A 121,354-nucleotide genomic window follows, 5' to 3' on the forward strand; every position below is an offset into this window, starting at 1 on the left:
TAACACGATTCCTAGTTCTTGTGCTAAAAGCACCATCACTCGATCCACGTGTCAAACGAGCTTTCCTAGTGAGCGGGCTAAAACCTGTCCTAATGCAATATGTCTAAGGCTGGTCAAAGGTGAGTTAACCAATCCTAAATGCAAGAAAAAATATGAAAACAGAGAAAACAGACAAAGTCCAAGCCCACAAAGGAAAAAAGACGTACCTCCGGCGTGAGCCTTCGAGGGCTACCTGCGACACCGGGTGACGACAAGCAAGCTCCTTTGATTCTTCTCTATTAAGCTTCGAACTTGTATGCTATATATATATATATATAAACCTGTAAAAATCAAAAGCAAACACTTAGACTACGGAATAAAACTAAACTACGACTAAACTTAAACTATGAATTACGTTAAGTAAGACCCTAAAACTCGATTGTATCACTGCAATCCCCGGCAGCGGCGCCAAAAACTTGGTAGGAATTTAGTCGGTCTAAATTAAATAGACTAATCTAACCCTAGTTAAACCGCAAGCGCACAACTATCGTTGAAAATAGTTGCGACAAACGGGTCGATCCGACAGGAATTGCTACTTCGGACAAACGAGTATTAAAATTATACTTAACTAATTCGAACAATATTTTTTTATGGAATTTGGAATTACTATTAACTAAAGCTAATTATTTTAACTACGTTTATGAAAAGAATAAATTAAACAATTGAAATTAAACGAACAATTGGAGAGAAATACTAGGACTTTAGATTCCGCCACTAAACTTTTTAGTCAATATTTTAAGATTAGGTTTCAATGTTTCAAATTAATACGAGAAACATCCGAATGAGAATTCAGTGTTTCTCGGGATTTTATTGTGACAACACTATTTTTTCATAAAAGCATCTTTCAAAAAAGACTAAAGATTAACTAAAGATTAAACGAATAATAAAGATTTAATATTTGCAATCTTTTGAGCTTTGATCAATAACAATATATATTCAAACGACTAAGGATGCATGACATACAAAGTGAAAGAATAAACTACTATCAATCGTGAATATATTGAACGAAGATTAATCGGTTAATATATAAGTGAAATCATCAAAACCCAAACTCAAAATAATAACATCAAGGCTAGGGATTCATCTTAGCCCTAGCTAATAGTTTAGCAATTCATAATAATGGAACTGAAAATAAAGAAAAGGTTAGGAGAACTCATGTCGACAGTGAAATCTCCTTGGCTTTCCTTCGTCTCGTTCTTGATTTCCGTGCGTCTCCAATTCTCGCCCTCCAAAGATCTGGTGTTCTGTTTTGTCTTCTGTGTTCTGGAGCCCCTCAACTCTCTATCTCCACTGTTTATATATAGTCCTCTCCACCGAACTCAGCAGAGTTTAATTGGAATTGTGACTTTTCTCGCGGTTTTCGTATTGGGCTCCGAAACAATCGAATGGTACCATGGCGTATAATAATTCGGTACTGTTTAGAATTCTAATTGGAAGGAAATAGAAGTGCATTGGGTTACCATTTTGGTTGTGATGATTCGATTGTTTCGCCGAAATAAGAGGGGTTTTGGCCTGTTCTCGAATTGGAGGGAGAAGAAACTAATGTACTGATCCGGTGGTGCAGTAGGTAGGATAGAGTTGGGCTTTAATGTTTGGTTATGGGCTGATTTTATTAGTTGCACATGGTCCGAATTTGGAAAGCTTGAATCGTGAATTTGGAAAGCTTGAATGGAGGGAACGTTTCCTGTTCGTGAGAAATGGGAGAGATAGGTGCTGGCGATCAAATGCTCCCATTTGCTAGGTAGAAAGTAGCTTACGGTAGTTGGGCTTTAGTGGTTGGGCTTTGGTGTTGGGTTGCACATGGGCTGGTCTTTAGATCTTGGACCTAAACTTAAGTTTCAAACTCCCTTTTCTGGTCACGTGTGCACTAAAGTTTATGGCCCCATTACTTTTCATTCTTTTATTTCGGCCCATCCAAATAATTAGCCAATTCTTCCATGCTCTTTTGGGTACCAACTAAAGTCATGCACTGATATCTCGATTCTTTCCAATATCGACATTATTAATCAAGTTACTTTAATTCCTGCAAAATCACTGAAATTACACCAACTTAATCAAACAAATAAAATAAATAGACTAACTGATATAAAATTGGGCGTAAATAATGTAGCATTTACGTGCTTATCAGCCCAAACGACCCCGCCATATCGCCTAGCTAAAAACCCAAGAGTTGTCTTAAACGACACTCGGAAACCGCTTGAGTGTACACTGAAACGACATGGCGACACCGTTTGAGTGTATACTCAAACGATATTGCAAAATCATTTGAGTTTACACTCAAACGACATGGAGAGACCGTTTGACTGTACGCTCAAACGACCCTATAGTTTCGTTATGGCGAGACCGGTTGGATTGGTTGTTGGGCCTAGGTTTTAATGGCAAACTTGTAATATGGCAAATTTGTAATATTTCTTTTTTTTGGGGGGTTGCCCAATCCAATTTGATGAGCGCCCAATATAGGACCCATAAAAAAATGAGGTTGGGTAGCTCTCAAACTTGACATGGCTAAGGCATATAATCGAGTTGAGTGGTCTTTTCTTGATAATATTTTTGAGAAATTGGGTTTCAATAGCAAGTGGAGAGTCTCGGTGTACTAATGTCTCTCTATTATGTCCTTTTGAGTGCTCCTCAATGGGTCTCTTTTGGATAAGTTCTCTCCTGAAAGAGGACTTAGACAAGGAGACCCTCTTTCTCCAAATCTGTTCATCCTAGTCTCTGAAGCTCTTTCAAGGATGATTCTCAATGCAGAACATGAGAACTAGTTACATTGCATTTAAATAAGGAGCTCTCCTTCCATGACACACCTCATGTATGCAGATGATCTCATACTATTCACTAAAGCCAATATGGAGGAAGGAGGGAAACTTTAGTCTGAAGTCTGTCTTTGAGGATTACTGTAATGCTTCTGGCCAAAGCATTAGTTACAACAAGTCAAACATGTTCTTTAGCAGAAATGTCACTTTTCGAAATAAGTTGAAACTCAAAAGGTTTTGGAGGCTTAGAAGTTTTGATTCTAAGGAAAAATACCTAGGAGTGCCTATCTTATTGTATAGAAGAAAATATGAGGATTTTGAGTATCTGGTTGGCAATGTAAATAATAAAATCAAAGGGTGGAGGGCAAAAGTTCTGTCCTAAGCTGGAAGAACTACCGTTATCCAAGCTGTGGTGCAAGCAACTCCTCTTTATGCCATGTCAACATATCTCTTACCTGTATCTACCTGTGACAAGGTAAATAAAACTTGTAGGGATTTTTGGTGGTATGGTATACTTACACTTCAAATAGTGTTCACACCACTGGGTGGGAGCACATTACCAAACACAAAAGTTTGGGGGGCCTTGGTTTCAAAAAGGCAAGAGACATGAATTGGGCTATGCTGTCCAAGTTAGCTTGGAAAGCAACCACTGATATTAATTATTTATAGACTAGAACTTTGTATAGTATATATGGCGAAAAATGGATTGGAGATATTGAGATTCCACCTAACAAGGCATCTTACTTTTGAAAAGGCATTCATAAAGCCTTCAATTGTATTAATGGTGGTTTAATCTGGGCTCTGGGCAATGGGCTCTCTACCTCAATCATGAAGGACCCTTAGATCATATGCAATGACAAACCTAATACACTTGAAGAGTTAAGGCTGGTGAACCCCTAAATTGAAAATTTGAAGGTGGAAGGTGGCTCATCTGTTTTTGAATGATGGAAGTGGTTGGAATACAAGTTTATTGGATCAATATTTCAGCTCTTTCATTAGTAAAAAAATCCAAGATGTCATGGTAAGACCCTTAGGGTGCAAACAAGAATACTATGAAATGGAGTGGTGATAGGTATGGTACTCTAACTATGAAATCTGCTTATAATAAATTTTTGGTGAACAAAAATGAAAAAGGGCAGAGTTTAAGTTTAAACCATAAGACTATTGCTCACTTTGCCACCGCTCAACTTTTTTTATAGAAGTTATTTATGAGAATACTACCTATGGGTGATATTCTTTCTGCAAGAAAGATAATGGGGGGACTTTTCATGCTCTCTGTGTTTTAAAACTCTAGAAACTGATGTCCATCTTTTTTGGAATGTGAATGGACCAGAGTAGTCTGGTTCTCATCTAGTAGTAGGATAAAGATATCTGATGAGGACAAATCCATTAGAAGTTGGGTGGATAAGATTTTGGATTGGTGTGTCAGTAAAAAGGAAGAAAGAGCCATGACTGGTACTCAGGCCTGTATATTGATGAAGAACATCTGGTATACTAGAAATGAGGTGAAATCTGAGATGAAGAGGGCAAACAGGGATAGAGTGCTCAGGAAGAGTCTAGCAGAGGCAAACAAATGCTTTAATGCATTCAGAGAAGACTTTTCTAGCTAACTTTTAACTCTAACTCTTGCTGTTGATAATTCACTTTGTATTTTGGATTTAATCTTTCCAACTATTCCTATTGATTGCGTTGTTATCAGGTTTGATGCTACCTTTTATAAGGACGCAGGATGGGGGGGAGAGCGGCAATGGTAGCAGTCAAGCTACCATAAGTACTACCAAGGAGGAAAGTTTGTTTTTGAAAGAGATTGCCAAACTGTTATAAAGGCAATTAATGATAATGAATGTAATTGGCTATTGTCTGCTCTTAAAACCTTTATCTTAACTAGAAACCCTAATTTTAGCTTTAGTAAGTTTAGCTTAATTAATAGACTTGTTAATGGGGATGTTGACTCTTTAGCTAAATGGATATGTCTCTAGAAAGCAAGAGAAGCTCTTCCGAATTGTATGGAGGCAAACTTGACTCCTATGATGTTTTAAGTTTTATTACAATATATATATATATAATTAACCTTTCGAACCTGTCCTATGAACGGGTGTCGTTATATTAAATTATTTTAAAAAATATTAGCAACTATGCATAGATATGAGATATGAAAATTATATTAATCACTCATTCAAATTTCTTGCACCACTCTCTATAAAAAGGAAGCACCAAACCTTCATAAAACTCATCGACTTCTTTTTGTTGTTAGGTTTAATAATAGAAGTTTGATTGAAGTTTTGTTAGAATACCCAATGTGGCGAAGATAATATTGAAGCTACTTGAATAGCAAGATATTCGCAATCATAATAAAAGAATTATGATAAACACTACTTAAAATACAAAACTATATTTGTCGAGACATTTATTCCCCCTACATATAATACAAACATGTTTTACGGTTATTAGTTCAATGCATTTGCATCAAGCATCTGATTTTCCATTAATTATTCTTTGAGGTTAGTTCAATGTAGTACGTTGCATCCAGTTTCCAATTTCTCATTAATTATTATTTGAGGTTAGTTCAATGCAATTGCATCAAGTTTATGATTTCCTGTTAATTATTATTTGAGATTAGTTCAGTGCAATTGTATCCACTTTATGATTTCCCGTTAGTTATTGATAAGAGCCCAAAACTGTAGTTTTAACCCTGTAACAGACATACCTTTAGACCAATTATGTGAGTAATAATTAAGAGTTAACACTGATTACGTGTTTTTATGCATTTCAGGCTTCAAAGTCCATTATATGCAGAAATGTGCCACTTTAGCGAGATAAAGAAGCAGAGGTCAATTACTAAGGAGTTCCGTGATTAAAGGCCAAGTTTCTAGAAGACAAAGCCTTTCCAAAAGCCCGGTCAAAAGCTGAAAAGTCGACGCGGGCAGAAACAGCACACAAAGTCAGCAGAACTTCCGAAGGCCATATCTTTGGACTCAGACCTCGTAATGGGGCCTACCTTATATCAAAACGACCGGCTCGGAAAGAGCTTTCCAATGGTATAAGCCTTGATCCAATCAGAGGAGAATAAGGGGACGAAAAGTCTGTTGAAGCCAACTGCAGCTGAAGAGGCCTTTTTGGACTGAAAGAATTAGGTTTTAGGCCTGATTCTCTGGCCCAAAACATGGCTCCAAGCCCATGCACGATTTTTGGATCTGAATGTATAAAAACAAAAGCTTAGCTCTTTGTTATTGGTAGATCTTTTAGAAAAGAATAGTAGATTTTTAGGTTAGAAAATAAAGGTAGCTTAGAATAGAAAGTAGCCATTAAAATAGCTTATAGATCTAGTTTTTCATGTAGATTAATTAAGTTTAGTTCCATTTCAATTATCGTATTAGATTAAACCCTTGAATCTTGTTCTTCATTTTGATTAGATCAATAAAGTAGTATTTTTATCAATTTCGATTTTGTCATTTCCATTTCTAGATCTAATTTCAATTCCTGTCCTTATTTCATTTGAGTCATTAAATTAGATTTCATTATTGTTTAATTAAGTAAATTTCAATTCTTTATATCATGTTTAGTTTAAATGTAATCGGTAATGATTAGTAATGATTCTCGGCTAAACCTCCATTAGTAGGGGTTGAGAAGCCTTGATGAAAGCTTGATTCTGAATATCGTAGATTCATCGTAATTTCCTTTCCACTCTAGAAACAATTAGTTCACCATGAGAATGGGTTTAATCGTTCACATACTAGTTATAAATTGGTAGGAATGCCATGTGTAATTAGGGATTAGGAAGAACCAATTGTTCTCATGGGCGATTCAATTCGGATTACTGACGATTAAATGGATTAATAGGATTGAGTCGAGTTAAGGTGGAATCAATCCCCCTCTAACTCCTTATCATCGAATCAATGTAGCATTTCCTTAGTTATTCCCATCATCGACTAGTTGCATTTCGTGGGTAGTTGCATCGTAGTCTAGTTGCCTTTTTCGTAAAACTCTCATTAGACTTTAAGTTTAGAGTACTTACACTTGAGAACATAGCATGCGGAAGGACTAAGAGTGGAACGAATCACTCTACTCCACTATATCTCATAGACTTGAGAGTAGAATCTTTGATAATATAGGCACTTAAGATAGTTTTAGTTTACTTACGTTTTGATTTCATCGTTCATTTCGTGAGTAGACTATTCATTTTACTTTTATCAGTTATTCATTAAGGTTAAATCAGTACAGTTGCATCTAGTTTTCGATGTTTCGTTAATTAGTCTTTGAGATTAGTTCATTGCATTTGCATCCAGGTTCCAATCTCCTGTTAATTACTCTTTGAGGTTAATTCAATACATCTGTATCCAATTATTTCTGATTTCCCGTTAATTATTTTTCTAGTTTAGTTCGATAGTTTACAATTTCTAGTTAGTTATGCTTTAAGGTCAGTGTGATACAGTTACACATTCGGTTTCCGATTTCTAGTTAAATATTCTTTAAGGTTATTTCAATGCATTTGCATATAATTTCTAATTTCCCGTTAGTTAATTTCTGATTTTAGTTTAATTCAGTTGCATCTAGTTTATGATTTTATGTTAATTATTCTTTGAGGTTAGTTCAATGCAGTTGCATCTAATTTCCAATTTTATGTTAATTGTTCTTTGAGGTTAGTTCAATGCATTTGCATCAAGTTTCTGATTTCCCGTTAATTATTTTTTGAGGTTTGTTCAATGCAGTTACAACAAATTTATAATTTCTCGTTAATTATTCATTTAGGTCAGTTCACTGCAGTTTCATCCATTTTTCAATGTTTTGTTAATTAGTCTTTGAGATTAGTTCATTGCATTTGCATCCAGTTTTCGATTTCTCATTAATAACTCTTTAAGGTCAGTTCAATACATCTGTATCTAGTTTCTAATTATTTATGTTTTGAGGTTAGTTCGATACAATTACATCCGGTTTCTGATTTCCTGTTAACTATTATTTGAGATTATTTCAATGCATTTGCATTTAGTTTCCAATTTCCCACCAATTATTCTATGAGGTTAGTACAATGCAGTTGCATCCAGTTCTCTGTTAATTATTATTTGAGGTTTGTTTAATATATTTGCATATCGTTTCCGATTTCCCGTTAAATATTTTTCAAGGATTTGCATCCAATTTCAAATTTCTTGTTAGTTATTCTCTGACCTTAGTTTAATGCAATTGCATCTAATTTCTGATTTCTAGTTAATTACTTTTTGAGTTTAGTTTATTATATTTGTATAAAGCTACAGAATGACACATATACCACGGTCAATAAAAACGTTTATACCACGGTTCTTCCAAAAACCGTGGGAAATACTTATATACCACGGCGGAAATTTCTTTGGTTATTGGTTTACTAGTATATGCCACAGTTACATGAAAACCGTGGGATAAGTTGGGCCATATACCATGGTTAGTTTTTTTTTTCCAGCATGAGAGTACTCCACATCCCCACTACCTTAAACATAAACAGTGGTATATAAATTTTCCACTTTCTACCATGGTTGATGACTTCTTTATATCTTATATATAATCTTATCTTTATATTCTTTATATATAATGGGAAAACTTGCCGCCATTTATTAGTTCCCGTATTTTCAGTTTTAACCCAATCTTTTGGTCCAAAAGGGTACCGAAAAGTTTCACCACTCAAAACCCAATGGCCTTAAAGCCTAAGGACATAATTGTCATTTAATCAGTTATTCAGTTGTAGGCCATTAATTTATTCCAAATAGCACGTCTCTTCCATTTCTTTCTCAAATACAAAGTCTGTCTCGACCAGTACGTATATCCTCCCATAACTTCTTTCTCCTCAAACACGATCTATTGAAAAATTAACAGGGATCTCACTTCCAAATAGAGACGAGTTCTATTTTTCTATCTCCTCTCTACCAAAACAAACAAACTCGCTGGAATTTTCAATGGCTATATGGTTCAAATTTCTTCTTAAACGCAAAGGTACTATTTCGTTTATTTTTCCAATATTTATCAAACATTTATTTTAGGGATCATTCCAATATTATCAACCCTTGCAACCCCCCCAAAATTTCCGCTTCAAACTTAAAGGTATGGACTCTGCTCCTTTTCACTCATAGTAATCTTCGTTATGGTTTCCATTTGATTTTAAAAATTATGGCTTTTGGATGTGATACGTTTTTCCCTCTTTGTTATATACCTGAGCAACATTTGTAGTCATCTTAAGAATGTGTTTGCGTCTTTCATTGAAATGCACGTCTCTTACATTTATGGGCTTCTTCCCCAAATTAATTTTTCGAGGCTTTGAATGCATCAGTAACATCACATCTTGAATATTGAAGGGTTTGCTTCCAAAATTATGCTTATTACTACTTTTTCACTTTTTGATGATTATTGGATTTTGGATATTCAGTGTATGTTTCTTTTTGGGGTTGTGGTTTATGAAGGAAGACAGTTGTGTAAAATTCACTGTTTTGGCCTATCAGAATTTCAATTAGAGCTCTATCATAATTACATATCATATCATGGGTGTTACTTCAACTTAGACTCAGTTTTGGGGAGATAACATCTTCTTTTACTAATATTTTGTCCTATTTGTTTTCTTCTTTGTGCATTTCTTGCTTCCATATGCGTAGCTTTCAACTCACCTACTCATAAATCTCAAAACCTTCATCCCATTTTAATAAACTTTAATGCCCTTTATCTTATGTTATTTATGTAGTTCATAATAAAAATTGATGAAGAGGTTATTAAGTTGGGTCCATGTTGTTTCCGTTCACTTATTTTATTTTTGCTATAATTAAGATTTTCTTCCTTCATATCAGGTATGGCTCATCTCTTCGATTTTCCTAATATTCCCATCGGTTTTCCACTACTTCTTCGGACTTGGATCATGTATAAGTGAATGTTTCTTTTGTCCTTTTAAAAAAATTGATTGATTGAATGATTTATTATTATTATTTACACAATTTTTTGTTATGCAAATAATTTACTTTCGATCGATGTCAGAGTTATGGTTTTTTCATTACAACTGATTTTTTTTTCACATTAACGGGGTATATTAATTTTTTGTATTTCATTCTGATACTTAACCAAAAATGTTGGTGGTCGTCTACTTCTATTTCCAACTTCATATGTGTATCTTTCAGTATTTGTAAAATTGTTTTAATTTCAATAATTTTAATCTCTTATTGTCTCCATTTCGCTATTTCATGATTAATGAGATACATTTTCCATTCTTATTATGTTTAATTGTTTCCGCTTTGTTTTTACTTTTAAACACATCAGTTAATAAAACTATTGCACCTCACATTTAATTTTCTTAGGTTTAAAATTATTTTATCACTTCTATCCTAGGCTTCCCTCACAACTTCTATGTCCCCTACTACTAAGATTTTTTAATTTCAAAAAAGTTGCCAGACGTTTACCCCCTACTATGTCCCCTACTACATTATGTTTGTTTTACATTTTGAGAATAATAGCACCATGAATTTTGTACAATAGTGTATTGTGCACTATGTGGAAGGAGTAATGAGTGGTATCATTCTTCTTGATTTCATTATTTTTTAGGTACCTGTAGTGACCCTAAATCTCACTCTCACTCTCACTCTATCTCTCTTTTTCTTCTTTCTTTTCTCACTATTCTCTCCCTTTCTCTTACCCTAGCGGCGCCCCTTTTTCTCTCCCACTTCTTCTTTATATATCCCTCCCCTCTCATTCCAGGCCGTCCACTTGTCGCCCCATCGTATGGCGCTCCTTCATACCGTACGTATGCCGTCACGGTCTAGGGTTTCGCGGTATTGATCCCGTACTTCCCCTCTTTTCCATCTTATGTTGTGGCCCTATCCATTTGACCGTGACCAAATCCAACTTCCAACCCTGTGCCACCACAAATGCCCCTTCTCGACTCCGCGGTCCTATTAATGGACCCGGGGTCGAGAACCTTCCTGGTGACTCTCTTTTCACTACGCACGTTTCCCTTCCCTCGATTTGCATGTGATGGGACTGCACTCATCACACGCGTTTTCAGCTGCCCCTCGTACCTCGCGCTTCCACGTGTCTCGGATCTGGTTGGCGGTCTACCCGACTCCTCGAATTCCCCAATACCCATAATTACCTCTTTGCCCTTCTCTTGTATATATAATAGCAGTCCCTTTTCCTCTTCTCTAAGGGTGTCCACGTAGGCAAATTTTAAGTACCCACTTTACTCACGCTAAATCAGGAGAGGAAAAAATTAATCATTGGGAAATAAGAAGAGAAAAAAGAAATTATACCCCGCGATTACATAAAGGGGGAGAAAAAAACTGCCTGAGAAACGGGCCCTAAACCAAAAAACAGCCCCGCGATTTAAAAAACCAAAACCTTTCTTCTTTTCTCTTCCGCCGACCCTAAAAAAAAATTCCCAACACTCAAAAACCCAAAACCTTTTTCGGAAGTTCTCCATGTTCAGGAGTGGCAGTCCTTTTAGGAGCCGAAGCCCTGCATATCAGAGGAAGAGGAGCTTGAGTAGGGATGACGAGGTTGTTATTCATAAAATGAAGGTACCAATGATACTGTTGAATGTGACAAGATTAACAAACTTCCGTAAGGATGGGCACCCATCAATCTACGGCAAAAATGTGACTGATGGACGGAAGGTTTCTACAAGGCGGCATGACTGCAGTCATTGGTGTGTTCCAGGGGTTCCTGATGCATGGAATGAATTGATATATGTGAGTCTCATCTTACAACAAACAACTCCACCAAATTTAAAGTAAAAGTTTTGTATTTGCTTGGCTTTTTTCTTTTTTCTTTTTTAATTATCACTAACAAAGGAAGAAAACATAATAAAAAGTCAACAAATGAAAGAATAGGAATCAGTAATTAATTGTAACCCGTAGCATATATAAATTTTGTTTAAACTTTTATCTTCTTTATGATCATGGACATATCAAACATAGTAGGGGGTGTGGATTTTACATTCAAGTATAAGTGAAAAGAAGTTATTCGATAAAAAGAACTCACTTTTAATTGTGGTTCAAAAAAATATAAATGTTCATGCATGGCATCAGTAGCATCTCAAAGGAATGTAATTCCTTCCTACCTAATATTGTTTGCATCTCTTACATTGACGAAGGGAAATGCAGTTTAATGCACCAGAAATTTATTTGCATTTCTGTTAATACATGCTAATTAGAAATGATGAGTATATTATGAAAACTTATTCTGATGTATAATTCATTAATTAAGTCATCACCTTGGTCTTAATGGATCGAAACCGAGTGTAGATGTTTATAAAGTCCACTTTTTTCACGGTGGATCTTGGGATTAAATTAGAATGAAAGGCGATATGTTGGAGATTGTGATACCAATAGGATTATGATGTCGATCTTAGAAAGAATATCGTTGAGGTCTTGAGGATTATGGTACTAATAGAATTTGAGTCGATGATGGATATACTTCAGAACCAAATTGAACGTACAGTCTCATTAAATTTCACGAAGAAGCCGACCACTCTATTGTTAAGGTTGTTTTAGGTTGACTTCATAAAGCCAAAACCATATTTGCTGTGCGAATCTCATTTGGTTCTTAACCTTATCTGAGTATGGTATATATTTTGGTTTTGGGCAGCATGGTTGAGTTGTATCTAAATTTTGAAAGGAATATAGTGATGAATATGAGTCTGATAGGTAGCTTATACTACAATAACTTTGTTAGTTATGATGTAGTTTTTTTTCGTTTTTGAATAGCAGCTTTTATAGAAATTTCATCTGCTTAAACTGTTTTGTTTGGTACAGGGCGCAAGGAAATTATTCTCCTGACCAGATTTCTGAGAGAGAGAGGGCATTAAACAATCTGGTGAAGGACGCAAGGGACTAGATCCTGTACCAAGTCAACCACCAACATCTTTGAGGTCACCCCAGCGGGAACCGAGAGATCGAAGTGATGTTTGGAAGAAATGGTCTGGTCTATTCTTATAACCTCCCCAAATCCCAATTTAATTACCAAATCCAACATTACGAAAAAGAAAATTAAGAGGAAATAAAACTTTCACCGCGAACAAAACACTAAACTCCAACAAAACAAATTCCTCTATTCTTCACAAAAAAAACCCACCCTATCGTTTCTCCACTTTCCTTGGAGGGCTTGATGATCTAATTAACAGGCTAGGTAAGTGATTTTGATTTCTCTTTCTCATGTATATCAAACTGATTTACCATTGATTGTCAATTAAGGGATGCATTTAAAGTATTGGATAAAGAATCAACTGGGTATTGACTAATATTGGAGAGAAACTTGAAGGGGAAGAGTTTGATGAGTGGATCCGTGAAGTTGATGCTGATGGGAGGATTCGTTAGGAGGAGTTTATTCAGAGGATGGTTGCTAAGTGATTGTGGAAGATGATTTCAAGATCTGATTTTAGCCTTTTAGTTGTGATTGCATGTTTGGTATGTGGCTTTGTTCCTTCTGATTTTGTATGTTTTTTTATTTATTTGGATGGTGGAATCTTTATGTGGGATTTTGTTGTTTCTTGATTTTCTATTATGATTGTTTAGGGTAACTCTTATGTATTTATGTGTTTTATGATCTGATAGAACATTATTTTGCTTAATGTAATTTGGTTTTTTTCTTACTTTTGGCAATGCATTGAATGAATGACAGGTGGAAAATGTGGCAAATACATCCCATGGACACCTCCTCCAAATCCAACCTCGATTCCTGTATTATCATCATCGGACGGTTCAAACAAACTCACTAGGAAAAGAGATCCCAGATTAACTTGTGAGAATTTTCTAGCTGGTAGAATTCCCTGTTCATGTCCTGAACTTGATGAAAAAGAGGAAGAAGCTGAGATTGGAATTGGAACTAAGAGGCCGAGGTTAGAAATTTTGGGAGGTCTGTTGAGGTGTCAAATACGGGTGTGAAGTTGACATTAGTCACCTTAAAGGGTATCATGTTTACATCGAAGTTTGTCTTCGTTGCAGCTTAATGCCACTTCGGTTTTTCTTGATGGTCGAGAAGCGGTATTGCCAGCAAGCAGGGAAGTAAGTTTTTTATTTATTAATATATAACTGTTTAGTTTTGATAATATGAATGATGCAATGGCCACATTATAGATTGAGTTGAATTGGATGTTTGTACACAAATTATTGAGCATTCCGGTCAAATTAGATGAATGATTATGAAGGGGTATTAAATTGGGTCAGGATTTTGCTAGCTTAGTTGGTAAAGTTTGTGGGAGTTACTACATCCATTCTTTCTATTTAACGATAGAAAATTGTAACACAGAGAGGAGAGAAACAATTGTTGTTGGGGAAGGTTAGTGAAAAATGGTGTTTATATAAGAACAAAGTCTAAAGAAAAATCATTCAGAGGGAACCTTGGGGATTGTCTTTAGAATAAAGTTCTACGGAATCATTAACAGTGGATGGATGTTGGCTGAAGTACTTGTGAATAAAGTTAAGGGTTGTGATTCCTATCTTTGTATCCTTGAAAATAGGTGCACTTGGGTATGGCGGTGGATTGTTGGATGGGCATTAATCCTTAATAGTTTGATTGATGACAGAAGAAGGCTGGTTGGACCTACTTCGCGAAGTGAGCCTTACGTTCTTGTTACTTGGATATCCTGATTATAAATTGAAATGCATGGGTTTTCGCTCGAAGTGGAGACTAGAAGACTAGAGATGTACTTTTTTTTCGGCCTCCAACTAGTGAATAAATTTCCATCTAGTTTTGTTTCAATTCTTTTGTCTTAGACACATGGTCCTTCATCTCCCATGCTTGTTACTCTCAGTTGTACTTGACATATACTCAAACAACTATGATACTCTCTGTAGGTTTTAAGTTTATTGAAGGATTTTGACCACTTGAAGAAGGTAAATTTGGACTCTGTGTTGGTTGGGTCATTAGTTTAATTTGTTTGTGAACCTAAGTTATTAACACAATACGTATGATGCATGGTCTATCCACTCTTTGGAATTTGTGTGCTTTTTCCTTAAAAATTTAAATCTATAGTATGACATGGAAGAAAGAGAGGCAAATTCACTCAGTTTTCATATTTAATACGTACTTTTGTACATATGCTTACTTAGTTAGGTGTTTAATTAGTTAATGGAAAAATAAAGATGTACAAACCCACAAGTACATTTTGTTGAAAACAAGAGAAAAATGTTTAGTATTAAGAGGACGCAGGCACGTGCTAGGTGATCACCTAGGCTCTAGGCTCAACCCTGGCGCCTAGCCATCCCCTGCGCTTGTGACTGCGTAGTACACTATGATAATAGTAGATATAGGAAAACATAAAATATGTTATACAAGTGAGGATACTTTACACGACAATTTAGTTTTGTAGTTAGTCACATGCTAGCCCTTCATCGAGAGAGCGAACCAGATTTTCAGTTTAGCTATAAAATTTAACTTTCAACCCAACCTTGAAGTATTCCGCTAAAACCATAGGAGGAGGTTGTTAGTCCATCGGGCCTCCGGGTTGTGCCATTCAAGGTGTGACAACATGTGAAAATAATAGCACATTAAATACTAAGCTTTTCATGTTAATATTTGGAATTGATCGCCCTTTTCCCCATTACTTGGATGGGAAAATTTATTTGTTCCTGAATAGATCTAAAGTAATGGAGATGTATAATTTGTTTTCTGTTCATATTTTCATCAGTTACCTCTTTTTTGATAGGTTCCATATCTTGCCGGACTTTGATGAAGGTAAATGCAGTTGTAGAAGAAAATTAGAACGCCACAACAAAAGGCGAAGGAGAAAAGCCGGAGAGTTTATAGTAGCTGTGAAAAAGAAACTCAAGTTGATCACCGGGTGAAGAGGATGCCATTGATGATAAAGCAGGAAAAGGTATTTTTTATTCAACTTGTTGTGTTACCATGTGAGTAGGGCGCCATGTTAGGCTACATGTTGTATTTCTATTACCAGCATAGTAGGGTTCTCAAATCATTTTAATTGGTGAAAGTGATGTTCCATAGTTTCCACATGCATATCTGCTTGGCCACTTCTTATAAAAGAATAAAATGAATCGCCACATATACCTGCTCCTTGCTTGTGCTTACTTCCGTAAAAGAAATCCTGAAAAGATGCAATGAGTTGCTTTTTGTAGATGAGACCCCAAATGAATCTGAAGATGGAAATGTTTCCCTGTTAGCTCACATCCGGATCTCAGAGTATCCAGAGTGGAAGTGTGAAGTCATTTGTAACCTCTGGTGACACTCAGATGGGAGGAGGAAAAGATAATCCAAGATCTCCGTCTTTTGGGGACAATAAGAATGCTTATTCATCTTTGGTAGGTTGGCATTGCATTCCTAGCTATTTTTCGTGTTTCTACACGGCGTTATTTTGCTTAATGTAATTTGGTTTTTTTCTTACTTTCTGGCAATGCATTGAATGAATGACAAGTGGACAATATGGTTTATGTTCAACATTAGTTGATTTGGTAGTGTTTTTTAATACTCAAAAGGTTTGTGAAATCGCTTTATGGTATTTGAGGTTAGATTATGTAAGAGATAACACAAGGACTAAATTTAGTATCAGATGTGCAAACGTTAGGTTTTTCTTTTGGCAAGTTTAATGTTCATAAGTATGGAATAATTGATGAAAGTAACTGAGTGATCTATGTAAATAGTGTCAAGGGCAGGGAACACAGTAATATTTTTCTTCAGGACTAGACCTTTTCAGACTTAATGGATTTAAAACACACACAAATATGCACACAAATAGACATATAAAAAGACACATTAGCATTTCTCTGGGGTGACATGTGGTTTGTCCTAGGTCATAAACTAGAGATCAACTGTTGTGGTCTCTAATATTCTTTTGTGGAAACCTAAGAGTGTATTTGAAAAAATTTCATATGTTGTGTAGTATTTCGCCATTTACTAGGAGCAAGGTGTTCAAATTGTTTGTTTTGATTAGTTCAATGCCAAAGTTTTCACACACTGAGTGAAACAGGAACGAGAGAGAGAGAGAGATGGACATCAAGATTAGACTCTTGGTTATTGGGATCCAATGCTTCTCTATCCAAAATTTTGTATGGTAGTTCATATTTATATGCTTGGCACTCATTCAAGTGTTTAAAGTTGTGTTAGAATTTGTGATATCCTGATGATTTCTGTCACTATCTAACTGAGAAATTTGATCATCTAGAATGCAAAGTGATCAGCAAAAATAACCAATAATTTTCTTCACGCAAAACCAATCCTCTTATTGTTAGTTTTTGATTGAGCAATTATAGATGTACCATCACATTTTTCTATGATCCCGCAAAGAAGGGTTAGTTTTTCGTCCTCCCTTTCAATATTCTTTCTTTCATCACTTGATATAGTAGTGTGTTTGATTTGATTTCATATACCTTATTTTGGTCAGGTAGTGAACATAAACAAAAATCTTCAACCTCATTAAACTTTTGGGGGATTGGCGAGGAATTTTTCAAGTGAGATCTTTTACTAATTTTGTGGTTTCTTTAATCACTCGCAAATTCCTCATAGTATTGCTCTATTACTCAATGATTTTGAAGTAAAAAATATCTTTTTGACAACTTCTTCAATTGTTCCCTTCTTTATTTTCAATTAGTAATAGTTATTGTTTGTGTTAAATTGATTTGGGGTCTAAGTGTTTGTGACAATGTCTTTTGGGATTTAAAGAGTTGTTGTAAATACGGGTAATTAAATTTCACAGCTCACTCATCAGGGATCTTTTGGGCAAAGGGCAAGCTACATCAACTCTCCGGTAAGGACACCCTCTCTGATATTACTTTTTTTTATTGCAGTGCAACTTAGGAAGTAAATGATTGATATTTTTTTTTCCTAGTTTTCCATTCATATTAATTTGGTTTTGAAGATACTGCGAACCACCTTATTCCTTTTTGTTTCATAATGTGTCAAGTTGATGATTATCATTGATCATCCTTACCATAAAAAAATGTTAATTTATGGATGGAGTAAATCGTCTGATGAGGGACCTACTTGTTTACCCCTATTACCTGGTGGTGTTTTGCTTTAATCTTTCTAGTTTCTTCGATTCTCTTTCAATGCATCTATTCTCAAACCTCTTGGCAGCCATGTGTGAGGTGAAAATCTGTATGTACAAACTATGTGGGAGTGAATCATGTTTCGCTTAATAGAACGTATCTTAGTTTCTATTGGTTGTCTCTAAACCTTCTGAATTAAATGTTTTGCATTTATCTTATTGTGAAATGTGGTCCTCATATTGCAAAGGGTTGATGGGAAACGAGTTCCGCTGAAGTGGGACAAGATCAAGGTAAACAAATCCTACACATTATTGTCTTTTTCTTTGAAAAGTATATGTTTACATATGTTGTTAGTCTATATGTTAGGGCTCATATCAACTAGGTGGCACAGAGTGTGGGTATTATACAATGAAGTTTATGAGGGAAATAGTAGAAGCTTGTTCAACTGGATCATTTGAAAATAAGGTATTCGAAAGTTTTGACAAACACTTTATTTGGCTCAACGACTTCGCCTTATTCTTATATAGTAACTCCACATGTTGTGCTTTGACTCATCCAGATAACAAATTTAGAACTGAAAGAGACATACACGCAAGATGAACTTGACGGTGTTCGACTCGATATTATTCAGCTCATCCAGGAAAATGGGGTGTTTCAGTCGGAAGCGAATGAGGATGAGTTTTAGCTATGTTCGGACCCCTCCAGTTTAATTTATGAGTCTTGCCTTTTTAATTTATGAAAAGGAATTTGAAGTTTGTTTTCTCAGTGCACTCAAAAAATTAACGAAAGTTTTTTTTTATTATTATTATTATTATTATCTCTTTTTGCAATATTTGATAGTTAATTGTACATTTTGGAATTTGTTGGGAAGATGGAAATGTTGTATGTAGGCAGGCTGTGTAAATTTTGTTATGTAGGTTCGGTTTTTAAGTGGAAATTGTTTAACATTACTTATTATTATATAAATATATATATATATATATATATATATATATATATATATATACGGTTTACGGCGGTTTAAACCACGGTTCTTTGAAAAACCGTGGTATCCGTTAAACATATATACCATAGTTTTGCTATTATTATATACCACACCACCTATTGTCACGGTTGTATAACAGTGGTAAATATATTTATACCACACTTAAAAACAGTGGTATAAGTGTCATTCTGTAGTAGTTAATTTTTGATTTCCCGTTAATTACTCTTTGAGCTCAGTTATGTATTTGAATCCAGTTTTTTATTTTTCTTTTAATTATCCAATGTGGTGTGTAATACCAACTTTTACTGATCCATCTGTAGTGTCCTTGCAAACAACAAACATAACATAAAAAATAAATTATGTTTAATTTACTATGTGGGATCATCGAAGATTTTCCAGTTTCCGATTTTCTGTTAATTATTCTTTAAATTATGCATAACTCACTATGTGGAATCTTCAAAGATTATCTACGAACGGGTGTTGTTATATTAATTATCCTGAAAAATATTTGCAAATATACAGAACTATTATATATTAATATTATATTGATCACTCATCCCAAATTCTTTATAATGTGAAAACCTCATTCTCCATTAAAAAAAAATAACTCGCCTTTGATAAAACCCTTCAACTTCATTTTGTTGTTTAATAATAGAAGTTTGATTGAAGTTTTGTGAGATTGCCTAATAAGGCAAAATTCATATATATTGAAGCTACTTGAATAGCAAGGAGTTCTCAATCATACGGAAATAGATAAGATAAACATCATTTTAAATGCAAAACTATACTTATCGGGACATTCCCACAACATATAACCCAACTATGTTTTGAGGTTAGTTCAATGCATTTCCATCCAGTTTCTGATTTTTCGTTATTTATATTTTGAGGTTAGTTCAATGTAGCTGCATCCAATTTCCGATTCCCATTATTTATTTTTTGAGGTTAGTTCAATGCAGTTGCATCCAGTTTCTGATTTCTTGTTAATTATTCTTTACGATTAGTTCAATACATTTGCATCTAATTTCCAAGTTCCTGTTAATTGTTCTTTGAGGTCAGTTCAATACATTTGTATCTAGTTTCTGATTTTCCGTTAATTATTCTATGAGATTCGTTTAATGCATTTGCATCAAGTTTCCGATTTCTCGTTTATTATTTGATAAGGTTGCATTTGCATATAGTTTTTGATTTCCCGTTAATTATTGTTTGAGGTTAGTTCAATGAATTTGCATCCAGTTTCTGATTTCCTGTTAATTATTTCTTGAGGTTAGTTTAATGTATTTGCATCCAGTTTATTTTTTGAGATTAGTTCAGTGCACTTGTATCCGATTTCCGATTTTTCGTTAATTATTCTTTAAGATTAGTTCTACGCATTTGTATCATGTTTTCAATTTATAATTAATTTTTCTTTGAGGTTAGTTCAATATAGTTGCATCCAGTTTCCGATTCCCGTTAATTTAATCTTTGAGGGTTAGTTCAATGCATTTGCATCCAGTTTTCGATTTCCCGACAATTATTTTTTGATGTTAGTTTAATGTATTTGCATCCAAGTTTTGATTTCCCATTAATTATTCTTTGAGGTTAGGTTAATGCAGTTGTATCCATATTCCGATTTTCTATTAATTACTTTTTAAGATTAGTTTAATGCTTGCATTTGCATCCAGTTTCCAATTTCTCGTTAAATATTATTTGAGGTTAGTTCGATGCATTTGCATCCAGTTTTCGGTTTCCCATTAATTGTTCTTTGACGTTAGTTTCATTCAGTATTATATATATTTTAAAATATTTGTCATTATTGCTTTGCCGTTATTTTATTTTATTGTTTTCATTTTCTATTATATATTTTGATATGTTATTTTTTGTATAATTTAATTTTCCACATGTTATTTGTGTTGGTTTGGCATATAATTTATTTAAGCCCAACGTCCACTGAATCTCGTTATATATATATATATATATTAGTACCCTCCACTCTCAACCACTCGTGGCAGACCATGGTGTCCAGACTACAAGAATTATGGTCTAATTCAAGTACAAAATGTGTGGCTCTTTCGCGTAAGACTCCTAAGAGTATAAGCAACTAACCCAACCAATGAGACAGTGATCCACTACTAATTTTACTTGAAGTTTCCAAGTTGAAGTAGAGTTTACAAAAAAAAACTTTCAAAACCATTATGCTTATTCTTGTGACTTGCATTGCTTGGAAAGATAGTCTGCAGCCAGATATGTCATCCCTCCAAACCCCAAAAACATTGCCCCGTATATATTGTTGTTCCAATTGCAATTTTTTCTTTAGACATGCCCCCTACTTTGATGCTTGATGTCGGTCAATCAGGTTTGACTCTCATTAACCGTTAGTCCAGGTTTCTATTTTCTTCCAATAAAATAATAATAATATTTTATTATTACATACGGAATAGAAATTATTGAAGGCATATTCGGCATTTCATCACAGGAGTTTTAGATTATTATTATTTTTATTTATTGGAAGAAAACAAAAAACCTTTACTAATGGTTAATGAGAGTCAAATCTAGTTGCCCGACATCAAATGTTAAGGTGTGTGTGTGTGTGTGTGTGGTATGTCTAAAAAGCCTTATTTGTTTGTTTTTAAATACATTTTTGAGTGCAATGAGTAAATTCATTCTAGAGAATTGGTAATTGATTAAATCTGTAGTAATATACACTACACCATAATAGGATATTTGCAACACGCTTTTTTTTTATTTGCAACGCTTATTTACCGTTAGTAAATTGCCAACGCTAAATAAGCGTTGGCAATGTTGTAAAGCGTTGCTTTATTTGAGTGAATTTCCGGAATTAATTGTTAACGCTTAAAAAGCGTTGGAGAAGTGTTACAAACTTAAAAATTTCGCGAACAGAGGAAAACGAAAAAAAAATCGAAATATAAAACATAACTTTTTTTTTCCTTTTCTTTCTAGATTTTTTCATTCCTTTCAAAATTTAATTTTCAGATTCAGATTCAATCAAAGAAGAAGAAGAAGAAGAAGAAGAAGAAGGTTTTTTTTCTTTCTAGTTTTTTTTGAATTCCTTTCTTTGATTTAACCAACCGATTTCATTTTGTGTTTATACTAGTAGTTTGTGATGATGAGTTGTTTTGGGTTGGGTTTTTCTTTCTACTTTTAGTAAAAGAAAAAAAATGTACCGCGGTCCGTTCTCTTTGATTTGCTTGTTTGAATTCTCATGTACTATTGTTACTTTTCCATGTTTTCAAATGTAAAAGATGGTTCTCTTGTAGCTCTGAAATGAACGATCGTTTTACCCACTTGCAAAACTTGATTTCTTGCCATGGATCTATTTTTTAATAATATGTATGTTCCGTTTATGTAATATTATCACGTAAATCATGTGTGTGAAGTGTGTTGTTGTTCATACTTGTAACATGGTTGTTATATGTTTGATTTTGTGACCTTTTCAGTAAATTGATGGTCGTCTCATAGCTCGCTTTGTATGAACTTGAGTTGTTACCCATTACCATCATTCATATATATCTTGTTGGCTTTGTCTATCAATAATCATTTGGGAATGTTCGTTTGTTCGCTTTTTTGAAATTTGTCTAGTACATTGAGAATGTGGAATGTGGTTTGCATAGTGTCCTCTCACCACAATATTTTCACCGAGGAAGGTCATCGATGATTGTGCAAAAGCTGCTTAGATATTGAGCGACTCTTGTTGTAAAAAAGCAAAGAAACAATGCAGATAATAGCAAACCCCTAAGTAAGGCGTGATCATCTAAGGGGGCGAGGGGGCATAAATGGTGTGCTAGTGGTTGTTTTAGTTAGTTTAGTTAGTGTCTTAGAAATGGATGTTTAGCTAGTGGTTGTTTTAGTTAGTGTCCACAGCCCATATTTTGTCTCAAGTTGCAGCTTTACTTGGTATCTAATTCCTCTTCTTTGATCCGGTGGTTGGTGTAAAATTGAACATGGTGGTTTTACTACTAGTTGGGCCTTCGGTTTTGATATGATAATTTTCTCGTGGTGCTCGAATATGTAGATTAGGTTTGATTTGTTGGCATTTATTCTAGTATGTTATTTAGAATACTAGCAGGAAATCTGTATATGCCTTTGACTTGCTAGGCTTCTCTCCCGATGATCTCTCTTAACAGGTTTACGCTCACTTTTCTAGAATCGCCAAGAAGAAAGGATTTGATCAGTCGGTGTTGGCATTACATTGCTTTATTTGAATTACAATGTGGTCCGCGCTTCACTTAAATGAATATTATACTCGATATTTCACTCTATATAAGACCCGAGCAAGTATCACACTTGAACCACAACGATAAGGCTTTTGGCGCACACAATTGAGGGTTGGCGTTGTTTCGACTATTCAGCCACGCAAATTACAGCTCTTGAAAAAAGGTGAATTAATTCTCCCCTTGAGGAAAACTGGCGGGGTGGGAAACCAAGGCCCAAACCAACACCCCGACCCGTTTCATATAACCTTGGGCCGATATTGGGCTGTCACATGAAAGAGATTTGGAGTGAGGGGGTCTTCTTTGCGTGTGGAACAAGAAATGAAGTACACATGTAAACAACTATTACGTGGAAAACAATGAGAAATTATTAGTGCAATTTCTCTTCATCGAAAAATAATAATAACAATAGCAAAGGCAATTTCATATTGAAAGTTTAGTAAAAAGAGAATTCCATTTGACTTCATAATTTAATCTCGTATTCGTTATTTTCTTTTCCATGTAACTACTTTGAAAGTTTGTCAAAGAAAATTCAATTGACTTTGGAATGTATTATTATTATTCCTTTTTTGATGAAGTGGTTTCTCCATAGATTACAAAAATTCTTTAAAGGACTTTTTGTTCCCCTAGGCCAAAGAACTGAGTTGTTAAACACATAGTAGAGGAATGCAGTATTTTCCTTTGAGTCCGGCTACACAGTAACCGGTTACTGGGATCAAATTCCAGCAACCATTACTAGTTGTCGTTGGATTGTTTCGGTTACGAATCTCGGCACACACAGATCTTGGTGCACACACACGAATCTTGGATCTAAATCAACAGTGACTTGTAACGGTTGCTGGGATACGTAAATATTGTGTATGATCAGAGGTGTCAATTGTTTGTCTCAATCAATCTCAATGCAAATTTTTTTTTGTGGACTAGCTAAGATAGAAACTATTTTAGACAAAATTAGAAAAGGTTGAGGTGTTGGTTTATCGAGTCCACGTAATAACGTATGCAAAGACCTCACGCAATTGTGTAGTAACAAAGCAGTCCACGTAATAACAACTCTATATAAGAACCGAGCAAGTATCACAATTTGACGTCGACTGAGTATTGATAGCTGCTGTTGTTTGAAGTTTTCCAACACTTTACCAATGCCATATTTGCAACGCTGCAAAAATTATTAGCAACGCTTTTTTGCCGTTGCAAATAGCCTGTTATGGTGTAGTGATATAGTATATAGTATATAGTATATTGTTGCATTGTTTATTGTTTCCTTGGAAATATACTACTTCATTGACCATCCCACCTCAGCACCTCTTTAACCTATCCAGTATTTTAGTTCATAGTAATGTGATATAGGTAACGGTTCAGCTATTGAATTATTCAAGTAACACTGATGCTATGGGATGTTCTAAGAAGCCCATTTTTTTTTTGTTGAGATTTTTAAACTAATAGGCCAGATAAGTTGTTTCTGTTCCTGTGTGGGCCTATTATATTAGAGAAAGAAAATTTTGTTTTCTAATCTTTATTGTACTTGGTCATATGTAATTTATATATCACTGTATCACTGTATTAGTGTATATCATTGTATATTTGTATGTATGTTTCTTTGAGTAATTAGTATACATGCTCCAGTTTCTACATTCAAAATAAAGTCAAATTATTAATGAGGTCTTACTCTCACATTTTAATGATTCAACTACATTGTCTAGATAATTTAGATATAGATCTCAATCCCTGTCTAGATGTTGTTCTTAAAACCGCCACATACAATTGCCTATGTGTGAAAACTGTAATAGATTCACATGAATTTCCAACCTGAATTTCCTAGTACCTTGGAAAGCAGTGGAGGGTCTTTGTGATTTTGGCAAGTCTCGTGCTATGGGTATTAAAAAAAATTTGTCAAAAAAGTTGGGAGAGCTTTTGGAAGTTTCAAGTGTCTTTGCTGCTGTCAATCAGGTAGAATGCCACCCAGCTTGGCAACAGTCTCAGTAGTGTGCCTTTTGCTAATTGAACGGAGTACACCTATCCGTGAGTTATAAGTTTAAGGAACTTAAGCTTCTAACTTTATTATTATACCCCTCTTTCTAGAGCTTTTTTCCATATCTGGCCTTCACTTTGCAGGGATATTAACCATTAGGTTCCCCTGGTTCAGCATGGGTAAAGAGTATTGTGCGTAATCATCTAAGATTAAGTATGGTGTCGTCAGAGAAATTGTTGAAGACTCCTGCATAAATTGCTCTTAGTTGGGGACTCCAAATAGGTAACAATGTGCTGTCTAAGAGGCATGGATGATGGAGAATCTTTACTGCTTTGATTGGTTGATTCCTGAGGACTCTTTTGTGAAGTTCTCTGAAATTGAACAGGCAATAATTGATCTCTTGTAATACTTTTCTCGAATTGTAGGTAGATTTTGTTCTTTGCGTGCTATGACTACACTTAATTAATCAATCATTGCATGTTGTCCACTTATGCATCTGAAGTCATTTATTCAGAAAATAGGATCGGGGGTTGAACTGGATTTGATATGTACCATTCCAATGCTAGCTGGTCATATTTTTTGTGTGTTTGGTATTCTTGAGAATAGTATGTTGGTAACTAACATGTTAGTTATTCACTTGTGCTTATTGACTCGTCTTCTACTTGTTCAGTTGTGCTTTTGGTGGTGTTGTTCATAAAATTAATTTATAATTTCTAGACATCAAAATTACGTATGTATGTCATAGTAGGTAGTACTATTTATGTCTTGATGTGGTGGTCAGACACTATATATTAACTTTGTTTTTTATTTCAATGTAACTGTAAACTTACCAAATGGTTGCATGACAATATTTTGACGCATTGAGTGAGAAGGTGTTGCAAATGATTGGTTTGGGAATTGATAAGGTGTTGCAAAAGATTGGTTTTGGGAATTGATTCGCAAGGTAATGTCCATAAGGAGTCCAATTCAAGCAACCGACTTTATAACTTAGTTATCATTAAAAATAATTAAAAGTTTGGCTTTTCTTGAACGACTACCACGATCCTCAGTTGACTCTTCTTCAGTTTCCAGTTCTTCAAAATCATCAACCAATTTGTATGACTACCGAGTCGGGTTCTTCTCCTACCCATATCGAATAGAACATGCTGAGCAAAATCTTCTTCATGTAAAACCTGCTCGATTTGGATCGGGAAAATCGTATGGATTTTATGAAACCGTGTGGATTTTATGAAACTGTGTGTTATGGGCTCGAATCCTTAGTTATCTGTCTCCCTTGTTTGATTTCTTTTTCTATTTTATTGCATTTCATATATTATAGGACTTATATTTGTATTTAGTCCAATAAAAAATGATTCTACCATTGATGTATCTGCAATTCAATATGAATGGATATATACCACATATATATGCCTCTCTTACTCTCATTTTTCTCTACAATTTTTTATTACTTGAATGGTCGATTCTTTTTTTTTTCCGCCTTATCCCTTAGGCTAGTAAGATTTAAACTTCCCCTATAGATCGAGAGTTTCCTAATATGAACACAAAAGGTGATGCTTTAGTTAAACCCTTCAATATACAAAAGATTTTAACTACGCATTTGGTAGCAACTCCTGACACCACACGTGAACACCCCAACTAATACATCATAATTAATCTATGTAGGTACAAACTGTGGCAATCACTTATAGTAGTAAGAACTTGTAAGTTATAAGTACAAAATATTCAAGTTCTTTTTATCTCCCCGAGTCCCCTTAATATTGAACTTGATAGCTTAATTTGAAAACTTTTGGCCATCTCAATAATTAAGAGTCTCCTTGTGTATTTTCCTTACTCAATTTATCTTCTTCTTTATTTCCTTCTTATAGATTTTGAATAAATTATGGTCTTTTTCCAAGTTACAGTTGGTCGATCTCATCCCTAGCAGTATTCTGATGGCCACCTGTCAATATTTCAAAATAGGTATTTATTTGGACCAAGTGTGTTTTATGCTCCAATGCGCCTATCATCAATCTATCACATATGTCTCATTCCCCAAGCCCTTTTGGAGTCCAAGCAAAAGCCCCATTTCCAGTCAAGGTTTTTGTGATGTTATGTAAAATGGATTCTATGTTAAGATGGAACCTAGATTCGTACAAAACATTTTTTTTTTTTTTTTTTTTTTGAAACAGTTAGGGGTTAGGCATACCCCAACCTATATTAATTTTCAACTCAAGCTCTTTGATACATCATTCCCCCATCATCTTCCTCCACTATTACATTTAGCTCATACAGAAGAGGAGGAATGCTATAAAAGGGGCCTAAACCCTCATAATGATATATATAGTACTCGACTTTGCCAACCAGTCAGCAATTCTATTCCTCTCTATATACACGTGAGAGACTATCACCGATTCGAATTTCCTCATGCACATCCTGATAGATGCTACCAAATCCAAACAATACCAAGGGCATTCCTCTACCCTGTTAATCACTTGTACTGCCCTTTTGGAGTCAGATTCTACCATGATTTTCTTACAATTCATGTATAGAGCTACAAGTAAACCAGCTTCAATGCCTTTGAGTTCTTGAATAATGCCAAATCTGAGGTTTGAATTTCCGATATAAATGATCAATGGGACTCCCTCGTAGTCTCTTAGTACCCCACCATAGCCTGCTCCTTCTGCATTTACTGCTCCATATGAGTTGATCTTCACAGTGTCTTCTGATGGTTTTGACCATTGTCCTTGAATTGTACAAAACATAGTTTCTAGACTTTTTTCATGATTTTTTGACAAACACACAATTTCTCTAATTGAGTCTTGTTTTGTGTTTTCCTATTATATAATTTCTCTAATTGACTTATACGCTAGGCAGCACAACTTCGTTTGCTTAATTTTTAGTTCCGATCAAAAGGTTACTTAACTGGCAATGAGGTTACTTGGCCACAAAAATATTGATATTCTTTTCTTTAATTCCAACATGAAATATCAAAATTTATTCACAAGGGCGGATGGAGATGTCTTGGTGCCAAGTCTTGCTTAATTCAATGCAATGGTCATTCTTTTACAACTTTGAATTTAATGAGTACGTGTGTTTCATTTCAAGTCCAATTATGCACATTTATTTTGGTGGTGTCAATGCCTACAATTTTATGACGACATCCTCTCACTCATATTTTATGCTTTTACCTATAGCTAAATTGCTAATACCATTGGGGTAAGATAATGCGTATGTGACATGTTTGTATACATGCAGTTTATGCTGCAAATATATAGTCTTAGAATAATAATATGAAGTCCATTTATGTTGTTGAGAATGGAAATCAAGGCATATTTAACATTGTTCTTTCTATGATCACCGTGTTATGCTAGTTTCCGGTCAATTTGTATTCTTTTCTACTGTGTTTTCATGGTTTCATTGCCTATTATCTATTCTCTTCGAAACTTCCAATTATTTTTAAGATTTTTAGAAGAGAGCTTCAGATTTACTTATTTTCGAGGAAATAATTGCTATTTAAACATAATTATTTTTGCGGAATTTGTGAGGTAATTTCTTTCCTATTTTTGAGGAAATAATAGCTAGTTAAAAATAATTATGTTTTAGGAAATAATTGTACATACTAATTTGAATTGCACTTAAGTTGGGAGAGTTGTACTAAAATAGTACGTCTTGTTAAATGGCTTATGTTGATATTTAATTCCAACATTGAAGAAAAATCTATAGTATATATTTGTAGGGGTAATAAGATCATGTTTCCTATTTTTTAGGAAATAATTGATATATTCTTTATATTGATGTGGAATTTGTGTAGTAATTTCTTTCCTATTTTTGAGGAAATAATTGCTAGTTAAACATAATTATGTTTGCGGAATTTGTGGGGACTAATTTGAATTGCACTTAAATTGGGAGAGTTGTACTAAAATAAGGAACCATGTGGTAGAGCACTCTTTTGGAAAATCAAAGTTCACGTGGCATGGTAAAAAACATTGTAGAAAGCCACGTAGGAGAGAGAAAAAGTTATCTCCCATATTAGAATACCACCTAGGAAAGAGAAAATTCTCTCTTAGAGGTCTCTTTTAGGAAATAATTGATATATTATTTATACTGCGGAATTTGTGTGGTAATTTCTTTCCTATTTTTGAGGAAATAATTGCTAGTTAAACATAATTATGTTTACGGAATTTACGGGGACTAATTTGAATTGCACTTAAGTTGGAATAGTTGTACTAAAATAGGAAACCATGTGGTAGAGCACTCTTTTGGAAAATCAAACTCTCTAAAGAGTCCACGTGGCATGGTAAAAAACATTGTAGAAAGCCACATAGGAGAGAGAAAAAGTTATCTCTCATATTAGAATGCCACCTAGGAAATAGAAAAATCTCTCTTAGAGGTCTTTGATTTAGTATATAGATAGTAAATATAAAGATATTCATCAAAAAAAAAAAAAAAAAGACATTGATTAGCTTTGAGATAACTACTGTTTTGGATATTTTTTTTGAGTTGCATTCTATACAGTTTTCGAGGGTCCAAGGTGTGTTTCAGCATAAGCACCCTCTTTAGTGCACTTGGCTACTTCCCACACCACGAGTAAAGATGGATACTGATGGGGCTGCAAAAGGCAACACGGGTCTAGCTAGCTATGGTGCTTCATTTAGAGATGCGAATTATTACTGGTGCCTGGTGGCAGGGAAAGTACTAGGCATTGCAACTAATTATTGGGCAGAATGTGCTGCTATTGTGGAGAGTGTTCAAATTGCAATGGCTCATGGATGGCTACATTTGTGCGTGGAGCCTGATACCTCAACAGCAGTCACTACCTTTAAAGCATAATCAGTACCTTGGCAACTTCAGGGCAGATGGAATTCAATCCAACAAAAACTTAAAAGTATTGGAGGGAAGCGAATATAACTAGTTGCACACATTGCTGCTCAAGCTGTGTCTAGGTTGGATTTGAATAAATTTTTTTGTATTACATGGAAACCACTATGGATAGCTTTGTGGGAAGTTCTGTAGGGCAATTATGTTAGGGAAGCTCGAATGTAATCCAAGGGACTGTGTTTCACACACCTTTGATTTGTATATTTCTTCATTAATATAATTTTAACTTATTGAGCAAAAAACGTGTGAAACATTGATCTAGGGGCGCGGTATTGGCACCCCCATAAATGGGACTAGCACCCCTTTGGTAAAAAGTAAAACAATAATGGTTATTCCTTATATATCCTTTTAAACCCCACATGCCCATAGTTCTATGGCATCGGGTTGCCACGAGATCTCATATCCCACGGCAGGTAGTTGCCGTGAGATCGCACAATCCACGATATCGAGTTGCCGCGAGATCCCATATCCTACGGCAGGCAGTTGCCGCGACATATTTTTTTGTGTTTTTTGTTTTTTTAACTTCAAATTTTGCGTATTGAACACACACGACATATGGATACCTCATTTTCTTCTTTAAAGGTTCTTTATACAGTCCAAGAACAACACCAAAACCATGACAAAAAAAATGTACAATCGAGCCATAATTTTGCTAACTCGCAGCAAATATTTTCATATGCTATAAGAAAATTTTGTGATCAAATTAATAAAGAAGAGTTTTGATAATTAACACAAGCAAAGACTCCATTTTACTAAACACAATCATCTCGCGGCAACTAACTTTTTTTTACGGTGGCTATTGTTGAAGTATGTAAAGTATCCCACGTTTCTATAAGTGTGGATACGTATTTAAGAGTTTCTGTTTTGAGTAATTTGACACCCAAGTAAGGCAAGTATAAATAGATGAAACTATGGGTAGAGTATTAACAACTCTCTAACCCTATTATTCTCTCAGCTTCCATTCTTTTCCTTCTTGGTTTCCCCATTACAAACATATTTAAACTCTCCTAGCATCACTACTAACATGGTATCGGAGCATCAGGTTCAAATCTAAGTTTAGTGGTATGCTAGAAGAGGTAACCCCCAAAATAAGTATATAAGAAAAAAAAATCAATTCTTTTTAAGTTTTTCAGTATAGTATTCAATTCAAGTTTTAATCTTTCTCACAAAAAGTTTCCGCTGGCGTTTAAAGTTTGTTTGAAGAATGCTAGGAGAGAGATCCGAAGTTTCTCAGTATTGGTTTTTTAGTATTGTTTCGCTTCCGCAGTCTCCTTATTCCGCAATCTCTATATCTCGTAGTCTCTGAAGTTAGTATTAGATGAGGCGCGCACGCACTCAGTTTAGCCTTCTGATAGGCATGCACGCGCTCTGGGCTTTGTATCTCGCAGTTTCTAGTGGAAGGTGCGCACGCGCTTGGTTTAAGCCTTATGCTAGGCGCACACGCGCTCTAGGCTGTTCGTCTCTGTATCTCGCAGTTGCTGGTTTTATATTGTTTCAGAAGTTCTCCACTTTGGTATCTTGATTGGAGACTTCTGTTTCATCTTGGTTTTCTCGACAACTTGCTCGTTTCAGACACTTTATTGCAATCGTTGGGTTTCTTGATTGAAAGTATTGGTTTGCAATATCGATTTCGACGGCAAGGAGATTGCCATCATGTCCTTGTGATTTCCACATCTTTAAAGAAATTGTTAGTTGTTGTTATGTGCTTGAAATCAGTAGTTGGATTGTTTGATGAGAAGTTCAAAAAGATTCTCTGTTTTGTTTTTATTGGATTTCTCTAGAGCCGTATAGGCATCATGGGTGTCCGCCCTCTTGCAGTGCTTTTGTGAGGGGCGCCCGCCCTCCTTTCTCAAGCGCTCGAATTTTTTTTTTTTTGTCTCCTAGCATGATTGGAGGGGTGGTATTGTTTGTATACCGTTATGGATGTTTGAGTTTCTAGCTTCCGCAGTTGGTATTGATAAACAGAGTATTCGTTGGGTATTGGTTGGTTGTATAACTTTGGGGATGATTAGTTTATTTATTGGGTTGGTATTTGGTTTTCTCTGTTTCATGTTCAAGTCGGAATAAACAAGTCTTTGTATGTTCCAACTCAGACTTGTATATTCCAACTTGAGGGGGGAAATAGGGAGATATGATGACATTCAGTAGTATATGAGGCAAGGAGAATATGGAGACGTATGAGGAAGAATACTCATGTCTCCATATTCCATCATGCCTTGGCGAACTCACTTCATGAAGGCAGGCGCCCCTCATACAGGCATATCCAAGGGCTTGCGCCCCCTTTGTATCTTAACAATATGACATCCCCACTATTCAGCCTTCAGTATCCAGGTAGCAGTTATGCCTAAACTGCAGTCATCAATATTCAGGTAGCAGTCAAGCCTAAACTGTATGTATGTTTCAGGTAGCAGTCATGCCTAAACTATAGTCTTCAGTATGTTTCAGGTAGCAATCAAACCTAAACTGCACTCTTCACTATTCAGGTAGCAGTTAAGCCTAAACTGCACGTATATTTCAGGTAGCAGTCACGCCTAAACTGCACATATGTTTTAGCATATTTCAGGTAGCAGTCAAGCCTAAACTGCACTCATATATTTCATGTAGCGATCTAAACCGCTACTCATATATTTCATGTAGCGATCGCTTAAACTGCATGTATGCCTAAGCGATCAAGCCTAAACTGCACTCTTTAGTATTCAGGTAGTAGTCAAGCCAAAACCGCACTCGTGGTTTTCAGTATTTAGGAGTACCAAGAACAGTATTTTGTTGACTTCAACAGTGATATTGATAGTAGCAGCCAAGAAGCACACATCAAATCACTGTTATTGTTTGCAATTTATTATGACAGCCATAGCAGTGAATGGAGTGAGCAGCAACGAAGTAGCATGCCATCAAACCGGTGTTATGGTTTCAGTTTGTACTGTGATACACCTTTAGTATTCAGGTTAGGCCATTTCCTACACCGACAGTTTCACTTTCTAGAACGTCTTAACAGTTGTTCGAGTTCTTCAACTAAAGACAGTTCTATGCGAAAAGAGAGCAGTATTCTTATTGTTTATTTTTGCAATCCAATCTGTAATTTGCATAGTTTGCGTAATTACAGCTTGAGGGGGAGTGTTGAAGTATGTAAAGTATCCCACGTTTCTATAAGTGTGGAAATGTATTTATGAGTTTATGTTTTGAGTAGTTTGACACCCAAGTAAGTCAAGTATAAATAGATGAAACTATGGGTAGAGTATTAACAACTCTCTGACCTTATTATTCTCTCATCCTCTATTCTTCTCTATTATTTTCCTTCTTGGTTTCCTCATTACAAACATGTTTAAACTTTCCTAGCATCATCACTAACAGCTATTAAAAAAAATTAAAATAAAAAAAGACCCACAGCAACCACCTTCCATGGGATATGAGATCTCGCGGCAACCCGATGTCATGGATTGTACGTTCTCGCGGCAACTGCTTGCCGTCAGTGTTTTTGTGTGATTAATAGAGGGGTGCTAGTACCTTTGAATTGGTTAAAGGGGTGTTAGTCCCATTTATGGGGGTGTCAATACCGCGGCCCTTGATCTATCCGTTGCCTTCAGTAATCCCGCCTTACAATGTTCCTAGTAATAACCCTATGTTCAAGCAAAGATATCTGTCGTATATGTACAAGTATAGAATCTAAATCATCGTTCCCTTGCCTAACATACTAGGAACTTTTTTTTTTTTTGAAATGGTTATGGGATTAAGACAGACCCCCACCTGTTTTATTAAAAGTTGAAACTTACCAGCCTCCCTAAGAGTTAGATCGTTAAAAGGAGGTACACAAAGAGTTACAAGATCGATCTACAGACATCGATCAAGCCTGACATACATGAGAATACTTACTACGCATACCACAAAAGGTCCTCACTAAAGTAGTGCTAGGAAAGCTCTCTCATCTCATATTTCTAGCCATAAATTGCTTCACTATCTCAGGATGATCCTTCCAAAGATGAGACCGCACTTTCTCGTAATCGCAAAAGAAACACCCACAAGCACAACACAGGTAAGTGAGTCCTAGAGTATCATCCAAAAAGTCTTTGGTGTAGTCCTCAAGATTCTTCATCCTTTTGTTTTTAATTTGCGACTTTACCTTTTCATCATAGCAAGAGTAGGCTCTACTTCACTTGAAGAACGCGCTTGAACTTTATCCAAGACCTTGGTTTACGTTAACCAAATCAATCAGTTTATGTCGCAGACTGAGTAGATCCAGATCTTTTGGATTGTTCACCTGCATGTAAACTTTCAGGATTGAGAAAAAGAAAACAATACAAAACCTAGAACAAGAAAGAAGTAACGTTTGATGAGAAAACAAAGATATACCTCAGACTGAATAGCATAAAATGTATTTTCATTTACTCTGGTTGAAGTACAGATATTGGCACTAAGCCCTTCTTCAGCCAGTGCACCCAGCACCATTGAAAGTGGCAGAACTCGGTCGCTTGGGCCACTTCTAACTGTAACTTCGACTCCAGAGCAACAAGTATGAACAGTGACATAATTTTGTGAACAAGATGAGCTACTGTTTTTAATATTTGAATTGTCAGAACTAGAAAATCTTTTTAGGTCATCTCGCTCCTCAACCAACTCTTTAATCTTCTTCTGTTGGTGCTTAATGTAATTAGCTGCCTCATTCATGTGATCTGATATTGACCGCTTTCCCTGAATGATTCATCCAATTTAGTTATATATTATTATTGACTATTTCATGATACTTGAAGTAAGAAAAAAAAATTAACTCTCCAACTCAAGCTCCAATCCTATCCAACATTTTTCTGTATATTGTCCCAGGTACTCTTTATCATGGAACACATCTGAGTGCGTCAATATAGTCCCAGTGGCAGTGATGTCTCTACGTTTTCCTACTACCCGCCTATCATGTACTCGAATACAGAAACGGAATGAGGCGTTCTGTGCTTGTAATCTCGTATTAGCCGTTGACTTGGCAAACAAATTAACTACAGCACCCTACGTTCAATACTTGAAAATAAATTAAGCAATGGCGAAGCAAGTGTTTAATTTTGATCTAGCACAGTCCTCTAGCACTTAAATCCCTCCGGTTCCTGGACCGGAGGGCACTTCTACTCCCTTAGCCGGATAGAATAGACTGGAATTATGACATTTTAACTTATATAGTGCTCTTATAATTAGGTGAAGCATGGGCTGGAGACTGATAATCTTTATTGTGAGCACAAAAGAATCATATGGTTACATACCTTGAGATATTCCTGAGGGACTAAAGACCGGAGCGTAGAGTAAAGAGTAGCCATATCTTGCCGCCTTTGTCTCTCAACTTCTCTGTGCATCTTCATCCTTTTCTTCTTGTTACTGTTAGTATCACTACTACCTTCAGAAACAGTGTTTGTAGTTGCACAGAGTTTGCGACGACGGTGAAGCTGGAGTTTATCAACCTTGATGGGATTACAACAGCCAGAAGAAGCATCAGCTATGAGCATTTTTCGTTGGACAGTTTTTTACTTGAAGCAGAAATTAATTGAAGAAATCTGAAATGACAGCTAATCACTTTGGTGGAGTAAAGGGTGCAAGTGAGTAATATAATTCATCCTTTGACTGTGCTCTTTGCAGGTATCTTGGAATGGAAATCAGTGAGATATGTGTATTATAAAGTTGAAGATCTTTTGAGGCCCCAGTATATATGCTTCTATATTATATCCAATTGTTAGAGACAAGGTGAGATAATGAGTGACCTCATTATACTATAATCCATTATTAGATTAGTTAGAGACTTAGAGCATCTCACCGGTGGTCGAAGGAGTCCGATCAGAACCGGTAAATTTTCAGTTTGAGTTGGTTAAAATCGGGATTTTTGGTTGGACCCTCGGTCTAAGCTAAATCAGGGGTTGAACCTTAAAAACACACCGCCTTTCTATATTTGTTTTTTTGGAAAATTTGATAATATAGAGAGTGAAACCTAACACCTAAACAAAATAGTCCAATCTCCAAACCAATATATTATTATGTGTTTCTTGTAAAATACTTATATTTTGATTTTTTAAAATCACTTTATAATAAATTGAAACATATATTTATTCATTTCATTTTTGTAAGTATATAATTTATTTAAAATTTTTCTAAATAAACAGGTCCATCCAAGGGGAAAATTGGTTCGATTACTGGTTCGGTTTTCAAAACATTGATCTCAACATTGTACTAATCAGAATAATACAAATGAGGAAATAAACCTGACCTTGAGTGTGCGGCCACATCAAATAGATTAAGGGGAAAGGCAAGGACTGTTAGCTCTTAAATTGAGTACTGAAATGTCAAATGCACAGAAGATTATGTTGGAGAATATGGGTGAATTGATATCAAATAAAGGGGTGTTTTGGGTATTTTGTTTTGAGGTGGGGAGGTTATCAATTTGAGAGGGTGAGAATATTAGCACCCTTATAATTTGAGTAATACTAGTCACACCCATACTCTCTCTCCACACCCCATTTGCCTGTAGCAAACAGGGTGTGTTAACTGTTCACAAAAAGAGCATAAAACCACAAAAAGAAGAGAGCTCCAAAAAGAGTAGAAACTCTCGACTGGAAAATGGAGTAGAAATTCATCATCACTAATTTGTTTTTGTTTTTTTTTTTTTTTTTTTTTTTTTTAAGATTTGGTGTTTAAGAAACTCCAAAATAAGTTATTCGATTAATTTTGTGTTTTTTGTTTAAGATTTGGTTGATTACTCTTAATTTGATACTGTTGGGGCAGAGGCAAAAATATGCAACTAGAAATGACATTGTAGAAATATGCTATTTATTGTGACATATGCAGTGAGATGTCAACACTATTTGACATCGCACAAATGTTATTAAAGTTTGGCAACTTATAAGAAAAGATCATTCTTTCTAAATTTAGTGTGCAGAAGGATAGTGACTGTTAAATGGACACAAATCCGTATCTCGAGAATAACCACTGAGTGGCAATAAATTAAAAAGATAGAGACATATTAATTTGACCATTGTATCCCTTCATCTTCTTTCTCCTTAACTTTTTCTCTGGGAATCTAACGTTCCCCTGAGGTTTCCATTTCTACTAGCACAATCCAAAATGTACTGATTTCATCATCTTGTGACTAGGGCTTTTAGACAATGAGGTTTTAACATATGGGTTGGTCATATTATTAACAAATTTACCATAAACTATTAATCGGCCATCTCTTAATCTTATTGAAAGATTGAAGAGATTCAGAGTTCTACAAATTTAATATTATAATTTCTTTGTATTTCTTTCTTCATGTTGCTCTTATAACATTTTGATCATCCTTCAATGAAATTTTTGTGTATCTTGTTGACGAAATCCCTCTCTTTTATCATTTAATTTCATCACAGTTCATTACCAATAATAGAGAATGAAAATATCGGAAAGACTGAAGCTTGGAAGAAGATGTGGACTGTGGATTGAATGGTGTTTTTGGTACTTTACTGTAATTTGTTTTGGTCCTTGTCACTTTGTCAAGTTCCAACTCAACTAGTAAGATTTTATGTTTTGTTAAGGGTTAAAATTTGCTCTATATATCCAATGGTAAACAGATTAGTGTGCTCCTTAGGGTAGAGAGATTGATCTCTCCTAATCGAGACTCTTAAAGTTTTTACCTTGCCAAAGTATGTCACTTAAAGTGACATATCGACCTATCTGTTTTGTAACCTAATATATAAGGGATTATCAAGAGAGAGAGAGAGAAACTCGTTTGCTTAGTTTTTGGAGAGAGAGAACAATATAGGGAATGAGAGAATGAGTGGAGGTTGGTGGAGTTGCAAGTATGGTGTGTTGAAGAAGTAAGAGTGAAGAGTGAATGAAAGTGTTTTGGATGTTGAAATATAATGGGGTGTGGAGAGACAATTTTAAGGGTAGAATGGTCATTTTAATAAATAATAGAGTATAGAGAGAGTACTAACTTTTTTTAGAAAAATGCAAAATCTAGCATATGCCTGTTATACCTGTGCTCCAACATTCTATAAATAAGGGACGAGATGACTGCGCACATACATCCCGCGTAATTAGAAAAAAATTGACGGTGTGGAGAGAAAGAATCGATGTGTGTGACAAGTAAGGCCCAAAATTTCGATATCGGTTCATATATCGGTGTACCCAAAAACCGATATATATCGGATATATCGGATATATCCATTTTTTTGGTGACCAGTCCAAACTATTTAAAATATCGGAAATATGGGATATATCGGAAATATAATATCGGAAATATCGGAAACATATCGGAAATATATTAGAAATATCGAATTTATATTAAAAAATGGTCAAAAAGTCAACCGATATATATCGATTATATCGGCAATATATATCGATATATATCGGAAAAAAAGGAGTTCAATATTCGGTGGATATATATCGGAAAAAAAGGAGTTCAATATTCGGTGGATATATATCAAAAATATCGATATCGGTGTACCAATTTACTAATATATATCGGTGATATATCGGATATATTGGCGATATTTTGAGCCTTGGTGACAAGGATTACTCTAAAATTTAGATCAGACTATTATATCGAAAAACTTTGTGCTGTATCAAGTGTGTAGAGTAGTTAATTGCCTGTGTCAAGTGTCAAGTGTCAAGTGTCAACGGACATGCATATGTGATATGCCTGGTGCCTTCATTATTTCACTGCAGGTGGAGCCATGCTGGCAATAAATGGTGCACTTACAATAAGATCAAATAATTGATGAGCTGGGTCTTGTTTATACACACGATTATTCATCATTCATCTTCGATGATGCATTGATGCTAATTTTTTTTCCGAATTGAGAATGGGTACCCTCACCATGGAAAGACACAGAGAGTACATGGACATTATTCTGCCATTGGATTTTACCATCAGTATGACGCCACTACCTAGCCTTGTAAAAAACAGAGGATTCTATGAGGTTTTACAAGTGCTGCCCAGGTATTTAATTCATGAGGGCTTCTTCAGTGCGCCAAATGTACCAAAACTCTTGGTGCGCATGATTATCAGCCACATATTGGTACTTGTTACTGCCGGACCCCATATTGTGTTGGGCAGATCCCAAAAACTAAAACACTTATTACAAATGTGCTTATGGTCCTAAAAGTTGTTTTGTGTTGGGCAGACCCCAAACCAAAGTGAATTTGACTTGTTGCGAACTTTTCGGCCAAACTTCTCTTTATTTCTTCTCTTCCACCATAAAAACCATAAACCCTTAAACCCTAAAACCCTAACACTAAACACTAATGGAAGAGCCCAACCCCATTTTAGAACATGAAGATGACGAAGAAAATGTGATCGCATCATGACCCCATTCAAGAAGAAAATATAGAAACAAGTTCCAAGTGACCCCATTCAAAAAGAGAATGTAGAACAAGTTCAAAGTGAAGAAAATAGAGGAATGGATGATGATGCATTTAATAAGAATAAGGTAAATCTAAATTAAACGTAATTATGAATGTAGTAATTATACATGTAATAATTATGCATGTTGAAATTATTGATGTGTACAGTGATTATACATGTAATAATTATGCATGTAGTAATTATGCATGTAATAATTTTGTATGTAGGAATTATTAATGTGTACAGTGATTATACATGTAATAATTATGCATGTAGAAATTATTGATGTGTACAGTGATTATACATGTAATAATTATACATGTAATAATTATGCATGTAATAATTATACATGTAATAATTATGCATGTAGTAATTAAAACACTAGGTCATTTGTATTTCACACCAACGGGTCACATATGCGGATCGCGGTCCAAAACGATGTGGCCATGTCGCTTAGGATTTGAATTTGGAAAAACGATTTATCCGTTATTTTTGCGACTTGAGCGGTGTGGCCAATAACGTTTGAAGTTAGTCACAAACGACATGGCCACAACCGTTTTGACTAGTCCCGAAACGGGCCATGTATTGTCATTTGATTTGAACTTGAAAAAGACATCTGTTTTTTTGCCATTTGAGCGGTGGACACACCGTTTGGATAGTCTTGAGCGGTGTGGCCACACCGTTTGGACTTAGTCTTAAATCCATATGGCCACACCGTTCAAGACTAAGTACAAACGGTGTGGCCATGTCGTTTAAGACTAAGTCCAAACGGTGTGGCCACACCGTTCAAATGGCAAAAAAACAGACAAGTCTTTTTTCCAAGTTCAAATCTCAAACGATATGGCCATGTCGTTTGTGGCATTTGGTACTTAAGCCAAACATCAATTAACAACCGTTCTTTATTTAGGATCCTTCGATGCGTTTGAGAACTCGAAACTCGAATGGCGTGGATGATGTTCAACCGCTTTCAATGGATACAACGTAAATATTTACTACGGAAGAGGTACATAGTAGGCATTGTTTTCACTTGTTTTTATTTTCTAAATGAAATTATATTAGTTTATTGATTGTTGTTTTCTTTCATATCTTTAGGTATTTCATACAACGTAGTGACGTAATTGGTTGGGCAACCGCCGGGGAAAACAATGTAATGTGGTTGTGGTAATTGGGAAGTCGCCGAATGCTAACGGAACCGAAAAGTACCAAATTTGGATTTAGAATGCGAGAGTTTAGTGTATCGTTCACACAAAAAGCAGAGAAAGTTAATTAGAGAAATACGGGAACCATGAAGCGTGGATGTCCATTTAAGTTAAGATGTATTTTCCAACGCGCACTGTCGATAGTTGGAAAATTGTCGATTTTTAATGGTGTTCACAACCATCCATTAGCTTAACACCCTTGAAGGACATGCATTTGCTACTCGATCGATTGTTCCAATAATTTGAGTTCTTGTCGAGATGACTCAAAATGGAGTTAAGCCTAAAGAAGTTTTGAAGTCCATCGGACATAGGTTTCCCGATAACCTATCTAGCATATTTCAAGTCTACAATGCCGGGCACAAGGTGAGGACATTGGATATGAACGGTAAAATTCGCAAATCACGAGATTGCGTGTGAGTTGTTAGCGTAAAACCATTATTTCGAGGAGGAGAGAGGATATGAATACGGATGAGATAACGGATTGTTATGGGCCCATCCAGACGGTGTTAAAATGGCTCGGACTTTTCCAAAAGTTTTCATCATAGACGCGACCTACAAAACCAATAAGTATCGGTGGCCTTTTGTGATAGGTTTGTGGGGGTGACTTCAACACGGAAGTCTTTCCACGGTCTGGTCAAGTGTTGCTCCAACCAAAACAGCGATAGACTATGAGTGGGCTGCGTCGGTTTAACGGTTTCTTTGGGTGAAGAAAGGCCATCCGCGGATCGTGGTCCGACGGGGACTTGGCCTTGATGGGTGCTGCTGATATTGTGTTTTCCGACGGCAACAAGCATCGTAGATGGCATATCTCTATGTAAAGGCCCTTCGAAATGCAATGATTTTTTTCCCACCACGTAACTAGTAGATAAAGGCCCGGTTTCGTGGAACGATTTGTAGTGAAATCGAGGATCGAGGGATATCTTCAACCGTAGAATTTGCCGCTTTGGAAAAACATTATAGGGTTGAGTACTCAATTTTGTTAGTTATCTGCGAGACTTGGTTGCCTTTACAAGGATCGATTCAGTATGTTGTTGGACGATCAACACATTCACTTTGGGAGTACAACGACTAATAAGTCGAAGGGTCTCATGCTCGGGTGAAACGTGTTCTAGGAAACACAAACGGACATTATGATTTTCTAAGTATGTTTTACTTGATCCACCCGATTTTAGAGATCCAAATTGCCCGAGATTAGAGGTACGTGCTCGAGAAGAGTCCGATTGTAACCCAAAGACCACCACCGGATTCCTTTATTTCGTGAACTCGAAACCCGGTCTCAAGAAAATGTTTGGACTTGCTTTATGAAGAACTAGATACCCGTGTAAGTTGTCTTTGCTAAAGACTCGAAGTTCATTTTGTGGGTGTTATTTGCGCACGATCATGGATTGTCATGTGCTCACGAAATCATTGAACTTCAAAAGCAAGAACGTTCCATATCTTTGAGTGCTTATCGATCCCTTTTGAAAACTTCGTCTATTTTTCCAAAGTGCGGTCGGTGGGTGTTGGTCCCGATTGTAGACCTTCGATGGATATGTTTATGAAAAGGTATGAAATGGCGAAGAAGAAAGTAGAGGGTTATGGTTAGAAAACTTATGGAGATTGCTATGCCGGAAACTACATGGCTAGAACCACCTCATGAGGAGGCGAAAACCAAAGGTCGCTGGCTTCGGGGGGGTAGCTGCAAGAGAAAGCTTCCAAGCGAGGGATGAGAACTCTTCAAAGCGAGATTCATCCGGTTTTGAACATTCCCAACGTGAGCATGAAGAGTGGGTCTCGTCGCAACAATCGGAATGCGCCAAATTCCAAGCCTTCTCATAAATTCCAAGCTACTCCAAACCCACCTGCGCAGGAGAAGTCTTCTCAAAACCACCTTTGCCACAAAAAAACCACACCACGGAATAACTCTTCTCAAAAATCACCTTTACCACCAAAACAACCACACCACGGAATAACTCTTCTCAAAAATCACCTTTACCACCTAAAACAACCACACCACGGAATAACTCTTCTAAAAAATCACCTCAAAAGTTAGACATTGGCATCCCGGGGGAGCCGACATTACGGTTTGGACATTCCAAAAGAACCGCACAAATATATTGTTAAAGTGGATGACCACGTGGGTGATGGCAATTCTTGGGTATAGAGCAATGTGCATTGCATTAGGAAGAAGTCGGGAAGAGTGGTCGTGGATGAAATGAGTTGTTACAAGAACTTAATGACAACCTCCCCTATAATCGTACATTGTACACTCCGCGGTGAGATTAGGTGCATTGAAACCTACAATTTCCCATGAATGCGGTTGGGCAGCCCCTCGTAAGTGGATGAGCATGCCCCTTTTGGATATCTATTTGCTTCCGAGATTTAATGTCGCCCTCGTACATTTAGGAAGTATGTACTGCCATCTTATTTTGCCACCGAGAACCCAAGCAAATCGAGAGAGTAAAGAAAGTGTTGGGTACCGCTTACGTCTGAGGGATGTCATTTTGTCCATGTTGAACTTGTTGATGATTGTCGGTTCCAAAACCGATCACGAAGATGCGTGTAGAGCTTCGACACTTAATTGTAGATAGTTGGGATACTGCATTACAAGCAAGACAAAGCGCAATTCTGGCATTGAACATTCCCAATTTAGTATTGGAAGACGAAAGCACACTAATGATGGGGCGAAATACCAATAATAGATGTTGACTAGGAATAAGTCTATGTAATTAATGTTCATGTGGTTGGAATTGTAATTTTGTTTTGATACAATTTTCTTAAATTTGATGGTATTTTTTGTCGAATTAATTGTATGGATGTATGTATGTTTGTTTGATTTTCAAAAAATGACTTTTGGCAAAAAAAATCGCTTTTTTGGCATTTGGACGGTGTAGCCACACCGTTTTGGACTTTAGTCTCAAACGGTGTGGCCATGTCGCTTTGAAACTAAAACTTGGAAAAAATATGACTTGCTGTTTTTGGCATTTGGCCGGTGTGGCCACACCGTTTGACTTAGTCTCAAACGGTGTGGCCATGTCGTTTTAATTAGTCTAAAGCGACATGGCCACACCGTTTGAGACTAAGTCCAAACGGTGTGGCCATGTAGTTTGAGATTTGAACTTGGCAAAAAATTTCTCTGTTTTTGGCATTGACGGTGTAGCCACACCGTTTGGACTTAGTCTCAAACGGTGTGGCCATGTCGTTAAAACTAAAACTTGGAAAAATATGACTTGTTGTTTTTTTGGCATTTGGACGGTGTGGCCACATCGTTTGGACTTAGTCTCAAACGGTGTGGCCATGTCGTTGAAACTAAAACTTGGAAAAAAATGACTTGCTGTTTTTGCCTGGACGGTGTGGCCACAGTTTGCCCAAGAGGCAAAAAAAGCAAGTCATTTTTTTCCAAGTTTAGATGTTCGCGTTGTTGTTTCGTGTTTTGGCAAAAAATGGATGTTTTCGTGTTTTGGCAATTGATCAATGTTTTATACATGGCATAAGAGAAATGAGAGTGGAGAAAGTGAAGAAGATATTCCAAAAATTTGACAATAACAAAGGCGGAGGACTCAACACAATAAATGTCATATCGGTAATCTCTCAGAACGGACTAACAAAACCCTCGAAGTCGAATATGAAACTTAGATTACAAAACTTAGATTCAACAAGTATTCCACATATCCCACAAAAATCTCTGAGTTTCAGCAACAATAAAATGTTATCACTTGATTTTTCTCTATAAGCATCTTTGTTACAAAAGCATAAGTAAACATAACAATAACAGAATTAAAACTTCATAAAATGGTTAGTCAATCGTGATAACAACACAATAAACCCTAGACTCTATAACACATTTCCAGACTCAAGAAAGACACTCAATCTCTCAAGCTCTATAACACATTTCCACCCCAGACTCCAACAAGACTGCCAATGCTCAACACACTAAACCCTAAACTAACCAAACTCAACATTGCTAAATCCAATGCTCCTTAACGATATCGTCCGGCCAATGAACTTGCACGGGTCAAATTGTATGCCTCCATGAACTCGTTCGTGCATCGTCTGGAATCGCATGATCCCACCCAATTGCAGGCCTTGATTGAGCAAGCGAGAAATTTCATCAACGACGGGTCTTTGTCAAAATTAAAACGAAAAACTACATTAGTATATACATTTACATTTATAAAATACCAAAACAAAACAAAACAAAATAAAAAAAAAAAAAAAACTAACGTTGTAAAGTATTAACTCACACGGATTATGATATGGAAGACTCGTAGGGAGTAGAGATTAAGATGATCGGGGTTTATCATTCGAATATGGCTATTGTTTTCATACCAACTCATGTATCTACTAACACACTCCCATGGATAAGGCGGAATGGGTCCTCGATGTTCAAGTTGTATCAAGTGATTACGCCATTTACTCCAATAGGAAGACACAACATTAAATTTCACATCGCACCAGCGTCGGAAGTAGTTTCGTCGAGGTCTTTGGTCTTGGGGATCTGAAGGTACAAAGCGCATATGACCTAACCCGACGACAACCACCGAAACATTATCTTGCTTTCGACATTATCAAGAAAGCATATAAATCCCTCGAAAAATGCTATTTCATCCACCGGCCGTTATATAGCTCGGACTTCAAATAGGGATACCATTCAACCTATCAAATAACATATGATCGAGGAAATTAATCATTAACCACATACTAATAATATCAATTAATAAATAAAACTATTTATATACAAAAATGTTACATCGGTACAAGTCATATTATCAATCATCGCCGGGTATGCTTCAATGCAAATTTGTTGTGCTAGCATAAAAGGCGAAGTAATGGAGTATTTATGAGTGCATAACATGCTCAAGTGATAGTCATCGTTTGGGAATGGCACGAACACGGGGAAGTACTCATAAATCCATGCCTAGATTAATATAGACACCCGGTTAATATTGTAATAGATATATAAAATTGACATTGAAAAGAAAAAAAAAAAAACTAATAATACGTAGGAGAGTGAAATAGCACGAAACACCCTTCACCTTGGCACTTGTGGGAAGTCCCAAGACCCCAATACAAAGTAAGCCGGAAGGCTTTTGCACCCACGCCGTAGTCTCGATCTCGGCAAATTTCATAAGCGATCTCGGATAACAAGCGGGAACTGCAGTTCAGACGATGTCGGTGAAGGCGGTACATCCAAAGAAAAACAACAAATAAGCTCTCACAAACAAATCACAACTCTTTTTGGGTTGGCGCGCCTTCTTCACAACAACCCCATTTTCATCCAGTAAATCTTCATCCGTCACCTTCCCAAAGAATCGCTTCATCAAGAAATCCATCCTAACTTTGGAAGTGAACTTATTGGATTTCATCTCGCATCTATCTTGTCCATGGGTATGCCAAGACCTTGGTGGAGGAGTCTTTTTTGTTTCAGAGTCAAATCGGTGTCCCCGATCCTTTGCTTTGCCTCGATCGAACTCCTAAAAGTTGGGAAACATCGTCCAACGTGATTGTCATCTCACCCCACGGCATATTAAGCGTGTTGGTCTCACGGATGCCACCTCTCCACAAACGCAGAGACCAACACGGGATCGATGCTTATATACACCTAAGACCCGAGCACATAAGCCGGTCCTTTGAAGCTCCACATGAAAATTAGAACGGTCGAACACTCTCCGACGATATCCCATTGTACCAACTTGTTGAGGTGCCCATGACACTTCAACACCCCTCGCTCTGCCTAAAACAACAAAAACTTAGTATTAATGTATGCACAAGGTTTCGTAATACAAAATTTAAATACTAATAGACAATATATAATAATATTTACGCCCTCCCAAATATCATGAGCCCGTGCACCGCGATAGTCATATAACGGATGTGACACACGAGGGCCACCTCCATAAACACCTCTCGGAACTCCAAGTCATTGTTGGACTTTCTCACAATATTCACTGGAGGTGCAGTGTGGACTTCCTCGTCATCATCATCCTCCTCCCTCCTCATCCTCCGCGTCCTCCTCATCCTCCGCGTCATCAACACCCTCTTCGTCATCTTCTTCACTATCATCTTCTTCATCATCATCTACAGCTACACTCTTCCCACGATCCATATTTACATCATCTACATCTACATCTTCATCTTCATCTAAATCTAAATCTAAATCTAAATCTACATCTACATCTAAATCTACATCACTCATAACTGTTTGCTTTCTTCCCTTTTGATTTCCTAACTCTACACCACTTACTACATTACTGGGATCATCCGCTTTTCGATCCCCTCTACGGACTGATGCCGAGGTAGTTGTTGCCCTTTCTCTCTTTTTCTCAGGCTCCTCGCGACCCGAACTACTACTCCCCCCACCTAACAACTTCTTAGCACTCGTGAAAACACTTTTTGCTACATTCTTCACATTCACATTCTTTGTTCGAGGCATTGCTACAAAATAAATAGGAGTTAAAAATAGGAGGCACTATACTTATTTGTTCCATAATTTCATATAGCCGGTAAGCCGACACCAAGCATGGAAGCACAATTGTGACAACAATATCCCTCTCATGCATGCATGCATGATGATGGCTTCACGATTAAGAGGAATTCTTAAACAAAAAGAAAAATTCAAAGGGAACCTACTTTTAGGAGATTCTTGGCAAAGTCTACATCCCCTACTTTAAATAGGCTGCTATTCACTACTAGAATCCCAATTTCACTAGCCTTCACTCTTGTTTTTGTCAAAAGTTTATCTATTTACTTTAAAAAAAAAGTAGTTTCAATGTCAATTCACTTCAACAATTTATTAACCAGAACACCAACAAAGTAAATCAACCACCAAGGAACACAAACAATAGGTTTGATTCCATTAACAGCACAAATACTTGTGGTTCAATAAAACTATTCATTTCTCACGAACCATCCACTTTAGTCAATTATTCTTCCATGCTAGGAGTTCTACTTACAGAAACACATGCATTTTGGTCCCATCCCCTACTGACTTTGAAGTCTTAAATAAACATAATCTATCGTGCTAGCTAGTAACACAAGTAACTACAATAACTATTTTGTTGGATAAGGTTTCACTCAATATCCACCAATTCAGGTGGACTCATATGCTACTACACTTCTAGGTCAGTACGTACGTTTGTTTGTATTGTAATACATTACAATTACTCACATAGTATTGTCCAGTATATAGTGCCAGAAATAGTAAGCCTCTTATGAATGAATGCTTGAATACATTCATTACAATATTCCATCAAATAACCCATGCCATATAATGAGATAGCTAGTTAACTCTCCTTATTCCAATTTAACAACACAAAGAATTCTATAACAGAAAACAGTTGAATTAAACCATAAACTAGTCCATTTTATACAATACACATTACAGTGAACATTAATAAATCATCAAAAGTTCAAATCTTTTGCAGAATACACAAAAAAAAAAAAAGTACTACATCACAATTATCAACTACAATCAGAAATGGTTTGGAACCGAAATTGGGGGAGAGAATTTACCTGAGATGTGTGTTTAAGGAGTTTTAGTGAAAAGTTTAGAGAGTGTGAAATGTTTGGTTGAAGATGGAAGAAACAAACCTGTGAAAATAAAGGTTGCTCCGACTTAAGAAAACCAAGCGTGAAACGAAGATTGATTCGTCAATGATAGGTTCCTAAAGGATTGGACCTGGTAAATGATGGTTCTAAGTTTTATATGTTCACAAAAGGTTCCAATCCTTTAGGAACCACTAACCATCATTGGCATAACCTCGTTTCACATGATGTTGAACCTAAGTTTGATTGGCATAATAGGTTAGTGACTGGGACCTGGTAAAATTCCAGTCATTTGACAATACCAGGGTAGGACGGTAGGTAGTCGGGACCTTAATTAGTTTAGTTAAGCGTCACACTCCTACTATGATTTGCATGTACAAAATGGGTGTCTAGAATTCAAAAGAATTGAATCAAACATAACATTATATATATATATATATATAAAAAAGATAGAAAGATAGAACAGTTACCTGAAACAGAGCTATATAAGTAGTATAGTTTCAAAGATGCCAACAACTTAGAACAGTTTCTTTCCTTTCTACATTGCTAAGGAAAGCAAGCAAGATTCCAAATCGATATGGCCTCAAATAAAAATCTAGTGATATCAACAGGAGAGACAATAAGTTCATAACTTCATTGCTTGATTTAATGATTTATTTATTTTGAATCATTCATCTCTTATAAATCCAATCAAGTAAACAAACAAAATATCTTCAATTAATAATTCAATCCCACTTAAATGTTTATAAAGCAAACAAATATCAAACAAACCCATAGCAACGCCAATTAGATTAAAAATGCAAAAAATCTTTTTCCATTAACATGATGGAAGAAACTAAAAATACAAAAGATTAAACTAACAAACAAATATAAGCTAGCCATTTCTTCCGGGCATTAAAAATGTTACGTATATATAGCAGCGACAACAACCACAACGGTTTTGAAATCACTTTTGCTCTTTCATAAAGCCACCTATAAAGACTAGCCCAAGCCCCACTACATATCACGAATGAAGTCGAAAAACAGACGTAGCAATTTCTAGCTAGACACCATAATTTCATGAGTTACAACTACTGCTCATAATTTCATAAGTTACACCACAATTTCATAATTTCAAGTTAAAATAACATAGGAACAGAGCATTGCAGAGAACATATATTCACAAAGTGATTGAACAACTTTATCAAGGCCCTACTATTCCCATCGACAAACTGGATTATCTGATTATGAAATCCCACGAAACTAACAATTAGGTACAAGATAACGTATACACATTCGAGAAAGATTCAAACAAACAAACAAACAAAAATCGCATTTTTAGGATCTTACCTTTAGAAATCGAGTGTTTGAAGAGAAGGGATGCTATTCGAGTGTTTGAAGAGATGCTATTCTAGTGTTTGAAGAGAAGGGATGATTCTGAGTGTTTGTGGGTTTTTGGTCGAGCGCGAAATCGAGGGTTTGAAGCAGAAATCGTGAAATGGAAATCGAGTGTGCGTGGGTTTGTGGGGTTGCCGGTTTGCCGGTTTATTGGTATTTGGTTGGGGGGTGTATGATTTATGAGTTGCGCCCAACACAATGGGCAGACCCCGGCCCAACTCGGGGTCTGCCCAACACAAATTGGGGTCCGTCAGTAATAGGACCCCACATATTTTAAGGGCAAAACCGGAAACGACCGGAACAACAAGTTTTTGCTTTAAGCGCAAAAGAATGGATTTTTCCTTTCACGCGTCTCGTTCTAAAATCGAAAAAAAAGTCGGGAGATATTAAAAGAAGAAGGGCTTTACTTTTCATATTTTCTCATCAACAAAATCACAATTTGAAGAAAAAAATGGAAAGAAAAAAGAAAACAAATGCCAGTACTTGTCAGCCACATCACCCAAGATGTCTAGTTTCACTTCTTCTTCAAGCATTGCACTAAAAGCTTCACTCTGTCATTCCCGTTCCCATTCCACCACTTTTTCTTCTCTCAAATGTCTCCGTTCTTCTTCTTCTTCTTCTTCTTCTTCTTTATTCCTCGAATCACCCGAGGTTGGTTATTACAATCTTACCTCTCATTTCCACTTCTCTTTATTTCTCAGTTTCAAGTACTGACTGTTTTGGTTTGTTTTGCAGACGCTTCAGAGAAGAAGATCACTAACTCATTCAGTTGGTGGTGGTGGAGCTGTTGTGACTTGTGAGTGCTCCGACTTTCTTTGCATCAAATCCTAATAAGTTGAAAAGTGCCAGAGAAGATATGAAAGAGCTTCTCAAGTCAACATTTTCACACCCCATCATGCTACTTCCAACTCTTTACTTGTTTCTTTTCTTTGTTTTAGTTTTGATTGGAATTTAATTTTGAATACTATATTGTGATTTTAGGAATTTTATCTAGTGAGTTATATTGCGGCATGTATGCATTTGGGATTGTCGAGAAACTGCCTTATAAGATGGATGGTCTTCATCCCTTTTTGGTGTTATACAAAAATTTCTGATTTCTAGATTTTATGTTTAAATTGGGTAGATAAATTTGTTATGTTGCATTACATTTAATTGCAATACCCATAATTGTTTACTAAGTGGAGATTGGAATGTTGAATGTCACTCAAATGAATCTTCATATCAAAATCTAGTCCAATTTGTAATATTATTATATTAACACTTGGTTGTGGTTGTAGAATATCTCGTATGGCAGTTATGTTTATTTCAAATATTGTTTGAAGTAGACCTAAAATTGTTTTTTAGTGTTTTTGTGCACCCAAAGGTGTTGATGCATGTATTTAATGTAAGTAGCACAGCTGGTTCGGCCTTGGGTTTGCTCCCCAATGGTCACTAGTTTGATTCCCCTCAGGGCCATTGGCGAGGCAGTACTCTGTCGAATTTTCAACCAGGGCCCCGGGATTAGTCGAGGTGTGCATAAGATGACCCGAACACTCGGTTAGCAAAAAAAAAAATGCATGTATGTATTTAATGTAAGTAGATAACCATAAAAATGGTACACACATGGTGCTCCAAACTTGTGTATGGTGTTTTTTAATACATCTTTTAGTTGTAATGAATATTTCTAAGCTTACAATATTTCTATAGATTCCACACAGCACAATGTGCCTACAGTTGTTGATATTTACCTTTTTGTAAATGTTCTGCGGTTCTAAAAAGGAAGTTTCATTATGCTATTTAAATCTAAAAAGACATCTATTTGCAAGTGGCTACTATCTTCAAAGATTGCTCAACGTATATTGGGTTCTTTACGTAGCCTTTAGACGTAACATCTTGTTATATCTATGTCTAAATGTTAGGATCATGTCATTGCACTTGAGAAAGTAGTATGGAAGGTTATAGGCTTATAGCTGTTTTGCATGTTTATTTACAGAGGCCTTTATTGTATAGACTACGCATATCAATACATTGATAGGAAAAGTGAAGAGTTTGTTTTAGTTAATTATGAGCCAATGTTAATACTTAATAGGTTAAGCTTGGGATGGCATGATCTTTGGTACTTATGATAAAACTGTTTGAAGAGTGGCCAAGAAGGTGGAGCCATTGGGAGTTTGAGAAATAGAATTGAAACATGCGGGGTAATGCAGTAGCAGTTCTTATCTATGCAAAGCCTTAGCCTTATCTTTGGTGATTATGTGGCTTACTCGGCTTCTATCACAGTCTTGTAAATGCATTAAAGCTTCCTCAACCTATCAAGGAAAATTATTTAGGAGTCACTTATGCAGACTTATTTCAGTTGGCAAGACTACGGTACGTGTAGGTCTTTCCTAAAATATTCCTTTTTTTTTACTTATCATATCCTTTTGATTAAAGAGCGTGCATTATGTTAAAAGTAAAGAATGTATGCTGATACTATTGGAATCAACAAAAGTAGTTGTATACTTCTAATTGCTTGGCAACCTTGCTTATAAAAACAACTCATTGATAACTCTCAGGAGGCTGGAGGCCCCAAAATTCCCATGAAGTATGGAAGAGTGGATATTTCTGGACCTGATTAGTGCCCATAAGAAGGGAGGCTTCCAAGTAATTTGTTGTGCATATTTCGGGAATATTTGCTTGTTAGATGGTGATAATAGAGGGTTCCTGCTTTTGAAGTTTCTTTTAAAGTAACCATTGACATATGCAACAGTATACAAATTTATGTGTCCGTTAGTTTCAGAAAAAGCTCTTAAACTTTAGACTTTGGAGCATCCTACTCAAGACCAATTGGAAACGAGTGGAGAGTCCCCAAGATCATAACCTATATATATTACGACTTTTTTTATTTACTTAATCATATACTAGAGACATAGTACCTGTGGCAAGTATTGTATTCTTCTCAATCGGAGAAGAACCTAGTTTGATTTGATAAGGGTTTGTTAAAGACATGAAATCCTTATCTTAAATCCTATGTTAAGAATTTGCTAATTTATTTTATCATAGCAACTTCCTACCTTTGAAATTGCCATCAGTTGGTTATTTTGATCATAAATAGTAATTTGTTTATTTTGATACTTTCCAACACTTCATTTGGATCCATCACTATTCCGTATTAATATACTATGAACCTGACATGTGGAGCTTTGTTTTGTTTTAGATGTGAGGCCTCCTTCGCCTGCTGGCCATGTACGTGATGTCTTCTATATTACAGGATTGAGTGACAAGGTTATACTCATCATGATACTAAAATATTCTCACTCTCTTACCCACTTCATGGATCTGAAAGTTTGTTGTTTGACTTGTAGGAAATAGTTGTTTTGTCTAGTGCACACACATTGGGAAAGTCTAGATGAGAGCATAGTGGTTAGAGCAAGCCAGAAACAAAGTACATTGTTGGTCATCAGATCATCCTTCTAAATTTGTAACAGTGTCTTACGCTCTTACTTTGATTGTTAAACTGATGACATGTGATTTCCACGGTTTTTTGCTGCTGCACAAATAATTTAGACACTCATTGAGAAGAAAACAGTATCGCGATGTTTTATTTAAGATTATTAAATTGGTGTAGGTTAAGTCTACAAACTAAACGATTTGATCTTGTTAGTCTCATACTATGTTTGTATGTTTGTATGTAACAATATGATTAATGGCACTATGGACATTTTTTTTCAGTTGTTTGGAATGGAAGAGAACCAGTTGTTGTGAGTGAAGCAAGTTTGGATTTTATTTGCATGCATAAAGTAGGTGGATATTGCTTTCTCTTGCCCCTTTAGAATCTTTGAGATGTTAGTTACTACTTTACCTCTTGGATGGATGGTATATATATATATATATATATATATATATATATATATATATATATATATATATATATATATATATATATATATATATATATATATATATGTTTTGGTTTTTAGAATATGAAAAGTTATATATCTTGATAGAGTTGATCAATGAGAATTGTGTTGTTTTAATTTTTAGGTTATGATAGGTTGTATGTGTTTTAAATGTCGAAAATGCAGAGGAGACTCTGTTCGGATTTTATATGATGATTTATCGTTGATTTATATTAATTAATTTTGAATGTAGTTCTATTAACGCCTTGTAATCTTTCTTTGATCCTGAGGCGTTGTAGTAAAGTCATTGCATTCATTTGGGAAGTTTTATTCTTGCATCCTAAAAGTAGGTGTAATATGTTTATAACTGCTCAACTTTGGTTAGATATTTTCTTTTGGTAAAGATAATGCATGTGTCTTATATTCACTTTGGATAATGTTGTAATTGGATCTTTAGCTCAAAAGGGAGAGCACTTGGAATTTGAGTGTATCTAATCTGTATTCCAAGATATGGTGGTTCAATTCCACCAAGGTCTTTGCAGATATTTTCTTAGTTTGGTACTTCAAAACTTATTTTTAGTGTTGGACAAGTATTGAAATGCAAAGCACGTATATGTACTTTGGTATGTGTGGTCTTTTAAATCTTGGAAAATTAGGTTGCATGGTGGTAGGTGAAAATGAAGAAATCTATTAGTCTTTAGAGAAGAAAACCCATGTTGTGGTAGATACGACTATACATAAGACATTTTCCAGCACCAACATGGATCTATATGCCATTTGGAATGACATATACCATTATTATGCCACTTAGAATGACATAAATATAACTTATTTCAATTAATTTTTGGTATCATGTCTCTTATTTTTTTGTATGACAAAAAATAGGCATAATAACATCGTATGTCATTCTACATGACTTATTTGCCATATGTAGCATTTCCCTTGTTTAATCAATATATGTCATTTGCAATTACATATATCTTTACTATGCCAATTGAAATGATATACCATTTGGAATGACATGTACCATTATTATGTCACTTAGAATGACATAAATATAGCTTGTTTCAATTAATTTTTGGCATCATGTTTCTTATTTTTTTGTATGACAAAAAATAGGCATAATAACATCGTATGTCATTCTACATGACTTATTTGCCATATGCTTATAAAAATGACATGTAGCATTTTCCTCGTTTAATCAATATGTCATTTGTAATTACATATACCTTTACTATGCCAATTGAAATGATATACCATTTGGAATGACATATACCATTATTATGCCACTTAGAATGACATAAATATAGCTTGTTTCAATTAATTTTTGGCATCATGTCTCTTCTTTTTTTGTATGACAAAAAATAGGCATAATAACATCGTATGTCATTCTACATGACTTATTTGTCATATGCTTATAAAAGTGACATGTAACATTTCCCTCATTTAATCAATATGTCATTTGCAATTACATATACATTTACTGTGCCAATTGAAATGATATACCATTTGGAATGACATATACCATTATTATGCCACTTAGAATGACATAAATATAGCTTGTTTCAATTAATTTTTGGCATCATGTCTCTTATTTTTTTGTATGACAAAAAATAGGCATAATAACATTGTATGTCATTCTACATGACTTATTTGCCATATGCTTATAAAAGTGACATGTAGCATTTCCCTCGTTTAATTAATATGTCATTTGCAATTACATATACCTTTATTATGGCAATTGAAATGATATACCATTTGGAATGACATACCATTATTATGCCACTTAGAATGACATAAATATATATAAATATAGTTTGGCATCATGTCTTATTTTTTTGTATGACAAAAAATAGGCATAATAACATCGTATGTCGTTCTACATGACTTATTTGTCATATGCTTATAAAAGTGACATGTAGCATAGGATTTTTTCCCTAGTTTAATCAATATGTCATTTGCAATTACATATACCTTTACCATGCCAATTGAAATAATATACCATTTGGAATAACATAAATATATATAAATATAGTTTGGCATCATGTCTCTTATTTTTTTGTATGACAAAAAATAGGCATAATAACATCGTATGGTAAAGGATAGGATTTATGTTATTTTTTGTAGCATAGGATTTATTTCCTAGTTTAATAAATATGTCATTTGCAATTACATATACCTTTACTATGCCAATTGAAATGATATACTATTTGGAATGACATAAATATAAATATAGTTTGGCATGATGCCTTTTATTTTTTTGTATATGACACAAAAAATAGGCATAATAATTTATTATGTCATTTTCAATGACTTATTTGCAATATGCTTATAAAAATTATGTGCATACATAGGCCTTTTTCCAAGTTTAAACAATGTCATTTGCATTTATATATATCTTTATTATGCCAGCTAAAGTTACATAAGTACGACTTGTTCCAAACACCACATGAAATTTTGCCTCATATGACTCCAAATTGTTTGTGCATGACACAAAAATACGCATAATATATTGTATATAATTCTCAATATCATTTCAAATGACATTATACTTTATTATGCCAGTCAGAATAACATACAATTTTATTTTCTAAAACTACTAGCCGTCACATCAAATTTGGTCCCATTTGACTCTACATTGTTTTTACATAACACAAAACGTAGAATAATGTTGTAGCTAGCCCCTCCTTTCAATAGAAAAATGATCTGGACATTAAGAAGTTTTGGCGCCTAGGCATTAAGCCTGTAATTCCTCCCTAGAGTTCAAAATTTGAGCATCATATTCAATAGCCATTTTTTTGCTATCATCGGTCACAAAGTATGAACAGATATATATAACCACATTCAACTTGTATTCCTTCAACAATGTAAAGGCTTCCTTCGACAATATAAAGGTTATTCTTGGAGCTTTTCCCTTCTTTGAACGTGTTATCATGCCCTTTCGGCCCACCTTACTCATTGACATCAACTATTAAACTTTTGCCTTCATAGTTGTTATTTGCACTAGATCAGCCACATTTGCTAGTCATTGTCTTCAACACGCAACACTGTAAGGCAAAATGCAACATGCATATAAATACCACAAATGTAAATAAAAATGACAAAATCTAATACATAAAAGCATGGATTACATCAGCTGCAAGAGCATTACATGATGAGAAGGGATATAGCCACTCCCAAAACATACAAAGTCATATGTCGTCCTACAAGTTGAATTAAAGGCTGGTAATAACATGGGAGAGAGGTCCAACAATACCTCTGTTGACATAAACTTCAGCTTGATAACAAAAGCTTTAATAGTCTTAATTGACCTGGGTTTGTACGAGCTGCTGCCACCTGAATGTATCAAATTTGATTTAGTAATGTAGAATACGGATGTAAATCTGAATTTGAAATAGGAAAGTAGAAGCCTCACAAACCTAGCTTGATACCCCAACAATTAATCCTTGTGCGGAACAACAGATGTGATTGTCCCATTCCAAGCCAAGTCGTTCGTCTTTGAACCACCTTGCCTTACTAACTCAGCACCAATGTTCTCAAATGTGTCTTCTAACTCAACCAAAGAAACAAATCACAAAATTATCAACCACAGGATCCTACCATTTATTGCATCTCGTTATAAGTTTGTGCATAAAGATAAACCATATATAATTAGTCAATTGATTGAATCTCTCAAGCAAACAAATAACAACTAGATTTAATACTATGCAAACTCTTTGAAAACAACAAAGAAACAATGAGAAACACACATATATGGATGCTCAATTGACATTGCTTCCGCAACAGTTAGCACCATCTTATCTGCCACATGTTCCTAATAGTATTATGAACATGGTAAAATCTCATGTCACTTTAAATATCATGTTTGCCGAATGTTTATTAAAATGGCATACGTAAACTTTTTTAAACATCTAAGTTCAATCCATATGCCATTTGGAACGTCATATACTTTTATTATGCCAGTTAGAAGGACATAAGTACAGCTTATTTCAACAGCATATTAAGTTTGGCTATACAACTTAATTCACCATATAAAATGTTATCACATATACTCATCATCATATTTGTAATTATGACATTAAAACTTGGATGAATTGTCTAAGCAACTAAAGTCGACATAAAAAATCTTATAGGACATTGATTCCATCATAAGGACAAATAGTTCACTGAATACAGTCATAATTCATTCAATACGATAGTTAAAGAAACTTCATGTCATCAATCCAATATGAAAGGTAAGTGTAAGACATTATGCATAGTCATGATTTTGATAGCCCATCCTTGTACTAAAGAAGAAGACTAAAAAAAATTGCATTCCGTTTGTATAGATGCAATTTTCGGTGCTATAAAATGTGATCCTCACCGAGATACGACACAATTCACCTCATCTATATGTTTATGCTTTTGTAACTAGTTTAGTGTAACTAACTACTCAATCAAACCACAACACTACCTAGAAAGACTACTAAAAAGAGTACTACGGTATCTTCTAGTATAGGCTCTAGAGACATTGACTTAGTTATACACAAATGAAGACGCAATTACCTTAAGACCGTGGTGCCCATGCATTGGTGATCAATGACACAAACAATAAACAATCAGATGAACTCAACAACACAAACAATTAACTCAAACAAAAACCAATAATCAATACACTACTAAAATTATAACTAGTTCGTTAAGTAGTGTTCACAATTGATTGTCTCATTTCAATTAAATTTTAAATAAATGTTAATAAAGTTGAGTACCTATTGTTGATGTTAGGTGTAGCTTGCAACATTTTTTGGCTTCACGGCCTATATAAGCTCCACAATTTTTGACCTTCAATCTCGGCTTCTTATGATCCAAACATGAAACAATACGACATATATTTTTTACCAATAATCCAATAATCACCCTAACAAAAAGAGCAAATCATTAGAGGCAAACACCAACAAAAGAACTTTTCCAATGTGAATTTTTTGATGAAACTATATCGGTAATATTGAGATTCTATTTTGTAGTGTGTCCAACTCAATCGGACTAGAACCATCATGGATCTGTAATTCCTCATGAAGCCCACACACTCGCTACAAAAGAAACAACTTTTACCCGACAGACAATAACTGTCGCCAAAAATATTACCCGACAACTAAAAATTGCCGCTCAACCGTCAGAAAATGCTCGGTCAGCATAGGCTTCCGACAGTTATTAACGATCAGAACAGGCCGTCGGGGTTGATGATCTATGCTAACGGTTATTTCCACTATTTTGGACCGTCAGATATTGACTGCTTGCTGTCAACCGTTGGCTATACATGCTGTCACTAGCCGTCGGATAGGATAAGTGTTATAGGCCATGTATAACATGTATCCTAACCATGTATCTGTTGGCTAATTCTTTCAAGTATCCCAATCCCAACATTACATTCTTTCCCCTCCAATTACATCCTTGCAGGTTCCCACTCAAATGCTACAAGCTCCAATATATTCATAAAGAAACAATTAGAACAACAAAATGCTAAAATTAAAAGTACCTTGCTAAAAAACATTGAATAGTTTGTGACTTGCATAACTACAATAATCTTGCCTAACATAATTGTTCAAAGAAGAAACAAGACTCCAAACTAAGATAAGAACAATATCGGGGCAAAATTTAAATTTAAGACCTAACAAAAAATGTAAGACTGAACAAACATCCCTTAATGTATTGCTAAAGCTATTCCCAATAACTTACAAGGAATGGTTTTACTAAAACCAACATTTACAAAGTATGAAATTAAATCTAAGAGCACTCACCCTATTTCACATAGCAACCATCAGAATGTACATTTCAAATTTCTGTACGGAGAAAAAAGACAGAAAATGAAGTTGTTAACACCCTACTGAAAAGCTTTGATAATAGTATAATATTGATCCTACATAAAGCATCCACACCTTTTCTCCTTAACAAAATGAGCCACTACAAGAAGCTTGTATCCAGTAATGTTCTCTATTGCAAGGTTGATAAGGATGGCAATAACCCCAGTTAGCATGCCAATAAGGAAAGCCAATGTCCATTTTAGGAAAATATATTGCATAACTTCGATTTTTGATCGACTCCTCCAATCATGCTTGAAAAGTTCTCATTGATCCTGCATCTAGGACATTAGAAAAAAAAAATCATTATTCATGGCAAAAAGAAAAGTTGCACATAAGCAGAGAAGCTCAGATGCTGATCTTTAGTAAGGAACAAAGGTATTGTATCTGTTTTTCTGATATAAAAATGCAAAGAATCAAAGCTGTGTAGAACATATGTATGTAACATTTTCTTCAATGATTGACAGTATGCCTTTTTATATTGTTACTATCTTTTATTTATGTTGTTGGGATATCTGCTTTGCATCAAAAATACATTTTGTCCTCTTAAGAGTCAATGAATTTCATTAGAATAGAGTACTAAAAGTGGTGTCCTGAATCCTTAAAAACAAAGAAATAAATCATGGTTGGAAAGCTCACCCTAATGGTAACAAATTCTGGAGACGCGCGCTCAACTTTTGCGCTTCCCCATTCTTCTTTTGCCACTACCTTGACTAAATAGGTTGTCGTATAAATCTCCTCACCGATAACTCCCGGAGGAATGGGTTCGTGTTTCCTCATAATAACCTTTGATTCTCGATCGGGCTTCCACAAAAACACCTTCCTTTTGGGCGTGAGAGTAGTGAAATAGTACCCATAGCATTGGAAAAAATTCACACCATATAAGGAGTTTACTTTTGAGGATTGTAGTTAAAATAGTTTTCATTGTCCTTATAAAGGAAACAAGAAGTGAAATAACGATATGAACTACTAATACTATGGTGATTTATCAAAGATTGAGCCAAAAAGTCATAACGATCACTAACAACCTTTCCCGACTTATTGCGGTTTGGAGCCAAAATTCACATTGATCACCAATATGTGAAGACAATTTAAAACAATTAGGTGCAAATCATGACCGGTTTGTTTATTTATTGTTGACATATATAAGCCTCTAATATATTAATAGAATTGACCCTTCACATAAGTTCGAGCTTAGAGAAATTGGCAATTTAACATGGTATCGAGCCACTAGTTTCGAGAGGTCTCGGTTCAACTCTCCTACGGTGAAGATGTCCAAATTTCTTTCTACTTATGTATTTCCAAATAAGGTCCTCGAGGGAGAGTGTTGACATATATGAAGTCTCTAATATATTAATAGAATTGACCTTTCACATAAGTTCGAGCTTATAGAGAAATTGGCAATTTAACAATTACCAATACCACTTTAGTTTTCAACCCATGCAATCTTTAAAACGTCTCCATATTTGATAATTTTTATATAATAGATATGTTATATAGCTATTACCCTACAAAAATAAATTATAATGAAAACAACGGTGACATTGCTATAACCTTCTCTCTTTAGCCTTGCATTTTATCTCCTATTGACAAGACGACATTAAATGCAAAGCATTAATTTTTTAGACATCAGATCTAAGTTTTTTACTTTAACACCACTCTACATATAGATATTATTGAACTAGAGGGAAGCTATACACCGACAAACCTGTAAGCAACATGAGTAGCCTGGAAAACAACCTCTTCGACTCACCGTGAGCCAAGTTCTATCACACGTGTCTTTGAAGGTGAGAACGAATATTCCTACATCATAATATAAAAATAAAAGTTAGCAGAGTTTGGTATAATATCATTTGCTTAGGCGCTTAGCTTTTACAAAGTAGCTTATGGAACCCTTTCCTAAAAAATATAAGGCGTAATAACTTTGACCACATCATCCAAAAGAAAATAAAATTCCCTTAACCGACAGGGCATGGCAATTATTTGACACGCACTAACCAACATATATATGAATGTAACCAATCATATGGAAAAGAATATATATGAATGTAATCACAAGTTTAATTATAATAAAAAGGGGTAGGGGACCTCTCTAAAATCCTCGCTTACTGGTAAAAAAAAAAAATAGACAAATAAATTTGTTCTATACACAACAACACCCATCTCTCTTGAAGAGACTGAACCCCTAGCAGATATGAAATCGGGTAAGCCATAGCCCTATAGTCTACCTCAGCACTCAAACGAGCCACAAGGCTTTCATTAAAAAACTATGCCTACTCAAGACGTTGTCCCCGTTACGTTCAATATAACCGATGCTCCTTACACTGGGCCAATAACATTGAATATAGCAGCCGGATTATATAAGATCTGATTTTGAACAAGTGGATAATTACTCCTTGCGTCAAATCTACAGACTAGAATACTATGCTCAAGCTGGGTATGTTTATTACCTGTGTTCCAGTGTCAACATTCTTTATCTGTTTATGTTTGAACGTGATTATCAATATGTGGGTGTATTACTGTGTTAAGGTGTAGTATGTAAGTTGGTACATATTCTTATGCAAGTTGCCCACAACTTAATTATACTAATATACAAGTATGAGGAGAAAAGACCAAACATAGAACAGGCCAAACATCAATCATCTCTCTGTTCTCTCCATTTTCTTCATTTTGTAAAACTTCACTTATACTGAAAAGAGAATGATATGGATGGATGCACATATTTAAATACTGGTCATATGCTTTTGACCAGTGTGAGCAATCAGATGGGAATTACGGATGAACAGAGAATTAAATATAAAATGACAAGCACAAAGGGAAGAAGTATTCTAGTTTGCTTTATACTTGACAATTTTTTAAAGTAACGCAACTATTGACAATGCATTTTTGTTCGTGGGAAAGTTAATTTTAAAGATCAATATGGAATTAAACGAATAGAAGATACACATGAATTGTAATTTGGTCACAGAATCTAGTTATACTTGGAAGGTGGATGTAGGAAAAATACAATGGAGAAATTGAGACACTTACCAGTTTATTCGCAGATGCAGCACTCTCATTTGAGCTTGGGGAAGTAACAAGTGCCAACTCCCAGCCTGCTCCACTAGCAGAATTGTAACCAGTAGAGGGGGCATCAGCTGAGGGAGTAGCTACAGCAGCAAAAGAAATTTTAATTTAGTTGAGCTGCAGCTTGACTCATCCAAAATTTCAAATATTATGAGAAGAAACTTTAATGTAGTTGAGACTCGAGCAGACTTGCCAAGTCGAATTTAAGCCCAATGGTTTCAACGTGGTGACCAAGATATGGATATCACAAAAGGGCAAGGGAAAACTTATTTCCTCACTCAAGTAAAACCTATAGCGGGTTATAAGTATAATTACTCTTGCAACTTCCCCAAAATAATCTTTCAAATCTTTCTATATACCGTGTAACTTATTTATTTCTCTTCATCTTCTTTAGTTGAAATCTTAAGTTAATTGTAGATTTTGCACTATCAATAATAAGATGACAGAGATTACCAACTGGAACAATGGCAAGAGCAAAAGCATTTTTCTCATCAAGGTCCGAAGCATATGGAGTAGCATCATTCAATCCCTGGAAGCCATGTGATTTTCAGAATTTTCAGCAAGGATCACAAATTCCGACTAATATACAAATTGGTAACAGACAAGTATACAACCAGAATCATGAAAGACGTAAACTGGTTTGACTAGTTACCAATAGGTCAGGCGGTTCAGAAACCCAAGTTTGAATTTCCACTTCAACTGTTTCTGCTGGAGGGGGAGATAGTGGGCGTATGGTCTCCTCTTCTGAAGTTTTATTGTACTCAATGGCTAAGATCTTTTTAGGAGCAGCAATTTTGTCAACAGAAACCTGCTTAATGATATGAAGAATCACAGATGAGGGGAGATTATTTTATTAAAAAAATAAAAAATAAAAACATTGCAGAGCAGGGCAGTATGGCAAAGACTTCCTTATTGGACAGAAGATGGACTTGGGTGAGATACATAATAGGAATAGAGCATCAGTTAGTGACAAACTTCAACATTGACCAATCAAACCAGTAATTCTTAATCATAAGAAATTCCCACAAGTCAATATCCCCATGTTTTTAATACTTCTACTCACAAGACCATTTTTGTTATTAAAAAAAAAACATTTGCTAAGAGTTAAGACCATTTGTCCATTTGTTGACACCCATATCTGTCCAAACTCATCACCTCTGTGACGAACAAAGACAGCTAGCATGAACACCATGCAGATGAAATTATAAGTATTGCAAATGTTTCAAGCTGTATAGCCACAAGAAAATGACATCTCCATGTACAGCTGCAAGCAATTATCACCATGTTACTCTATTCTAATCAATAAAATGGAGATTTTACCCTCTGTTTCAGATATATTAATAAACATTTTCTTTTAAAACTAAACGGTGTTTTTACAAATTAACATGATGTTACTAAGAGCCGATAAACAGGATTTCAATTTTTGGTCAGCAACAATTAAGGACGGTCAATTTTAAATTGTGATAATGATGACGATTTATACATCTCAACAAGTTTTCCTGACATTTAAGAATAGTAATTGTCCCTACCTTATTACTGTGAACTGATGAGGCTCGTGGAGCATCTCTCACATACTCTTCCATAGCTGTTAAAAATGATGCTGGGGCCTGCACTGTTGATAAGCAAAATAGTTTAGTAAGGTCTTGTATAATAGCAACAATAGCCTAAGCTGTTCACTTGTTCAGGTATCCGTTAAAAAAACATTCAAAAGGCACCAGTAGAAAACCAGAAATCTGTTCAATCTTGATAAACCTCTCTCCATGACCAAGATCGATGCTTTTGCATATTTCGTAAAACTCAGACAGTCTCTCCGCCTGGAACTCGAGGGGAAAAGAAAAGGAAATGTTACGAGGCTAAGACAGTTACATCATAACATAGAAGAGCCCATATAAGATATCTCCCTAGAGAAAAGAATACAAGGATATAGGAATTAACAATATAAATAAATATTATGACAAACGATACCTGCTGACCCGCCCTCCGGTATATATCAAGTGCTAATACAGCATCATGGCGTGGCATCTCAAAGAACTACCACAATCCCATTAAAGAAAGCATTAAATTGCAGAACGGCATACTAAACATCCATTACCAAATAATTGACCGCAGCACCACTAATAGCAGCATAGCATGCCACAATGAATTGCAAACTTTAAGTTTAAAGGGGAAGGACTATACCTTATCAACATTTTAACTGTACCATCACTAATAGCACTGTAAATTTTCTTGCTTTCTGCAGCAACCTATTTGACATTACCAAAAAGGACAAAAAGAACTGAATTTACATTTTGCAAGAATATCATCCTAGAGAAATAACAGAGATACATCACATGTTGGTCAACTACCATTGAAAGTGCTAGCTGAATAACAAAATTATAACCGCTGCTCCTTGTGGCTGCACATCAAAAATCATAAACAAATTTTAATCTTCCACTTATTTACTTGGAGAAATTATGTAGTTGTGTGAATCTATTAGGTTCTATATAGTTCTAAGACATGGAAGAAGTATTTAATTTGGTATCCTTTGACACTTGAATGGAAAATCGCCAATGTGTACCTGGCAACCAAGAACACCTAAAAAGAAGCTGTTGCAAAGCTGGTATTTGCTCAAGTAACTCAGCAGTATCCAGATCCCTTGTTCTCTGGAGATAATATCCAAACCATACATCATCATGGACTACTACAGATAAGAATATGTATGGATTTAAACAAATGTAAAAGGAAGAGATGGGTTGTCAATGCAATACAAAAGGTTCGCAAGGTTTGAAAAAAGATTTGCATGCAGCCCAGTAATATATTATCAAGGAAATCAAATCATTTAGATTTCAAACCTTTGAAGCCTCAATATTGTAATCAACATCATCATACAGAGGCCCACCAATAAAGAAACCATCTGGTCCAGTTGTCGTTTCCAGCACTAATTCACCTTTCTGCAGACCCTCGATATACAATCCCGGTCGACCAGAAAAGGACCGTCCTACAGATTGGAACTGTCGGGTAATCTTTCTCGAGTTTGTCGGGTAAAGTCATTTTTTTGGTAGTGACTCTTGGACTCATATCATTCACTGAGAGCTCAGATCCTTGTGTAACAGATATTTGTGATGTCACTGAATCCTTCATAATATGTTGCTCAGTGTGTATAGAGGAAGCTTGCCAACCCTTGTTACCAACAGCAAGCTTGTAAGCATCACCTAGATCCATCAAATTGAACTTTGATTGACCCGGATTATTTGTTACCTGGTTCGTTTTCAAACCCTGCCCAGCTGTTGTAGGCAACACACAATCTGAAAAGATACTTGCCCAACATCAACACTTCCCAGAACATCAACTACAACAAAGCATACCATAGAAGAGAAAGGTCATAAAGGAACTTAAGATTGAGAAGAAAAAAAAAAATAGAGAAACAAAAAAATCCACTCACAAGTTTCTCCTGATACTTGAACCAAGTCTTTTTCTAAGCCTGATCTTGTTGCAACAAACAAACCAGTTTCTGATTTATAGACTCCTCCGCTCTCATTTGTAGATGTTCTTACAAGATTACCGGTACGGCGGTACCCATCACACCAGCTGAGATAAAACAATCGACACAACAGAGATGTCAAATAGGTAAACATAATATTTGAAAAAAGTAAAAGAAAACAATGAGATGAAATTTCAAAATACAAGTTCCCCTGGATACTTCAACAACAATTTCCACAAATGTGATTGTGAGGGAACATCATCTAGTGAAATGAGATCCAACACTGCTGGAGTGTGGGACTTTTGCTCCAATTGTTGCCAGTTGAGCTCCTCCAAACCATGCCCAGTAGCCATACCAGAGGCTGAAGATGTCATATGATGCAGTTCACCAATATCATGTTGTTCATGATGAACTAAAAGTGACGGAGGTATGGTGTCCTAATCTATCAACTTATTTGGGACCAAAACCTCAACAGATGCATTGAGCAAAGTGTCTGAAACAATGGTGCGAGGCACTGGTTGAACAAACCGAGCAGCCATTTCTTTCTTGTGGCTGTTGATTTCACGACCCAGAGTATTTGTCATCTGAGAGAGGAATTTCCGACTCAGAATCAGATGTAATCTTCAGCTTGCTGTTTCCAACACAAGATAAAGGATCAAATCCACAACTTGGGTGAGAATGTGCCACTGACCCTTCACCTATACAATCCATCAAAGAAGTTGAATTCACTATATCCCACTGAACCTGGTAAGGGACCATCACTTTCAGCAACCTTATAAGCAATTATTTTATTCTGAAGCAATTTGGGGGTATATGGCCTTGTGTCCCAAAACTCTTAGAACAGGAACAGTGTCTTTCACTCGATGAAGCAAGCATACGATGCTTAAGTAGCAGTTTCTTATCTACAAAACCTTCATGATCAATTACCAATTTACCCACCAATAACCTATATGTTTTAGAGTTGGATTTCTTTTCTGTGACAGATGAAAAGAGACAAGCTTCACACATTCCATGTACATCAGAAAGCTTAAAATGTTAAAAAGGAATCATCAATGGCAAAGTTAAGAACCTTATCAACTTTGGTTCCTTGCTTTTCCAGCATCCCGTCAAGTTGCACAAAAGGAAGATACAAACAAGAGAAAATTTCAATAAAATGATATTCAAACCAAGAAAGAAAATATGGGACGCAAAAGAATAAATTTATAACGATAAATGAAAAGATTGTAAACCTTTTCTGCTTGAACCACAGTTCTAGGTAATCCATCAAGAATGAACCTTTCTGACATGATGGCCTCTTCATTGCTTCATCGATTATTCCAACAACCAAGTCATCAGTTACAAGTTCCCCCTATAAACGAACTCCACAATCAGGAACGACAACAAATATAAACTTGTCTCATGACCAAAGAACACTTTGTAAAGTGTATACCTTCTCCATTGCTTCTTTTAGCCTTTAATTTCAAGAGGTGTTTTAGTAGAAACAACAGCTCTGAGCATATCGCCTGTAGCCAAGTGGCACAAACAACAGTCATCCTTGATAATAGGAGACTGGGTTCCTTTTCTGATCTGGGTGGACCTGTCAGTCAACTAATTTTTTATTAATAGGTTTATCATATGTATTTAAATAAATCTTTAATCTAAAATGATAAAAAAATACACATACTTGACACCATAATCTGGAATGGAATTTTTTTTCCATGTGGACCAAAAACCAGAATGCTGACAATGGTATATAAACATTGCAACAACACGTTCACCTAATCATACAAATGTTTTATGTAATATTCGATGTTGTCACTCAATAAGACGATAAGGAATTATCCCCTTGATAATCTAGAAAAAATTGTTACAAACAATTGAAATCAATCCTACTCACTTTATAAAGCCTTAAAAGGCAGTAAAAGTTTTTAATACCTTTGAAAGTTTGAAACTCACATCCAAATTCTAAGCTACAAACACAGACAAAGTACGACTTTACAGCCAAAATTATAGTCAAATCAATCAATTAGGGGTATAATATAAATCAAAATAAAAAAATAAAAATAAAAATCATAATGTTTAAAGCCCCAAAATGAAATACCCATTCATCTCGCTCAAGAATCAGCAAAAACATTAAAAAAAAAATGTATACCGATGAGAATGAGACGCTTATCGAGTTTGGATTGACACTTGAGCCGACGAAAAAAATCGATCATTGTATTATCTACTGATGGCACGTTCTCCAAATCCACTGCGGTAGAGCTCGCCATTATTTTATTTTTTCTGTCTCTCTCTGTGAAGAACCCCCGGGATTGGAAAAATGAGGAGTTTTTTTGGGTTGGTGTAACCAAATATTGAAATTATACCTGCCTGCCAATTTGCAGACGTTGGTTTCAAAGCTTGAAATTAGCAAAAGCAGATCAAGTCTGGAACTGAAATCTTTAGTGGCGAGGTGGAGAGAAGATAGTAAACTTTATGACGGTCTCTAAATGTTTTAGTGGGAAATTGAAATTTGGGCGGCATACTTAAATTTTTCACCGAGATAACAGGCGGGAAGAAAATGGTTAAGGGCTGTCAGTCACATCTTCTTCCATCTAATCTATCTAACAAATAGAGAAGTGTGGGGCCAAAAGGACCTATCTAATGGTAGGTAATCATTCTTACCAAAATATGACTCGGTAGATCTAAGATCTAAGTGTGTGGAGAGTTTGTACAATTTTGTTAAGTGCAATCAATACCATGAAATCTATCCAAAAATCAGCTAAATGTCAACAATTGCTGCTAGACTTATAAATTGTTCGGCTAGCCCATAAACTGTTGGGCCTCCAATTTTGACATTGGTAGTGCACAATTGCCTGACCCAATTGATGCTATTGGGCTTATGAATAATGGGCAATTGGGATGGCCTCATAGAAAAAGCGACAAGCAACAAGTTGTTGGGGCCACAGCGCGCCGAGGTCTCACCGTCGAGCACGGGCATACCTAAAGAAACGTACAAAATAACGACTTTGGAAACAACCTGTGACGGGCACAACATGGTTTCCACTTTCCATAACCAAAATCGGTTCTTTTAACCAGATTGGGACCCGATCCCGGTTCAAACCACCGGTTCAACTAAAACTCTTATGGTTCTTTGTTAAAAAAGTAGTAAACTATATATTTAATTAATGTTAACAAATATAAAATAAAAATAATTAATATTTGGGTTGAGTAAAATCACCGAAGTTGAACCCGATTTTTAACCGAAGTTTAATGGCTTCTAACTTGAATCGAATAGTTCAAATTGGTGTGAAACCGGTCTATGTTGAACCAAGGGTAGCTCGACTCGCTTCATGCTTGAACTAGCCGAAGTCGTAAAACCATGGGCACAAGCACTCGCACTAGAACAAATGCTACTAACCCTACACACGCGACTTGGTTCGATTAAGCTTGACGTAGAAAATTATGAGTTGGCAAAAGATAGCTTCAATCATATTGTCAACCGGTGCACTGAGTTGAAAGACTTGATGGGCATATCATAATTGATGTAGATCTCAACATTTATGCCAACTTGGTCTATTTGAAAACGATATTACTTAACTTCTGGCTAGATGATTAAACATGATAAAACTTTAGGTTTGCATTAGAATCACATAACACTAAATCTTAATCTATATAATCTTAATCTTACTCTGTATAACTAATAACTTTACGTTGAGTAGATGCCTTATTTGAATTTTGATTCCCAGGGCATAAAGGATGTAAAACATGGGAATTAGCTAAGCTAAGCAATATTTCTCTAGAGATTGCTACAAACTTCGAGTCAAATGTAATAAATCACATTACATACACTAAATTGGTGTTGCTATCCTCAGTTAGTAATTACGCCTAAGAAATCACCTATAAATAGGAGAATCATAACTACTTAGCATGACTTTGATCCTTATCTACCAAGGCAACTTCTATCATGGGGTGAATATTGTTGTTATTATACGTGTCACATTGTGATTATCTTGTGACTGGGGGATGAATTTGTAACATTTGTAAATACATTACTTACATTTTCGTGACCTCGGTATTTAAAAGATTACTCAATGAATCTTCAATTGGACACCTTAACTATAAGAGCATAGGATAATTCCATTTCATTGATGACTCGCCTATTCACTTGTTAAACTTAGTTTCATGTAAGAGTTATAATTGGACAAAATTTTTACGAAGAACAAAGAATCTAAAGAGTTATTATTGAACTAAATAACCCTAATTGAAAAGTACCTCTATACAAATCATATTAAAATGAATACTACAACATCGACACAAATCATTTATTTCAAAATTTCAACATAACCTCTTTTGTATTTTTAACGTTTTTAAGAATGTGAGACTGTCATAATGCATTTTCAACCAAATCCAATCATTTTCCAATCAATCCAACAAAAGCAAGGAAACAATAGTTTACAATACATTACGTAAAAGAAGATAACATCGCTCTCCCAGAAGACGTTATTACATATACAAACAACACTAAAGGTTACACGTAGGGTGCAACATGTTCCAATCTTAATGTACACGGCACGAAGAACATATTATGTCAAATCACATACCAAAATTCATTCATAAAACAAGATTCAAATGAATACATTTTATTTCTTCTTCATTTAAATCATATAAACGAATTCCCCGCGTATTTAACTAATTAACATGTGAAGGTAAAAGACATGCATTAAGCGACTTCATCGTTTCTGTATCATCTTACTCAAGGTAGACCTGGAATTCACAGATTAATAAAGAGAGGTCAGTGTAGTAAAAGATGTAGATCGAAAAGCTTCAGGCTCCAAAACTTTAAAGGACATTCATACTAAATATTACACGAATATTTGCAAATGCCAATTTTAAATCTAAAAGTGTAGCAAATATATGAAAACTTAAAATTCTTGATGAGCCCAAGGCATTCTGAAAACAGTAATAAAATTCAAGTTCATGCAAATACCAGAAGAGAAATAAAATACAAAACCAGTTATTTCACTAACAACAAACTCAACCATACTAACATTTAGTTCTGATTTTAACCATACTCACATGCCACGGATTAAATAGTGAGACCACAAAAGGTCGAGGATGGTAACAAAGAAATGCTTGAGAGCTAAAATTCAAACCCCATGAACAGTTACAATGTATATTTTAGGTTGTACATGTATATAAAATGTGTCATTGCTTTAATGCTTAGCATTAATCTTAATAGTTAGTACAAATTGTCCACCCCAAACTTCACCACAAGTATTTCCAAATCTCCCAATATCGAATTCTCAATCAACACAAACACATATATTATAAGATACGTTTTAATCATAAAATACCTATAAGGGCCTACCTTAATTGGATGAGATTTATAAAGAAGATTTTTGCAACTACAAACGCTCTATCTTCAGACTCTTTGGCCTTCGCTAGTTCAGTTACACACTCCTTTACCCAGTATTCAGATGGTATTTGGCCCTAACTAGAAATTAGATTTTGTTCTGAGAAACAAAACAACTTAGACACCATTTTAGTGAGAAGTATTGAGCATAATATGGTGAAATGATCAGACTAACAATTTCGACAAACACACTCAGAAGTCATAATTCTCAAAGATTCATGACCCAACAAAAAACACAATCAGTAGCCTCCACACATAATTTTTTTAATAGTTTTCCAATCTAAACCACTCAATTCTATATTTTCATATCCATGAACATAGAATAAACTGCATTATAAGGGAATTCTCTTATGTAACCATAATCCTCAAAGAAAGAACTAAAACTACCTAATAAGCACTCTAAACCCAACAATGTCAAATATAGTAATAGAAATAAGAACACTACATATGTGCTAGATTTTACGTTTTTAACCAATAAAAATCATCCCAAGTCAAACAATCCACCACCAAAGTAATCCAATTAATACCCCCACCTCACTAGTATACCAAATACCCAATACCACCAATGACTTTCAAAATCATAAAATTTTTGTAGTATTGTGTTTCATTAAAACAACGAAGTCTATTCACCGAATAACTATGAGAAGAAGTTGTGTTTTATTAAAAGGTGGTGCTATGGCAACGTAGGGATTCAGTTATTCAAAATTAATAATTAATCTTCAACTGAGGTTTTTGTAGTTAAGGGGCACTCCTACAACTTGCTTAAACACCGAGTTGTATCACGGCTTGAGTAATATTTGGAGGGCTAGTAGAGCACCTTTGCTCAAAAAATTGCTACTGGTTGCCTCAAACCAACGACAAATTTAAGCTAAACTTAGCTGGTATATTGAGGAGAGTCTTTAAATTGTTGGTTATGGTATATGTTAGTTAAGAGTCTTACATATTACAATAAACCTTCTCTATCCTCACTACCTCATGTACTCTAGCAATTGGACAACCACTATATTAGTTTATGATGTATCCAAGTTTTTTAAGTCCCCTTTTTACATCACCTAGTGAAGTAAGACTTAAAGACTGGCCTCCTTCCTCTTTTTTAAGTCCCTGCTTCTCAACACAGTTATAATAGGGGAAGAAACAAAAAAGGACACGAGACAGACTCCAGTCATAACACTGTGTTTTGTCAACCATGATCCAGATATAAATCACATAACAACCTAAATAACAATGGCAGATTAAGAATTCAATCAATAGAAATTGACTAATATCTCTGGATCACTAATCATATATTACCATGGGATGCTTAAAAAGAAACATCAGATTAACTGGAAGGATTTCTGCATAATGTAATATAAAATGCGCCTCCAGTCAATGGACGTATAACGTATTGGTGTTAAGATATCATTATTTACATTATGCCTCATAAAGTTCTCTTTTTTTCACTCAAGATCCCCCAAAACTTCCCCAATCATATCGGTTCTAAGTACCAAAAACAAACTAGTCGATGTGAAGCGTGAAAATAAAACCACGACACCTATAAGATACTAATAAATGAGGATTTTAAATTATGAAACAAAAATGTGTTCAAGATCATTTCTTGATTGTCACAACTCACAACACAAATTTCTGAACAATTCCATCGACAAATGATTAGTGGGATTCCCCGGACTAGCTCAAGCACGCACCCATAATCAAGGAATTTGAGATGGCAAGGGAAAACATTATTTGAAATGCGAGAAGCATAATTATGATAATACCCGCCCGACAAAGACATGGACAAGGAAGTGATTATCCTAGAATAGTTATTAAATGATGAAATGAGATCATGTTGACATACCAAATCGTCATCAAAAACTGTGAAACTTTTTTTTTTTAATCTGAAAAGAAAAATGTCAACTCACTCTATTGAAATTTGCGATTGTAGAAATGGATACCCATCCTTGCCCATCCATGTACTTCTGCAAGTAAATGTCCTTGCAAAGATTCTCAGGATTGAAACAACCGATCAAGTGGATCACAATATAGTAAGTTAGACAAGTGATGATTAAAACAAAACTAAATTGAATAACACATTCAAGACAATACCACATATTGATTACCTGGAGTAATACTCTATTTGTTTTGCTAACCTAGCAGGTAAAGTAGGGTCTAGAGGTGCTAAAAACATATAAGTTGTTGAATAAAAAATGGGAACACCCGTGCTGGTCTCAGGTTGGGGAACATAATATATTGGGGGAGGCATATTTGCAAGTGAAAAAAAAAACGTCAATAACATAGACAAATTAGATTACAAAAAATTCATATAATGAAAAATTACCTGAGGGAAGCCCGAGGGATTGACAAAAGGCCGAACAGGCTGGGAGCTAACAAATGGGGCAATACTAGGTGACATAGGTCTCACAAAATTTCTTTGAGGAACCCTCTGCTACATGTGTCAATCCCTACTACCATTATAGCCCCGATGAGTAGTGTTTGAATCATGATTAGCAACACGATCATGCTCACCACTACTACATAAAAACTCATATACCACTGTTATATACAGTGGTAAAAAGCCTTTAGCCACTGTTTTCAAACCGTGGTAACAACCACCGTGACAAATACTTCTAACAAAACCGTGGTAAAAAGTGCCTATTATATACCACGATTTTAGCTAAAACAATGGTATTAGGATTTGCGAACCGTGGTTAATAGTCTTTATAGTTTTCTCTATCCGAGGTGAACCGTGGGAAATAGTGATGTTATATACGACAGTTGGATAAAAACCGTGGTTTATAGAATATCCTTATACCTCAGTTCTTACAAAACCGTGGTTTATAGACATTTAAAAAAAATAAAATAAAAGCCCCAAATTATTTGATTTTCATCATATTCAACCCTGCAACCTGTCCATTTTCACCATATCCACATTGGATTTAAAAACACATTGCTCAAATAAACAATTCATAGTGCAACAAAAAAAAAAAAAAAAAAAAAATTAGACATTGAATTGCTAAAAGAAGTTTGAACTTGTTCCATTCGGCCAAAACATCAAAATAATAATGACCAACTTGTTCCATCTAAAACATCAAAATAATAGCGACCAACTCCTCCATGTCTAATACCATTATCACTCTCCAATTTCAAGTCATCACCAATATAATGAGCTGCAGGAGCTTGTTTCAAAGTAACTATATAAACCGATGCCCCTCATTTCTTTTCATGAAACAAAACACCCCAAGTAAGTTAAAACTTTCTTCTTCAACAGTAAATTCTAAAACTTTTCTAGTACTTAGCTCATTTCTTTCAAGTACTAGAAAAGTTAACCAACAAAACTAAACACACTAGTCTTCAACTACTTTAACACAAGTTTAAAATGTGTCCCATCCAGGAATATTAGCTGTGGCCTCATTCACCTTTGTCACCAAACATGACCTGCAGTTGAAAGATTTTTGAATGTAAGGACCGAGGACTAATGAAGTTTTCTTATAGCTATCGGGTGTTAAATGCTAGCACAAACGTAAAGATATAATGTTATGTATGAATAGCAGAATTAACTTCAGGCATATGGCATACCACACTCTCCGGAACTCCAGGTGGTGGCAAGGACAAGTTTCTTGGTGGAGGACCACGAAGATACGATCTCTTGTCGAAGCGCCACTCCCCAAATTTTCCATATGTTAGCTTCCCCTGTAAATGTATCAATTAATAAAATAGATAACTTTAGAACCAATAATGCATCTATCCCATTCATGTGAATGCGTCAACAAAAGGAGGATTAGCATTACTTATAAATAAAACCAAATGAGAAAAGAGAAAACCATCATCAATTCTTAAAGGTGTTTACAATTAAATGGGAAAAATGCGACCCACCTTCAAAGAGTAGTCACATCCATAAGTATAATGGATAATAAAATTCTTTCCAACCTCAAGATCCCATGGGGGCTGTTTCACCAATTTTGAACGTTTTAGCACATAACATAGATTTTTTTTTTTTTTTATCTATCACAACTTATAAGGGATAAAAAAAAACATGTATCATAAAGTCATCTGTTAAGACTATTCACGCTGAGTTTCCACCAGTTTTCTTCCTTAAGAAGATACATTCAACTAAAGGATATACGCTTGAACTTGCAGTTTCCAAAACAACTTTCCCAAATACTATGTTTAGCAATAACATTTTCACAGAGATGCATCTTTACCAGTCAGCAGCATATGTGTGGCCTTTTCCCTGGATTATCTCTGGACCTACAGAATCTGTCATCCCGCAGATCGTGAATGTTCTTTCGCCAGACAACTTCTTGCCAAATCTGAAGTCTACAAGCTGTATTAATGGGGAAAAATACATGTTAATAATCTAATATCTAACCTGTGGTTGGAATGTCAAGCTGCTACATCCTGATACCAAGAAAAAAAAAAGGCCACTAACTAATCGGATCATAACAATGACTTAATTTCTACAAAACTTTCAACTCATAATGACTACAAACTTTTGAAGAAATTTGAAACCATTTGTCATATGTCATAAAAAGACCTTCCCAGGACACAATCTAATCCGTGAAAACGGATCCACCCCAAATTTTGCTAAGTAAAATTTTTCTATTGCTTTAGAAAATTATGCATATCAAGGAATATGTACAAATACAAACACCCATAAATGTAGCTTATAGTATTTTCCAAGACCAACTCACATATAGCCCCGCTAAAGAATGACACGTACGAAGCAAAGACGTAATCGTGCTGAGATGATTCATCCAATGGGGTACGAAGTATTGAAACAAACGGGCATGCCAGGCATGTGTTCAGTAATATTCCAATGTGTGTTTGATCAGCACAAGTGCATATAATTTGTGGTATAAAAGCAGATGGAATCAAGCTCTTCATCAGGTCTTTCTCTTTCAAGACTTGTGCTTCTTTACCCGGTTTGCTTAATCTTACGCTTTGAGAACCTTTTCAAGCTCAAGATGTTTTTTGTTAGTGGTCAAATATGTAAAGAATCAACTATCACTATATATTAAAGCAAATTAAGAATATAAGCAATCACCAACCCGAGCCTCGAGAAAGAACAAGCCCAGTGTCACCGCTTTAACTGTGGAATACATACATGTTCTCCACTCCTACAGATCAGATATTATTGAGTAATTCAGATGTTTATCTAATAAGCATAGCATCACAGCACCATGAACTGAAGAAGGTTTAACAAGAAAATGTATTTTTGTTTAGGTCACCTTACCAAATCAGAAAGCTAAACTTTTGCCAGATTGGAAGCATCAGTTCTCTCAGCAGATTCCTTTGGATAATTCAAAGTAATATCCTTCAACCTGATTTCCATGATATCATACAATTAGGAACATGAAATATTAGTTAACTGGGATAAAAAAAAAATCCATCAAAAAGATTGAAACATACTTCAACAGAATCAAACTTCTCCTTTGTTACAAGAACACATACCACATACCACATGCGTGCCTTGAAGTCTATACAATTTGCAATTGGTTTCACTTTAGAATTCTAAGTGAGACATAAGTAAGACACTCCCCTGCCCCGCGTGCCCGAAGGGGGGAAGTGTCCCCAGGTCGTGTGGGACCCCTTGATCCCCACGACCCAATTTTTTTTTATGTTTCTATATTGTAGTCAGACTAATTTTCCTATATAAAAAGTGTGAGAGAAGGCCGAAACTAACTTAACCGTATCCTCCCCCGCTAACAAAGAAATATTAAACCGGTGGGAGTAAATTGTCCGGCAAAAAACAAAATGTTGATATCTTAATACCTTCAAAGAAAGAATAAATCACATTTAAATAGACTCACAAGTCAAAACAAGAAACTTATAAATAACCGCAGCAATATGTCTTACATCAGTGCTAGCTCCCCGAAAGACGACAACTTTTCAGCTGTATAAAGTTGCAGAACCCTGGGAACCTCTTCATTTTTCTCTTCCTGCAATTCCAAAATTAGTTATCATACATCACCAAGATCATTCAAAGCATGCAAGAACAGATCAACCAAGACTCGCTACCCTATTAGATATTAAAAAAAAAAAGGGGGAATAGAATCAACTAGCCTACAACAATTAGAATGGAATCTGTATTACTTAAGAAAGAAATTTCAATCTATTTCAGGAAAATATTAATTGAAAGAAAAAAATACTAATCAAATATATTTTGACACTATTACCTGGGTGGCCAAGACCTCAAACTCACCACTGCCAACAACATAAAAGCAATCCCCCTCTCCACCCTGCAACACAGGAAAATTAGTTCAGCATCCAGGAAGTATCTAAAGATGCACAAGAAAACTCTACTATATGTTTAGCTCAAATAGCATATTTATAGTGTAAAATAACCGAGCGGCTCCGGCTTGGCTCGTTTAAGCTCGGCTCGTTTAACTATATGAGCCGAGCTCGAGCTCGAGCTCAATTTAAAGCTTGTGTAATTAGCGAGCCGAGCTTGAGCATGGTAAAGCTCGGCTTGTTTAGCTCGAATTCCACCCTTATCTGTGACAGCGTGTGAATCTTAATACATGCAGTTATCATTGTACACGCAATAGTAGATTGGTGGAGATACACCCAGCACAAAGGTTCCATAAGAGTGGTTATCTTAACTTCGGTAAAACAGACCTAAGGGTGCATTGGTACAAAATAAAATAAGAGGAATGAGAGTAAAGTATACACTAGATAGGGGTCCAAGTCTATCCTACCCTAATCAGTATATATTGGGCAAATCTCCATAAATTTCTCATCACAATCAATTAATGACGTTGAAACTTTTCAATAAATTATGGGAATATGGGCTAAACAGAGAAGGAAATGAAGAGCCAAGAACGGTTAGTATATGGATGTACACGAGAACACCATACATTATATGGATGTACTTCTCTGAGTTTGTGTTTCTCTCAAGACATAACCTAGCTTGTAATTTTAAGTGAAGTTGCCAAGTTGGTGATCATCATTCTTCAAGAAATTTAGAAACATGTGGGGGAAAGAGCAGGTGTATACAATTATCAAATATGATTAAACAATCAGTAAAATATACTTCATACACTTAATTAGGTCCGGTAGAGGTTATTGTTCTCTTATAACTAACACAAAGTCCCAAATACCCTTGTCTCTCCAAAATTTTGCATGAAATCAGACATAGCATTACTAATAAACAATTTAGTCAAACACTTTATAGATGGACTACAAACCCAAAACAGGGAGATAACATCACCCAAACAACACATTATTTCCAGTTAAGCAAATTAAGGAGTTAAGAAGAAGACAACTTATAGAGGATGCAATCTAAGTTTCAGATTGGTAGAACTACAATAAATTTTTCCAAACCAACAAGAAAATAACAGAAATAGAATGACTCTTTCAAATTTAATTGCCAAGAAGACACATGAGGATTTCTCAAAAGAGCGGTAATTTGACGATAATCAGGGATTACGCACCATGAGCTTTGAATTAAAATGACAAATTTAATTTATAAATTTTGAAATCGCAATAAAAAGAAACACATAAAATTTTTTGAACTAAAAGCCAGAAATTCTTACCAGATCAATTGAAAATGGAGATTTTTTGGAAGTGACCAAAATTGCAACAGAGATAGAACAACCTTGTCCGAAATGATGAACACGACTGGGAGAAATCTGGGAGAGAGCAGAAACCCTAAGTGACAATTGAAAAGAGGGAGTTTTAGTTGTTTTTTGTCTATTTTTGTTTTTTCTCTTTTTATTATTTTCTCGAGCAAGTGATTTTGGAGACTCTTTATCCACGGTAGGGGTAATTTTTGGAAAAACATAAACCACCATTTTTCGGGAAACAGTGGGGAATAAGAATATCTTAAAACAAAATGGGCAATATTTGGTAGTACCGTGGCATATGCGGATATTATATACCACTGTATCACGTAAACAGTGGTATTTGCTTGTACCTAGATTTGCAAAGCGAAATGTACCGTGGTAAATGACTATAACCCACTGTTATTATAAATACAGTGGTATATACCATTTGACCAACCGTGGGTAATGACCCTTTTTGTAGTAGTGCACGCCTATTATTTCCAAGCCCATAATGGTTGTTCCCATCACCATGATGATGTGCCCATCACCACCTCTTCTAAAAGAATTCCTCCTGTAGTGCTTTCTCTTGTCCGGTATTAGGTGACCTAGATTGATAGTATATATATGAAACATATATTTATGAATGGAAGTGTGGAACTAACAGTGCATATAGGTAATGAGAGAAAATTATACATTTTCTAGAAATCAATATCCTCTTAGCAAACCTTCAAAACCCATTGTTCTTTTCGTAATCTTTTAAAAAAACATTTTTCCCGGTTCTTCGGTTCTACCCCTCTCATTGTGTGGCGTGAATAATAGCGCACCACTACTTTCAAGACAACTCAAGCAATCAAGATTTAGCATTTTTAATTATCTTCGCAAAATGAGCAAAAGTTATTATTATCGTTGTTCTATTTGCTTATCAACTTGAATTCCTTCGATGTAAACCCTAGGTCCGTAACTGAGCACAACCATAATAAATGTGCTACTACAACATGGAAGTCTAAACTCAGAAACGACAAGAAATCCTAATTGCTAAAAGCAAAGATGTCATATTAGCATTGAGCTGAGATGGCCTTGTTTCTAGCAATATGGAACCTCTAGTGGGAGTGCAAATTTGCTAGTGAAGTATGGAAATGACTAATGAATTGGTTCATGATTATGTAATACTTCACCAATTTCAATGAGGCTATATGTCTAGAAATAAACGACGAAGTCTATTCACTAAACAACTATGAGAAGAAGTTGTCTTTCATTAAAAGGTGGTGCTATGTCATTTGTAGGGATTCAGTTATTCGAATTAAATCTTCAACTGAGTTTTTTGTAGTTAAGGGGCATTCCTACAACTTGCTTAAACACCGAGTTTGTCACAGCTTGAGTAATGTTTGAAGAGCTAGTACAACACCTAAGCTAAAAAAAGTGCTACTAGTTGCCTCCAACCCAACTACAGTTTAAGCTAAACTTAGATGGTGTATTGATGTATCGAGGGGAATCTTTAAATTGTAGGTTATGGTATATATATATGAGTTAGAGTCTTAGAGATTACATTGGTAATTTCGTATTGATTATCCAAACTACAATCAACTGAAGAGATAGTAAATCTCGTTCAAAGAAGATGACCCCTCTAATAATAACCTATTACATATCTCTACCTAAAATAGCTAAATCTTTTGTGGGAGCTGTACCGAAAGATAATTAAACGATAATAATAACTTTTATTGCTCATTTCTGCAAAAGTTTTTAGAACCGATTTGGGCCTAGGCGAGTTGGTTGGGCACCGTATAGTGCCTAGAGACCTGCGGCCGGTCGCCTAGGCTGATTTTTAGAACACTGCCTACATGTATTTCGAATAAAGTTTCAATCCATCAGTCCAAAACACATTGAATAGACACAGTTGTTAATAGTCATAAATCAATTCATGTATTGTCCAATATAATTTCTACCATATTCGTTTTTTTTTTGTTATGTATACACTCATTTGTTCAAACTTTTCCATATGTTCATTCTACTTAATTCTGCCTTTCACAGTCACATTCTATTATATCATCAAAGTTTCAAATAACACATGAATTGAATAAAAAGGAAAATAAATCAAACAAATTAATTATGAAATTTCACATTGGCTGCACCAATTCAAAAATAAGATGAAATCAACTAACCTGAAGAAAAGGCAAAAATTGTAAATAAATCTTCTCATTCTCTCTCCTCTCTAAATCAACATCACCACCAGGTACCTATTATCAAGCAATATTTAGTAACCAAATGGACTAAGAATATACCGGATGAGAGAAAAGGCGGGGAGATGTAAAATTGAGATGTATATACTTGATTTGATTAGGATCACCACCATAAGTAGCACTTGATAATGCCCAAGCAAACCTCTTTCTTAATATCAAACTCAGCAGTTTGGAGCAAATGAACTAAGGGGCCAATAATATCTGCAGCAATTACAACCTGTAGAATAAGAAGATATATTAAGGTAAAAATGGATTAAACGAAATAATAAAGGAATATTTTTAAGATAAGTTTTACATTCTATGCTTTTAAAAGCGCAGACACCCCCAAGCCGGGAGAGCTTTTGCCGGCCTTGTTCACATCACATTTCATTTCTTTCACAACCAAATGTAGGTATAAAAGCAACAGCTGTGTTTCTTCACTTTAAAAATTCAGGTAACATTCCTAATTAGGTTTTAACCTAAACTTAGCCTGATTCAAGGATTTGTTGTGCTAATTATACAACCAAAATCCCTACAAAGAAAATGTAAACTCTTATAAAATTTTGTAGTCTTGAAGTGGCAGCAAAGTTTTAAACTCAAATTACATCTTATTTCAAAGGATTTCGGTTGTGGAAGCACACCCACCAAGTCCTTGAACCAACATACAATATAAGGATAAAAAAACATATCCCAATTCACAAGATGTAGCAGACTAAATATGGTAATAATAGAATAGTGAAAGGAGAATATATTCCGTACCTATATCTGATCCTTATTTCCAACAGTAATATTTGAAATGGTCCAACAAGCTTCTTTCTTGATACTCTTCTTGTGATTATTTGTTAAGAGGCTCAACAGGCAAGGAAGCGCTTGAAAGTTGATTATAGCCTATAAAAAGTAGAAGAAAATCATCAAAGACAAAACAAAGTAAAGATTCAACGAAGTTAAAAATATATTAATGTCTTTAAAAACTTTTTATTACTTAAATAGTTACATCATATCTCTTCCCTAACCAAGTAAAAACCGGTTATAAACTTGTTTGCCCTCTAGGGGGTTCAGAGTCACATCACTAAGACTCTTTAAAAAAACAGGTGTGGGCTCATTTTGTAGAGAAGACAAACACAAATTAACAATGACTGTAATAAGATTAAACATATTTGACTATAAAACCATGTCGGAACAGATCATGCTGATTTTTAGGGAGGGGATCTCTCACAAACATCAAATTCCAACATAACTCGAGTGACCATGAAAGATAGAATCAATATTAATGGGAGAATTTCACTATATGTATTACCTGAGTCTGCATATCATCTCCAGTAACAATATTTCCTACTGTTCGAAGGGCAGGGATTAACACTAAAGGCGATGGATGATTGAGAAAGAAAGAATGCATATGTTCAAATTTCAATCAACCGCAGATAATTCATCAGTTGATATATTTTTAATAGAACTTAAATGAAATCCAACACTCACATCAAGAGCTCAACAAGCCGAGGACAGACACCAACTTGGATTTTGTCATTTGTACCATCAGACAAATAAGAATCTTTATAAGATAGTGCCCAACATGCATCTGTCAATACTTCCTCATCACTTGAATGAATAAGCTGCTCAAGAGCAGGGAGTGTAGGCTTTGATTACCCAAAAGTAATCACAAATAAGTTACACCACAGTAAAGTATCTACTAGAATCTATGTCACTCACACGATATACTATGTGGATATCCAACCTGTTTGAAAAAGGAGGTGTGGTTTCCCCGGAAAAATTTGATAAAGTCGAAGTGGCATTTCTAAGCATAGAAAGCTTGGCATGCTCATTCAACTGTGCAAGCAATGGGATCAAGGCACCATGGCCAAGAACAAGACCTCGGCATTTCCTATACTTCTGATAAGATGATGAAGAATAATAATTTCCTATACTCCAATTGCTACAAGTTGATTATGAGAACTCTCTATTTAATCACCATGTTCTTCGCTTTTCAGGTGCATGAATTGAAAATAAAAATAAAATTTTTAGGGAGACGAAACTTGGTGGAGTCGTGCAATAAAAAAAATCTAATACACTATTTTTTTTTTATTGAAAGTGATATACCCTTTTTACCCTTTTTTGTAAACTTATTCTACCGGTTGCCATTTTGCAGAATGAGTGGACAAGACTACTGCGTATCTGATGCATCTCGTGCAACATAGATTTAGCGTTAACAATAAAGTAAATAACTTTATATATTGCTTTTAAAATTTATTAGATTGAATTTGGATAATCCGATTCAATCAGAAATACTTGTTGTGGTAACAACAATCTACACATTTCTAAATTTTCTATAAAACGAAGTTTGTTATTGTTCAAAATTTACAATAAAAAGAATGGTCTTACTTCTTCTGAGCTGCAGCAAATAACTGTTCATTGTGCAAGAAAACCACATCTCACAGTTTCCCCGACCTGAAATTAAAATAGATTATAAATTATTAGAAACCATACAACAAAAGCTATAAGAAGATTCAATCTATTGGTGTACATAACAACCCACCACCTCTCTCTCTTGGAGGACTTGTGATCATCTTGTAGAAGTAAACATGATGACCATATGTTGAGCATTTGAGTATATAGGCTGTAGTTAGGAGCCTCCAACTTGTAGGTGGAATTAACAAAGAGATATCACAGTTGTGATATATACCACTGAACATGAAAACTAAGGGAAACGTCCAAACCTCATATATAAAGTAGAATCAGTATAATTATATGATGTGTTGAGTAATAGTTCATGTATCATTCCTCCAAGACTAGAAGACATGTCTTCTATAAATATTTCCTTGCTCAAAAGGGGTAGAGTTGTGCTGTGTAAGTTCCTAGAAGGTGATTCGTATCAAAGCTGTCCGGATATGTACCAATACTAGTTTTCAGTGATATAATCAATTTCTCATTTATCTTGGTATATAACATAGTAACATACAATGAAGAAGAAAGTACAAATAAATCATGGTCGCAATTGCTATAGTGAGTAAAATTGGACCTTAGGAGTAATACTTTCGAATCTTTATTAGCTAAACCAATGTGCTAATGTATCATCCAATTATCCAAATTACACATGAACTGAATGGAAAATAAAGAAAACAAACAGTTTAATTTTAAAATCAAATAGAAGCAATTCAAACAGGATGAAATTGAGTTTGCATTATACTACAAAAATGTGAACCCCACCGATCTACTTAATTTAATTCACCCCATCTATATGTTTATGCTTTTTGAAACTAGTTTTAGTATAACTAACTGCTCAAACCACAACACTACCTAGAAAAACTAATAGTTTCAGTATAACTAACTACTCCAATGTGAATACTTTTGAAGAAACTATACTGGTAATATGGTGCAATTTGTAGGTTAAAATATGGGTCGTATTAAAATCAAAGAATGTAAAAATACCAATAGTCACATAATAATAATAGTAACAATAATAATAACTAATAAGAATAATAAATCACAATGGCTGTAATGTTAAACCTACATAGCTCACATTACCATAAAAGAATTGATAGGCTAAAGAGCTACAACATTCAGCAGACTACAATTTCTAGACCATTCCATTACACCTTTAATGGAAGATTATAATGCCAAAGTAGTGTATTGCAAATAATACCCTGACTCTGTAAACACAGTCTGAAGATTCCATGAAGTAATGTTTGCTTGGAGACTAAGATGCACCAAGTCAATCAGTGCTCTTTTTCACTATCCAGGCTTGTGGTTACTAAGAAAGAAATAAAAGTAATCAAAGCATCAACATATTCACAAGCCCAACTGCTCCAGCATATACTAATCCCATTTAGAAGACTTCTAAAGGGAAGAAGTCACAAAATACAAGAAAAACAACCATCTAAAGGGACTCAACAAGAAAAGCACCTCACTTTTATCATGTATATATTGGGATAGACCAGAAAGAGATAGAAATTAGGAAGCCTATATTTTATATTGTATATACACCTAACCATGGATATCTGGTTCCGTCAACACCTCTAATGGGTTGGCAAAACAGCAAAAAGAATCCTTGGTTGGATGACCTCATGCTGATATTGAAAAATATACTTTTCATTTGACATCTTTTGTGAGCAATTTAGTGTAATTATCACTCAACCAAGTACCCACCATCTAATTCTATTTGTTTCGCGTAGCAAAGAAAATAATAACATCTTAAAAGAGAAATATTAGTCAAGTACATTTTAAAAAGATAATTACCAATGCAACAACAATCTTCTCCTCGGTTGTTGACCATTGCAATGAAACACAAGCACAGCAGGCACGGACAAGGACTTGCATCTTGACAATGGCCTAAACACAGCGCAATGCTCCTAGCCTCCTATAGCCTGCCTTCTTTCCAAATGCCCATAGAAAGCAGCTTGCAACTTAACTGTATTCTTAAGTTTCAAGAGTGCTCTCTAAGCCTATTAAAGTCAATGTAAAGAAGAAACAACAAATATAAAATCCACAAATACTAAGTAACCAATCAAATATTCCACAAGTATGGAGTCAACTAAAGAAATCATGTTTCCTCCATTCAAATCTATTTAAAGTTAGAATCATATCATGGAAAAAAAAAAATACAGGGAAAAGAAAGTACCAAGTATGCTCTGATGGCAGCTTGGACGACGATGGCAGAAAATTCATTCAAGTTGCAACTAATCTCACTTGTATTCTCTTTTGTCACTAACGTACCATTTTTTTCAGAAATCTGCGTGGAAACTAAGGGGTCAGTCTTGGCAACACTTTCTTTAGCAATCAACAGGACAGAAAATTTTGAATTCACTGTAGTTGACAAGGGAGGCATTTCTTCAAATCCATTTGCGATCTGTAGATTTTTTCAGGAACACTGCGCCCATTTTGTGCATGGAACTCGTTACTAGTTGATTCCAGGTTCTCCTTATTTCCAGAAAATGGAATTTCTAAGGTCACAGTGTTACTTAGCACTCGATACCTTGTAGATTTCTTCTGGAAACTCCACCGCATCAAAATTTTGTAGTGTTTGTCATATACAATATCCCACCCACCCCATATTCCCCTCCCCCCCACAATAGAAATACTAGTAACAATTAGTGGAAGCACGCCTTCCATGGCAGAGAATCCTATAGGGGGTATAGGTTATGACAATTACTACTATTTTTTGTGGGAAAATTGGTGTGGTGGGCTGTAGCCCCTTCCCGGGAGGAGAATCTTGGATCCGCCTTTGAGTAGTGTTCGTAGCATGGCAGCACTTCACTGCCAATTCTAAGCCTGGTAGTGGCATGTGCCAGTTTCCCAACTGATGTATACTTTCAACAATTCCTACAATAAATCCTAATCCTTTTCATAATTGGGGTGTTACATCTATTCACTGAACAACTATGAGAAGTTGTCTTTCATTAAAAGGTGGAACTATGGCACCCAGGGATTCAGTTATTCGAACTAAATCTTCAACTGAGTTTTTTGTAGTTAAGGGGCATTCCTACAACTTGCTTAAACACCAAGTTATGTGTCACAACTTGAGTAATATTTGAAGAGCTACTAGAGCACCTAGGCTAAAAAAAGTGCAATTGGTTGCCACCAACCCAACGACAGTTTAAGCTAAACTTAGATGGTGTATCAAGGAGAATCTTTAAATTGTTGGTTATGGTATATGTGAGTTCGAGTCTTAGAGATTACATTGGCAATTTCGTATTGATTATCCAAACTACAATCAACTGAAAAGATAGTAAATCTCATTCAAAGAAGATGACCCTCTAATAATAACCTATTACAAATACCTACCTAAAACAGCTCAAACCACCTACTGTGTATTTTGAATAAAGTTTCAATCCATCAGCCCAAAACACATTGAATAAACACGATTGACAATAGTCATAAATCAATTCATGCATTGTCCAATATAATTTCTACCATATTCATTTGTTCAAACTTTTTTCATATGTTCATTCTACTATACTTAGGTTCCACAGTCGCATTCTATTATATCATCAAAGTTTCAAATAACACTTGAATTGAATAAAAAGGAAAATAAATCCAACAAATTAATTCTGAAATTTTGCATTGGCCGCACCAATTTAAATAAGATGAAATCAGCTAACCTAAAGAAAAGGCAAAAATTGTGAATGAATATTCCCAAGGGCAAAATATCCACTATTCCAATGTGCTGAGATCGATTCTACTCTCACCAATGGTGCAGGAAAAAACTATAAAAATGTATGCACTAAAATATTGAGGATTCGTTTCCATTAGGCAAGTAGTTTAATAAGAAAATGCTTTATCGCTTTTCTTGACAAAAGAAAATGCTTCATTGTTCATACCTCAAGATAATAAGTAGTCCCAGACGCTCCTTTTAAATCAGATGAGTAAACAGCAGAGGCTTTATATTCTTTCGACTATCGATCAGCCACCTTCAAGAAAGAAAGTACCCAATCAAGTATCAATAAAAGGAAAAGGATCTCCAGAAATATACACTTACTTCTGCTTGTTGTCTCCCAACCTCATTGAGTTCTTCGCTTTTCAGTTGCATGCATTGAAGCAGAGAGAAAAAATTTTAGGGAGATGAAACCGGTGGTCATACAAAAAAGAAAAATCTAATACACTATTTTATTTTTAAAGAAAGTGAGATACCTTTTTACCCTTTTTTGTAAACTTATTCTACCGGTTGCATTCGGCAGAATGAGTGGACAAGAATCAAGCGTATCGGTACATCTTGCGTATTGTAGATTTAGCCTTAATTAAAACAGAGAGTAACTCTCAAGGACAAATATGCCGAAAAAGTAACACTCAAGGACACTTTTTTATTTTTCTAACTCTCAAGGACCGGATAAATGAAAGGTCAAATATACCTTTGACGCGAAATAAAAACGGATCGGATAGATGAAATATCAAGTATACCCCTGACGCGAAATAATTAACGGCCCGGCCCAGACGAAATGACCTGGTGTATTTAATATGAACATTGAATGTTCATACATGAACATTGAATATTCACATATGAATATGGATTGGGTATGAACATTTAATGTTCATAGTCTTTTGGGTATGAACATTCAATGTTCACAGTCCTTGAGTATAAATATTGATTGGGTATGAACATTCAATGTTCATAGTCATTTGGGTATGAACATTCAATGTTCACAGTCCTTGGGTATGAATATTGATTGAGTATGAGCATTCAATGTTCATAGTCTTTTAGGTATGAACATTCAATGTTCATAGTAAACATTCAATGTTCATAGTCTTTGGGTATGAACATTGATTGAGTATGAACATTCAATGTTCATAGTCCTTTGGGTATGAACATTCGATGTTCATAGTCCTTGGTCCTTTGGGTATGAACATTCAATGTTCATAGTCTTCGGGTATAAACATTGAATGTTCATAGTCCTTTTGGTATGAACATTCAATATTCACTATGAACATTTGTATTGTATAAGGTACATTCACCTATTTGGATATGAACAATCATTATTCATACACCAGCAGAAGGTATGAACATTCATTGTTCATAGTAAAATGACAGAAAGGGTAAAATTGGAAAATATTTATTTTAAATCCGGACCATTTGTCTTTGAGGGTTATTTTCACGAAAGGGTATAACTGGTATTTAAAAAAAAAAAATGGCCGGGTCAACTTATTTTGTCCTTGAGGGTTACTAAATTTGAAATCGTGGGTCCGTGAGTTACTAATTGCTAGAATTTGTCCTTGTGAGTTATTCACCAAAAGCTATGTCCTCTAGACTTCATTTTCTTCAAAATTGGGTGTTAGGCCCAATTTCTTGTAATTATAATTTAGAAGTTGAAGATTATTTAAAAAGTTCCAGCTGTCCAAGCCGTAGAAGAGAGAGAACATAACAATTGATGGTATAGTGGTTGATTTGAAAGAGAAAAATAATGCACAAGTGTGACCCATATACAAGGTGATGAAAATTGAAACCGATAAAAAATGGTAAAAAATGGTTTGGGTTTTCATAATTTGTTTTGTCCTCTACCGACCTGAAATCTAGTGGAACCATAAAAAGATATTGATTTGGTTTTGGATTTGTTCTCTATCGAAACTGATATGAATCCAAACCAATAAAATAACATTTTAATAATATTTATAATTAATTTTGTATACATTTATTAATTGTGTGACTGAAATTAATTGATTTGATTTAGAATTTAATTGATTTTATAGTTTTCTGTTCGGATTGTACACCTCGGGTTATTGAGGTACTGAGGTACCTCATATCATAGTAAGGGCATCAAAGAAGTGGTCACCACCTAAACACTTCTACAAACAAGATAACTGCTAAGCAGTGGGGGCGTGAGCGGAGGGTGGAGAAGAGAGAGAGAGAGAGATGGGTTTGTGGGTGGGGAGAGAGAGAGAGTTAGAGTTTGGTTGAGAGGGAGAGAGACGGAAGGAAGGAAGGAGAGAGGGATAGTTGTCTGCATAACCCCCCCCCCGTTCTATCCAGATCGTTCGCTCTGCTCACTTGAAAATGTCAATACTTCAATCAAAAGGAAAATATTTAATTTGTAGCTTTGGGCAGGTTGTTATTAAGGATGGCCAAGATCATCTGAAGAAGCAGAATGCACAGGAGTAGTGCAAGAGAATACATATGGCTGAGTAGTGCAAGAGGCACAGATCCTCGCACTTGGAGATCAAAGTGGACGCCAGAGCTATATGCACCTGTTTTTTGGAGCGGAAGGCATCCAACATATCTAGGGGATCAAAGCAAATACTTAGCGAGACAATGAAGAATCTAAATGCTTAGAGAATAATTGTATTAAGTTGGTAAATAAAATGCTCAGGGAATGTATGTAGTAGTATAAGTGGGTAAATAAAACAGGCCAAACTCTCACTCCAAGTATGGCCAAACTCTCACTCCCAGTACGGATTGGATGGTCGTCCACTTCCTGTAACTTTTGCTGCTTAACTGATATGTGTGTGATGATGATAGCCAAAAAAGAAAAATTTGTCGCAACCAATTACCGCGACCTCTAACTTTAGTGGTACTCCGCTCTATTTTGGATCGGCTACACCAATTAGGTTGCCTATGTACCCATTTCGAGATCAAGCCTCCGTAGTTCACCTCTCTTTCCTCACCCCTCTATACCTCCATTATCAGCTCCCTTTCTTTTTCTTCTCTCCTCTTTTTTTATTATATCCCTCTCTTAGGGTTACTCATGGAGGATGGTCTGTTTCTGGGCCTATTCTCTGGGCTAATACATACTATGGTCTGGGCCTTATATTTTGGTCCAGTACCTATGTGATACATTCCTAAATATAATACTTGCCATACGACCCTGTGTTGAGTTCTGCTCAATGATTGAGAGAGTTATTTGAATGTTGATAGAAAAGGCTAGAGAGTAGTTACTGCCAAGCCTGATTATTGACAATTGCCATTTCAACACAAAACCCAAATTGTTTTTATTTTTGCACAAACACATATTTATTGACGTACACGTCAACTACAAATTTGGGAATCAAAGCCCAAAACCAAAACAATGAAAGAAACTTCTAAAACAGTAGAGGCCATAGTCCAATACTTCAATGTCTAGACTTTGCCGAAAGTTTTTAAGGCTGACAAACTGAAACTTCGGTCGATTCCAAATATTCACATACTTTATAGGCAGTGTTCAAATCTCTGGTATGTCCTGTATAGGCTGTACTAGAACTCTGAAATTGTGAAACATTCTGCAAAGTTTCTTGAAATCTCACACTTCATCGTGCTCTATGTCTAGGATACTCGGTGAAGCTAGAGGATGGCTTGTTTTCCTGCAAGCCCACTTCAATTAAACTGCACAAGTCATAAGACAAGAAAAATAAAATGTTAGATGCCCCTGACACTAACTTTGAACAGTAAACGAAATTCAAATGAATTTATTTCCATAAGGTAAAACATATAAGATATAGAGAATATACGGAGAAAATTTTCTTCAGCGCTCCAACTAGCACCTGAGGATCTTGTAATGTTTGTGTGTAGGCTTCAATTTTGTTCAACTCCTACAAAACCATGTCATAAATCAGTTATCGAACCGAGTCAACCGACTAATGGTTTCTAGCTTCACAATCCAGTATGCCACCAGTACTCCTTAATCAGACAACACTTTTATTGTCAAGCTTTTTCAGCTGAATACAGTTGGCGCTTAGAGTGTATGTCACTTACAATTTTTTTCTTTTATTGTAAATACCCCTGCCCTCTCTATCTTTATGTATATGTAACCGAAAAAATAAGTACTGCATGGCAGTACAAATTTACATTGCAATTCAAGGATTCCATTACTTACTACACATAATTACATTCCATCCAGACCTTCAACATGAGTCATGAGGCTTGAAAATGTCTAAAAGCTTCACTGTGAAATTTAACTTCTCCTCCCTTAAACCATATGAGGGTGGCCAAAACAAATAAGTTTATGCAGGTGGCAACCTAAATAACTGTAACATATATAAGGCAAACTGGCAAAATTATAGGAGGGATGTCATCAGAACCTGAACTAATGTTACTGTACCAAACTCCCCTGGCCGCATTTGAACGTAAACATATGAAATATATGATGCTACATTCACGCCCACTCAATTTGTATGTAAGAAACTTGAGGTATAAAACCCATTAGCATTACTTAAGCAATACATATATGCACGCTACATATAAGTAAATACATTTAGCTTCACCTTAATCCATGATGTCAACTTTGGCCTTCCTGTTGTGACTTCATATTTCTTTACATCCAACACCAGGGGATGATATCTTTCAATGAATGGTGCATAAGCTATATCAACCTGAAAGTTATTTCAGTCTTTGCTCAGAAAAAACAAATGAAGATCGAATAAAAATGAAAAATGAAAGAAGATCATATAATAATGAAAAACGAATGAAAACATGAAGTTGCAGATATATGTGTTTGTGCACTCAATACTTCTCTTGTTGCAGACGTTATCCTACAAGTTATCTAGTTTATAAACAAGTGAAGACTTGGACTTGTGTTATGGGTGTTTAACCTGTTTAAGATAGACTTTAATAAGAAAGCAAACAACAAAATTAACAAACCATTATAAATTTAATTTCAAAACCAAGCACTTTTGAAGTGTTTCCCATGGATTTTCACCCACAGTATCGGACATGTTTCAGATTCGACTGTTGGACCTTTAGAGCTGCATATAGGCATATTTTACTATAAATTTCTGGCATGACCTAATCTACATTTACAATATGAAAGATCATAACACGAATTAATCTCTTTTATTAGAAATAAGAATGAATATGATGAAAAGTGTTGTAGCTTGATAAGGATGATTCCACCAAACTGAATTGGCCAAGGAAGAAAGGACCATCACCAAATTTGGAGAGAGCTTTTTCTAGATAATCGAAAGGAGCTCCTGAATCAGACAGATGGTAGAAGTCAATACATAACACTAAGTATCATGAAATGCCTAGAAGACACCAAGATTTTTATCACAAACCAATGGAATTGTACTTGTGTAGTATCAGTGAGCTTGTGATGACAGTCTAATGAGAAACATAATGTCTAATCTTACCAAGTTCTCCAGTTCCTTTAAGCACAGTGATCACTTCACTATTGAATGTGTCTGTGTAAGAAAATAACTCCTCCGCAAATTCTCTTTTTGAAGGGTCCTAATGATTACTAAAATGTTAGTTGTAATGAAAACATAAAGCAAAAAGCTAACCAGTAGTAATAACAAATTCTCAACATCTTACATCAGGGAGAAGTGCAGGCCCTTCAAAATGGCTATCAATGTATCTAATCAAATCAAGACTCTCTCCTTTCACTTCGTTATTGTGTTCCAGTGAAGGTACCTACAAAGATAAATGCCACACAGACAAGTGCTATTTTAAAATGGATCAAGTATTGTTCTTTCTCAATTACAAAATTTTGTTGTCGACACACTAATGTTAGCAGGCAAATTTACAAAGGAAGTGGAAGAAGTCATTCTCAGAAGCATGCTACTTTGAAAATTACAGCAACAATTAAAGAGACTAATTCCATTAACGACGAGGTATCACTCAGGGGTCTAATTTAAAGGATTTGACAATTGACATACATCTCACTTGACACTCCCAAGCATGGCCTCAACATGAATCGTCGTCAACTTTACCAAAATCTTCATTTACAACATGTCAACATCTAAGGGCATCTAATTTCTACCCATTCGATTAAAATTAAGAATGTTATTTCCAAAGAAAATCACCTTGTTTGCAGGGTAAACCTTTTCCTTGTACCAAGCAGGTCTATTATTAAGATCAATGGCAACAAGCTTGATCTTATCTTGCAACCCCTGCTTTCACAAATTAAAACAGGTAAGCCCAATTGGAAACAATCTACAGCTGTACTCCATAACTCCGTAAAGAACCAAAAAATACTGCAATTGGAAATGACCAGTACAAGACTAATCCAATCAACAGAATCATGCATGATGGAGGTTAAGAACCACCTTACTATTGCGCGCAATCCATGCACGCTGCGCGTACAGACACGTATAAGAAACATATAGCCTACATAAACAATAAAACCATATAAATGATAACAGCCAGATATCTGCAGTGGAAGATATAAAACTGGGCGATTGACAAAACAAAAACAGGTTATAAGTTAATTTTTTAAGAATTCGGAATCATCTGAACAAATGGAATTTGACAAAGTATGTGCACAATACGTACATGAAAATATACAACAAAGGATCTTACATATGAGAACATATATGAGATGGACAAAATGAAACTAACCTTGTGGTTCCATCAAAAAGAGAAGGTGGAGCTGAAGTAGAATCCAAAGCAGGTGGAAGTACTGCTTGCACACTTCTTCTTATCAAATAAAAAACTAAAGATCACTGTCAGAATCAAACTTACTAGCTTATAATTCTATAAAAGATAAAAAGGAGATATGTGTAAGACACAAAATGATAATATTACCCGGTGGCCATAGGTGCTTTAGTTTTGTGAGCGAAGGAGGTGTAAGATTCAAGAAGAGAAAGATAAAATTAATAAAGCTCTTTCTTATTCCATTAATGGTGTTTTACAACCGTTAACTCTTTCTCTCTCCATTTTTTAAACGTGAGAAACAGAAAAAATAAAATATGTGAAATGAATATGGTCATTTTTTTCTTTTGTCTTCACTTCTTTTATAGTTGCTCCACATATGTCCGTCCAATAACTTTTTGATATCAGTAGTCTCTTTCTCTTTGTACCTGAAAAAAATTTATTTATCATTAATATATCAGCCCTCATGCCGATATTGTATTAGAACTTTATTGAAACAATATCAAATATCGGTATATACAATATTTGGGCACCACATAGCCCCTCTCGAAATTTTCAAATTTTAGTAATAAAAATTTGAAGATTTCGAAAAGCAATAAATCTTTTTTTTCTTTTTTTTACTGTTCATTGATACTGTTCCTCGACACTGTTCATCCATACTATTCATCGAAATACTGTTCCTCAATACTGTTCATCCATACTATTCAAATACTATTCATCACTGTTTATCCGAGATGAGATTTTTTGTAAGTGAATTTTTGAAATTTGAGATGGCATTTTTGTAAATAATTTTTCCAAATCCGAGATGACAATTTTTACAATTAGTTTTTGGAAATTCAAGATGACAATTTTAGCAATTAATTTTTGGAAATTTGAGATGACATTTTTGTAAATAATTTTTCCAAATCCGAGATGACATTTTTCGAAATTCGAGATGGCAATTTTATTTTTCGATATTGGCCTAGAATCGATATAATTCTATAGACATCAGGATTTTTTTATATTGACCTGGTATCGAGACAATGAGCTACAAATACCAGGATTTTTATTATATTGACCTGAATATCGATAAAATTCTACAAATACCAGGATTTGAATTGAAATTGAAAATTTGGAATTTGAAGTAGAATTTTGATATAAGGAATTTTTGAATCCAAGATAGGATTTTGACAATTAAAATTTTTGAATTCGAAATAGGATTTGAAATTTTTGAATGCGAAATAGGATTTGATTTTGATAAAAAAGAATTTTTGAATCCAAAGACATTTAAAATTTTTGAATTCGAAATAAGATTTGATAAACGAAAAAAAAAATTATAAAAGAAAATTTTGAACTTTTCTTCCCATCTCCAATGATCGATCCATATTGTCATTAAAAAGTTGCCCCAAACGATAATTTTATATCAGTATTCCTTAAGTCATCAAATGCAATATCGGAAAATATTGGCCCCAAGGTGAATAACCTTCCATTGGCAATAAAAGTTTTTTGTCCTCAAGTGAAATGTTTACCTCGGTCTCCATTGGTATACATCAGTTTTGGCCCTAAGTGATATATCTTTTCATTGGCTACCTTAATCTCTGCACCCCTGTCTCGAGGCCGCCCCCAGTATTGGTCTCGATCCCAAAAATTCTCGAGACCTCGAAATTTCCCAGTACCTCGAACTTTGGTTAGGAAAAAATATTGACTATCCTCCAAGTGATCAACTTCGATACCCAGTAATCCCAGTATCGACATATCCATACCAGTATCAGTATCAGTATCAGTATCGAGCCTAGAATGATTAAAACATTATATTGGCTATATAATTCTTTTGATTGTGTAATATCGGCATCGAATTTCCTTCATTCGAAATCTCGCACCCAGTATCGGTTATTAATCTCTTAAACTTCCCTTTTGCTTTCTTCTTCCTACCAAATAGATACGCCAGATACAAAAACTCCACCTTTTCTTTCAACTCATCAATCTTAAACCCACCAATCTCCAAAAACCTGAAGCATTAATTCCAACCAAAAGCCCAATCTCTGTACATCGGCTATCAATGCCAAATACCCAAATTGAAAGAAATTTCTTTATTTCTCCATAACCCCTCTTCTAATTATTCTTAAACCCAAAAACAGTCATCACCACCGAATTGAATGTAAGAGATGATCAAATTATAGAAAATGGAAATAACAATTATAAAAAAATAATTTGAGGTTGTTTGAAAGAAACAAAAGTTTAAAGAGTTCAAGAGGAACTTATCTGTACAGCTCCATGTACCAGTATCGGTATCAAATTCGTGATCTCGGCAGCTCGATGAACCAGTACCGGTATCGAAGTCGTGATCTCAGTAGCTCGATGTACCAGTACCAGTATCAAAGCTTATCTGTATCGAATTTGGTTATTGGTCTCGGTATCGAATTTTCTCATATCTCCTTTGGGTATTGGGTATTGGGTTGTGGGTATCGAGCATTTGGCTGTGGGTATCGAAATTTAATTTGTATCAAAATTGGTTGTGGGAGGTCAGTATCGAATTTGAAGTTGTGGAGGTCGATATCGACATTGGTATTGAATTTGGTTATTGAGGTCAGTATCGAATTTGAAGTTATTGAGCTTGATATCGAATTTTGAAGTTGTTGAGCTCAATATCGAAGTTGGTTGTTATGTTTGCTCGGTATCGAAATGGGATGTTGTCTACCTCGACGCCTCGACCTCGGTATCGAACTTTGTCTATTAGAACACGCATGACGCCCACAGGTGTTTAACTCGGTTCAGTATCCATCGCTTTGATACCCATCTTTCCAATCAAGATTCACCATCACCACCATCGATTATTTCAACCTCAACAAAGCTAAGCTGCGAGATACAAAACTCAGATCTATAACACTATTGAAAATATTTTAAATGTTGCTTAACATAATCAAAATCTGACATATATAACAAAAAATAAAGAAAAGTGTTTAAGAAGCTTATCTTAGTTTTGAGAACAACATGATCGTCTACCTTCATCAACCCATGATTTTTTAACTTAAGAACAACAACCACTTCTCTGACCAAAAGATTAAACCCGAAAAATCTTCAACTCAATCAATCTCTTCTTTCATCAGAACGTAGATTCGAAAATCGAAGAAGAAGAAAAGAAAAAATTCTTGTCTTCGATGCATAGAAGGCGCCAATGTAAGATTCAATAAGAGAAAAAAAAAATTAATAAAGTTCTTTCTTATTCCATTAATGGTGTTTTACAACTTTTCACTCTTTCTCTCTCCATTTTTTACACGTGAGAAACAGAAAAAGTAAAATATGTGAAATGAATCTGGTTCTTTTCTCTTTTGTCTTCACTTCTTTTATAGTTGCTTTGTAGGGGAGTGATATTCTATATCCAACACGCGCTTAACATGGTGGGAATGACACATCGACCTGTGTATCCAGGTCGCATCCATGAGCTAGTAGAACGCTACAGACAGATCGCAGTATCACGCGAACTACACGAGGAAGTGACACGGATTTCCTATCCATAAGCAATCATGACCAAAGGTGTACTTACACATATCTTGACCGACCATCGATCACACCGAAGCTACTTTGTACTGCACCGCCACTCCACATCATTACTGGCAGACCTGGGAGGCGGTTCTCACATGTGATCCTAATCTCCACCCTTCATTTGGGACATCCTTGACACGTGGTGAGCAAGGATACACTCTCAACCTCTATAAATACCTCCCCTATGAACTACGCCAGACCTGATTCTACTCTCCCCCATACAACCCAGAGTAAGATACATAGGCAGTTCGCTCTCAAGTCGAACTCGGTCTCATCCAATAGTCTATTCCAGTCCCCCAGAGACTGTTTGTAAGGGAAAACCATATCACACATTTACAGTTGCTCCACGTATGTCCATCCAATAGTTTTTTGACATCTGTCCATCCTTGTGCTATGTTGGGAGCATTGGTGTACGCGTTGGATATAGCGGTGATGCCTAGTGCTAATGTTCCAATTGGTCAATGTGGTGGTTTCACTCCTATTTTACAAGTAAATTTTAAAATTTTAATGTTGTAACTTTAAAGTATAATTCAAGTTTGTTTTATATATATATATATATATAATGCCAAAACTTGCATTTTCAATTAGTTTATTTCCGGTTTTAGACCAAAGTTTTTAATCAAAAGGGTACCCGAAAGTTGGACAACCACTTTCTTTTTGCTCTTCGCTAAAAGGGTAAATCGGTAATTTAAAGTATTTCCAGGACTATAAAGTTGAACAAAAAAAAAAGAGAACCGTTTGTCTTCTCCGTTCCTGACCAATGCCCCACTCTCCCATTACCAAATTAACTTTAAAATCGAAATTTCTTATTTTGAGTTTTCACTTTCTACAGTCTTCCCACCAAAACTCGCCGAAGTTTTCTCAATCGTTGGTAATTATGATATATTCTCCGATTCAATAACGTACGGTTTTCTTTAATTTAATTTTTGAATTCAAATTAATCTTATCTATTGTCTGCAACTTTGGTATATTATTTTTAATAGTTCGAACAATGTTCGAATATCACTCGGGTAATATTTGTGTATCAATGTTAATGTTGGAGTATTTAAGTACAATGAACTTTGGTTTTCAACCTATAAGAAATCTCCTTTTTTTGTACAATGCACTACTTCTTTGATTCCATCACTATTACAGGAAAGCTAGTTGGTCATCTAATGGACAGTTGAAACACTTCGCTAATAGGAGGTGAGTGCTCGTGGGATTCACATAGAGTATGAACTATTATCTTTATGTTGTTCCTGTGAGTCCTCATTTCACTGTTTTGTGTACTCACTATCCCCAATTCTCCATATACACTTTAACATAAAGACAAGTACGTTTAAGAAAAGGGAAAATCATACCCCTTTCACACATTTTCTATCAATAATAAGTTAATAACAAGCACAATTTTTCTAATTTTAATTCATGCCAAAGCAAAGAGCACTACAAGTACCATTCGCGCAGTTTGCAACTTTTTATGTCTTTGTTTCGATCATCATTCCTGAATATAGGTCTGCATTTTGAGTATCGTACTTTGAATTTCATATTCGTATTCGACGACATCCGTGACAACGTAATTAAATATCTAAAATAGGTTTGAAGGGAAACTTTTGTAGTTTTTTAGTTTCAAATGTTGTTTTAAGTTAGTCGTTGGTAAAGGGAAAATTGTCACCTTATTACATGCGTGAAACCATCAATGATTCGTATGAAACTAAACTTTTATATATAGACATTGACTAAGGTAGTCTGAGTTGTATTTGTTTTGAGGTAAACATGTTGTTTTTTAAGTTTTTCTTAGAATATATTGTATGCATGTTTGAAGATTTAGCACGTTAACATTGGCAACCAACTCTTTTAACTAGGTCAATGAAGATGTGTGTTAAGCATTATCTATTGTGCCAACTTTTTAATTATGTTCTTTCTCTCAATTTTTCAAACTTTCTAAATTTTTTATATTCATTGTACGTAGTGAATAATGTAGTTTGAATAATGTTGCTTATAAACATGTCTTGAGCCCAATGGGTTGAAGAGAATGTTACTCGATCAATATACTTAATATGGTGCAAACAATGTCGAGTTAAGTGATTTATATTGTTTCCTTCTTGTCTTAATCCTTTATATTGTTTGACTTCTCTGGTTACACTTTCAATATTTCTTAATAGTGATTTAGCTATGTTATAGGATAATTTGTTTTTTAAATGTTTCCTTCTTGATCGGTTTTGAAATAATTAATTTTCATTTCCTTTCCTGGTATATTTTTTTTCCTTATTTTTAAATTTCTTATGTCTTTTTTGGTTTGTAACGGGCTATTAGTTACCGGTTCACATTTGTTTCTTAAGTTCATTGTGACTCTGCCTTTCTTTTCTTTTTCTTTTTTTTTTCACCTCTCTTCAATTCTTTTGAGACTGACTTGTGTTTCCATTGTAGAACCGAAATTCACTTATGATGGACAAGCCTTATGGTGGTATGACTTATTTGTAGTTCTATTTGATGCATTTCAGCGTTATATATCCATGAAATTCGTTGTCATATGGAAAAGGAGAAAAACTTATTGGAAAGAATGAAATGTACAGGTGTGTTGCTGTCGCCAGTGAAGCATTCAATCAGACTTCAATGGTAACTACTTTGAAGTCACAGTGCCAGCCTTGAAGAATATTTACAAAGCCCCCAATAATGCCGGGCTTGGGTCCAAGGTCAAAGCCAAAATTTTTAGGTTAAGTCATTGTTTCCTTTCAATGCTGATGTCTATACTTTACCAAAGTGAAATCAAATCCAGTTCAATATGCATGTAGTTGATTTCAGACCCAATATAGACGATTTTACTATAAAAAAAATTCCAATATCTAGGTCAAAATAATGCGCCTTTTACAAATACTAGAATCAGCACCAAAGCTCATGTTACATCTCTCAACAGACTATCTGCCGAGTGCTCTCACAAGTGTACAAATATATGTTTAGCCTAATTGTGCAATGACATTATATATATATATATATATATTATGACGTTACTGCTTTTTTGTATCAATGATATATACAACAGACTTTGTATCAATGATGTTACTGCTTTTTTGTTTTAGTTATAAATATTATGACATTACCGTTCCAACTTCCAAGTCAAATTTGTTTGTGACATTTCTATGCGTGTGAAAATCTACATTTAATATAGGTTTAACTAAATGAATTGTTATTCTCTGGTGCATTTTTCCGGATTTTGTTTGCTCTAATTGTCAAATTTTCTTCATGCACAGAGTATGTGTCAAATCACTTTAAGTTCCATCTACAGTCATCTCTTTAACTTTCTTGCATTTGTTTCACCAGCATCTAATAGTAATTTGAATTATTAGATAGCTCATATTAAAATGGCTGTTTAGACTAAAATTTTAAACGGAATCATCAAATGCTATTATATATTTATGATATTAATGTTTTCGGAAATGTGGACCTATACCCTATTGTGTTTAATAACACCATGGCTTCATCATTCTTCCCAAAATAATATTTTCCATTTTTGTGACACATGCAATGCACGTGCCCATTTACTATATATATATACCATTGCTCCATCATTCTTCCCAAACTTACACAATGAACTAAGGGCTGATTTTCTGGAAACATGTTCTCTATATAATAGAGATCATATTCACAAAATATCAAGACATTTGAACATGTCTAACCTTGTCAAAAGTTGTGTTTAAGTTCGATATTTATCTAACGGTCCACAATTTTAGCATTATTTTTAATAAAGATAGACATACCCAATTGAGACGAGTTTTGGTGGAGATTATATCCATGGTAGGAAGATCTTCTTTACAAAAAATCAGCCCCTAGTTTAATGTGCAAGTTCACTTTTAGGTTTTGGATGTCAAGATAAGATATCAAAATAAGATGTCAAGGTAGCCTACCCCATATATATTGTAGTATTGGTGGTTTGAGTATGTTCCTACAATGGCTCCACTTGTGAAACCAAACGTTGACCGTGATATCGTCCCATGAGTTTGAGCATGGATGAATGACTTTAAAGATCGCTGATATGGTGAAAAACACCACAATTCACATGGACCGTAACCAACTCGAGACTAGATCAACATGGTCTTTACAGTGGACACCATGGTTTACCACGAAGTATTTACAAATTGATATTGAACTTGTTGATGATGAGTGGGAGTGTGAAAAGATTCGTCATGTACGTCATTCAAATGACATGACTGATAAACACCAAAAACTGTGTTTTAAACCCCTTAATAGTATTTCAATTAGGCCAATTATGTTATTAATAATGTAAACTTATCACAAGTTACATGTTTTTGTGTATTATAGGCTTTGGAGTTGAATAAGTGTTGAAAAGGCATCAAATATGTATGGAAAAGAAGCTAAATTGATTGCTAGGTGAATTCCATGGATGAAGGCCAAGATTTTTTAAGAAAAAGTCCTAAAAAATCCCAAGTCAAAGGAGTCAAGCGAAAGTCAACCCGGATGGAAAACTGTTGAAGAGTCAATAGAACTTCAAATGGGCATATCTTTGGACTTAGAGCTCTAATCAAGGGCCATTTTATATCAAAACCCATTTGGAGCAGTAAAAGTCGACAAAAAGGGCGACATAATAAAAAGCTACAGATTTGGACTTTGATTATTGGACTTTAGTGAAATATTTTAGCCCATGAACTCAAGCTATAATGAAATTTCAACCAAGTCATGTAAAACCCTACTTGTCACTATAAAAGTAGTGGTTAACTTCAACCCTAGGTATCTAGTTTAATATCACATTATTTTAGTTTAGGTTTAGGGTTAGAATTAGGGTTAGCCTCCATTAAACTTCTTTACAAGCTTTTTTCAATAAAGTTAATTCTTTTATTATTGTTTTTATTAATGTCATCTCTAATTTATGTTCTAGTTAGTATTCTAATGACAATAAACTAATTACTCCCATTAGGAGTGATAACGAAGTTTAGTGAGGAATTCTTTGTTGTTTGAATGTTGTTTATTGTGTAGAAATTCATAAGTTTGGTTTTAATGTCTGTTTATAAATAAATAACATTATTAATTGAACTAAGGATTATTGTGATTAGATTGAGAATATTTAATTGTAATTTTCCTTCATGCTAGTTGTTTTTACTATGAGACACAACTTAATAACTAGGGATTAATAAAGTTCTCGACTTTGTGTTGAAACATTGCATGACAACATAAAGAAGAGAAATTTACAATAAAAACCGGATTTTTACAAGGAATAATCACTAGGTGGATTTATTATTTCTCCTAACTTATTCTCCATTAGAAATATCTCATATTTAATATTTGCTTTTAGTAATATAGTTTAATTTACTAGTATTAAAAGTAAAGTAGAAAATCTAAAGAGTAAAAATCATTATCTCTTCCCCATTGATTTGTCTATAACTTGTTTTCTTTTCCACTTGTTTTGAGGTGGGTACGAAACCCTTAAGCTATAACACAATGTTTATTTGAGAGTAAGATTATCTAGTTTAGTGAGTGTATTTATTATATTCATCAAATTAGTTTATATTAGTGACAATGCGACAAGTGCTCTTTTAATTTGGAGCTATTTTAGTGTGGTACTTTGATAGGTGTTGGAACCAAATTATTAGGACACCTTTCATTCCACACCCACCTCTGGTCGAGATGTGCCCTTTGGGTTTAATTAGCCGATAGGTGGAAGTTGTACCTTAGAGAAAATGGATGGCCACAGGCTTCACTTTATGTAAATTTGAATGGTAACTACTACAGTTACTAGGATCGCGTCTCAAGGTCCTATAATGCAGGTACATAGCTACTAATATGAACTTTGTTGGACGTTAGGGTATTATAAGTGATTTGTGTATCCCACACCCTACTGAGCCTTACTCTTCTTCTCAAGGTGCTTATGAGGCTTTTGTTCCTCCTCCGTTAGATCCGGAAAACCAATGGAGCTATGGCATGATTAGTTCTCAGGGGATGCAGGTAGTCGTACCTATATCTCAAGTTAATTGAAGTTATCTTTTGAACCTTGTCCTGGATTTTGACATTCTAGACGAGGTTAGAATTTAGTTTATTTTGACACTCAAATTATATTTGGTTTATAGTGATGATTTTTCTTCAAGTAATCCTAATTGATTTTTTGTAGGATTCGCTTAGAAAGGGATATGCCGAGTCACAACTAATGATGCATGGAATGTGTGACTCGTTTATGACTACAAGTGATGAGTACTATAAATATTTGGAGGCCACGTAAGAAGCTAAAAAACAGTCGCAAAAAAGAGTCACTGAGTTAGAAGCTATGGTGTTAGCAATGACTGATAAGTGTTCAAAAAATGTATTTTAACCCTCAGTTATACCTCGTGCGTAGCCATCTTATTGGACTAATAGTACTTGTAAGTTGTGTTTTATGATTTTACAGGTGAAAAAAGAGAGTTTTGCCAAATATTAGAGTTAAAGGGGCAAAAATTAAAGGAGCAATTTGGAGCATTAAAGATCACATGAGAGCTCATGGATAATTATGAAGAAGGCCCAAGGTTTTGAAGCTATGAAAATATAGGACTTGGACCTGTTTTAGAGTTTACTTGGAAGCCCAAGGAAAAAAGACCCGTTACTTGGACCAAAGCCTGCAAAAGAGGAATGAATGAAAGATGGAACAAAAGAGGAAAACAAACTCATGAGTCTAGGACACATGGATTTACACTGTCCCATGCGTCTAGACGCATGGAACCGACTCAGCAGCTCCACCTCTTAACACTTTTGGAAACGAAGATGGAATAAGAATGAAGTCGATATGTAATAGGAAATTAGGTCCAAAAGCCCATGTTTTGAGATGTTTCTAGAGCTCATTGTAACCCTTATATAAGGAGCACTTCAGTGCCAGTTGTAATTGCCAATTCACATTCATTCATTCTTGTCTCCAGAACTTGAGGCAAAGATAGGTTAATAATAAGATATTCGGTTTTCACTAGCCAAGTCTTAATAAATTAATCTCCCTAGTGTTATGTTCTTCTCTTCTTCTTCTTCTTCTTCTTCTTCTTCATGTTCTTCCTTCTTGATGGAAGGCTAATCTTCTCCTTCAAGGGAGGAGATGAAGCCGGTGTTTAGGGTTCGGTGATTCTTCTGGTTCATGGTGTTATCTAATCAGGTTAGTTCTTTTTGTTTTTAGTTATTAGTCTCATTGCCCATACCAGGGGATAGAACTATAAAATAAGGTTTATGTTTTACAATATTAATATCATGTTAGTGTTATTTACTTTTCTTCTAGTAGTGTAGTTATTTTTCTTTGTGTTGCCCTAGAAGGGGTAGCTCAGGGAGTGGCTGACTAGGAAAAGTATTCTTTGTGTTTGCCTTAAGTGGTGATTCATTGAATGACTACCTAATTAGGAAGTATTCCTTGATGTTGCTCTCAGTAATACATTGAATGGCTGCCCGAGCTTATATAAAAGGAAAGAAGATATTAATATCATAAACATAGGAACAACCTTAAGTAGAAATAAGTGTTAACGATGTTTCGTCCAAGAAGACATCAACACTTGCTTGATTGCCTAATTGTAGTTTACTTGTGAAAACAACCATAAAGCAGAAGGTCGCGGATCAAAGGTATTGGTGGATTCAAATCTTTTGAATTCCCTCTCATAGAATCAATCACTAGTTTAGTTTAGTTTAGCTTAGTAATCCTCAAATCTCTACAACCATAGTTTTTAATCCATCAAACCCCCTTTCCAATCCTATCATTATTCACAATACAACTTAAAAGTGGAACGATATTCTACTCATCCTTTACTCATTGAGGGATAATTAGGTTTTGATCTCACGTAGTTTTGGTCAACGACATCCATCATTCATCATCATCCATAATCTTACATACCATTCTCAACCAACAAAACTAACTGTGTTTATAACCTTGTGAGAATCAAAGCAAGCGAGTAAATCAAGGAAGAGGCAACCTGGTGAGAGCTCTAGCCGAAGTTAGTTTAGAAATATTTTTATGTTTAAATTGATTGATGTTTGTATGGATTATTTTTGTTTAATTTATAGATTATGTTAATTTATTTAATGAATGGATTATTGTTGTTTAATGAATGGATTTTTTTTGGTACTTTGAATGGATGTGTGGAGATTGTGGAGTTGTGGAATGAATGGAATGGAGTTTGTATAGATTGGTTATGGATTGTGGAGTTTTTGATTAAGGAGTAGCAAAGCATTAGCTCTCAAATAGTCTAAAGAATCGTTCTCTAACCTAGAAACAATAAATAGTCGATCTTTAACTAAGAGTCGATCAAATAAATTGAATAAACAAAAAGTGTTTTTCAAAACCCTAAGTTTAGCCTTATAAAGGCGTCCTAAAATACGACTAGAAAAGAAGGACCAAAGTACCCTTTTGTGTTTATCACAAAAGCCCAAAACTATCGAATGAAAATAACAAGTATTAAGAATAATTAACCTATAGGCGCACGCCTATAAATTGGACAGGAAACACACGTGCCCGCCCATTTATTCCTTATCAGTTTTTGTATGAGAAGAAAAACAAATTCAATAGAGTTCTTGGGTCTCGTAGGTATAGACGGCAGAAACTATGTCGTCTGTTAACTTTTAAGTGACAGACGGCAACCAAACACTCCCTAACGACTATAAACGGTTGGTTTTTTTGAAAATGTACATTTATGCACAACTTGTTCACACAACTCGATCTCTCACCATTTGCTTACAATTCTCACAAAATTGTCTCTCTACTCCAACACAAATAATGGATCCAAATGAACAAGCAACCATCGAAAGGAAAATGAAAGAAATCTACTACAACAAGGTCTGGAAATTTCACAATTTAAGAAGACAAGGCTCTTTGCAAGGCATTGATGTACGTTAACAAGGATCTAATTATTGGTGTCGGGCAACGGGTTCAGTGCTATTGGGATTGAATACATGATAATTATCGAATGAGAATTGGCGAAAACAACAAGAGAACCAAGGATTCGGTGTCCACTCGATTTGGACATATCCAACGAGCTTGCAACTAATGGGTGGGGATTATCCATTTTCGGAGAGGACCGCAAGAAGTGGCATAACGAGCCAAGATCGGTTGGCCGATGCAAAATCAACATATACATTGAGTAAACCCACTTTCCATTTGACCATTGTTTGATCATCCTCAAGGATAGCCCAAAATGGAATGAAAAATTAGAGAGCCAATCCACCACTACAATGAAGAGATGAGCCAACGTCATTCTGGATGTAGATAATGAATACTTGCCTTCTACATGCACCCATAATATTGTTGGCAACTCTTGGTGGCATTCCAATTGATTCATTTCATGCACAAGATGGGGATAGAAGTGTTGGTAGAGGTGGAGGTGGAACCAAGAAAAAATGACCACTGAGAACAAGGGGGTGAGAAGGAGAGTATGAATAAAGGATGAGAGAATTATAAGATGATATAGAAGTATTTGTCACAAATGAAAAATGTCACCACCGATAGAGTGAAGATGATGGAGCTCAAAAATTGGAAAGAGGACAACAAATTAGCACAAGATACTTCGACTCTTAAGCTAGAAGTTGTTGAATACTTCAATATGATGAAATTGGAGATAATTCAGCAAAAGTGAGTATGGGACGTTTAGAACTCCAAATGATGTGTCTAGTGGTGGTGCTTCTACTACTTAGATTAATTTCACTATTTTTAGTTATTTCATTTCTATTGTTGTTAGTTTATTTCCATTATTGTTGATAAGCACCCAAAACTGTAATATGAAACCCCATTGAGACATATAAATTTGGTTAATTATGTGTTTAATAATCATGAAATAAATATATTTTCGTACTTTTGCAAGTATTCACAGTAAACATAAAAATATTGGTTAAACCTGAGTTAAAGCACGGGGAACGACGTATATATGAATTCTTCCAAATCAGCCATGTAAAGCCCAACAAATCCGCACAGAAGCATCAAACTTCCGAAGCTCCTACCTCTTGAACCAGGACTCCAAATGCGACAAGTGAGCTGCTCAGACAATCAGGGCGATGGACTCTACGCACAGGCGGGAAGTTGTAAAATTGCCAAAAAAACCGGACCGCCACTGGACTGCACGTGGACCCACTATGCGGGCCTGCAAGATTTGATGAGTCATCAATTATGGAGCATGTCAAGACAAAAATGCCAAATTATTGGTGCAAAGTTGACACCTTGCATGTAATTAATTAGATTAAGTGTTAATAGTGAAAAAAATGCAAGGTGTCACTTTGTTTTAATGTGGTGGGTAAAAATGAAGTAAATATGGTTTGGTGTTTCACGTGGGAGGAAATGAGATTTCTCTCAAATGGAGAAGAAAACAAAACAAGGGGGACAATCCATTTACTTGACTTCTTTTCCTTTATCATGTATTATTTTAGTTCCTTAGCCTTAGTTTTTATTTAGTTTTTGGTTTTGGAACAAAAGCTTGTAATAGTTTTAATGGAGGAAACTTTGTTTTCTTCTAGTGGAAATAAAATCTAAATGCAAGTGAGTTTTTATAGCTAGTTTCTTCTTTTTGTTCTCTCTCCCTTTTTTTTACATTCTACATTAGTCATCTTTTAGCCCAAGGACCATGAGCTAAACCTCCCCTTTGTGGGGAGTTAATAATACTCATGTGAGGGAAAATCTTTGTTATTTGGTTTAGTGAGTTGTTTAGGAAGAACAACTAGACCTACATCCTATCCCAAAATGATAGTTGGTGTAGTGTCTAGTTAGGGATCAAAGTGATGAGCTTAGAGATAAGTTATTGCTTTGGTTCTACATGCTAGCATGTATGAGCTTAGAGATGAGTCATATATGTTAGGGATCAAGTTTTCTTTTATTAGGACTTGTCTAAGAGTTCTAGGAAGATTATATGCACTTACTAAAATCAAATAACAAAAGTTATCTTCACATGAGGAGAATTAACTCTCCACTTTTATTTTATTAAAATTTTATCTTGTCTTAGTTGCATGTTTACGTAAACTAATGTTTTAAATTTTTGTGTAGTAAAGAAACCAAGTATTTATTATTTATAAAATCATAGCTAAACTTGCTCACTAGTTTCCTAAAAGAGTAAAACCAAGTTGTAAGTGGTCCTAGAATTTAAGTTGGTTCGAATCCCTACTTCAAACAATATGAACACGAAGATCGTGAGTAAGGAAAAATATCTTTGAATTCGCACTTTGGCCAAAGAAGAGATTCAAATCTCTAATATAGCAAAAAAGGTGAATATCTAGCAAGATGCACGTGCTATGCACGCGATGTCAAACAAAACTTAAGGAAGAGTGTAAACATAATTTGCTTAATTTATGGTTGCTAAATTTTCTTGTTGAGGGTATGAACTTAACATTTAAATAAAGATATAGGTAAGCGTACCTTGCTCTTCAATATTGTATACCTGAATTTTGCAAGTTAACTAACACCATTTATTCAAATTGTAAGAAACATAATGCTTCATCAAAGATGTATAATTTGAACTCCATAAAGATGTATATTCATCTTACTCGCAGAAGTTCAGGTAAAGGGAAACATAATCTTATAAAGAAAGCAGACGGGCATAGTATACATGAAAACTTTCTTAGCCTGAAAATTAGTGGTACGACTTAACTAAGAAACATCAAGCTCCTCAAATGAATGCTCAATATACCTTGTAAACTGATAAAAGATAAAATTGATAGTTTACCTACGGAATGAACGATGAAACTCAAAACGTAAATAAACTAAAACTTTAACGTGTCTATATTTTATCAAAGATTCTACTATCAATTCTATCGAAATAGAGTGGAGTAACAAATTCGTTCCACTCCTAGTTCTCTAGCATGGAATGCTTTCGTAGTTAACTAATCGGTCTTAAGTCCACTGAGAGCTTTACGAAGGGTGTTATACTACGATACAATATGAAATTGATTATGTTGAATTTAAACTACGAATGCTATGAAAATATGATTATTTTTTAATCTAGATAAAGGATTAGAGGGGAATTGAATCCACCTCGAATCCAACTTAATAACCTAGCATAGATTCTTGTATCTCGATTCTTACGTTCTCACGGCAAGAATTTCAAGTTCTAATCCCTAGTGTTCATGGCATTTCTACCAAATACTAACTAGCATGTGAGGTCGCCCACCCATTCTCATGGCGAATCCACGACTTACCTTCTAGAGTGGAATAGATTCTACAACGCTTCTACACTATACCACTAAGTTTTCATCAAAGCTTCATCAACCCCTCTAATGGAGGTTTTAGCCTTGAGTCATCAACCCATCATTTCCCATTGAATTATAACTACACATCATATTAAAATTCTAACTTAACTAATTTAACTAACAATGTTTCAATCTACTTAAACTACGAAATGATAATCAACAAGAATTAAAACTAGATCTATAAATTGAAATGACAAAAATCGAAATTGACAAAATAACTATTTTATTTATCTAATCAATCAAGAACAATGATTCAAGACTTAATCTAAAACAAGAATTAAGTATGGAACTTAAACTTAATTACTCTACTGAAACTAGATCTAGAATTATCTATAGTTTTAGGTCTAACTAGCTACCATTAACAAAGAGCTAAGCTTTTGTTTTTATATGTTTTCAGATCCAAAAATCGTGCATGGGCTTGGAGCCATGTTTTGGGCCAAAAAATCAGGCCCAAAACCCAATTCTTTCAGTCCAAAAAGGCCTCTTCAGTTGCAGTTGTCTTCAACAGACTTTTCGTCAACTTTTGCTCCTCTGATTGGGTCAAGGCTTAGACCATTGGAAAGCTCTTTCCGAGCCGGTCGTTTTGACATAAGGTAGGCCCCATTCCGAGGTCTGAGTCCAAAGATACGGCCTTCGAAAGTTCTGCTGACTTGTGTGTTGTTTCTGCTCGCGTCGACTTTTCAGCTTTTGACCGGGCTTTAGAAAGGCTTTGTCTTCTTGAATCTTGGCCTTTAATCACGGAACTCCTTAGTAACCGACCTTTGCTCCTTTATCTCGCTAAAGTGGCACATTTCTGCACATAATGGATTTTGAAGCCTGAAATGCATAAAAACACGTAATCAGTGTTAACTCTTAATTATTACTCACATAATTGGTCTAAATAGTATATGGTATTCTGAGGGTTAAAACTACAGTTTTGGGCTCTTATCAAACCACCCCCAAACAGCATTTTGCTTGTCCTCAAGCAAAGATGAGAAATTAGAATAAGTGACTAAAAATGGAGTTCTAACTACTCTCGTTTATTTGAGTGAAGCGATTGCATTGACCATATGCAACAAGGCCTTAAACCACTAGGAATTCCCTAGTGGACGAAGTTATACCTCGTGAGAGTTTTTCCAGTGAAGGTACTCACAAACTTCATCTATACTACAACGACTAAGAAATAAAACTATTGTTTCCTCATTCATGTCTCAACTATCTATACATCTCACTAGCAATTGAATAAGAATAACCAAGTCAAAAACCTAAACTAATATATGCATAATAATCAATCATCTATGATACAAATATATATACTATGAGTAATACTATGAAATGCCTAGCAGGTTCGTTTATGAAAACTCGGAATAACGTCCTTAAGTAGGTCCTCACATAAATGTCAAGACAAAAACCACTATGATTTTTCCGCTCAAGTTTCGCTACTCCGATTAATGCGATGGGCACACTTTACCTTACAATCTCAATGACAACAAGGAAGTCGGGGTCGATCAAACACATCGCCACTTACTATCACACTAACCTATTCCTAATTGAGCTAGAGGTCTTTATTAGGTGTCATGGGATTAGGAGATGGTTTAAGAAGGAAGGAAATGGATATTCAAAAGGACAAGTCTGAGATAGTAGAGTCTTCATATTATGTAACTTAGAGAAAACCTTGTTATTTACTTTTGCTTCTACACTTTGTTTCCATCCTTAGCCATATTTTTTTTTTCTTTTTCTTTGGCTTTTAACTCCTTTTATTCTATTTTTTCGAAATTTTTATTTTATTTTTATTTTTATTTTTCTTTTCTTTGGATGGAAACTTCTTTTCTGAAGCAATTAACTAACTTTTGTTTACACCGGTTTTTCTCTTCTTCTTTCTTCCTCATTCTATTCTCAGACTTATTCTAAATTGGGTAGGTTGATTTTTTTTTTTATTTTTTTTATTTTGTTTTGTTTTTGTAAATGGTAAAGGATTTGTGGGTTATGAAAGGCTAAATAAAAAGGCTCAGAGGGGGCGAATTAGCGGAAAATAATTCATAGGTTTGAATTTCTGGCTATATCGATCCAAAGAGGGCCTAAATTCTCACTTAGGATACGACATAGTGATCAAGCAAGTGGACGTATGATTTATCTATCCGGATTTTACTTCTCCCTTGTGTCATTTCTCAAATGTTTTGCTCATATAAGGCTTTTAGGCTATATTCTCACAGGATTTGTAGAATAAGTACTCTAGCCTAGATTTTTAGAAACTTATCGCTAACAATCATAGATACTCATGTAATATATTTATAGATAGATGCAAAGATTATTACCTACATATTAACCTAAGTTTCTAACAATTATTACGATGCAAAAGCTACACATTGAGACTTCTAGATTGTTAAGAGCATAGAAAAAAAACAATACCAATATTCCTAAGTGTATAGCATAAACTTATTTATTTATATTTTTGAAAATTTTAACTTGAAAACAAATGCATATTATACATATCTATATCCTAACAGATGCCTTAATTACACGTGTTTCTATGCCCCCAAACAAGAAGCATGCTTTGTCCTCAAAGCATTTAAATAAAGAGGGTAGAAAAATACCATGGAAACGCGTGAAATTCGGAACATCCGCAAAACAAGGTTAGAACATATTAATATAGGAAATAAAATACCGACGCTAACTCTATAAGAGTTCCACCCATTATGGGGTTAACATAATTAAATTGCTTGGGACATAAGCGGAGACAATAACAAAACTAAAACTTACCTTATCTCCCGCTTTAAGCATCCTCCTCCTCATTAAAGAGATAAGGTTCCTTCAAGATCCCCGCCAAATCCATTATAACTTGCCAAGCTTGCGCCATTTATCATCTACTAATGCTAACCTGTTAAGTGTAATTATGTCCGATGGGATGTATGGGCGACCAATTGAGGTCGCGACCGCCATCCGGCCAAGTCATTATTCGCGAATGACCGAACCACCCAATTGGTGGGTCTCATGACTTCAACCATTTTCCAATCGTGAATTGTGCACGTATCACGTAAACAACTACGCGATGATGCGACTTACCAAAACAGGCATAAGAAGATACTTACGCCTCATGCTTTGGGGCTCTCTTAAGACTAGCGACTAAAACTCGGGGAATGTCATATCGGGCGACGCCCCTCACCTAAAGCGAGGAAAATGTCACCAGCATGTTTTGCGAAATGAATCGCCATTCCCCAAAATATTCATCGGGATGAATAATATGGTGGTGCCTACGTTTAGGGAAAAGCTACCAAGGGCAATGCTATATCTCCCCTGGTCCATTACTCGAAATACCCCTTCCCCATAATACTCATGGAAATATGTATTATCATAAAGGTATGCATTATCGGTCATATATGCCCATGTGTGAACAGGATCGTATTGGTAATCCACGAAACTAAAGCGACCACATTTTTATTGAATTTATATGTCGTGGTCATCGACTATGACGGAGAATTCTTGTTCTCCATCCCGATTACAATAGAATTTAACATGGTCGTAGAAATAAGCAAAGAAGTGTGGTGAATATGAATCGTCATCACTTACCGATAGATGGACGCCATCCTAATCGAGGATCCGTGGCCGGGAACCAATGTCCATAGGTCTCGGTTCCCAACACGTCTTGAAAGACTGCAGGTATGACAATAGGAGATGTCATCTCAACGAATCTTTGAACAGTTCAAAAAATCCTGGAATGACCCTCTAAAAATTGGAATTTCCGTGTTTACACGGATGGCGGGTGTGTTTCGCTTTGGCGCCGGTCGTCGTGGGTTTTGGAATTACAGTGTTTTAGCCGAAGTCGCTCAAGGAGAACGCGGTCGCTTCGAGTAAACTTTCTAAAAGTGTGCGGTAGCGAGGTCGCTTCTAACGAAGTAAAGCTGGCCTTCGTGAGAATCTTGAAACGAAGTTTAGAGGAAAAAGAAGGAAAAGCTTGGAGTGAAAGGTGCGGGATGATGGTGGGGTGTAGTGTGGTTTGTTAGTGTAGAATGAAGGAGTTTAAATAGGTTATGAGCTTCCAAAACGAATCGGCAAGTTCCCAAATTGTTTTAAGGCAATTTCGAGGAAATAGAAAAATTCCAAACCGAAAGCGGAAACAAACCATCTTCTTGATTTTCTAAAATCCCGGTATCTTTCATCTTTCGGATTTAGAATAGTAACTTCTAAACTCTCCTAGATTTCATGCTACCACCACACAAATCATAGATATGCCGATATCGGCCAAATTCTCAATCTTTCCTCTAAGATAACTTTACAAAGATGATCATATAACGAATTATGCTCGGTATAAATATTACCACCCCCAAACAAGTCGGGAAGGTGGGATTAATGATAAAACAAGCAGAACTCGAAAATAACCAATTATCTTAAAACTAAAATTTAAAACCAAACAACATAAAACAAACACCTTAATATTTAAATTTAACAACTGAATTAAAATCCAACTAATAAAACAAAATCATGAAATAACAGCGAACACAAACTGATGGTGAACACCTAGTTATGTGATGAAGATGGACCTTGAGATGGAGATTGGCCCTGGGATGGAGAATGGCTTGAACCATCTGTCCTTCAGCGACGACGCTCATGCCTTTCAGACTCGGCTAAAACAGAATCCTCCATGGGTGGCATACGTCAGAAAGCATCTCTATTCGAACAAGCGCCGTGGCTTCCATCTCATCCCGAAGTAATCGCGATACTGGGCTTGGTGATCTTTGGTGGATAGTCTCCAAGTTAGACAAGATATCGCCCCGACCCCTTCGAAAGCATTTCAAGTCTCGTCAAGGTTCGTTTGCTTATTCGAACTACAATCTGTCTATCTCGGATATTTTCACAAATACCATAAACGCAATGCAAGGCAGTTTGCAACACTTGCATGCGTTCTAAATTAGAACTACAACTATCTAATGCATCGTCATCCGGATATGTCATATCCTCGCCTTTCATCCTCCGACTCAACCACCTTTTCTTCGCATTAACGCCAAGTCTCTTGGATGCAATCCAGATAGATACTTGCATTAGAATGCAATTTGATCTTAATAGGAGTAGATTTTTGCGGCAAACTCTAAAGGAGAGCATGATCTTAGTGATCAAATACGGGGAAGAGGCACCAAGCTCTTTCCCATTCCTCTAATCACATTAAACATTAAATCGAGGATGCAGAAATTATACTTATTTGTTTGCAAAATCCGAGAACGTCGCGGACATTGCAGACCGATATCGCCGACTTTGTCTTTCCCCGGGGCGTTCCTACCAATCCACCGAGCACGGCCTGACCCGGTTGATTGGTTCTCGTGGTTTGGCGGGGGACGAATGAGATGTCGGATTGTATTCACCCTCCACGACATATCTTTCATCAAAGCGGGAACTCCAAGATATCTTTGGGATTCCCGAATTGAATTACTAGGTTGCTTTCAAGCGTAATTCCTAACAGTTCAGCCAACAACCGCCTCGTTACTTCCTCTCCTCCTCGCTACCTTTATGAAAATCCTATCCCCTCCAATTCTCGCTTCTTATAAAACTGTTTCTACCAAATCATAGTGATAGAACTCCTCAGCGAAAGTACCATAGTCCGTTCAATCCCTCATAATCATCTCCGCTGGCCGTTAAAAATGGCGAAGTCGTTTCGGCGAAAGCGTGCTCGGCAAAATTCTTCGTCGCAGCGCCATTGAAGTTTCTAAGACAACTAATGGTTTGTAGACGGTGGGGGAGGCGAGTTTGATGTATAACCACCACAGACATGGTGGTGGCAATGGTGGGTACGGTGGTAGTTTGAAAACTTGATTGGTGGCTATTTTCGGAGTTTTAAAATTGTTGGGTTTGGTGGTAGTAATGGTTTGGAAAAGATTTCAATTTGATTTAAATGCTAGGCATGGGTGTAGTTAGGTTTTCTTCTCTCTCTCTCTTTTTTTTTTTTATTTTTATTTTTTTTTTATTTTATTTTATTTTTATTTTGGTGTTCAAGGTTTGTTTTAAACTTTGGTAACCGGCGGGATTGGAAAAGGAAAGAACTGTGCATTTTTGGGAAGGAAGGAGACGCACAGACGTGCGTGCGGTTTGGGCCCAAGCCCAATTTGAATTCCGAGTTTTCCGATTTTTCGCGCAATTTCAAATCCAATTTGCCGCTTCGTTACTGGTCTGATTTTGGCAAATGAGTTATGGAAATGATCAGTAGAGAATTTCCAATCCAATGATCCATAAAACACTCAATTCCAACCATGGGTGACGTATAAGAAGGTGGAAAAATGCCTCGAAGTACGTGTGTGACGTAAGTTATGTGAACGAAGGAAATCTAAGTTTTAGATAACGTCAACCCAATTGAACTACAAGTAATGGGCCTAAGCAACACAAATGGAAAGTTCGAGCAATCCGGATGGAAAGACCAACTGCCCACCCCTAAACAAATTTTTAAACACAAAATTTGTTCTAACGTGGGTCGTTTAAAGTCAGATTCCCAAGACTTGTTGGATTGCTATTTCTACGATTTAGAATTTTTTTATTTTTTTATTAGTTTATTATAAGAAAAACGAAAAACAATAAATACATAATTCACCCCATAGAGGAACATGACTTTAAAAACCGAGAAAACATGCAAAAGTGAAAAACGTGAATTATGTTAACTGTGGACTTAGGATCCGGTACTTACAGCCACACACTCCATAGGGAGGGCCCGGTTACCTGAATGGTGCACTTACCACTATAAGGAAGTGAAAGGAAGTACACCAAATGACAAAGGTCAATCCTCATAGACAGGGTCCTGTAAAAGGACTTCCTCTACATCAGGGGACAGAAGTTCGTGAAAATGTTTTAACCGTTGACCATTAACTTGAAAAGGTGTTGTCATTGGGATTTACCAAGGTGATTGCCCCGTAGGGGTGACTTGAGAACGAGAAAAGGACCGGACTAACGGGTTTTAGTTTCCGGGAAAATATGTAGAGGGGAGTTGTAAACCAAGACCTTTTGACCGACCACAAACTCTTTGCGCAAGATTTGCTTATCATGAACACGTTTCATGTTAGCTTTATAATCCTTCGCGAGATCGTAAGAATCGCTACGGATTTCTTCAAGCTCATTCAATTGCAACTTGGCGTTTTGACACCGCCTCATCAATATTGAAGTTAAGGCTTTTTATAGCCCACGAGCACGGTGCTCTAATTCACGGGCAAATGACATGGTTTCCCAAATACAAGTCTAAAGGGAGACATACCTATAGGAGTTTTGAAAGCAGTTCTATACGCCCATAAGGCATCCGATAGACGCTTCGACCAATCTTTCCTATCAGGGTTTACAGTTGTTTCTAAAATCTTTTTTATTTTCCTATTAGAAACTTCTACTTGTTCGCTAGTTTGTGGATGATACGGAGTTGCTACTTTGTGTGTAACTCCATACTTTTTCACTAGGGATGCAACAACTCTGTTGTAAAAATGTGTTCCACCATCACTAATGATGGCTTTAGGAATGCCAAACCGACAGAAAATATATTCTTTAATAAAAAATACAACGGTCTTATGGTCATTACTACGGCAAGCTAGGGCCTCTATCCATTTAGACACATAGTCCACGACAACTAGAATATAAATGAAACCGTGGGAAACAGGGAAGAGACCCATGAAATCAATGCCCCAAACGTCAAAAATTTCTACTATCAAGATTAGATTTAATGGCATCATATTACACTTCATGATTCGCCCAAGTTGTTGGCAACGAATACACGTCTTGCAATGCACTTGGGCATCCTTAAAAAGGGTAGGCCAATAAAATCCACATTGAAGAACTTTAGCGGCTGTTTTCATCCCACTAAAATGGCCACCACACTCTTTGTCATGGCAGAACGATAGATCTTCATTATATTCCCACCGGGAATACAACGACCTAATAATCGATCCGCGACAATACTTAAAAAGGTAGGGCTCATCCCAAGAGTATAACTTAACTCTCGCCAAGAACTTCTTACGTTCATTTCTTGACCAATTATAAGGCATAACATCAGCCGCTAAATAATTTACAATGTCAACATACCATGGTCTTTGAAAAAAATAGCATACGATGCTCATCGTGAAAAGAGTCCGGTATGGACTCGTAATCACTATTATCGCCGTTTGTAAGTCTAGATAAGTGGTCGGCAACTACGTTTTGATCCCTCTTTTGTCCTTTATTTCTAATGTGAACTCTTGCGGAGAAGGATCCATCGGATTAATCTCGCTTAGCATCCTTCTTTGCAAGAAGGTACTTTAAGGGCTACATGGTCCGTGTAAACTAAAGTTTTAGAACCAACCAAATAAGGGACTAAACTTATCTAAAGCATAAATGACAGCTAAGAATTTTTTTCGGTAGTTGAATAATTCCGTTAAGCATCGTTTAAGGTTTTACTAGCATAATAAATAACAATGGACTTATTATCTAGTTTTTGTCCCAAGACGCACTAACTGTATAGTCACTAGCATCACACATGAGTTCGAAGGTTTAGACCAATCGGGAGGTGTATAATTGGTGCAGAGGTTAGGGTGGCTTTTAAAGTTTCAAAAGCCCGCTACGAGTTAAAATTAAAATCAAAGATTGCATCCATCAAAAAGCAGATTAGTTAAAGGCCTAGCTATTTTCGGAAGTCTTTAATAAACCGCCTATAAAACCTCGCGATGGCCTAGAAAGGTTTCTAATATCACGGATAGTCCGTGGTTTAGGTAGAGTCGCTATCTTATCTAGTTTGGCCTTATCTACTTCGATGCCATCACTAGATACAATGTGACCTAGTACTATGCCCTTTTTCACCATGAAATGACACTTTTCCCAGCTTTAAAACGAGGCTCTTTTCTTCACACCATGTCAAAACCTTAGACAAGTTAGACAAACAAATGCGTGAAGGAATCTCCATAGATAGAAAAATCATCCATGAAAACTTCCATAAAGCTTCTACCATGTCACTAAATATATGAAGCATACACTTTGGAAGGTACTGTGAGCATTACAAAGGCCAAAAGGCATTCGTTTATAGGCATACGCTCCAAAGGGACATGTGAAGATAGTCTTTTCTTGGTCATCAATATCAATAATAATCTGAAAATAGCCCGAAAGTAGCCATCCGGAAAACAATAAAAGCATGACTAGCTAGGCGCTCGAAAGCATTTGATCTATAAAAGATAAAGGAAAGTGATCTTTTTTGTGTCATAGCATTTAAACGCGTCAGAATCAATACAGATCCTCCATTTCATAGGACCTTGTGTGACAACATAGTCACCCTTTCCGTTACGTACCATGGTAACTCCCGATTTCTTAGGAACTACATGAATGGGGCTTACCCATTCGCTATCAGAGATTGGGTATATGATACCCGCATCGAGTAAACGTAAGACTTCTTCCCTAACCACCTCTTTCATGGCAAGGTTCAAGCGACTCTGAGGTTCGCGAGAAGTCTTCGCGTTATCATCAAAATGGATACGATGAGTGCAAACATTAGGGTAAATTCCCTTAATGTCGGCTAGGGACCAACCAATCGCAGACCGATGTTCCCTAATCACTCGGATTAAACGTGTCTCTTCATTCTTAGATAACAGAGAAGATATAATTACCGGATGACTACCATCCGGATCAAGTTGAATATATTTTAACTCCGGGAGAAGAGGTTTAAGCATTGGGGTGGAAGGAAAATCAATAGATGTTTCGTCGGGGTCCTCATTTTGCATAATGAATACTTGCTTAGGTAGCAAGTCTTCATACTCAATATATGGAGCAAACGGGCGGTCTACAATTGGTGTGGACTCAAGGATGGTGTTGACTTCCTCTAAGTAGGAGTCATTTACAAAATCTGAAGTTCCAAAAAAAAGGAATTTGTACATATTGTTTTCGGGAAACGTGTTGTTAAAATAATCTTGAGCTAAGCTCTCGATCATGCTAACCTCCCCATCTATAGACGAATCTGGTAACTGTTTCATCATTTTAAAAACATTTACCTCAACAGTAAAATGGCCAAAAGATAAGGACATCTTACCATCGCGGGAATTTATAAGTGCGTTGGCAGTTGCCAAGAAGGGACGCCCCAAGATGATCGGTACAGAGTCGTTAGCGACTTCTGTATCGAGTATAACAAAATCCGCAGGATAGTAGAAATCCTGAACCTTAACAAGCACGTTTTCCACGACACCCTTAGGATACTTAATTGACCTGTCCGCTAATTGCAATGTTATTTTTGTAGGTTGCATTTCCTGTAGACCTATTTGTTTATACAAATAATACGGGGAGTAAGTTAACACTCGCCCCGTGTCTAATAAAGCGGTCGTCGTGTGGGAATCTCCTAAGGTGCATTTTATTGTAGGATCGACCGGGGGTCCTTGTACTTAACAATTCCATTATTTTCGGATAAAGTTGGGAACTGTTCAGTTAGAAAGGCGTCTTTAGGTATGTTGGTCTTACGAATAGTAGTGCACAACTCCTTAAGAAACTTAGCGTGATTAGGTAGCTTTTTAATAGCTTCGAGAAAAGGAAGGTTTATCGTTAGATTTTTGAAAACGTTCCTAATCTCCTCAAAGTTTGTATCCCTGGTTAGCATGGCTAATTTCTGAGGGAACGGTGGTTTCGCTCTATATTTAGCGTATGGCTCGACTTGATGTGTAACCCTGGCTTTCTGTTTCTTACTTTGTTGTTGAACTGGTACCTCTATAATGGTAGGTTCTTCAGTTTCTATTTCGATATCTAGTTCGATATCCGGTGTAGGGAGTACTGATGGGGTAACTATAGGCATAAGTTACTTTGTTATCAACCACTCTTCCAGAACGGAGAGTGGTGATGGCATTTAGGTCACCTACAATTTTAGTTTCCGTACTAGTATTAACGTTTATCTCAAAGGCTGTGTTTGCTATTTTAGGGTTAATTTGTTATCGCTTGTTCTGGAAACACACCTTTTGGTTGGGTTTTCTCTTGGGCTAATTGTTGTATGCCCTGATTTATGGATTGTAAGACCTGTTGGTTTGATTGAGTCATTGATTAGAAAAGTTGTTGGGTAACCTGTATAAAGGTGTTTATACGATCCGGTTGTGATGGTGTAGTAGTCACAGGTGGTGCGACTGGAACTATCTCACGTTGGTTATTTATAAGTGGGTTGTGATAGTTACTATTGTTAATCGGAACGATACCTCTATTGGTATTATAACTATTATAATTACCCTAACCTTGTGCTAGACCTTGTCGTGGTTGCGCTTGGTTGTTATAATTATTATAATTTCGTTGACCTTGTCCTTGTCCTTGCCTAAGTGGAGCTTGGTTATAGTTGTTTGTTTGCCTAACATTTTGGTTATTAAACCCTGGAGGTGTAACTTGTTGATTGTTTCGCCAACTAAAGTTGGGATGTTGTCTCCATGGGGCATTAGGAATAGGATAGCTATTAATGGAGCAAACATTATCTTGCTCTGATTATTGTTGTTCATAGAGGAGAGGAGGACAATAGAGAGTGGTTTCGGGACTCAAACAGAAATTACATGGGTTGGAGTTTACATTCATGACGGGGATAGCTTTTGTTGAACGAAATAGCCTCAACCTTTTTAGTCGAGAGATTCTATTAAATTTTAAGTTCGGATCGGATTTCATCTCAAACATACCGGCGTGCCTGTTGTTGTTGAAGAAGAACTAGCGTAACGGGGATATCGCCACTACCCCCAATTGTTATTGCATTTAGTTTGCTCTTCTAAAATTTGTAAGCCTCCGAGGCTCCTTTACTTAGGAAACTACCCCATTCATTATGTCAAGGACTTCTTTATGGTGATGTTGAAGTCCTTTGAAAAAAGGAACTAACTAACGGTCTTTTGCTAGGTTATGGTGTGGACACTCTATAAGCAGATCGGTGAAACGATTCCAAGCCTCAAAAATGATTCATGAGGATTTCATTTGGAAAAAATGAATCTTGGAAAGCATCTCATCCGTCCTTTAGGGGTGGGTAAAATGTTCCATAAACAATTTGAACAAGTTTAGCCCACGAGTCCACAGAGTTAGGTGCTTGGCAAGTTAACCAAGACGCCTGCCTTATCGGGCTAAGGTGAAGGAAATATCCTCGGTTTAATTTGTTCGCACCAACCGTAGGATGATGGAATGTTGTAAGGACTTGTTTAATCCTACGCATGTGTTGATAAGGTTTTTCATGGTCTAAACCATGGAAAACGGGTAACAAATTAAATATGTTTAGGTTAATTCGAAAATCCCCCACTGGGTCTGCTAGAACGATGCAAGATTTAGGGCTATCGCTCAAGGCTTTGTAAAAGTAGGAAAGAGGAGTCTCTCTTTCTTCAGCCATTATGTCAGGTGTGGTTGGTGGAATAGTAGCTAGAGGTGTAGTGATTGGTATACTCGATAGATTTGTTTGTTGACATTGACGGTTAATTACGTTCGGTGTTTTTCTCCAACCAGACCTTAATCTCA

The 121,354-nt window shown here is 35.6% G+C and overlaps 4 protein-coding genes, 7 long non-coding RNA genes and 1 pseudogene across 19 annotated transcripts; 3 read left to right on the forward strand and 9 right to left on the reverse strand.

Moving 5' to 3' along the window:
* The first annotated feature begins 8,561 nt into the window (after window positions 1-8,561).
* On the forward strand, window positions 8,562-13,631 carry LOC147481627 (uncharacterized). The gene is made up of 3 exons (XR_015203525.1): window positions 8,562-8,750; window positions 8,798-8,858; window positions 13,522-13,631. It is a non-coding gene; the product is annotated as an uncharacterized LOC147481627 (long non-coding RNA).
* A 4,279-nt stretch (window positions 13,632-17,910) lies between these two features.
* Window positions 17,911-18,494, forward strand: LOC147481628 (uncharacterized). Its single transcript, XR_015203698.1, has 3 exons — window positions 17,911-18,021; window positions 18,098-18,196; window positions 18,291-18,494. It is a non-coding gene; the product is annotated as an uncharacterized LOC147481628 (long non-coding RNA).
* Window positions 18,495-33,477: 14,983 nt separating this feature from the next.
* Window positions 33,478-35,465, reverse strand: LOC147481629 (transcription factor bHLH36-like). Its single transcript, XM_086577219.1, has 3 exons — window positions 34,991-35,465; window positions 34,098-34,436; window positions 33,478-34,005 (listed from the first exon to the last, which is right to left on the reverse strand). Exons 1-3 carry the CDS (start codon window positions 35,228-35,230, stop codon window positions 33,922-33,924), a joined length of 663 nt encoding a protein of 220 aa, XP_086433345.1. The 5' UTR covers window positions 35,231-35,465; the 3' UTR covers window positions 33,478-33,921.
* A 20,087-nt stretch (window positions 35,466-55,552) lies between these two features.
* On the reverse strand, window positions 55,553-57,837 carry LOC147481630 (uncharacterized). Of its 2 annotated transcripts, XR_015205146.1 has the most exons (4): window positions 57,802-57,837; window positions 56,473-56,569; window positions 56,310-56,389; window positions 55,553-56,100 (listed from the first exon to the last, which is right to left on the reverse strand). It is a non-coding gene; the product is annotated as an uncharacterized LOC147481630 (long non-coding RNA). The 2 variants fall into 2 exon arrangements; XR_015205145.1 differs by lacking the exon at window positions 57,802-57,837 and having other exon boundaries at window positions 56,473-57,579.
* Window positions 57,838-58,145: 308 nt separating this feature from the next.
* Window positions 58,146-59,636, reverse strand: LOC147481631 (uncharacterized). 3 transcript variants are annotated; one of them, XR_015205149.1, is made up of 4 exons: window positions 59,530-59,617; window positions 58,969-59,171; window positions 58,831-58,872; window positions 58,146-58,511 (listed from the first exon to the last, which is right to left on the reverse strand). It is a non-coding gene; the product is annotated as an uncharacterized LOC147481631 (long non-coding RNA). The 3 variants fall into 3 exon arrangements; XR_015205147.1 differs by having other exon boundaries at window positions 58,147-58,504; XR_015205148.1 differs by lacking the exon at window positions 58,146-58,511 and having other exon boundaries at window positions 58,555-58,872; window positions 59,530-59,636.
* Window positions 59,637-60,639: 1,003 nt separating this feature from the next.
* LOC147481632 (putative clathrin assembly protein At5g35200) lies at window positions 60,640-65,238 on the reverse strand. Its single transcript, XM_086578989.1, has 11 exons — window positions 64,788-65,238; window positions 64,514-64,598; window positions 64,302-64,351; window positions 64,135-64,199; window positions 63,922-63,987; window positions 63,683-63,770; window positions 63,486-63,568; window positions 62,609-62,764; window positions 62,410-62,485; window positions 61,921-62,039; window positions 60,640-60,693 (listed from the first exon to the last, which is right to left on the reverse strand). Exons 5-11 carry the CDS (start codon window positions 63,976-63,978, stop codon window positions 60,640-60,642), a joined length of 633 nt encoding a protein of 210 aa, XP_086435115.1. The 5' UTR covers window positions 63,979-63,987; window positions 64,135-64,199; window positions 64,302-64,351; window positions 64,514-64,598; window positions 64,788-65,238.
* Window positions 65,205-66,246, reverse strand: LOC147481633 (uncharacterized). The gene is made up of 3 exons (XM_086578990.1): window positions 65,636-66,246; window positions 65,378-65,523; window positions 65,205-65,284 (listed from the first exon to the last, which is right to left on the reverse strand). Exons 1-3 carry the CDS (start codon window positions 65,788-65,790, stop codon window positions 65,205-65,207), a joined length of 381 nt encoding a protein of 126 aa, XP_086435116.1. The 5' UTR covers window positions 65,791-66,246.
* A 7,635-nt stretch (window positions 66,247-73,881) lies between these two features.
* Window positions 73,882-75,165, reverse strand: LOC147481634 (uncharacterized). The gene is made up of 4 exons (XR_015205608.1): window positions 74,969-75,165; window positions 74,640-74,711; window positions 74,343-74,456; window positions 73,882-74,201 (listed from the first exon to the last, which is right to left on the reverse strand). It is a non-coding gene; the product is annotated as an uncharacterized LOC147481634 (long non-coding RNA).
* A 621-nt stretch (window positions 75,166-75,786) lies between these two features.
* LOC147481635 (importin subunit alpha-1b-like) lies at window positions 75,787-81,922 on the reverse strand (annotated as a pseudogene). The gene is made up of 8 exons (XR_015205472.1): window positions 81,824-81,922; window positions 81,286-81,414; window positions 80,636-80,764; window positions 80,470-80,544; window positions 76,943-77,005; window positions 76,623-76,705; window positions 76,000-76,087; window positions 75,787-75,883 (listed from the first exon to the last, which is right to left on the reverse strand). The product of XR_015205472.1 is annotated as an importin subunit alpha-1b-like (transcript).
* A 362-nt stretch (window positions 81,923-82,284) lies between these two features.
* Window positions 82,285-87,085, reverse strand: LOC147481636 (uncharacterized). The gene is made up of 6 exons (XR_015206307.1): window positions 86,996-87,085; window positions 86,838-86,927; window positions 85,139-85,249; window positions 84,757-84,962; window positions 82,903-82,968; window positions 82,285-82,413 (listed from the first exon to the last, which is right to left on the reverse strand). It is a non-coding gene; the product is annotated as an uncharacterized LOC147481636 (long non-coding RNA).
* Window positions 87,086-89,909: 2,824 nt separating this feature from the next.
* Window positions 89,910-96,580, reverse strand: LOC147481637 (glutathione S-transferase L2, chloroplastic-like). Of its 5 annotated transcripts, none has more exons than XM_086580842.1 (11): window positions 95,534-96,580; window positions 93,440-93,714; window positions 93,254-93,328; window positions 92,962-93,022; window positions 92,719-92,805; window positions 92,228-92,326; window positions 92,047-92,143; window positions 91,811-91,887; window positions 91,183-91,290; window positions 90,430-90,510; window positions 89,910-90,304 (listed from the first exon to the last, which is right to left on the reverse strand). In XM_086580842.1, the coding sequence occupies exons 2-11, from the start codon at window positions 93,448-93,450 to the stop codon at window positions 90,296-90,298; spliced, it is 705 nt and encodes a 234-aa protein (XP_086436968.1). In that variant the 5' UTR covers window positions 93,451-93,714; window positions 95,534-96,580; the 3' UTR covers window positions 89,910-90,295. The 5 variants fall into 5 exon arrangements, with proteins under 5 accessions (XP_086436968.1, XP_086436967.1, XP_086436971.1 ...); XM_086580841.1 differs by having other exon boundaries at window positions 93,254-93,331; XM_086580845.1 differs by lacking the exon at window positions 90,430-90,510.
* Window positions 96,581-96,901: 321 nt separating this feature from the next.
* LOC147481638 (uncharacterized) lies at window positions 96,902-99,802 on the forward strand. Its single transcript, XR_015206309.1, has 3 exons — window positions 96,902-97,993; window positions 99,215-99,251; window positions 99,361-99,802. It is a non-coding gene; the product is annotated as an uncharacterized LOC147481638 (long non-coding RNA).
* Window positions 99,803-121,354: the final 21,552 nt, after the last annotated feature.

The sequence above is a fragment of the Coptis chinensis genome, chromosome 8 (assembly GCF_015680905.1).
Source record: "Coptis chinensis isolate HL-2020 chromosome 8, ASM1568090v1, whole genome shotgun sequence".
Classification (NCBI taxonomy): Eukaryota; Viridiplantae; Streptophyta; class Magnoliopsida; order Ranunculales; family Ranunculaceae; genus Coptis; species Coptis chinensis.

Coding starts and splice junctions, on each gene's coding strand:
- LOC147481632 (XM_086578989.1), bottom strand. CDS start 63,978: ATGCCACGCCATGATGCTGTATTAGCACTTGATATATACCGGAGGGCG. Junction 63,569..63,682: donor CAAGATTGAACAGATTTCTG/GTTTTCTACTGG, acceptor GCTTATCAACAG/TGCAGGCCCCAGCATCATTT. Junction 60,694..61,920: donor CTGCATCTGCGAATAAACTG/GTAAGTGTCTCA, acceptor ATTATGATGTAG/GAATATTCGTTCTCACCTTC.
- LOC147481629 (XM_086577219.1), bottom strand. CDS start 35,230: ATGCTCATAGCTGATGCTTCTTCTGGCTGTTGTAATCCCATCAAGGTT. Junction 34,437..34,990: donor TCCCTCAGGAATATCTCAAG/GTATGTAACCAT, acceptor TGAATCATTCAG/GGAAAGCGGTCAATATCAGA. Junction 34,006..34,097: donor TTTATGCTATTCAGTCTGAG/GTATATCTTTGT, acceptor GTTTACATGCAG/GTGAACAATCCAAAAGATCT.
- LOC147481637 (XM_086580841.1), bottom strand. Junction 93,023..93,253: donor CTTTTTGATGGAACCACAAG/GTTAGTTTCATT, acceptor TTGTTTATGTAG/GCTATATGTTTCTTATACGT. Junction 91,888..92,046: donor TAAAGGAACTGGAGAACTTG/GTAAGATTAGAC, acceptor TGTCTGATTCAG/GAGCTCCTTTCGATTATCTA.
- LOC147481633 (XM_086578990.1), bottom strand. CDS start 65,790: ATGACATCTTCAGCCTCTGGTATGGCTACTGGGCATGGTTTGGAGGAG. Junction 65,524..65,635: donor TTGTGGAAATTGTTGTTGAA/GTATCCAGGGGA, acceptor GTTTTATCTCAG/CTGGTGTGATGGGTACCGCC. Junction 65,285..65,377: donor TCAAGTATCAGGAGAAACTT/GTGAGTGGATTT, acceptor GCTTTGTTGTAG/TTGATGTTCTGGGAAGTGTT.